This window comes from Daucus carota, chromosome 1, assembly GCF_001625215.2.
Source record: "Daucus carota subsp. sativus chromosome 1, DH1 v3.0, whole genome shotgun sequence".
In the NCBI taxonomy this organism is placed as follows: Eukaryota; Viridiplantae; Streptophyta; class Magnoliopsida; order Apiales; family Apiaceae; genus Daucus; species Daucus carota.
In genome coordinates this window covers 4,173,353-4,313,166 of record NC_030381.2, presented here as the reverse complement: position 1 = coordinate 4,313,166, position 139,814 = coordinate 4,173,353, and the positions used below count along the sequence as shown (strand labels likewise).

Here is a 139,814-nt window from a genome sequence, read left to right as displayed (position 1 = left end):
TGACATTATAGAGCAAGGTTTAGAGAACAACTACTACTGTAGCCTAAGAGCAATGAAATAAGAGTGGCTGTATTTTGGGAAAATGCAGAACTGAAAAATTACTCAGTTTCCTGACTGTTTTAGATATATACTATTTCAAAGCTCGAGTATAAACCTTAATATAAATGTTATTTAGGAATGGCTCCAAGAAACGGAACTGAAGATACTCGTGCCAGAGAAGGCTCCGACTGGCCACTGTGCCACCCCTCTGCACCTCCCAGGCCCCAGCCACCCCACTCTACACCCCCTTCTCTCCACTCTGCTCCCTCTCTTACTCATTTGAAAAATTTACCAATATTTTTCCGATGTCTTGCTGATTATGTTTATAAGCATATAGTTGAAAATTGATGAGAAAACATTACTACTTTATTAAACAAAAAAAATAATTTTTTCATATACCTTGTGTTGAACACGCTTATACGGAATCAATATCATGGATAGGGGTGAGCATTCGGTCGGTTCGGTCCAGAACCGGACCGAACCGAAAACCGAATTAGTATTTTTTTTCGGACCGAAATTATCATATGGACCGAACCGGACCGAACCGAAATTATTCGGTTCGGTTCGGTTCTTTCCTTAAGAACCGAAATTTTTTTAACCAAAAACATGAAAAATTAATAAAGCCAAAATTCTTGAATTATCAAGAACATAAGCACGTTAATCACCTCCAGTCCAGTGGCTCCAGCATAATAATTTTTCATACTTAAAGGTTAGGTTTGGTTGAAAAGAAAACAAACTGCAGGGTATGTACAGTAGCCCCAACATCTAATTTGGAACTAGCGAATCCAAATCTTGGATATTCTCGAATCGGATCTCTTATACCAAAGCGAATTAAACTTGAATCTCTGCGACTTGTGATTCTGAAGGTAGTAGCAAACTTAGGGTTTTCGAAGGTGAGGCGGCTGTGTAATGTGGAACTGGGAAGTGATAACGAAACAGAACATGATATGTGAATTAGTAGTAATATATATTATATTTAATATTAATATAAATAGTTCGGTCTATTCGGTCCGGACTGATTTTTTTTAAAAAGAATCGGACCGAACCGAATTTTAATTCGGTCCCAACCGAAAAACCGAATAGACCGAAATTCTGATAAAATTGGAACCGAACCGGACCGAATTTACACGGTTCGGTTCGGTTCTTCGGTTCCGGTTTGGTTTTGCTCAGCCCTAATCATGGATCACCCTGCATGGTTATCGTTATATTAAAAAAAACTATATATATATATATATATATATATATATATATATATATATATATAATTTTCTTTTTCTTCTTATATTTATGATGCTTACAAATTTTCAACTAATGTCTACAAATATAATATATTGATAAGTAGATTATCATAATCTATTATATATGTATATTATTATAACTAAAACTTAAAAAATTATTATCATAATCTTATTATATATGTATATTAGTACAAACTACTGACTAGAAACTAAAATATGTTCATGTTCATAAGCATGAACCTTGAGTTGGGTCATGATAGGGCCTAGATGGGCCTGATGGGTGGGGATGGGCCTAGTGAAAATGGGATGGGATCAAGGATTGACTGTTTAACTTGTCTATAGCCCGTTTGAGTCTCTCGAAGTCTCAGTGAGGCTCTAGAAGGTCCGTGATAGATTGGGCGATACCGGGGGTAAACCGATGGGTGATGATACTAGTTATTCTTAATTTATATTTAGTGGTGTGTGTTTGAGTAGCATTTAATGCATATTTTTTTCACAGTTATTTCAAGTACAATACACTTCACATAACATCTTGAATATCTATACGTTTTATTCTATCTATACTTTTAAGTTTAATATGACTTCGTAAATCTCCACTAACTTGTTTAGGGTATAACTTAATTTTATCATACGATCTCATATATACACATATTTATGTATAAATTTCTCACCTTTCTTGCTTCTTGTGTTATCCGTCGTTATATTTTTATTCCTTCAACTACTTCATCCATAAGTTCTCAAATCTCTATCGCCGATCTAAATCTGATTGATTTCATTTTATATACATCATAGAAACACACGTAGTTCTCGTTTTATCCGTCTATTTATCCATAATCGTAGAGCAGCATCATTCTTTAATTCTCAAATCACCGATCTAGATGTAATCGATCATTTTATATATATATCACACAAACAGTTGTATCACGTTAATCTTGTTTCAACATAGAGTGAGCGTAAGTTTGCATAATCTCAGGTCTGATCTGAGATCTAATCTCAAGTGTCTTGCTTCTTTTATATCTTAATCCGATTGAATGAAAGTTAGATCTAATTCAACTCAAATGTTCTTCGCGGAAAATGTAAGATTAACCATTTATATTTTTTTCTGAGTGTTTACCTTTCAAAAGTCATTTTTCATATTTTTATGCTGATTTATATGAAATGTTTGCAGGAATAATGAAGAAAATGCTCCATGAATATCAAGACGGATGGCCAAACCCTGGCTTGAGAGGTAATTTTTTTTTTCCATAGATATATTAAATTAAATCCATGTATAATAATGGTATATATTAAATTCATTGACATTTTTCACAAGAAATATAATTAAATTTGATATATATAATGAATAATTCATCTTGTAGTTTTTTCTTAGCTAGAAAAAAAAGTAAAACAACACATTTATGTGTTTATGTGGAAAAGAATATATCTAACATCTTTTTAAAATAAATTTCTACTTTCCTGTTGGTTAATTTGACTTTTTTGCTGCATAAAATTTTGCTCACTTAGGGAGACCCATGGTAATTAAACAGTAATTGAATTGCTCATGCTGATCTATTACTGATATGAGCACTGATAAGATTAGGCCTTCACTTTTTAGCAAACATGCTCCTTTTATTTGCTCACTGAACCTTAAGTTTTAGCCTTTTCTTGTTGCCTGCTAATTTCTCCGTCCATGTCGTCTCTCATTTTTTTACAATTTTTTTCATAATTTGATACACATATTAAAAGTGCAAATAAATTATACTAGTTACCAACAAAAATTTGCAAGTAGAATTGAATAGGGAATGCATATGGATAGTCAAGAGGGTTTTAGCCTTTTCTTATTGGCTACTCCTAATCAGTAACTTCATCACTACAGGGGAAGTGCAGGTGCAACACACTCAGCTGATCAGGTGATGTTGAATAACTGCGAGGGGTCTTCAGTAAAGAGGGGTAGAGAGGAAAGCGGAGGAGGTTCGAGCTGATTGAAGATTCAGTTGTGCAGCATCCTCTCATTCGGTGCCCTCAAGTTCCTCAGAAGTTGTTTACTTGCTTTGATCCTCAGGTTGCCACCCTGGGGCCTGTGTGTTGCCACTAGCACCACTTGGGTGTGAACCAGGTGACGGTGCAAACATGCTAATGACATCTCTTGGCTCAATGGAACTCTGACCAGAGAAGTGGCTCATCTTTCCTTCTTCCGGCAAGGTGTAAGAAGGTCACCATGGTTCTTAAGAACAGAAGATTCCAATTCATGTTTCTTAATTGGATCTCTCGAGTGTGTGCCCAACAACTACTCACCCGAGCTAAGTTTGTGAGGTCGCAGAGCTGTTTCCCCAGCATGGATGCTTGAAACAGCGGACCTCGAACCAAACATACTCAGTGTATCTCCGGGAAGAAAAATACTCCAAAGAAGGCCGATGCTTCAATCACAATAAATTAACTGTAATTGTAAAATAAATAAATTAGATTAGGAAAATAAAAAAATTGAATTTGAGGAAGTGAAGTGCTTAGCTGATGCAATAGTTGGGCACTGGATCTTTACTAATTCAGTATCTAAGTTCATTTGTCTCGAATAATTCGCAGTGAACGAATATGAATAGATCTTTCTGCTCTCCATGTTCAAGAAACATCGTATCAATGGTCTCGTATTATCTATATATTAGTCTTGCATATATAAATATTGTAGAAAGACGGACTTCTCATTTCCCCAACATGCACTATATTGATAAAGCTATAGAGTTATTTTGTTAAATTTTGATTAGTTCGGCTTCTCATTTTCCCATGCTGTATATCAATAAAGCTACAGTTATTTTGTTATATTTTGATTTGTTTGTACACGATAAATTACATCCGATTTTTCCGTGCTTGTTATTCCAGAGTAAATGAACATGTCATTTTGTATCTTTTACTCGATCCGTTTTAAAATGTTAGGCCTCTTTGCAAATTCACACATGAAATACACACATGAAATACTCGTATCATTAGAGAATTATAAAAAAGAAGAAGAAAGAAAACAAGAATTATATACGGTGAGTAGATAACTAGAAAATATAAGAGGATGAACAGATAGAGATGCACATTGTACACACACATACGTACATACTGTCACCTACTTTCTAAATATAGTGCAATATACTGATAAACATGAGTTTGTTTGAAACCGTATTGCTTTGTTTTTTGGATGTTATTTGGCAACGGCGGAGAAAATTGTGGAGGAGTAAGCACAAGCGGCATCTACAAGAAAACTGAGGGGGAGTTCAAGTGGCTGCTTCTGGTGCAATGTCGTATAACGACGAAATCAAAGTGAAGAAACTCAGGCATCTGGTTCATGAAGAAAAATGCTCCCGCTGAACGCCAATGCCCAGCAATATTAGTAAGAAATGAATAAATAAATAAGTTTATGAGAATAAAAAAGAAACTGAATAAGAAGAAGTGGAGGAGAACTTTGGACATTCTTGGGAATGCATAGACTTGTTATAAAAAAGAGAGTGTTCACTGGTATAAATATGTTATTCTATGAAGAAACACTTAAACAAAGCGTTGCAGCATAAATTATTGAGGAATAAAATATAAGGGTAGTTTAGTCTTTGTAACTGCCAAGTATATTGAAATCGGGTAAGAATATTACTCCATAATTGTGGATATAATGTCGTGATCATAAGTATGTTATTTATACGCAACAGTGAAAATTTTTGGTTTTGTTCTAAGGTTTTTTGGTTATTGTTGTTGCAGGTTTGCTGTTTCTTTGTTGCTTGAAATTATAGAGCAAGGTTTATGGCATCTCCAACTAGGGCTGAGCATTCGGTCGGTTCGGTCCAGAACCGAACCGAACTGAAATAACCGAAAACCGAATTTCTAATTTTTTACGGACCGAACCGGACCAAAATTAACATATGGACCGAACCGGAACCGAACTGAAATAATTTGGTTCGGTTCTTTCCTTCAGAATCGAATATTCATATTGTTTTCCTTCCATTTTATCACACTTTCCACACACAAAGCAAACGTGCAAAGAGGTGTCTCTGTAGAAAGCTAGATAATATATGTTCATCAATTCCAATTAAGAGTCGAGACAACGATTTCAAAGCAAATCAGAAGGATGCTGAGGATCCAAACCAGAGGCAATAATATAGTACCTGGCAATAATAGTGAAATAGAGATTCGCGATTCTTGAAGTGAAGCAGAGATTAGAGATTTGTGAATCCGGAATCTGGACTAGGGTTTATGTGGGAGTGCGGCTGAATGCATATGTGGGCTGTGAAATGAAGGGTGTGCAAATATAGATACAGTCAGTGTATCTATTAACAATTTAACATATATTATATTTAATATATTAATATAAAAAGTTCGGTCTATTCGGTCCAGGATCGAATTTTTTTTGAAAGGACCGGACCGAACCGAAATTTAATTCGATCCGGACCGAAGAACCGAACGGACCGAAATTTTGAAAAAATTGGAACCGAACCGGACCGAATTTATACGGTTCGGTTCGGTTTTTCGGTTCCGGTTCGGTTTTGCTCACCCCTATCTCCAACCATCACTTTAAACTTCATATTTCTTCAGTTTTAACTTTATAAATAGAGTAATCAATCTCTAATCATGCATTACTCTATCTTTATATATAAAGTCATGCACTATCCTACTTTATATATAAAGTTGAACTTAAAGATAAAGTAAAAATTGCTTTATTTATAAAATGAAGTAATGGTTGGAGTTGGATAAAGATATAAAGTGAAAAAAGTGAAAAATGAAGATGAAGTTGCTTTATTTATAAAATTATGATTGGAGATGGTCTTAGAGAACAACTACTATAGCAGCCTGAGAGCAATGAAATATGAGTGGCTGTATTTTAGGAAAATGCAGAACTTTCAAGGAAAATTGCTCAGTTTCCTGACTGGTTAAGATATATACTATTTCAAAACTCGAGTATAAACCTTAGGCTTAATGGCCTTTTAGCCCTTTAAGTTTGGGTGGAAGTTCCGATGTGGTTTCGAAGTTTAAAAACATACCTTTCGACCCTCAACGTATTTTTGTCGTACCTTTTAGCCCTTGTGGCGTATACCGGTAAATATCGAGGTGGACAAAGTTGACATTTCACACGTGAGGGTTAAAAGGGGCATTAAACATTAAGGGTTAAAGGGAACATCTAATGTATTTTAATGTATTTTTTAGGGGTTAAAAAAAACGAGATGTATACTTTAAGGGTTAAAAGGTACACCCAAACTTTACCCCGAATATGAATTGTCAAATTTATCCCCCGATTTATACCGGTATTTTAAAAAGGGCTAAAAGGTACGACAAAAATACTTTGAGGGTCGAAAAGTACGTTTTTAAACTTCGAGACCGCATCAGAACTTTCACCTATACTTCGAGGGCTAAAAGGTTATTAAGCCTAAACCTTAATATAAATGTTATTTAGGAATGGCTCGAAGAAACGGAACTGAAGATACTCATATTGCCATAGAAGGCTCCGACTGGCCACTGTGCCACCCCTCTGCACCTCCTCCTGCCTCTCCCAGCACCCCACTCTACACCCCCTTCTCTCCACTCTGCTCCCTCTCTCTCACTCATTGGAAAAATTTACCAATATTTTTCCGATGTCTAGCTGATTATGTTTATAAGCATAGTTGAAAATAGATGAGAAAACATTTCTACTTTATTAAACAAAAAAAATAATTTTTTCATATAACTTGTGTTGAACACGCTTATACGGAATCAATATCATGGATCACCATGCATGGTTATAGTTATATTAATATATATATATATATATATATATATATATATATATATATATTTTCTTATATTTATGATGCTTACAAATTTCCAACTAACGTCTACAAATATAATATATTGATAAGTAGATTATTGTCCGATAAACCATTGTCCCAACAAATTATATTGCACTTAATTTATAATTCTTGTAATTGTTCAACAAGTAGAATATTGTCCAACAAACCATGTTGCACTCAATTTATGTGTTAAACCTTTGTCATTAAATTATTCAAATATTCAAAAGAATTAATCATAAACAATTTTTTAAAACAATATTAATTGTTTTTCAATTACTTCTAAGAAAATAATTAATTGATAAAGATTTAAAAAAATTATAATTAAAACTTAAAAAATTATTATCATAATCTTATTATATATGTATATTAGTACACACTACTGACTAGAAACTAACCCTAGTTTTCTTTTTCTCTCTTCTCTCTAGCCGCCTCCTCTTTTCATCTCCGACGGGGCTTCCATCGGTTTCCGGTGGAAAGCCCCAAATCTTTTCGTTTGATTGCTAGTTTTTGATTGTTCTTGCTTTTTCATTGAGTTTCTTAATAAATCTCCATCTTCGGGGAAAGTTTTCTTAGATCTATATCACCGAAACTTTCGATTTTCGTTCTTATTCGCTTCCAGAGGCCTTTTTGGATTTGTGAGTGGATCGATTATCTCCTAAGCGTCGTGGTGCAGATCTAATTGTTTTAGTTTGTTTTGATTATAATTTGATTTCTCTCCCTGGTGAGAGTGTGTGATTTTTCTCTCCTTCTTTTGTGAGAGTGGTTTGGATTCATAGATAAAGCCTTTCGGGAATTGCATTTGTGGTCGATAGCTCAAACGGAATTTTTGGAAAAGATGGTGAACACAGAGCAAGGATCTATACATGTACCATCGTCAATTTCAACATCGCTTATTTGTCTCATCTTGGGTATGAAGACAGGCATGTTAATTTTTTCTATGTTTGTTCGACTCGATCATTCTTGTAGATGCCGTATGGCCATTATTTATTGAATTATCTCCTTTTTTTCAAAAAAAAAAAAAAGAAACTAAAATATGTTCATGTTCATAAGAATGAACCTTGAGTTGGGTCATGATAGGGTCTAGATGGGCCTGATAGGTGGGGATGGGCCTAGTGAAAATGGGATGGGATCAAGGATTGACTGTTTAACTTGTCTAGAGCCCGTTTGAGTCTCTCGAAGTCTCAGTGAGTCTCTCGAAGTCTCAGTGAGGCCCTAGAAGGTCCGTGATAGATTGAGCGATACCGAGAGTGAACCGATGGGTGATGATACTAGTTTTTCTTAATTTATATTTAGTGGTGTGTGTTTGAGTAGCATTTAATGCATATTTTTTTCACAGTTATTTCAAGTACAATACACTTAACATAACATCTTGAATATCTATACGTTTCATTCTATCTATACTTTTAAGTTTAATATGACTTCGTAAATCTCCACTAACTTGTTATTTATAGGCAACAATGAAGATTTTTGGTTTTGTTCTAAGGTCCTTTGGTAATTGTTGTTGCAGGTTTGCTGTTTCTTTGTGGCTTGAAATTATGGAGCAAGTTTTAAAGAACAACTAATACTGTAGCTTGAGATCAATGGAAATGTGGTTGGCTGTATTTTGGGAAAAATGCAGAACTTTCAAGAAAAATTACACAGTTCCCTGACTGGTTTAGATATATACTATTTCAAAGCTCGATTATGAACCTTAATATAAATGGTATTTAGGAACAGCGGAGAGAGGGGGTGTGGACGAGGAAGCACAAGCGATGCCTAGAGGAAAAACAAGTGGGAGAAAGCTCTGACCGGCCATTACGCCACCCCTCTGCACCTCCTCCTGCCTCTCCCAGCCACCCCACGCCCTACACGGCTACACCCCCTTCTCTCCACTCTGCTCCCTCTCTCCTTCTCATCATCTCTTTTAAGTGAAAAATTTACCAATATTTTTTCAATGTCTTATTCATTATGTTTAAAAGCATGTTGAAAATAGATGAGGAAACATCACTACTTTCTTATAAACAACACAAATATATATATATTTTTTTTTTGCTAAATCACAAATAATTTTTTCATATAACTTATGTTGAACACGCTTATGAGGAATCAATATCATGTGTCACCATGGTTATTGTTATATTAAAAAAAAAATATATGTAAATATTATATTAATACAAAATAATTTTTGTATCGTTGTGTGTTAAAAATAATTTTAGTATATAATATATAAACACGATACTAGAAATAAGGCAAAATTATACACCTGAACGCACTTTACGTAAATATCATATTAATTCAACACAATAAAGCGAATTCTACTCGAGAAACCTAATTTATACTACAAACAAGGTAAATGTTGTTGCAAAACCCAAAATTTTGAATAGAATCTTTGAATTCAATTGTTAAAATCTCTCATGATTTCAATACTAAATACAAAATTCAACTGGAGAATACAAAACTATAAAATAAGAACAATTCTCCTGCGAAATCTTAGTTAACTTACCTAAGAGATGCCCGCAAGGGTTGGTTGAGGGGACTTGTATCCTCTTGGTCACAGGTTCGACTCCCGAAGGGAGCAGAATGTGTAGCTATGCCTCCTGGATCAAAGCCTGTCGCGCTTAAGTGCGGTTTACCTTGGTTCACGTAGTTTGTAGGCTATTACGTGAGCTCGTGGGTTTACCCCGTGCGCACCCAAATGGTAGCGGCTGCGGGTTCCTCTGTTAAAAAAAAACCTGAGATATATCAGTTTTAAAAGTTATTAGGCTAAGGGTTCTATCAGTATCATGACCTATATATATATATATATATATATATATATATATATAGTTTTATTTTAGTACAAACTACTAAAAAGTTTGTGGGCCCGAAGATGAACTCCAAGCTGGGCCTTGATAAGACCTAGGTGGGGCCTAGTAGGAGAGGATGGGGCCTAGTGGAACGGGGGATCAAGGATTGGCTCTTTAACTTGTCTGGAGCCCCTTTCATTTGGGCCTCTTTGGAGTCTCACTGAGGTTTTAGTGGGCTCGAGGTAGATTGGGTGCAAGCTGAGTGAACCGGGTGGGTATAACATCTTGAATTTATGTATAAAATTCTCACTGTTCTTGCTTCTCGTGTTATCCGTCTTTATATTTATATTCTTTGAACTACCTCATCCTTAAATTCTCAAATCGCCGTCGCCATCGCCGATATAAAAATCAAGATCTGATTGATTTCACTTTATATACATCACTAAACCGTCTTTATATATATATTCTTTAAACTACCTCATCCCTGAATTCTCAAATCCCCATCGTCATCGTCATCGCCGATCTAGATCTTGATCTAGATCTGATATACATCACAGAACCACACATCTCCATCGTCGTCATCATCGTCGATCTAGATCTAATATACATCACAAAACCACACGTAGTTCTCGTTTTATACTTCTTTTTATCCATAATCGTTGAGCAACATCATTCATTAATTCTCAAATCACCAGTATATATGTGATTGATCATTTTATATATATCATACAAACAATTGCATCACTTTAATCTTGTTCCAACACTGATTGAGTGTAAGTTTGTATATTCTCATATCTAATTTCACTTCCAGGTGTCTTGCTCCTCTTATATCGTGATCCGATTGAATGAAGTTTAGACCTAGTTCAACTCAAAAGTTCTTCGTGAAAAATGTAAGATTAAATATATGTATTTTTCTTTGAGTGTTTACATGTCAAAAGTCATTTATCATATTTTTTACGCTGATTTATATGAAATATTTGCAGTAAATAATGAAGAAAATGCTCCATAAAAATCAAGATGGATGGTCGGACCCTGACTTAAGAGGTAAGATTAATTCAGCTGTGTAATTGCTTTCATGAATCAATCTTTCACCTCACCAAGTTCAAGAATGCTTATTTCATCAATAGTCTTGTCAGACTTGTTAAAACTCCCATGAACTATACTTTTTCTCGTCTGTCTTTGTCCGCTACTCCCTCCTTGCCTCTGAGTAACATATACTCCTGCCCGGTATCGAGGAACAGAACGCGCAGGCATTTTAATATTTGTGTAAAATATAATTTTGTAATTATTTTAAAAATATTTTTATCTACATAAAATTTTAATATCTAAACTTTTATTCCGGAAAAAATCTTTAAAATAAGTTATCAAATTATATTTTATAAGAGTATTGAAATACTTGTTGAATAGTGAAAAAAATGCATAAAATTAAGTGAGACATATGGATTACTTGATAAATCAACTTCTTAATATCGGTCTGAAACAAGGTTCTTGGCTAAGTGTTAAAATGTTGAAGAAAATTCTGTCTCTAAAACAATTAAGGTCCTTGGCTAAGTGTATAAGAGAATTGTAATTTTGAGGTTTCATAGAATATGGAGGTGGTGTTAATAGGGGTGGCAATTTCGGGTAACGGGTCGTGTTAGTGTCAGCAATGGGGTCGATTTCGGTTCAAGCTAAAATTACTTATAATTAAATAAAGCTGAAAATTGAAGTTATTAGAAATGAAATTCTAATTTCGGGTCATTCCGGGTCCATTTCGTGTCAATCGGGTGATTTTCGGGTCACTTTCGGGTTTTGTCTCAGTAAATCGGGTTGCGGGTTCAGGTTGAGTTCGGGTCGTGTCTGATATTGCCACCCCTAGGTGTTAATATTTACATGAATGGAATTCAAATTGTTCGTAAATGATAATAGCATTCAGTTTTTCGTAATTATTTATTTGGTTATATTTTGATTTGTTTGTACATGAAAATTATATTCAATTGTTTGTATATACTATTTCCGAAAAGAAATATATGTGATTTTGATTATTTTTTTTCAGGCACGGTAATAATTTTTAATTGTGTCACGTCATTACATAAAGTCCATATTATTCGGAGAAAAAAGGTAATACGTCAGGTACTACATTTATATATTTTAGATCATTTCGTATATGTTGTGTCGAAAAATAAGTTAAACGTGACATGCTTATATTATTACATATATTTTAAATCGTTCACGACAGTCAACTATATTTGTCTTTATCTTATTTTTTAATTGTGATATCTTTATAACACGTCAGATAAAAGTTCCAATTGATGTATAATCATAAATAGTTGAAACTCTCGATCGCCGAAAAAGACACAATTTGCTACATATTGAAAACCTAAATTGCTGAAAGAAGCCCTAATTGCTAATTGTATAACTCTAAATCTGTGAAACCTCGATTATTTTCTGAAGATTCGTAGACTCGTAGATTGTTATTTTCCTTCCCCGTCGTCACTGTGTATTCGCCATTGAGAGAGAGTGTAGAACGGGAGTATTCACTGCTGAGAAAGAGTGAAGAATGGGAGAGAGTGAAAAGTGCTCAAAGAATTGTGTTGTTTTTAGTTTGTGTTCGAAAATTCATTGCCCATCCACGACGCTAAAATATTTGATATTCAATCCGCTAATTTTTGTGACACTTTTATTTAAAGACCGACGGTGATACCGAATCACGTGTTATCAATAATATGATGATATTCATGTATATAGTGAAATCATTTGATATCAATGATAACACAGACTAGAAGTGTGATCTCAGATCATTTTTTTTGCATTTAAACCAACACTTTTTCTTTTAACACTAAAAAAAATATTGTCTAAATCCATATATATAGTGAGCAGAGACGGAGAAAGATCAAGATAGATATATTTTAAAAAACTTTTAATCAAGCTTTAGGCAAAAAATAAGTTAACAAATTCAGCATATCATACTGTAGATCACATATAAAGAAGCATGAAGAGTATGAGACCAGGACGATGGCTCGCTAGCACAGAGAAAAGAAAACATAAGAATTGTATACGATGAGCAAATAGTACAAGAGAAAGAACTCATAATGGGATAGAGATGCACACTACACAAACAGACGTAATGCCCCTTACTTTTTCTAAATATAAAGCACAAACTGATAAGCATTGCCAGTGCATTCGGGCTCCTAGAAATTTCCCAAGCGTCGTTTAATTACAAACAGCCAAGAGCCTAGAGCAGCTCGGAGATCGATGTATATGATCTCATACATTTTCCTTATTTGTACTGAGTTTGTCTATTCTCAAGGCTCCGAGGGGGAGAAAGAGAATATAAATACAATAGCATTTGTTCATTTGTATTTAATTCAGTTCTCGGTTTCAGTTTGTGCCTTCAAAAATTTTTTCACTTAAATTAGTCATGATGGACACGGAGGAGACCGCGATTGTCAAGGTCACAGGAGCTGAATCAGCGAAGGATGATGATGATGATAACAACGTGGTGAAGAGACCGCTTGAAGTGGTGAAGTGCCAGTGCTGCGAGTTGATGGAGGAGTGTACCATTGCGTACATTGCTCGTGTCAGGGAGAGGAATGAAGGCTGGTGGATCTGCGGGCTGTGTGGCGAGGCGGTGAAGGAGGAGATGAAGAGATCTGGCTGGAGGATCAGCAAGGAGGAGGCTCTGGAGCGCCACGCGAGCTTCTGTGAGGAGTCCAGATCACCGCCAGAGAAGCAGACGGAAGAGCTCATCTCAGCACTGAAGCAGCTGGTGATCAGGAGCTTGGTGTCACCAACCAGTGTGAGGTCTAAACCAAGCACTCCGCAGGGCAGAGACGGGTCGGATCTCACCCGAGCTAAGTTCGTGAGGTCGCAGAGCTGTTTCCCAAGCATGGATGCTTGAAACAGCGGACCTCGAACCAAACGTACTCAGTGTATCTCCCGGAAGAAAAATACTCCAAAGAAGGCCGATGCTTCAATCACAATAAATTAACTGTCATTGTAAAATAAATAAATTAGATTAGGAAAATAAAAAATGAATTTGAGGAAGTGAAGGTGCTTAGCTAATGCAATAGTTTGGCACTGGATCTTTACTAATTCAGTGTCTAAGTTTGTTTGTCGAACGAATTGAATAAATCTTTCTGCTCTCTTTGTTGATCAAGAACCATTTGTATGCCGAGTTTATCAATAGTCTCATATTATCTATATATTAGTCTTGCATATATAAATGTAGAAGCCGGGCTTTTCATTTCCCTGACATGCACCATATATTGATAAAGCTAGAAATTAATCTGTTATATTTTGATTTGTTCGGTTTCTTATTTCCCCAACATGCACTATATCAATAATTAAAGCTAGAATTATTTAATTATATTTTGATTTGTTCGGCTTCTCACTCCCCCGACATGGAGTATGTCGAAAAAGCTTGAGTTATTTCGTTATATTTTGATTCTTTTGTACAGGGTAATTACACGATTTTTCAGTGCTTGTTATTTCTTGAATAAATGAACACGTCATTTTGTATCTTTTACCCCCTCCGTTTCAAGATGTGAGGCCTCTTTGCAAAATTCACACATGTGATACTCATATTATCATACAATTATAATAAGAAAAGAAAGGAAACAAGAATTATATATATAGGGATGAGATCAAATAAAAACTTTTTTAAGTTACAAACTTACAAACTTTCTTTTGAATTTTTTTTAGTCTCCCAACCTGTTACTTCTTAGTTATAGAAAGGATTTGTGTTGAAAATTCTTGATAAAACATCACAGTTTTTAAAAATAACGCGTAAATAAATCGTGCATTCAACGCATTTGTAACTGGGGTGCAACATTGGGTGTAGAACATTAATTATCATTGTGTTGAATATATTTATAGAGATGCTTAAACTATAACTCTGGGTTTGGGTAGGGTATAGAAAGATAAATATTGGTTATATAATACGTTTAACTTAGTTCTTTCGTTGAAAAATTAGTTTATGTACTTCTCCAACACATTTGTAATCGATATTCAACAAAATATCTTAAAAAATGTTGAACTCAAGTTATATATGTGTTGAACAAAAAATATTTGTAAGTTTGTAAGTTTGTACCAGAACCCTTCCCTATATATATATATATATATATATATATATATATATATATATGAGATAATATAAGAAGATGGAGAGATAGAGATGCACATTACCACATACGTACATACTGCCCCCTACTTTCTAAACATAGTGCAATATACTGATAAACATGAGTTCGTTTGAAACCATAGGAGTGATCAATACACATATATTCCATACAGTTTCAGATTTTATCTTAAGTTCAGGTCATTAATTATAATGTTTGAGATATATGCTAATTACAGTGTATTGCTTTGGCTTTTGGATGTTATTTAGCAACGGCGGAGAATATTGTGGATGAGTAAGCACAAGCGGCATCGACAGGAAAACCGAGGGGGAGTTCAAGTGGCTTCTGGTGCAATGTCGTATAACCAAGAAACCAAACTGAAGAAACTCAGGTATCTGGTTCATGAAGAAAAATGCTCCAGCTGAAGGCCAGTGCCCAGCAATATTAGTAAGAAATAAATAAATAAATAAGTTTAGGAGAATAAAAAAGAAACTGAATAAGAAGAAGTGGAGGAGAACTCTGGACATTCTTGGGAATGCATAGACTTGTTATAAAAAAGAGAGTGTTCACTGGTATAAATATGTTATTCTATGAAGAAACACTTAAACAAAGCGTTGCAGCATAAATTATTGAGGAATAAAATATAAAGGGTAGTTTAGTCTTTGTAACTGCCAAGTATATTGAAATCGGATAAGAATATTACTCCATAATTGTGGATATAATGTCGTGATCATAAGTATGTTATTTATAGGCAACGGTGAAAATTTTTGGTTTTGTTCTAAGGTCTTTTGGTTATTGTTGTTGCAGGTTTGCTGTTTCTTTGTTGCTTGAAATTATAGAGCAAGGTTTAGGGCATCTCCAACTAGGGCTGAGCATTCGGTCGGTTCGGTCCAGAACCGAACCGAACCGAAATAACCGAAAACCGAATTTCTAATTTTTTACGGACCGAAATTAACATATGGACCGAACCGAAACCCCCGAAATAATCCGGTTCGGTTCATTCCTTCAGAACCGAATATTCATACTGTTTTCCTTCCATTTTATCACACTTTCCACACACAAAGCAAAAGTGCAAAGAGGTGTCTCTGTAGAAAGCTAGATAATATATGTTCATCAATTCCAATCAAGAGTCGAGACAACGATTTCAAAGCAAATCATAAGGATGCTGAGGATCCAAACTAGAGGCAATAATATAGTACCAGGCAATAAGCACTGCACATGAAATAATAGTGAAATAGAGATTAGCGATTCTTGAAGTGAAGCAGAGATTAGAGATTTGTGAATCCGGAATCTGGACTAGGGTTTATGTGCGAGTGCGGCTAAATGCATATGTGGGCTGTGAAATGAAGGGTGTGCAAATATAGATACGGTCAGTGTATCAATTAACAATTTAACATGTATTATATTTAATATATTAATATAAAAAGTTTGGTCTATTCGGTCCAGAACCGAATTTTTTTTGAAAGGACCGAACCGAAATTTAATTCGATCCGGACCGAAGAACGAACGGACCGAAATTTTGAAAAAATTGGAACCGAACCGGACCGAATTTATACGGTTCAGTTCGACTTTTCGGTTCCGGTTCGGTTTTGCTCACCCCTATCTCCAACCATCACTCTAAACTTCATATTTCTTCACTTTTAACTTTGTAAATAGAGTAATCAATCTCCAATCATGCATTACTCTATCTTTATATATAAAGTCATGCACTATCCTACTTTATATATAAAGTTGAACTTAAAGATAAAGCAAAAATTACTTTATTTATAAAATGAAGTAATGGTTGGAGTTGGATAAAGATATAAAGTGAAAAAGGTGAAAAATGAAGATGAAGTTGCTTTATTTATAAATTTATGATTGGAGATGGTCTTAGAGAACAACTACTACAGCAGCCTGAGAGCAATGAAATATGAGTGGCTGTATTTTAGGAAAATGTAGAACTTTCAAAGAAAATTGCTCAGTTTCCTGACTGGTTAAGATATAGACTATTTCAAAACTCGAGTATAAACCTTAGGCTTAATGGCCTTTTAGCCCTTTAAGTTTGGGTGGAAGTTCCGATGCGGCCTCGAAGTTAAAAAACGTACCTTTCGCCCCTCAAAGTATTTTTGTCGTACCTTTTAGCCCTTGTGGCGTATACCGGTATATAACGGGGTGGGCAAAGTTGACATTTCACACGTGAGGGTTAAAAGGGGCATTAAGCATTAAAGGTTAAAGGGAACATCTAATGTATTCTAATGTATTTCTTAGGGGTTAAAAGGAACGAGATGTATACTTTAAGGGTTAAAAGGTACACCCAAACTTTACCCCGAATATGAATTGTCAAATTTATCCCCTGATTTATACCGGTATTTTTAAAAAGGGCTAAAAGGTACGACAAAGATACTTTAAGGGTCGAAAGGTACGTTTTTAAACTTCGAAGCCGCATCGGAACTTTCACCTATACTTCGAGGGCTAAAAGGTTATTAAGCCTAAACCTTAATATAAATGTTTTTTAGGAATGGCTCGAAGAAACGGAACTGAAGATACTCATATTGCCAGAGAAGGCTCCGACTGGCCACTGTGCCACCCCTCTGCACCTCCTCCTGCCTCTCCCAGCCACCCCACTCTACACCCCCTTCTCTCCACTCTGCTCCCTCTCTCTCACTCATTTGAAAAATTTACCAATATTTTTCCGATGTCTAGCTGATTATGTTTATAAGCATAGTTGAAAATAGATGAGAAAACATTTCCACTTTATTAAACAAAAAAAATAATTTTTTTCATATAACTTGTGTTGAACACGCTTATACGGAATCAATATCATGGATCACCATGCATGGTTATAGTTATATTAAAATATATATATATATATATATATATATATATATATATATATATATATATATATTCTTATATTTATGATGCTTACAAATTTTCAGCTAATGTCTACAAATATAATATATTGATAAGTAGATTATTGTCTGATAAACCATTGTCCCAACAAATTATATTGCACTTAATTTATAATTCTTGTAATTGTTCAACAAGTAGAATATTGTCCAACAAACCATGTTGCACTCAATTTATGTGTTAAACCTTTGTCATTAAATTATTCAAATATTCTAAAAAATTAATCATAAACAATTTTTTAAAACAATATTAATTGTTTTTCAATTACTTCTAAGAAAATAATACTAGTAATTGATAAAGATTTAAAAAAATTATAATTAAAACTTAAAAAAAAATTATCATAATCTTATTATATATGTATATTAGTACAAACTACTGACTAGAAACTAAAATATGTTCATGTTCATAAGAATGAACCTTGAGTTGGGTCATGATAGGGCCTAGATGGGCCTGATAGGTGGGGATGGGCCTAGTGAAAATGGGATGGGATCAAGGATTGACTGTTTAACTTGTCTAGAGCCCGTTTGAGTCCGTTTGAGTCTCTCGAAGTCTCAGTGAGGCTCTAGAAGGTCCGTGATAGATTGAGCGATACCGGGAGTGAACCAATGGGTGATGATACTAGTTATTCTTAATTTATATTTAGTGGTGTGTGTTTGAGTAGCATTTAATGCATATTTTCTTCACAGTTATTTCAAGTACAATACACTTCACATAACATCTTGAATATCTATACGTTTCATTCTATCTATACTTTTAAGTTTAATATGACTTCGTAAATCTCCACTAACTTGTTTAGAGTATAACTTAATTTTATCATACGATCTCATATATACACATATTTATGTATCAATTTCTCACCTTTCTTGCTTCTTGTGTTATCCGTCGTTATATTTTTATTCCTTCAACTACTTCATCCATAAGTTCTCAAATCTCCATCGCCGATCTAAATCTGAGTGAGCGTAAGTTTGTATAATCTCAGATCTGATCTCAGATCTAATCTCAAGTGTCTTGCTTCTTTTATATCTTAATCCGATTGAATGAAGGTTAGATCTAATTCAACTCAAATGTTCATCACGGAAAATGTAAGATTAACTATTTATATTTTTTTTCTGAGTGTTAACCTTTCAAAAGTCATTTTTCATATTTTTATGCTGATTTATATGAAATGTTTGCAGGAATAATGAAGAAAATGCTCCATGAATATCAAGACGGATGGCCGAACCCTGGCTTGAGAGGTAATTTTTTTTTCCATAGATATATTAAATTAAATCCATGTATAATAATGGTATATATTAAATTCATTGACATTTTTCACAAAAAATATAATTAAATTTGATATATATATAATGAATAATTCATCTTGTAGTTTTTTCTTAGCTAGAAAAAAAAGTAAAACAACACATTTATGCGTTTATGTGGAAAAGAATATATCTAACATCTTTTTAAAATAAATTTCTACTTTCCTGTTGGTTAATTTGACTTTTTTGCTGCATAAAATTTTGCTCACTTAGGGAGACCCATGGTAATTAAACAGTAATTGAATTGCTCATGCTGATCTATTACTGATATGAGCACTGATAAGATTAGGCCTTCACTTTTTAGCAAACATGCTCCTTCTATTTGCTCACTAACCTTAAGTTTTAGCCTTTTCTTGTTGCCTGCTAATTACTCCGTCCATGTCTCTCATTTTTTTTACAATTTTTTCATAATTTAATACACATTTTAAAATGCGTATAAAATATAGTTACCAACAAAAATTTGCAAGTAGAATTGAATAGGGAATGCATATGATAGTCAAGAGGGTTTTAGCCTTTTCTTATTGCCTACTCCTGATTAGTAACTTCATCACTACAGGGGAAGTGCAGGTGCAACACACTCAGCTGATCAGGTGATGTTGAATAACTGCGAGGGGTCTTCAGTAAAGAGGGGTAGAGAAGAAAGCTGAGGAGGTTCGAGCTGATTGAAGATTCAGTTGTGCAGCATCCTCTCTTTCGGTGCCCTCAAGTTCCTCAGAAGTTGTTTACTTGCTTCGATCCTCAGGTTTCCACCCTGGGGCCTGTGTGTGTTGCCACTAGCACCACTTGGGTGTGAACCAGGTGACGGTGCAAACATGCTAATCACATCTCTTGGCTCAAAGCATTCTGACCGGAGAAGTGGCTCATCTTTCCTTCTTTGGGCAAGGTGTAAGAAGGTCACCATGGTTCTCAAGAACTGAAGATTCCAGTTCATTTTTCTTAATCAGATCTTTCGATTGGTTGCCCAACAACTACTTTTTATTAAGGTGGAAATTTTTTATTAGTGAAGATTTTTGTGCACATAGAATCCACCACCTAAATAAAAAATGATTGTTACCCACACTCTCTAAATATTAAACCATGTACCAGAAGGATGAGAGTATGTGAAAGACAGATATATAGAAACACTAAAGTTTGGTGAGTGCATTTCTGGAATCATGTTCACTTTTATTCCCACGAACCAAAGTTCCTTATTTGATTAATTTCAGATTCCACGTCAGTTAATCTGTTGAAGTTGTGTTAAAGTTTCAAAGTCATATAGCTGTTTCTGAAAATTTATCTATCTTATGAACTTTCATCCTCATTCTTGCTGGATCAAAATCAAATGTGTATTTTGACTATTTTCTATACTTACGTACAGGGGATGCAGAAGGGGGCCGAGTCCACAGCATCTTCAGTTTCTTTTTAAAATTATTCACATATAAAATAAGCCCGCCTCGCGTATAAAATAAGCCCATTCGTTTTTACGTTGAGCCCGATCCATTAAGAAAGCAAATACATGAAATGAAAAGTTTGTAAAGGCTTTCACTAAAAATGCTTCTGCAATCAATATCGAGGGTTTGCAGTTTTGAGTGTCGATCTCTAAAATTCTAACCGTCACTTCTCTGCTCATCATCCTTCATCCCCTCTCTTGTTTAATCATCTTCGCTCTTCCATCTTCTCTTATATTTATTAGTTTTATCAATAAAACCTAGATCTAATCTTTTTGAGTGAAATCTTGTTGAGTACCTTGTCATCAAGGTAGTGCCCATATTTTTGGGATGTTTGTGTTTGTTTTGATGTTTGTGTGTGTCTTGTTATGGGTTTCGGTAACGTTTTCAAGAATGTGTTACATGATATTTTGGGTGATCCGTATGGCTTGTATCAAATATGGCACGTTGGTAAATATTGCAAGAGCTCACATTTCACGACATAATATTGTTCATATTATGGGGTCATTTTTTGATCCAATATCAGTGGATGTAACTGATAATTCTGAACATTGGACTACAGATGTTGCTGCTTATGTGAAGGTCGATTGTGATGCTACTATGTTCACAACTGATGTAAGTTGTATTATCCGAGATTTGATTGTAATATTTTTTGGTTCAAAGAATTTAAATATTCAATTTGTTAAGCGATCTGAAAACAAAGCGGCTATATGCATGTTTAGCTCGTTTTTTGTTTATTAATCAGGTTGTAATTGACAGTTCGAGGGTTTGTCTCGGCTGGGTTTCGATTATTTAGTAAATTCTTTGCTTTTCGTCAAAAAAAAATTGCTTCTGCAATCACTGCTTACATATTTCAGAAAGAAAGTCTCGAGAAAAATTTACAGAGATAAATTCTGAGAAATTATCCAGAGAAATTTGAAGAGATAATTTTCAAGAAATCTTTTTCCGAGAAAATTTAGTTAAATCAGTTTCGGTTGTTTGAAAAAATAAATTTAAAAAAGATATTATTGTTTGAGAATTTGTAGTTTTTAAATCTGCAACTCGGTCGAGATAGTTCTCATGCAATCCAACTTTAATCTGAGTATAAAACTTCATTCTATGGGGCTGTTTGTTTGACAGAAGCAGAAGCTGCTTGTGGCTTCTGCTTTTCTTGATCCGTTTGTATAAAAAAGTAGAAGCACTTCTAAGAAGCTGAGAATCCTAACTTCTTTCTCAGAGTTTCTGCTTCTTTTCCAAACACTTTATTCACTTATTTAATTCTCACTTCTGCTCCACTTCTCTAATTTAAGCAAGAATTCACTTCTTTTAAGCTTGCCCAAATTGCCCCTATGATTTAGTATTAATTCATGACCCATTTGAACATCTATTAATGTAATTATGTATTAGATGGATGTATTCAATTCAAATTTAAGATTTTTTTTTATTTATGAAATTCGAGGATATTTGATTTGGATTTTAAAAAATTATCAGAATTATAAGTATTTAATTGACATTTTAAATTATGCTACGTAATCAGGAGATATTTAACAAGAATTACAAATTATACATAAAAATCCGATGATATTCAGTTGAGATTTTTTAAAATTTATTAAAATCTAATGATATTCATATACTGATGAAATTTTTTGGACTTTATAAAATGATGGGTTATGTGGGATTGTTTAGTGTATTTTAAATTTTTTGAAATCTTATCAAAATCAATGAGATTTTTAAGTATTGTGCTTAAATCCTAAAAAATCTATATCAATTCTACGACATAATATCAAGAATTCGTACAAAATCTAAATCAGATGTAATCCACTAAAATTCATATATTAAAAATAATTTATTATATCCCAATTAAATACACTCCTTTTACTCTGTGATTGAGAGTATTAGGGGCCGTTTGGCTGAGTTTAAAAGAAGTGACTTATTGCTTAAAATAAAAAAGTGGATTAAAAGTAAGAAGTTGGTTTGAACTTATAAGTTAAGATAAGTGTTTGGATAGCGTGACTTATAAGTTTGTCAAGTGTTTGGATAACCTAACTTATAAGTTGGTATAATTTCGTAATTTTGTAATATAATAATTTGTTTTTTTAAAAATAAATTATAATTATAAAAGACCTTTTATTGTTAATACATGAAATATTTTTCCAAGTACAAAATTTTAAACCCTGCATTAAAAGAAAAAAAAGCTAGATTTCCTGTTAGAAAAAAGCAGAAGTTGAATCTCAAAAAAGCTAGGATTCCTAGCTTTTTTTCTGGGCTTATTTTCGTTCTTTTAAGCCCTTAGCAACATTTGCCAAACGGAAGTATAAAAAGCAGAAGTTGGCTTTTCTGTGTTTTAAGCTCATAAGCTACGCTCCCAAACACCCACTTAGTCCGGATTTCTATTCACATATTCATTGTAAAAAACTACATCATCAACCAAAAAACGAATAATATAGCCTTTTATGCTGACCAGAGATATAGTGCAATAGGGTAGTACAAAAAATCGCATTGTACAAGTGTACTGGATATCACCAATAGTAGTACAAGTATCTCTTCAACCTATACATACAAATCTCTTGTATCTATCTCCATCTCTCACATCTCTCCCCCTACTCTCTCTCTCCACTTTCTCTCCCTGTCTCTGTGAATCTCTCTCGGCAAAAATGATGCACATGACGTTCTACTGGGGAACAAACGTGACGATCCTCTTCGATTCATGGAAGACCAATTCAATCACATCGTACGCCCTCTCCTTATTCGCCTGCTTCCTAATCTCCGTCTTTTATCAGTACATGGAGGATCGTAGAATCAAGCTCAAGCTAATCGCCTCCTCGTCGCCGCCGCGATCCGGATTGAACACTCCGCTGATCTCCGAAAAATTCGCCGGCGGCGGAACGATGGCGAAACTCGCCGGCGCGGCGATGTTCGGCGTCAACTCGGCGGTCGGATACATGCTGATGCTGGCGATTATGTCGTTCAACGGCGGCGTGTTTGTCGCGGTTGTGGTAGGGCTGAGTGTCGGTTATTTAGTGTTTCGAAGCGGCGGAGATGATGATCGAGTTGTAGTTGATAATCCGTGTGCTTGTGCGTGATTATAATTATGTATTATTGATTAATTAGGGTTATTTCTGTGATATATGTACTTGTATACAATCGAATTCGATATTTGAAGTTTCGTGGTGAACTTGTTCGATTCAGTTGATACGATCAAATGAATTCGGGTGTTTTTATGGTTTGTGATTGGATTGTATGTGTATCTTTTGTATTTGTAATATTGAAACTGAATTTAGAGTTGAGACCGGGATTATTCTCCGCTCTCTTTTCATGGAATTTTATAGATGGGTGTGTGATCGTGTTTAATTTGTCGATTGCGGTCCGTATAAATCGGAACGGTTTGCGATTGCGTTTAATTTACGCAGTGGAGTCCCGTGCAAACTAGAGGGGGGAGATAGTTAAATCCATCGGTGAGAGTTGATTGTTCCTTTTGGCAAATGGACATTGCAAGGATAGAGTAAAGCGGCTTCAGAACTTGTTGCTTGTTGGTCTGTACAAAAATGGACACGGCTATGTTTACATCTAAGACTCTGTATTGGGACTAGGCCTGTAAATGGATCAAATATCCGATCCGACCCGATCCGATCCGTGGTTAAATAAATGGATATGGATCCTTATTAAAAAGATCTGCTAATAATCCGATCCGATAATAATCCGGTCCGATAAAGAATGGATATGGATATAATCAAATCCGATCTGTTAACGATCCGATCCGATTCATGCTTAACTATATATTATATATTATATTATATTATATTATATTATATTATTATTAATATATTACATAGAAAATAAAAATTTCTAAAAAAACAAGACAAAATCCTAAATCATATTTTCTTATAACCGATCAACCGCTCCTAATTCTTGACATGACTATCACTCTTGTCATCCGATTAATCTAATAATCACTCTTTTTTTTGTGTACAGTGAGTATAAACACAGGAACTAACTCTTCTACTTAAAACCTCCTCAATCACTTGGTTCTGTATTTAAGACATATTTATCGACTTTAATCCTTATTATAGAGGAGAGCACATCATAATTTGCTTCCTCCAAAAATATTAAGCAACTTATTTATTATTTTTCTATTTACTTGATAAATTCTGTGTTGAAGTTTTTATCGGAACAACCAACAAAATTTTTATTAAATACAGCTTTATTAGTTTTTTTACCTATTACGTTAAAATTCATGGATTAATATAGCTAGAAAATATCACTTCTTTTTGTATGGAAGCTAAAACATTATTCACGGTAAAAAAATATATTTCATAATTTTTAGCGAATCGGGGCTCCGATCCGATTATCCATGATCCGAATGGACCGAATATGGATTGACTTGTAAAATATCCGACCCCTGATCCGATCCGATCCGAATCCGATAAATTTAAATGGATTAGGATATGGATTTAGTTAGATCCGATCCAAATCCGATCCGTTTACAGGCCTAATTGGGACAAAAGACAAAATTAAAAAATTGTTATCGAAAGATTAATAACAAAAATATTTATTAATTCAAAAAATAAGTCAGACTCATGACATGATAATCAGGCGGAATTGATAATCGAGAAACCGAAAAATCAATCATGTATAATATTTACAGACGTAATTATTAAAAGAATCGAAGCCCAACTCAAAAAATTATATTTAAAAAAATCGAAGGGAATCGAAAAATAAAGAGCCGTTTGGGCGAGCTTAAAAAAAATGATTTCATGCTTAAAGTAAAGAAGTGGATTAAAAGTAAAAAGTAAATAAATTAATAAAGTGTTTGAAAAAAGCTAGTATTCTCAGATTTTTAAAAGTGCTTCTACTTTCTCTAAACAAACACCCCGTCATGCGTTAACGAGGAAAGCATCTCCTGGAAAACTCCATGGCTTCGATCACACTCAAGTTAGGTGGTGTTCTATTGCTTCACGGTTTATCCAAACTAGTTTATTTTTGTCTTTTCTAAACGGAATGAGTTGGGGGTGTTTGCTTGTTCGTGGAGAACGTGACAGGTGACATGATAATTCTCTCACGCACAACTTTTGAGCTCAACAAGTCTTCTCGTTTCCTCATCTTCTCTTTATCGAGCTCGGAAGCAAGTCCACAGTTAATATTATTATTATTATAACAATAATAACAATATCAAAAATGATTTTCTTAATTGAAAATCAGTTTTCTAAAAATCCCCTATTTAACCCATTAATTCCCGATTAATCTCCTATAAGATCGGCCGCCGATCCGATTTTTGTAATCCGATTAATCCTTAAAAATATTTCTTATACGAAGTATATATGAGAAATTATTCAAATTAAAATATCATATTACTTTAAATATGAATAATTATAGAAGTTATGAATATAGTAAATATATTAGTTATTAAATAGCTAATATGTTGATAACTAAATATTAAATAATATTTTAATATTAAAATAAAATACGTCCGATTTTCACTCCGATTAATCCTTCCGATTAATCCCCGATTTCCCGATTAATCATAAATCGGTAGCTCAACCGATTAGGCCCGATTCCTGATTTTTGTAACACTGTTGAAAATGCACCTATAAAAATATTATTACTGTTATATAATCTTATAAGAAGTTATTTTGATGAAAATGCACTTTAATATTATTCTGTATTTTCTTTCTTTGTTATTATAAAATTTACATGTTATTTAAAATAGTTAAAAAATATATTTTTGCAGTTTACTAAAAATCCTAAATTAATTCTCAAAAATATTTTACTGATTTATTTATAAGAGTCAAGTTCTATGGAGTACAAAAAATATTGGAGTATTGGAGTACAAAATTGATACAATATAATCTAGTCACTTTAATCTTATTTTTTTTGTTCTACAATATTTGTAAACATCCGACAACCTGCAGATTATGTTCTACAACATAAATATTGTAATCTAAAGATAAAACAGTGACTTTTATAAATCGTAGGACATTATGTTCTGCAATATAACTTATAAGCAGAACAACAATCTTAATGCTTGTTAAAGTTGAAAGATATTAATGATTAATTGACAATTATGTTTAATACTACATATAAATGATAAATTATACATAAATTTGGATAATCATAGATATTATTTATGATTAAACTAAAAAATTATTATTTGTACTCCAATACTCCAATGTTTTAATGTTTTAATGTACTCCATAGAACTTAACTTTTATTGAGTTATAATTCACATGCCAAACATCAATTGATGATGTTGGCGGCTGGACACAAGTTAGTATACATCCAAGTATTCTTGACGTGATTGACATACACATGCAACACAACCAAACTTGCACACAATCGAATTCATGAATTATTTTACAAAAAACATAGTAGTACAATTTATATATAGAACCTGGAGTTTTGGGGTTTTGCTTTTTCATGTTCTAAATTCTTTTTCAATATTCTGTCCAATTTCTTCAACGATCGAGACAAAATTTTCACCTTTTATGAGAAAACCCTCGTCAAAATCTGAATGACTCTGATCTCTGCACCGAAGATTCCAGTTTTTTCTGGTTAGTCTCCGCTTCTTTAATTTTGTTATGTGTATTGTATGCTCCTGAAATATTGTGTAATGATCATAATTGATGCAAGTTTAGCTTTAGACCTTCATATGGTTTTGTCAAAAAGATTTAAGGACTTTTTTCCAAAAATACCCAAATCGCAGAAATTAGTTTCAAAAATACATTGGAATCTTGTTTGTGATGCCGGTAATTTAAAAATCAATAGTAAATCAACTATGTTGCAATCTAAGTTGCAACTTCGACCGTATTTATGAAAATAAGTTTGAAAACACGGTTTTTTTTGCAAATTTGCCAGATTTAATTGCTTCGCAGAAATGCAATGTGCTTTAATTTTGGAAATACTATTCTGTTAGTTCATAGGTTCTGTTTGGACTATGAATTCTTGATGTTATGATTCTAGTTTTGTTTCAGGAAAAATTTCGCAATCTTGATTTTTATTGTTAATATGTGAAGTGGGATTTTGGGATAATTTTAGCGGTGAAATGATATTTTTCTTTTCCTGACTCCAGTCATGAGTTTGATTCTTGTTCTAGTCGAAGCGACTAAGCCTTCCAAGGCAATTTCAGATTAATTTGTGAATTAGGGCGTGTTCTTCTGTTATGATGAATTTATTACTGGAACAGGTGGTTATGGATCTTGATAGGTGGTTCTCTTCTGCGTATCCTCCAGAACCACTTGTGCACCCCTATCTGTTGTCCCAAATTAGTTCATTTGTAGACAATTCACTTCAGCATTCGGGATACCTTTACATGTCTGGAAGTATGGCAATCCGAGATGCTTTCAACTGTATGTCAAAGTATAGCAGCGCAATGCTGTTGTGCTTTGCTGGCAAGTCAAATTTTGATAGTAATCTCCGCTCACCAGGCGAGCCTTTTGGTTCATATACAAGAAGCTGTAAATCTTATGCACGAGTAAATTACATTGCCTCTGCAAGACATAATATCTCAATACTGGGCCGTACTTTCAGATTAACAGGAAAAAGTTTTATCCCTGTACTTTACAAGTTTACAAATTCCAGTCTAGGAAAACTGTGCGAACACCCCCCGGGAGAGCTTCAGTCGATTTCTATGCTCTCATTAGCTGCAGCTTTGGTACCATCATTAGACAAAGTGTCCATGAAACCGGAGAATGAGTTGTATGTTCAGATGGAAAAGGAAACTGCACATATGCAGGGTTGCACAGATCAGAGTCCCAGCAAAGTTGAGCATCAGGGATGTGATGATATTTGCTTCAATGGAAAAATAAATGGTTCTAGACATATAGTGGAGCCAAGTACTGGCATTGAGTTCCCGGCTATATTGGACGACTATTCGGCCCATGAGACCAACTATACCGGGCTGTCAGAGGTTAATATTAAATTTGCATGTTCTTTTCTTATTTTATGGATTATTCTATCATCTTGATTTGAACTGCGCTTCACCAACAAGGAATTATACTATCATTTTACTTGATGCGCCTTAGTGGTAACAAAGATGAACATCATTCTGCCAAAGACAAAGAAATTAGACCAGAATGTGCATGTGCAAGACTCTTATAATCATACATTTAACAATTAACCATGCTCACTGTATCCCTGTTATGATACCAAAATTTTCTTTCAATCCTTATATAATTTTTTACCTTGCACTAAAGGTTCTTGTTGGAACTGGATCCAAAACGATGAAAATAATTAAGATCAAGTCTTTGAAGGTCTATGCATTTGGTTTCTGTAAGTAGTTTATTGGTTGATTCTTCCATTTTGTATCAGAATTAAAGGTTTCTTCACCAACTAATTACTTCTTTCTTTTAATTTATAGATGTACATCCTTGTGATGTATGTGAGAAATTGGGTTCAAGCTACTCTTCTATCGCAGCTTGCGAATTAGATAAACGTCATAGCCTCTATCAGGATCTTCTCAGGTACTAAAAGAAATTTGTTCTTCGTTACCCAATATTGCTTCTTAATAAAAGTTGAAAAACATAGGCAGTGCCGAAATTTCCACTTTCAATGCAGATCTCTTGGTTAAAAAGTAAGCACTTCCTTTCCCGAAAATTTCAATCTTGGTTGATAAATCTCTATCGTCTGTTTTAATAAAGTTGAGTGAACTGAAGACAGTATAGAATAGTCCTTGGGTTTTAGGTGAAAAAATTAAGATATTTGTAGATCTTGCCGAGGACCTCTACTAGATCATGTGTGGTGTATTACCATATATCTCATTGCTAACTGTTGTAGGAGCTGGAATTTCTTTCTCATTTGCATTTATTTCCAACAAATTATATGCTGCTTCACATTGTTCTCATCAGAAATCCTTGATGTTGTTGCTACAGGGAGGATATTGGCATGACAGTTAGACTTGTGGTTAGTGTCAACGGGATAAAAATTAGTACAGTTAAAAAGTAAGTGAAATTTTCTTTCTCCGGGTGGGATTTAACTTGTATATTACCAAAATTCAACCAGTTCAATTATTTGACTAGGGGACTGCTATTAGTTTTACTTTCAAATTCAATCTATATGTGTGGCTATGTTCTTTTATATCATGTGTTTATATACCCAGTTGATTCCAGTTTAATTTAGAGACACAGAATTTGAGCATTGTTTTAAAGTCCAACTTACCACAGACCTTTTGATAATATAAAGTTAGAATAATTTCAAGCCCTCATTCTTCAAAATAAATTGATGTGTTTTCACTTTTTAGTGATTGTCAATCGTGATCTATGTGTTTCTTGTGATTTTTGTTATATATTATATTAAAAGTTTACATTATTAAAGCTCTCGCATTAAAAGCCTAGACCTAAATTAAGAACTAGGATTTAGAAAGAAAGGTGATTTCTAAATTTATACCATAATAGGTTTATTCTTTACTGGTTCACCTTGTTTGAGTAGGAGATAGGATCTAATCTCTTCTATATTCTCGTGTTTCTTGCAGTGCTTTTGAAAAATCCCTTCGAGCTCGATTGATGAAGGTAAGGCATATGCTCCTAAATTTTTTAACTATGTTCTTGGAATTATGGTTGCCAACTTATGAATATCTTCTGATTGATTTCTAGACAAACCCCAACAATGATTTAGACTGCCTCAAAAAATTTGGTTCTCTTTTCTCACAAGATTATCCTATATGCGCGGTAATTGTTTCAGTTCCTGTTAATTTCCTCCTTATTTGTAAGGTAAAAGGGTATCTCACTTGTAGTTTACACTTTTCAGGGAACAACTATATATATTAGGAGAACAGTGGATGGTCATTTAATCACCGAAAGTAAGTTCCTCATATCAGGCGTCTGTTTGCTTTCGTTATTAGATTTACAGCATAAACAGAGTCTCATTTGCATTGCGTCCTTAAATCAACATATGCTAAACATATGCAGTTGGAGGCCACCAGATTGGAGCAGTTCATAGCAGGGATTTGTGTAGTAAGTTACTCATTTCCGTTAAAAAAATTTTATGTTCTACTAGTTTACCTGTTTTACATCTTTGTTCTTCAAGAGTCTAAGTAGACATAGGAACCCATGTGGCTTGCGGAATCATATGACAAAAAGTAGTACTTGAAAAATGTCAAAAATCTGATGTGACAATCTAAAATGTTCAGGAGCTTTCTTTGACATGTACATAGGAGATCTTCCGATTTGTGCAGAAACAAAAGATGAGATAGGGAGAAATGTGGCAACTATATTAGGACATTGCTAAGCTAGTTTATTTAGGTTCAGCCGAGCTGCACATGCCACAGGGCACATGCATGATATATGTTGCCATGGACTCTGCTTGCTGCTGCTGGAGGAGTTGAGTTTATCTTGTTCTGATTTTTAATTTAATCCCGTTTATCAATTGTAACTGGTATCAGTGGACAGTGGCTTAATTTGCCGAGAAGAAGTATGAAAGATGTAACTTTGCTTCTTAGCGTAACAGTCTTATTATTCGCAACAATTCCACTTGTACAGAAAAAGCATAAAATTAACTTATATCACAGACTTAAAGCTTAAAAACAGTAAGGAAACAGTTCCAGTTAAAACAAGTTGTGTCACTCAACAGTTATTTCGCCAATCTCAAGTGACTCCAACTCCATGGGCCTTCTGTAGTACTTTAACAGAAGAGAACAGCAAACCACACTGACTGATGATGCTGCCATTGCAGCTCCCGCTATCCAGGGTGGCAAGCGGAATCCAGTAGACGGGAAAAGGACACCAGCAGCAATAGGAATTCCTAGAAGATTGTAGCCTAAGGCCCATATGTAGTTCAGTCGGATTCTAGTAAAGGTTTTCCTCGAAAGGTCAATGGCAGTAATCACATCCTCCAAGTTGCTTTTCATTAGAACAATGTCAGCTGCCTCGATGGCAATGTCTGTACCCGCGCCAATTGCCATTCCAACATCAGCAGCCACGAGGGCTGGTGAATCATTAATTCCATCTCCTACCATTGCCACAGTATATCCAGAAGCCTGCAACAAGTTATACACACAACGGTTGTATCAGTTACTGAAAGGATGGATGATGGGGGAAAAGCGTTGCCACTAGCCTTTCAACGAATCCTCAAAACTATATTACCTGTAGTTCCTTCACCTTTTCAGCTTTGTACTCCGGTCTTGCTTCTGCAATGACTGTATCAATCCCAACTTCCTTCGCTATAGACCTGGCAGTTCCCCAGTTATCACCTGTCACCATAATACTCTTGACATTCATTGATTTGAGAATCGATATGACTTCCCGAGCACTAGGCTTTAATGGATCAGATATGGCAATAACTCCAGTCAATTGCCCATCTATTGACACAAGAATCCCAGTTTGAGCCATTTCTTCAGCTTCTGCAAGCAGTTCCTCTGCATCAATTGGAATACTGATGTTGAGATCCAACATCAAGCTCTTGTTTCCCACGTTTATTTCTTTATTACGAACTACAGCTTTCACACCCTGTCCAGTAATAGATTCAAAGTCTCGAGCTTCTGGCCAGACAGGATTTTCCCCATCCTCTCTAAAGTTCTTAGCATACTCTACAATCGCCTTGGCCAAAGGGTGCTCGCTGTTTACCTGATACAAGTTCATCACAACAGTACTTATGGATATGTTCATATGCTTAAAAGCTATTTGCTAGATCTAGACGACATCCATTTCACAGACCAATGCCTATTCTGCAATTTTGTTGCAGAATATAGTATTTTTTGGTAATATGAATTCTTAGGCCGAAGGAAACAAAAAATATAAGCCCTAAAAACCAAGAATTCACCTCAGCTGCAGCGATCAGCTCGTAAAATTCTCCAAGAACCATGTTTCTTAGAAGTTTTGTGTCAACTACCTGCGGCTTGCCCATTGTTAGAGTCCCAGTCTTGTCAAAGACAATACAGTTCACCTGAACGATGATGGTAAGTGTCAAGTAGCTTAATTTGTTGGTTTATTGGTTAAACAATTCTCCCACTTTACTGTATAATTCATACCTTATGAGCACTCTCTAGGGCCTGGCCACCTTTGATCAGAATCCCTTGAGTGGCACCAACTCCAGTTCCGACCATCACAGCTGTTGGAGTCGCCAAACCAAGAGCACACGGACATGCTATGACCATGACAGAAATGCCAAACTGCAGCGCAAGCTGAAAGCTATCCATGGAGGATGGAATCCAAGATTTTGGATAGCTGTTAAATTTGCCAGCTAAAAACCAAGTGAGCCATGTGAAAACAGATAGGGTAATAACCTGCAGAAATCAAGATTTGTTAACGTTGTAAAACCTGAATTTAAGTGCATCGTGTACTTAGAATGTGTCACAAATATTTTACCATAGGCACAAAAAATTTGGAGATACGATCAGCAAATTTCTGTACTGGAGCTTTAGCCATCTGTGCTGACTCAACAAGCCTAACAATTTGCGCAAGAGCACTCTCTGAACCAACATGAGTTGCCTTGATATGTAGCACCCCATTCTCATTCACAGTGCCTCCAATCACTGTGTCACCCTGTCTCTTGGCCACAGAACGAGCTTCTCCTGTGATCATGCTCTCATTCACGTGGCTTTGTCCCCAAACGACAATGCCATCTGAAGATACTTTTGCACCAGGGAGGATCTTAATCATGTCATTTCGTTGGATTAATCTGCTGTCTATTTCTTCCTCATTATCTACATTTCCTTCACTATCAATGGTTAACAGTGTTGCAGTATGTGGAGCCAAGTTCATAAGCTTAGAAATGGCCTCGGAAGTCTTTCCTTTGGCCAAAATCTCTAAATATTTCCCAAGGAGGATAAATGAGATAAGCATTGAGCTCGTCTCAAAGAAATCCGTTGCCTCAAAATGCTGAGAGCTAGCAGCTCTCAGAACCATGTAAACCGAATAAAAGTATGCTGCATTTGTTCCCAGCGCAATCAAAACATCCATGTTTGCAGAACCATGTCTTAATGCCTTATAGGAGCCCGTGTAGAATCTCCTTCCGATGATAAACTGCACTGGAGTAGCCAGTATCCACCTCATTAGCCCACCAATCTCCAACATATTGACAACTTTCCTGTTTAATGCATGCTTAATACCAGGTATATACATGAAAACCATGGATGACAAGAATATTGGAATAGTAAAAATCAAACTCCACAAAAAACATCTAAAATATTGTCTGATTTCCTTTCGCTTATGTGCATCTCTTCCTCCTCCTCCCCCTTCTCCTTCTGCATATATATATGCCTTGTACCGACCTGATTCAGTCGACTGAATGACTTGAATGAAACTTCTAGGCCCTGTCATGCTTGCATTGTAGGAAACAGAAACCTTACTCAACTCAGGATCAATAGCAACATTTTCAACTCCTGGTAGTGCTTTAAGGTAAATCTCAATAGTTCTCTTACACTTATCAGTTTCCATTCCATCAACTTTCAGTTCGATTCTGCTAAGATCTTCTCCTGAACTAACCAGCACGGCCTCAAATCCAGTTTCTTCTATTGTCTCCAAAATCTTACTTTGAGTCACAAACTTCGAATCATATCTCACTTGAGCTTCTTCAGTTGATAATGCAACTTGGGCTTTGAGTACCCCAGGCAGAGCCTGTAAAGCGGACTCAACAGCAGTGGAACAAGAAGTGCTTGTCATTCCCTTGATCAAGATTGTGCATACTTTTGTGGATTTATCAATGTTCTCGTCTTCCATCAATCTGGCATTGAATCCAGCATCTTCAATGGCCTCACGGATTGTTTCATCCTGCTCAGCATGACATAACATAAATTGTTTTAAGAAGATTTTTAATACAATAGAACCTTGATAAATTGGTGCCCAGAATTGCTTATTGTTCTTACTTAAGCATGCATATCCTGCCAACCTGCTGCATGCTTGTACGTGTTTTTCTTACTTATTTTTTCATCAGAACTCAGATTCTTGTTCTCCTTCAACTCCATCTCAGATTCTTGTTTCTTTCAGTAGTGTACCAGAAATTAAATAGTAATGACAGGATAGTCCAAATTGTAGACTTGTCCTATATTGGTGCATACTTTTTGGTGGGAGATATTGGGTTGCTCACGGCTCATAGCATAACTTTTTTTTTTTTGGTCATTTTATATTATAAAAATTAATATTGTCATTAATAATTTCTCAAACTTATTTTCTTTAGTTTATTCAGAAATTATAACACAAAATTATTCAAACATAATTTAACATTATTTCAATTTTCATCTTATCCTCTGATACAAATTTTCCATTTAATTTAAAATTTTAACTTTTAATTATAAATTATTATAATCATAAATTATTATTAGATTAGGTTCTTTTTCTACGTGAGTCTTGTGCAAAAAAAGAGAAAAATATATATATATTTATTTCTTTCACACTTCAAAATTCAAATTAAAATTCTTTTCTTCCACATTCTCATGCTAATTATACATAAAATTGTAAATAACAATTACTATATAAATAACATATATTTGAATATATGTAAAATAATATATATGTAATTTTTACTTCACTGACCAGTTATTAAAAAACATTGCTTACTAAAGCAACAACAAAATAATTGATAGGGTATGCTTAAAAATTAAATAACTAAGTTGCCAGTTCCAAGATTATATATGAACCATCAAGCACGGTATAAAGTATAAACTAAATCCTTAATTACATATTTTAGTTGATTATTCCGTTCACAACTATGTGAGATCAATATTCATTGTGCATATTAACCAAACAAGTACACGATGCATTCACTGAACAAGTATAAATTAGTTGGACAACGTTTGTACTACCAGTTGTACTTGTAAGTTTCGGAACAGTACTACAATCAACTCCAGCAGTGATGGTTGATTGGTTGCTCAAGAATAATATAAATAGTGTATATTCTAATACTTTGCAACAACCCCTTAGCACTCCATTCTAATAAATTATTTAACTTTCACCTTTTAAGCAATGTTTTCGGACATGAACATCATAATTTTTGTTTTATATAAAAATTTAAATTTAAATTTAATAATGAAAATTATGAAAGAATATTAAATATAATTAGCTCAATTAAATGTCAGATCAAAATACATGTAAATATATATAAAAAGTATATAAATAGGAATGAAGGTAGTATTCTATTTCATTTTAACTTATAAAATTTGAAGAATATAAAATATGTACAAATTATTATATATTTCTATTTTATATTTTAAGTAAAAAGAATTGATCAAACATGATAATAATTACCTAGCATTGTTATAAGATTTTTGCAAAATTAAACCCTGTAGATAAGAATATTAATAAATTCAGTAAGTACATTAGGCTAAATAAAAATATTTATATGTAATTCAATTTTCAATCACAATAGAATATCAAATATAAATCTAGTTATACAAAGGAGACTTCTCTTATATAACAAAGAATATATTAATCATATTATTTTATGAAATATTGTTACAAATATTAGTTAGAAAAACAATATTAAATTAGACGATTTTTGTTCTTTCAAAAGTTATTAAAAACATGATTTTACGATAAAATAATTCTATCTCAATTTCGAATATCAATGCTTTTATTCAAATTTTAAATCTAAAATACTAAACTCTTTATAATACACATATTAATTGGTGGTCTGTATATATACTCCTATGTCCCTCTCATTTTTTTACAGTCTCATTTCTTTACGTTACTATAAATAGTAAGTTACTTTTCATCTAACTTTACTCATTTTCCATACATTGTCTGGTCTCCGTGTCCCCCTCCAATGTAAACAATTGAGGGGGCGGAGGGAGTATATAAGTCATAATCTTAAAATGGTCTAGGTTTTATAAAATTATGCAGATCTACTATTTTTTACACAATCTTTCGATTCATAAATTTAGATCTACAAAAGTTTTGCCCTAAAACCATATTTTAGACTTTAGATTGAATCAACAAAAAAACTTTACGCTGAAAACATGATTTTATGATAATCAGGCGAGGCTAAGGAAGTACAAATTCATTCTCGTACCCTTGAGTCTTGACAAACACCTCCTACAGCTGAATTGATCGAGACAAGCTTTTACACATACATATATCCATTATCCACACACGTACGCGGAAACTTGAAACACAAACTGACCTAGAGTTTAGAAAAAAGTCCACTTACATCAACCAAGGAGGGATAAAACAAAACTTGAGCTCGGTTATTCAGCACATCAACAGCTGCATCTTTGATCCCCGGAAGACGTTTCACAGCCTTCTCGATCGAGGCGGCGCAGGCGGAGCAAGTCATCCCGACGACGGAATACAAAGCTACGGACTCCGATCCTCGAAGCAGCTTCTCGTGTTCGGGTGTGACGCCTTTAGGCATTGATGGATAATGTGGAGTGGGTGAAAGGTCTCCATACTTTTTTTGTCCAATGCATGCTAGTGATAACAATCTTGCTGCCATTGAAATCAGGAGTCACTTTGAACATGGATGTCAATATTTAAAGTGGTGTGTGCTTGGTGCGTTATGAATCAGATGTGCTATTATATTACTTCCTCGGTTTTAATTTTTTTTTGTAAATTGACTTTTAACACAAGCTTTGGTTATTTAACAAAAAGATTAATGTCATTTTTTAATGAATAATACATGATCAAAATTTAATTTAATAAAATTGAAAATTAATGAATTTTTATGTGTCAAAACACCTAAATATGTATAAATCAAAACTCACAAATATCAGTTCAATATGATTAAAGAATTAAAATTAACATTAATTAATAATGATTTACAAATTTTTATAGTCTTCAACAGTTTTAATAAATTATAGGAGGAAAAATCAACGATTTTTGCGTTTCGATTTTCCAAAAACCTAACGTCAATGTGAACTTACAAGGATAAAAGATAACAAAAAATACTACTCCCTCCGTGCCTAAATGCTTTTCTCATTTGAAATGTCGGGACTGTTCATGACATGAGACAAATTACTAACTTACATCTAATCTATAAAACCAAATATAGTCATGAGTGATCTTGTTGAATTCGTATTTATAAGTACTTTAATACAGTGAAATTTTTATATTTATTACTAATATAAAATTAAAGATATTAACGATTAAAAGTGTGCGTTGGCAAACGTGTCAAAGGCAAACATGAAAAGTATTAAGAGACGGAGGGAGTAGTAAGCTCCTGCTAAAAATATAGTCAAACGGATTATTTTAACCATTAGTCAACTATTAATGCAATACAATGAGTCATGAAATTGAAGAGTGATAGAAAATTAGATTAAAATAAAATTTCCTAATATTAACTAGCAAAATAATAAAATTTATATACTTACATAATGAGAAAATAGTTATGTATATGTTACCAGTTTGACATTTCTCAAAATTGTCCAAGATTAAAATGTCAGCAATTCGGTAAATTTTTAATCGATTATAAGTTTAAATTAAGTCGTTTTTACATGAGCTTTTGAGTTTGTAATTTCATTTTTTTTAGTTTGTCCATTAGAAATATTTAAAAATGTAGCGTAAAAGAAAATTCATGTATCCTAGTTAGTTTATTAGATAGAATTTTTAAAAACATTCATGGAAAAGAAAAAAAATTATATATATATTTTAATTTGGTCTGGTAAAATAATTTACAAATATCATATATTCTTCCGAGTTATTATGTGTATTATGTAAAATAATAAATTATAAAAAAAGACAGAACAGTTGTAAATCTTATGATAGTGTGATAAATAATATGATTATGCAAGTAGTGTAATACATTGTAACAGGACAACATGAACATGATAAGAGGTGGATCACTTGATCTAGTGGCTAAGCTAGTGGCTTAATTTGCAGAGAACAAATATGAAAGATTGGACTTAAATATACACAAAAGCATGATATCAGATTATCAGGTTGCATCACTCAACAGTTATTCCTCCCATCTCAAGTGAATCCAACTCCTTGGGTCTTTTATAATACCTCAACAGAAGAGAGCAACAAACCACACTAACTGATGATGCTGCCATTGCAGCTCCAGCTATCCAGGGTGGCAAGCGGAATCCAGTAGACGGGAAAAGGACACCGGCAGCAATAGGAATTCCTAGGAGATTGTAACCCAAGGCCCATATGTAGTTCAGGCGGATTCTGGTAAAGGTTCTCCTGGAAAGATCAATGGCAGTAATCACATCCTCCAAGTTGCTTTTCATAAGAACGATGTCAGCTGCCTCGATGGCAATGTCTGTACCTGCGCCGATTGCCATTCCAACATCAGCAGCCACGAGGGCTGGTGAGTCATTAATTCCATCTCCCACCATTGCCACAGTATATCCTGAAGCCTGCAACAAGTTATAAACATTAGGGTTGTATCAGTTATCCATTGCCACAAGCTTTTTCTATTCCTGAACACTTTATTACCTGTAATTCCTTCACTTTTTCAGCTTTGTACTCTGGTTTTGCTTCTGCAATAACTGTGTCAATCCCAACTTCCTTCGCTATGGACATGGCAGTTCCCCAGTTATCACCTGTCACCATAATACTCTTGACATTCATTGATTTGAGAATCGATATCACTTCCCGAGCACTAGGCTTTAATGGATCAGATATGGCAATAACTCCAGTTAACTGCCCATCTATTGACACAAGAATCCCAGTTTGAGCCATTCCTTCAGCTTCTGCAAGCATTTCCTCTGCATCAATCGGAATACTAATGTTGAGATCCAACATCAGGCTCTTGTTTCCCACATTTATCTCTTTATTACGAACAACAGCTTTCACACCATGTCCAGTAATAGATTGAAAGTCTCGAGCCTCTGGCCAGACAGGATTTTCCCCATCCTCTCTAAATTTCTTAGCATACTCTACAATTGCCTTGGCCAAAGGGTGCTCGCTATTTACCTGTTACAAGTTCATCACAGCAGTACATATGATACAAGTTGTTTAACAGATGGCATCCATATGACATTACCTAATGCAGTTTGATTTATCAACTCCTAATCTACAATTTTTTTTTTATGTATAGTAATTTTTGTATATGAATTCTTACACCGAAGACACAAAATTGTTAGCCCTGAAACCAAGAATTTACCTCAGCTGCAGCAATCAACTCATAAAATTCTGCAAGCACCATATTTCTTAGAAGTTTTGTGTCAACTACCTGTGGCTTGCCCATTGTGAGAGTCCCAGTCTTGTCAAAGACAATGCAGTTCACCTGAATAATGATGGAAAGTGTCAAGTAGTTTTGTCTTCTAAAATACTCAATAAATTTTCTTGAATACATCTCACTTATAAAGTTTGAATTCTTGAAGTAATAAAATATGATTTTTCCCCACATTTAATCATAAAATTGATCATTAAACAACGTTGGTTTGCTTTAAACCTTATGAGCACTCTCTAGGGCCTGGCCCCCTTTGATCAGAATACCTTGAGTGGCACCAACTCCTGTACCAACCATCACAGCTGTTGGAGTCGCCAAACCAAGAGCACATGGACATGCTATGACCATGACAGAAATGCCAAACTGCAGAGCAAGCTGAAAGCTATCCATGGAGGATGGAATCCAAGATTTTGGATAGCTATTAAATTTTCCAGCTAAAAACCAAGCGAGCCAAGTGAAAACAGATAGAGCGATGACCTGCAGAATGTTTGTTAACATCATAAAGCCTGAATAGAAGTGCATGCTGTGCTTCTCTATGCATCAAAAATAGTTTACCATAGGCACAAAATATTTGGATATACGATCAGCAAATTTTTGTACTGGAGCTTTAGCCATCTGTGCTGACTCAACAAGCCTAACAATTTGTGAAAGAGCACTCTCTGAACCGACATGAGTTGCCTTGATATGTAGCACCCCATTTTCATTCACAGTGCCTCCAATCACTGTGTCACCCTGTCTTTTGGCCACTGGACGAGCTTCTCCTGTAATCATGCTCTCATTCACATGGCTTTGTCCCCACATGACGATACCATCTGACGCTACCTTGGCACCAGGGAGGATCTTAATCATGTCATTCCGTTGGATCAACCTGCTGTCTATTTCTTCCTCATTCTTTACATTTCCTTCGATGTCCAAGGTTAACAGTGTTGCAGTGTGTGGTGTCAGGTTCATAAGCTTGGAAATGGCCTCAGAAGTCTTGCCCTTGGCCAGAATCTCTAAATATTTTCCTAGAAGAATAAATGAAATAAGCATTGAGCTCGTCTCAAAGAAATCCGTTGCCTCAAAATGCGGAGAGGTAGCAGCTCTCAAAACCATGTAGACGGAATAAAAGTATGCTGCATTTGTTCCTAATGCAATTAAAACATCCATGTTTGCAGAACCATGTTTTAATGCCTTGTAGGAGCCCGTGTAGAATCTCCTCCCGATGACAAACTGCACCGGAGTAGCCAATATCCACCTCATGAGCCCACCAATCTCCAACATATTCACAACTTTCCTGTTCAGTACATGCTTAATTCCAGGTATATACATGAAAACCATGGATGATAAGAATATAGGAATTGTAAAAATTAAACTCCATAGGAAACAGCTAAAATATTGTTTGATTTCCTGTCTCTTATGTGCATCTCGGCCTCCTCCCCCTTCTCCTTCTGGATATATATATGCCTTATACCGACCTGATCCAGTCGACTGGATGACTTGAATGAAATTTCTAGGCCCCGTCATGCTTGCATTGTAAGAAACAGAAAACTTGTTGAGCCCGGGATCAATAGCGAGGTCTTCAACTCCTGGTAGTGCTTTAAGTGAATTTTCAATGATTCTTGTACATTTACCAGTTTCCATTCCATCAACTTTGAGTTCAATTCTGCTAAGATCTTCCCCTGAACTAACCAGTATGGTCTCAAATCCACTGTCTTCTATTGTCTCAAAAATCTTACTTTGAGTCACAATCTTTGAATCATATCGAACTTGAGCTTCTTCAGTTGCTAATGCTACTTGTGCTTTGAGTACCCCAGGCAGAGCCTGTAAAACAGATTCAACAGTAGTGGAACAAGAACTGCATGTCATTCCCTTAATCAGAATTCGACATACTTTAGTGGAACTATCACTGTTCTCTTCTTCAATTAATCTGGCACTGAATCCAGCATCTTCAATAGTCTCGCGAATTGTTTCCTCCTGCTCAGCATGACATAACACACTAATGTCAAAACAATTTAAATAGCACGAACATAACAGTAATATCCCAGAATTGCATTTAAATGCAGTTTCTTCGTTTTTACTGAATCTTACATATTGAACACATTCACTTCATGCAAGGTATGCTTTTTTATTTTTTTTCACCTCAACAGAGGGGGAAAAAGAGAGAAAGTGAGAGTCAGAGAGAGGGGGGGGGAAAGAGAGAACCAAATCAGAGAAGGAGAGAGAGGGCGAGAGAGAGAGAGGGAGGGAGGGAGGGAGGGAGAGAGAGAGAGAGAGAGAGAGAGAGAGAGAGAGAGAGACCACCAAATCTGCAGCATCCAAACACACCCACAGACAACATATTTTGAAACACAAAACTGAACTCTCTAAAAAGTAACACTTACATCAACGAGGGAGGGATAAAACAAGACCTGAGCCCGACTATTAAGCACATCAACACCTGCATTCTTAATCCCAGGAAGCCGTTTCACAGCCTTCTCAATACACGCAGCACAAGCAGAACAACTCATTCCACTAACCGAAAACAAGGCCATCGACTCCGACCCTCGAAGCAGCTTCTCATGTTCCGGTGTAACACCTTTCGGCATCGACGGATAATGCGGACTTGGCGATAAATCTCCATAATTTTTTTGCCGAATGCATGCAATTGACAACAATCTTGCTGCCATTAAACTCACTAGTCACTTTGTTTTGCTGCTAAGAATCATATAAACAACGTGTCCTCGGCCATTTTATGATTTATTTGACTAAACATAATTTAAACACTTTTAAAACACATTTTATGTAGTTGCACGTAAAATACGTCAATCATAACTTATCCTAACAAAAAAGGACGTCAGTGCTTGAGATTACCGTGTGTTCTTGAAATTCATCATTTTTTTAGCTATATATCCAACTTGAATGAGGGTTGGCAGGAGTTATGGGGCTAATCGGCTAGGCATGTAAGAGAGTCAGAATCCATCAATTCATGTGGATTTTTAGAAAATTGAAATTTTTGTAAAAATATTATTTTTTATTAAAATATATATTTCAAAGATACAAATATATATATATATATATATATATATATATATATATATATATTTTGAAATAAATTACCCATTCTTTTGAAAATGTAAAAACACATTTTGTGGTTTTGCAAACATATGCAACAAGAAAATAACCAAAATAAACACAAATGCAATTTAAAAATTATTTTGAAATGATAGGCTAGTGATTAATTGAATACAATTTTAAATACAACCAGAATGGATTCAACTATTTTTTAGGAAAAATATAAAAACAAATTACATTTGATTGTTTTTTATTGGAAAACATGTTTATATAAATATTTTTAGTATTTACGGGTTTGGGTTTGAGTTTGAATTGTAACTTTAATGAATGTCAAAATATTTAATAGCAGAAAAAAAAAATATTTATTATGGTTTTGAGATCTACTCTATGTAATTTTGATAAGTTTTTTTTATGACTATAAAATAAATCATATTTACAGTAAAATGTCTATTGGAATAATAAATGGACAATGGATATATTACGGGATAACATTTTTGATTATATTTTATGAGCGGTGAGAATTGAAAACATGTAACATAAGTAATTACGTGGATGCAACTTGGTGTTAAAGAGTATTTTTCTGAACGCTACAATTGCTTTCAAGCAAGTTTTGATCTCAATTTATTTTTTGTAATTCTCCATTTTACGCTGGAGTGAGTTGGACAGTTTTTATAAACAATCGTATACGACTTTGAGAGAGAAAAAAATAATTAAATATTTATAATAAAATGAGAGATTAAGAAATCAGTAATTAAATGATTCAAGTTTTGTGTAATTCTAGCTAGGATAACATTTACACTGACGTCACCACGTATGCGTTAATATTTTCTTTTTTTTTTAGCCTTAAATGATTGGAATTAATTCTATTCTATGATTTCACATCTCTAACACGCGATCGAGATCAATGACGGTAAACAAGCCACCTCAGTTGATTATACAGGTATTAACTGATTAAACTATGATTTGAAAAGAAGTGTATTACTCTCCGCTCCCACAGATTCTTTATTAACGCGTGTATTTGATTGGGATTTTAATGCATTATTTTTAGTCTATTGATTTTAGTGGATTGTATGAGATTTTGATTTTGAACGGATTCTTGATGAAATGTCGCAGAGTTGATAGGATTTAGGTACAATGTACTCTTAAATAATAACAAAAAAATCTGATGAGAGTGACGGAGGAAGTGAATCATAAATAAATAAAATTAAGGAACAGAGAAAGTATCAAGTGAAGAATCTAGCTAACTAAATGATAAACTCATATCCTTTATGATTTTAGTTTAATCTTTCTTAGCAAGTCACAACATTTTCCGGTTTAAAGGGAACGATGAAATTATAGCGTTAATACATAATATTCAGGATCATTTTTCCGAATCAAAAGACCATTTTTTTGAATCATGATATGATGCATTAATCAAAAATATTGTGATAATGGGATCAAGATAAACAAGATTTAAAAATGAAGCAAAATTTTGTACGATTCTAACAAGAACGAGATACCGATCTCTGAAAACTATACTATAGAATGATGGAAACAGTAACTTCAGCTTGCCCAAACAATTCAAGTCTTGAAAATCACGACACAGTGAACAATTTAAGCCTGTGAAGCTTATTAAACTTCATCAATCTTAATTCCTTAACTACCAGAAACACTGAATCGATTGCAGACTTCTTTAAACTGCTGCTTCTCTTGTACTCGTACTCATGAACTTCAGCATTCTTGTTAGCGTCTAGCCATTTAACAGCCTCCTTGAAACTATGACTTATCATTGTCTTACCATAAGCATCAAGTCTGTAATTTCTTTCAGCCAGGTCCCTCGTTTTATATACATAATCCGTAGAGTATGCTACTTGCAAGAAGCTTATAATATTTTTTACAGGATTAGTTGCAACCGAAAGGAAGCCAGACTGCTAAATGATTCATATACCGTATCATCCTCTGTCACACGCTCCAACATTCCACCGTCTTCGTCTTGGTCATCAATTATTAAAACACCGTCATCTTCATCTCCAAATCCAAAATTATAATAAAACACAAGAACTATGAATTCTAAATCCTATACAAAATATGATAACTTTTACATAGAATTATAGGGATTTGATCTTTACCTTACAACTCCAAATCCAATTAAAAAAATTTATCTTTCTCCTCTTCCTCTTTTCCTGCTTCCTCTCTAACAAAAAAATAACATATGTCTCAAACTTACACCTCATTTGTTTTTAATGCCTTTTCTTTTTCTCCTTTTTTAACTATTAATCATTAACAAGATATATGTGAAATTAATTATTTAATAACTAAATACTGAATAATCTATATATAAACAGGGGTCTTACAGAGGGGGTGTTTTCTTCATCTGCAACATTGAGAGTGATGCTGTTATCCTCGTTTTTGTACAGTAGATGAATCCAATGTCTTCGTGCTCTTGATGCAAATGTGATTGTATGATCGGTATCTGTGACCGTAAAGATTGATCTTGGAACTATTACAATACCTGATGAATCTATATGGCTCTCGAATATATTACTTGCAGTAGTCATAACAGAATAAAAGGCATGATTGTCAAAGCAGAGAATCATCCCCAAGTAACTGTGTGCCAAGTTTGGTTGCAAATTCACCGAAGATGACGCGTCTCCATCTGAAATGTGATCCTCAGCTGACCATTCTACACTTGATTGAATAATCCAATCTGGAAACTCTTCTGCCCCAAGCGAAATATCAATAATTTTCTCAAAACCAGAGTACATCTTGTAAGAAGAAAGAAAAAGAAACAAGGTTAACCAACAAATTTTTGACAAATTATAATATAAGAGTTTGAGATCTTCCAAACCTGGAACAATGGCTTTGTTAAAGTATGTGTCAGTTGAGAACGGCGGCAACCTCCCAAAAACAGATGGCCTAAAGAAGTGAGTTCCTCCAGGCCTAAAAGCTCTGTCAAAGCACTGCAATTTGTGAGTTGCAACTCCCGCAACAGTTTCAAATCGGATAGATTTAATCTTTCCAGAGATGTACAGTCATGGACAAAAATGTCCTTCAGATTCGGAGGAAGTTCTCCTACGGACAATAGATAACCACAACTACTAAGATAAAGATGTTCCAGGTTTGAGAGCTGACTCATTCAACCTGCAACTCCAATCCTGACAAGCATATGCACATATAAACTGATATGCACATATCAAACGCAGGGTTCCATGCACGGATCAAAATATTGCACAAACCACATATCAAACGGCATGAGTTCCATGCACGGATCAAAATATGATCCAGAAGTTCGTAGCTTGCTAGGGCGTGGCCTTGGAAATTTTCAATAAATAATTCCAGTTTCAAAAAAAGAAAAAGAAAGAAAAAGCTTACTCAAGATATTTAGGAAACTCACCTTTTACCATCTACATGTATTCCTGAATTCTTGGCCACCTGTGTTAGTGCACCGCGCCAATTATCGACTCTTTCCCTTTTATCCGCATATCTAATTTCATGCCTTCTAAAATATTCTCCAAAGCTCCCATTTTGGTATCGCACTACTGAAGGATCAATGTTTTTTTTTTTTTTTTGCCAGAGAAGGATCAATGTTAAAAAACACAGGAATAACCAATCTTTGCATTGCTTTGTTACAGTTAAGGATCTCTACCAGCTCGTCAAGGCACCAACTCGAAGATGCATAATTTACAGAGAGCACAACAATGTAAATTTTAGATTCCTGAATAGGTTTGAGCAATGCAGCCGAGATCACTTCTCCACAACGTAGCTCAGGATCATCCATAAAAGTTTGAATACCATTGCGATCCAGGGCAGAGTATAAATGGCTGGTGAAACCAAGTCGAGTGTCAGTGCCACGGAAGCTCAAGAAAACATCCCAGGTAGTGGGACTTTGAGCACTTGTTGAAACCATTGGAAAGAGATTTATGTAAGTTTTGAAGATATTGTATATGGTAGTGGTGATATTGAACTGGAGGATAGCAAAGATATCGTACACAAGATGTTGTGTGGAGGAGGAGAATTTCAAATAAAAGATAAGAGCTTCAAATATGCAATACAGCTGCTCAATGGTGAATGTTATACAAGTTGCTAGTCAAAAGGTGCAAAGTGTTGCTACTTTTTTTCAGACAAGGGAACCATGATTGAGATTTAGATGGAAAACGATTTGATAATACTATCCTATTCTTTGTACATCCTTGTTTTACTAATTGTCAAACTTGTTCGAACTTGCATGCCCTTAACATTGTTAACCTGAACAACTGAACTGATGTGAGATCAGCTAATGCCCTCGGAGTTGCTAGTGTTGTGTAGTTTCTTGTCTGTTTGTTTGATATTCGTTGGCGTAAAAAAAAAAGTGGAATATAAACTTATTCCTGGGTATGGTAATGGTAGTATCAATTGTCAAGTGATAATGGTGAATACTGTGATAATGGGGTCAACACCCATATTTTAGGCAAACAAAATTTAAAAATCAAGAAAAATATTATATGATCCTAACAAGAACGAACTATAACATAGAATGTTGGAAATAGCAACTTCGGTTTGCCCAAACAATTCAACTCATGAAAATCCAGACACAATGAACAATTAGAGTCTTGTATAACAGGAAGCTTATTAAACTGAACTACCAGAAACTTTGAATCGATTGCAGACTGCTTTAAACTGCTGCTTCTGGTACTCGTACTCGTCAACTTCAGCATTCTTGTTAGCGTCTAGCCATTTAACAGCCTCCTTGAAATAACGACTTATCATCGTCTTAACATAAGCATCAAGTTTGTGATTTCTTTCAGCCAGGTCCCTCGTTTTATATAAATACTCCTTGAGTTCTTGCATTTTGTCAACCTTTCTCCTCAACTCCTCATCTTGAACCTTGTACCGGTCAGCATCCTTTACCATTCTTTCAATCTCCTCCTTCGTAAGTGTTCCTCTTTTGTCGATTGTAATGCTATTCATCAGTCCAGTAGCCTTATTCTCAGCAGATACATGTAACACTCCATTAGCATCAATTGTAAAGGTAACCCAAATTTTAACCTCGCCCCTTGGTGCACGAGGCAGGTCAGACAATACAAACCCTCCAAGGAAATTGTTGTCTCCCGCTTTTGTTCTCTCACCTTCATATACGTTGATTAAAATGCACGTCGTATCATCAGTCGGTGTAGAAAATTGTTTTTTCTTTGAGATGGGTATAGTTGTTTTCTTTGGGATAATTACTGACATCAGGCCTCTCGAGTCTCCAATCCCAAGAGACAGAGGAGTAACATCAAGCAGCACCAAATTCTTGATCTTGCAACTACCCTCTCCACTTAGTATGGCGGCTTGAACAGCAGCACCATAGGCAACAGCCTCATCAGGATTTATGTTCTTGCTTAGTTTCTTCCCGTTAAAAAACTGTTCCAATAGCTCCTGCACTTTCGGAATTCTAGTTGATCCACCTACAAGTACAACATCATGAACACTGCAGATGTCCATCTTCGCATCCTCTAGACACTTTTTCACTATATCCATACAACTTTGAAACAGAAACATGTTTAATTCTTCAAACCTGGCACGCATAATTTTTGAAGAGTAATCAATTCCCTCGTACAAAGAATCCACATCAATAGTTGTCACAGTATTATGTGAGAGAACTCTCTTTGCCTTTTCACAAGCATTTTTCAATCTTCTTAAAGATTTAGCACTTCTACGGATGTCCTTTTTGTGCTTTCTTTCAAATTCCTCAACGAAATGGTTGAGCAAACGATTGTCAAAGTCCTCACCTCCAAGATGAGAATTGCCTGCAGTAGCCTTAACTTCAAAACTGTCCTTTCTCATTTTAAGAACAGAAACATCAAAAGTACCACCACCAAGATCAAAGACAAGCACAGTTTTCTCCCCGACTGAACTAGTAAGATTTTTGTCAAGGCCATAAGCGACAGCAGCAGCAGTTGGCTCAACAAGTACCTGCAACACATTGAGGCCAGCTATAGTTGCTGCATCTTTTGTAGCCTGCTGCTGTGAGTCATTGAAGTGTGCAGGGACGGTGACAACAGCATTGTTGACATTCCTTCCCAGGTAAACTTCTGCAATTTCCTTCATCTTAATAAGAACCATTGCAGACAGCTCCTCAGGTGAAAATTGTTTCTCCACTTCTTTGTAAGTCACAACTATCTTGGGTTTGTTATCAGCATCACTAATTACCTCGAATGGCCAGAGCTTCATGTCACTTTGCACAGTTGAATCCATGAATCCCCTTCCAATCAACCTTTTAGCATCTGTGTACAGAAAGACAATGAAATAAGAAGGCATTTAAATGACTAAGCACTAAAACTTTGAACAGAGAGCTCAATGGAATTGCCTAGTGCTACAAGCTAGGAAGTATGTGGTACCCAGATCGATTCCAACAGCTATTTGATCAACTCTAGCCATTTTGACAAGATGCAAGATATATGAGATTCAAGTTGAAAAACAAAAGGCGTATATGCATGCTATTATAGGGCGTGCTTTGTATAACTAGTCCACATTATAGAGAAGTGCAAAGGTTCGATACTGATTACAGTGCACGTTTACTCTAAACAACTCTGTGCATTTTACTCGAAATCTTAGCCATCTGGTCAGTACTTTTTCTTCCGATATGTGATAATGGATTAAATGTAGCCCATTAGCTTGAAATACAAATCTAAATATTTGAAAATGGAGGGGGTATTTTCAAAGTGGAATCTCCTCATGATTTTATAACTATTCTTTAAATTTGTTTTTCCTGAATTAAAATTAATATTAAATTTTCTTCTAAAAAAAGATTAATTTAAAGCCAAGGTAGCAATTTTTTTTTTTTCAGAATCAATCAAGCTCCCTCGTAAACAGGGCGTATGTGTAATGTGGTGGGAGGCACGTGGACACGTGTCCATCCTACAAAAATTAATATTTTTTCTTTATTATAAATTTTTACAAAATTATAGAAGTGTTTGTGAAAATTTGAAAAATACTGAGTTTTTTTAAAAATTTGCTTGGTATTTCTCGAGAAAATTCCGCCTAGATCCGCCCCTGATTGTAAACATAAAATAATTACACATTAAGGGGTGTATTCACTGAAATTTTAATGGATTGTTTTTAATATTTGATTTTTTATGGATTGTATTTAATTTTGATTTTGTGTAGATCTTAATAAAAAATCACAAATTTGACATAGATTATTTAGGATTTAAGCACAATACTTCAAAATCTTATAGATTTTGACGGGATTTCAAGAACTTAAAATAACCTGACCAATCCCACAAAATCCATTATTTGATGAAATTCAAAAAAAATTCATCAGCATTTAACTATTATTGGATTCTAATGGATATTAAACAATCTCAACTGAATACCATCTGATTTTTAAACATAATTTAAAATCCTAATTAAATGCCACCTGATTTCGTAGCATAACTAAAAATCCAAACTAAATATCCCAAAATTTTAAGGAATTTTAAACAATCCAAGCGAATATTCTCGGATTTAATAAATAAAAAAAATCTTTTAAAATCTCAATCGCATACACCCGAATTTAATGTTACTAAGATGATAAATATATAAACAAAGAGAAGAATACGATCTTGAATCTTGATAATACTCTACTTTAAAAGCTAAATGAATTTTCAAATTACTTAACAATGTACAGAACATATACTGACGCTTGCAATGCAGATATTTAGTATGATAGGTTGAAAACTTCTACTTTTGTTTGAATGTGACAACAATCACACCAACCTGCAGAATACTAGACTTGAAAATCCAGACACGATGAACATGAAGATTATTCGATTTTCTCAATCTTAATGCCTGAACTGCCAGAAATATTGAATCGCTCGCACAATGCTTTAAAGTGCTGCTTCTTGTACTCATACTCGTGAATTTCGGCATTCTTGTTTGCATCTAGCCATTCAATAGCTTCCTTACAGTAGAAACTTATCATCGTCTTATCAGAAGCGTCAAGATTGTAATTTCTTTCAGCAAAGTCCCTCGTTTTATACACATAATCCTTGAGTTCTTGCATTTTGTCAAACTTTCTCCTAAAGTCCTCATCTTCAGCCTTAAACTGTTCAGCATCCTTTACCATTCTTTCAATCTCCTCCTTCGTAAGTGTTCCTCTTTTGTCGATTGTAATGCTATTCACCAGTCCAGTAGCCGTATTCTCAGCAGAAACATGTAACACTCCATTAGCATCAACAGTAAAGGTAACCCAAATTGCTATCGTGCCCTCTGGGGCAGGAGGCAGGTCAGACAATGCAAACGTTCCAAGTAAATTGTTGTGTTCCGCTCTTGTTCTCTCACCTTCATATACGTTGATTGCAACGTCCGTCCCATAACCATCTGGATTAGAAAATCCTCTCTGCAATACTGAGATGGGTATAGTGGTGTTCCTTGGAATAATTACAGACATGATGCCGCCCTTGATTTCAATGCCAAGAGACAGAGGAGTAACGTCAAGCAGCACTAAGTTCTTGATATTGTTGCCACCCTCTCCACTTAATATAGCAGCTTGAACGGCAGCACCATAGGCAACAGCCTCATCAGGATTTATGTTCTTGCATAGTTCCTTCCCTTTGAAAAATTTTTGCAATAGCTCTTGCACTTTGGGAATTCTAGTAGATCCACCTACAAGTACGACATCATGAACACTGCAGATGTCCATCTCCGCATCCTCTAGACACTTTTTCACTGTATCCATACAACTTTCAAACAGATCCATGTTTAATTCTTCAAACCTGGCACGCGTAATTTTTGAACAGTAATCAATTCCCTCGTACAAAGAATCTACATCAATGGTTGTCACAGTATTATGTGAGAGAACTCTCTTTGCCTTTTCACAAGCATTTTTCAATCTTCTTAAAGATTTAGCACTTTTACGGATGTCCTTTTTGTGCTTTCTTTCAAATTCCTCGATGAAATAGTTGAGCAAACGATTGTCAAAGTCCTCACCTCCAAGGTGAGTATTGCCTGCAGTAGCCTTAACTTCAAAACTATCCTTTTTGATTTTAAGAAGGGAAACATCAAAAGTACCACCACCAAGATCAAAGACAAGCACAGTTTTCTCCCCGACTGAACTAGTAAGATTTTTGTCAAGGCCATAAGCGACAGCAGCAGCAGTTGGCTCAACAAGTACCTGCAACACATTGAGGCCAGCTATAGTTGCTGCATCTTTTGTAGCCTGCCGCTGTGAGTCATTGAAGTGTGCAGGGACGGTGACAACAGCATTGTTGACATTCCTTCCCAGGTAAACTTCTGCAATTTCCTTCATCTTAATTAGAACCATTGCAGACAGCTCCTCAGGTGAAAATTGTTTCTCCACTTCTTTGTAAGTCACAACTATCTTGGGTTTGTTATCACCATCATTAATTACCTCGAATGGCCAGAGCTTCATGTCACTTTGCACAGTTGAATCCAAGAATCCCCTTCCAATCAACCTTTTAGCATCTGTGAACACGAGATGACGGAATCATTAAAGCATATAACTGTAGGTATACAATAGATGAACAGAAACTTCCAAACATATATTCAGAATTGCAAAAAGATTAAACGACTACCAAATATAGTGTTGACAGGATTGAGAGCAGCCTGATTTTTAGCAGCTTGGCCAATGAAACGCTCAGTGTCAGTGAAAGCGACATACGATGGTGTAGTTCTGTTACCATGATCATTTGCAATAATTTCTACTCGATCATGTTGCCAAACTCCAACACAGGAGTATGTTGTCCCTAAGTCGATCCCAACAGCTACTTCATCAACTTCGGCCATCCTTATCTGCACAAATGTCAAACTTAATTTCCACAAAAAACAGAGATATTTGCATTCATGCTATTTCAGTAGTAAGCATAGTGTGGTCCTGACCTAAAATCAAACCAAAATCAATAATGTGCGGTTCTAAAATCTATAATGTGCAGTTTATAATAATACGGCTTGGTTTTATACCGTGGAGTTTCTGTTTCGAAACCAATAATTGCCGAAGAGCCGAAGCAATTGCATCATAGTTTCATACAACGTGAAACTTCCACAACTCGGTTTACTATTTTTCCTCATGTTTGGGAACATCATCTTTTGCTATGTAATTTTGAACGTGTTGAGTACACAACAACAAAAGCAAAATCCAACGCGAATAAACAAGAACAAGAAAATAAATAACAATCACACAACAGCTCGGAAATTCCTACCACAAGCCGCACGGATTTTATTGATCTCTCACGATTAATGTTGTGTTGTGTTGGGTTATACAATTACATTAGAGTAAGAAACAGGGCCTAGGTAAACAAATCAGAGTCTAATTACATAATTCTAATTAGAGTCTAAATTTGAAATATCAACTCAAGTTAGAATCCAATTTTGACTTGCTCTTTTAGTAATTATTACTCTATGTAGTTTCAGAGCTATATACACGAGTTTAAGTATCAATTTAAATGCCTTCACTAGTTTTAACAGTATTGAATTCAACGACACTAAGAATATATAATAACATCTGGTTACACCGTACTAAAATTAAAAAAATAAAATATCGAGGATTAATTATAAGAGCTGGCTTAGAGACAACTTAGTGATACTTGTTGTAAGAAAAGCAAACCTGGGAGAAGACTATTGCAAGATTAATTTGACGAGAATGAAGAAACAAATGATCTTAAGCCTCAATGGATTTTTAATGTCGCTTCTACATATCAAGTTCCCGCATATCACGTTCAGGACCTGGATGATAGGGGCCAATTACTAATTTGGGTAAATATACAAATACTAGTGTTTAGTGTTTGGTGAGAATTAGAACTAGAATCCTTGTTACAAGCCATACATGAGTTTTTTCTTTCCTGAAAATAAAGTAATCGATGAGGAGTTAAAATTTAAAATAATATAATAATATTTTTTTATATATGTAAATTATAATTTGTTAAATAATAGAAGTTATCCAAGTAATATCTCATATCATCTCATTATTTTTGAGAGAAATCGGTGGTTTTTGGCTTAACTTAAAATAAGCATTTTCGGGTTTATTTTAGCACTTCAAGTTGTTTCTACTTTTTACGTAATGTTTGGTAAAAGAAGTAGAATTCCATATTTCGGGTTTTTAAGTCAGAAATGCTAAATTTTTGGGGTTTTTTAGTGATTCGCATTTTATTATGAAGTTTTTTAAATTTTAATATGTAATAAGCTTTAATATTTAATAAAGCTTCTTTTATTATAATAATTTGAATTTTTTTAATTTATAAGTTAAAATTACCACACACTCAATTGACTTATAAGTAAATGTTATCCAGAATTTAATAACTTATAAGTCAAGTCCACTTGCCACTTATAATCCATTTTTTTACTTTTAGTAACTTATAAGTGAAAGTTCAATTATCACTTATGACTACTCATTTTTGGTTTTTGACAAAAGTAATTTTTAAAAATGAGATGTCTGATAACGTAGAGGGGACCATGATACTTAACTAATTTATAATAATATATAAAATTTAAATTTAATTGTAAAACTAGAAAAAATAATTAATTAATATAAATAGGAAAAATTAAAAATATTAAATAATATGAGTATGCAGCTTGAATGAACATGGATCACATTTTTTTCAAGATGATTATAATAAATATGTATTTCATGCGATAGAAATGTTAATAAGTTGGTAAGAAGCTGTTATAATTTTAATAAATAAATATTTTCATATATTATTTATACGTCTAATTATTCACTATGTCGGGGGATAGAGTAAAAAAACCGTTTAATCAAGTTCTATATGATTTTTGTGCGAGAATTGTGATTAACGAAAAGCCACCAATTTTCCCAAAAATAAAATTTAACACCGGTTCCAACTCATCTAATTACCCACTAAACCCGATGATGGAGTAAAAAAATACGGTTTAGTTAAGTTTTTTGCTATTTTTATGTATTTTGTGTGCAAAAATGTGATTAAAAAGAAAATTTTCCAAAAACAAAATATAACACAAAAAAACGGATTAAACGTCTAGTTACCCATCAAACTTAATGATAAAGTAAAATTGTGAGGTGTACTCAAATTTTGTGCGATTTTTGTGCAAGAATTGTGATTAAAGAGAAATCAATATTACGATTTTTATGAATTTAGTCAATCAATTTTGATCAGATTATTGATATATAGATGTGTACGTGATATATTTTATTATTTTTAATCAATTTTATTGCTTGTATTTGGAATTGTAGGTTGTAAAATAGTGACATTTTGTAAAATTTTGAAAACTGCAGTCGCCACTTTGTCGTTTACTCTTATAACTATATTGAACTTATTTATAAACAATTTAAGTTCAACCTAATTTGAGTTTTTTAAATGTTTTGTGCAAAATTAAATCTAACTTATAAATTATAATTCAATTAAATCTCATTCCTAATTATACAAGAGATATACGACTAACACGCGAATAACATGTATTTCTTTAGCTATTAACCAAGTAAACTACACTAATTGAGTCATCTCCATTAAACTACACGAATTGAGTCATCTCCATTACAGTTAGTGTAAGTCTGTAAACTACCACACCATCTCTCTCATTCGATCTCTCTTCGGATAACATCTTGAGTAAGTCTGTAATCTTCGGATAACATCTTGGGTAAGTCTGTAAGTCTTCATCCACTCAACCTCCTCCCTCCCTTCCCGTCTCTCTCCCGCTCCCTCCCTGCACCCCGTCACTATCAATCATCTTTCTCTTCCTTCTCGCTCTCTCTCTCTCTAGCGCTGTCTCTCTCCCGCCCTCTCGCTCTATCTCTCTCCCCCGGCTCTAGCTCTCTCTCTCTCTCTCTCCCTCTTGCTTTAGCGCGTTCTCTCTCTTCCCCCGCTCTTTCGCTCTGTCTCTCTCTGATCTTAAGGTAAATCACTCTCCCTCACTTTCTTTTGTTGGTCTCAAATCTGTTCACACACCCTGATTTTTCCAAAATCTACTGAACTTAAGCGACTAGCATAGCTTTTGTATCTAATTATTTAATTGAAATAAATATGCGCATAGGCTTGGAAAATAAAATTTTATTGTTGTCTTAACTAATTAATTATTATATTTTTTTCACAGATGGTGACTTTCAAGATTTCGTGAGGATGATCGTTGTCACCCTCTTGCGGTAAAAATAATAATATTATATATCAAAGCTATATTATACCTAACTCTATCATTTAAGTCCATGATTGGTACACTTTTTTGTGGTATTTAGGAGGATGACAATAAGTTCTTACATATCCATATATACTAGTGTAGTGGGTTTAGCTGGAGTTTTAATATGGGATTACAGGTTTTCGCATCATGAAAGTATTGGTCGATTTGAATTATGATAAGCCAAAATAACGAAGTGTCATAATTCATTAGTATAATGATATATTTAAGACCCTATTTATATTAATAAAATATTTGATTTATGGAGGGACCAAAATGATAATTAAATCAGAACAAATGAATGGCTGAAGTTATTATCTGAAATCTAGTTTAGAAGAAGCTTGTTCCATACTTTAGAAGTCATGGGTCAAAGTGTTAGCTTTAGGGTAAAATCTTGGGAGTTAATATTCTTTTTATTAGTATGATTTCATAAAATATTCTAAAATTCTTTTTTCTAAATAAAAATTTAAATTTAAATTACATTTAGAAACAAAAAAAGTTTATATAAAATTATATATAAGTATCTACGTGTCACGCAATACAAAAAAACTGTAAGAAATAACTGGAAGATAACTGGGAGAGTACATTTAAAGAAGAACAAATATCATAATTTGATTATTCTCTGACTAAGGCAAGTAGCCAAGTAGGTGATACATGAAGCAGTTAACATATGTGATCATTAATCGATCGATTCTAATTAAAACAATCTCCCTTTCTTTAAATTCCAATACTTACATTTACACACAAGCCTATCTACCAAAAGTTGAGAGTTGATACATCCACTAAATTAACTTTAGTTACATGCTCACCTCCAACCCATTTTTAAATATATACTCAAAATGTGGAAATTTTGAGGCTTAGCGGTACCTGTTTGATGAAATGCCAGAAGAAATAAAGCTTCTTCATGAGAGTGGGTTGCAAGCCCAGTTTAGATGACTAGGCCTTGTGAAAATATAAACTTTAGTGGCTAAACCGATTACAATAAAAGTTGGATGGCAGTTGATTACATTTAGCAAACTTTGATGATATAATTGTCAATAGGCCTATTATCATATTAATATCAGTAATTTGTCATGGCAGTTGAGTACCTAGTACTGCTTTTTGATTCTTTTCTAACATATTTATTTGTCATGGCAGCTTCGTCCTGCGGGGAGCTCCTCCACAGGAGGCTCCTCCTATTGATGAGGCTCCTCCTATTAACCCTCCGATCAATGAGATCAAAGAGCTTCCAGTGGATGACCTTCCGGCTCCTCGAGCAGAGCAACAGATCACTGAAATAGAGCTTGTCGATGACACTGCTGTCCAGGGAGTAGAGCACGTAGCAGACCATAGTGGGAATGACCGTCTTAATAAGTACACATTATTTCGTTTTCTCACTTATTATATTTTTCTACCTATTTTCATGATATTTGCTGCATTAGAAGGTCCGTTTTTCTACATAGTCAATCAACGCAAAGCATTATTAATAATTTTTATTGCGTTGATTGTTCTAGTACCTAGTATTACTATCTATTTTACTATTTTTCGACACCATCCTCGCTCTAGTCCGATACAAACCCAAGTGTCAAATGCTAATATATATCAATTTGACATTCGGGAGGATTATCTTTCTTACAATATTACTTTTTTTTTTAGATATATTAAACTCCTATAAAACTGCACGATTAAAAATGAAATCAAATGTTACTCTTTTGAGCTATAAAAGAGTAATAGGATTTCAAGATCTCCCCCCCCCCCCTGTGTTTTTAAATACTTCGTCTCATCAAAACATATCGTTCAGTTTTTATAGGAGTAAAATGTATTTTAGTCCAAAAAGCTATGTTTCCAATACTAATTTAAATTTATATTTACTTATTAAATATGATATCACGAGTCATTCCACTCTAATTACCCATCAAACTTAATGATAAAGTAAGATTGTGAGGTGTACTCAAAATTTGTGCGATTTTTGTACAATTTGTGTGCAAGAATTGTGATTAAAGAGAAACCAATATTACAATTTTTATGAATTTAGTCAATCAATTTTGATCAGGTTATTGATATATAGATGTGTATGTGATATATTTTATTATTTTTAATCAATTTTATTGCTTGTAATTGGAATTGTAGGTTGTAAAATAGTGACATTTTGTAAAATTTTGAAAACCCGCAGTTATCACTTTGTTGTTTACCCTTATGAATATATTGAACTTATTTATAAACAATTTAAGTTCAACCTAATTTGAGTTTTTTAAATGTTTTTTTGCAAAATTAAATCTAACTTATAAATTATAGTTCAATTAAATTTTATTCTTGATTATACAAGAGATATACGACTAACACGCGCGAATAACTTGTATTTCTTTTTTGAGTTATATTCAAGGGCGAAGACAATATAAATGTTGGTCCAATTGAAGGATTCAGATCAACAAAATTTGATCATTGACTAAAATTATTATGAGCAATTTGTAGATGGCACCTGATGCAAGCCCCTGTCATTTTCTTTAGCTAAGAATAAGAATGCTATTAACCAAGTAAACTACACTAATTAATTAAGTCATCTCCATTCTCCATTACATCCCGTAAACTATCACACCATCACATCCACTCAACCTCGATCCGGCGTCCCTTCCCGTCTCTCTCCCTCCACCCAATCACCATCAACCATTTTTCTCTCCCTTCTCGCTCGCTCTCGCTCTACCGCTGTCTTGCTCTCTCTCTCCCTCGGCTCTAGATCTCTCGCTCTAGCCTCACTCTCTCCCACGCTCTCTCTCTCTCTCTAACTCTCTCTCTCCCCGGCTCTCTCTCTCCCCCGCCTCTCTCTCTAGCTCTCTCTCTTCCAGGTAAATTACTGTCCCTCTCATTTTTTTGTTGGTCTCAAATCAGGGTAAAATAGTGAAATTTTGCAAAATATTGAAACAGCTATAATATTAGTAATAGTAACAAGTCTAATAACAATAATCATCGAAAGGTAAATAAATTTCAGGAAAATAAATACATACAAATGTGTGTATAAAAAGGCAAACATATAATTGATATAAAAAATTTTAGCCGAATTGAGAGTACATGAAATTTTAATAAATGGAAATTGACATCTAAATATGTTATAATTATAAATATAGTAAACCACACAAAGTGGTGGTGCAGATTGGTGACGTTTTGTGGTGACGTTTTGTAAAATTTTGAAAACTGCAATCACCATTTTGTCGTTTACTCTTATAAATATATTGAACTTATTGATAAACAATTTAAGTTCAACCTAATTTGAGTTTTTTAAATGTTTTGTGCAAAATTAAATTTAACTTTTAATTATAGTTCAATTAAATCGCATTCCTGATTATACAAGAAAAATACGACTAACACGCGAATAACATGTATTTCTTTTTTCAGTTATGTTCAACCCCGAAGACGATATAAATGTTGGTCGAATTAGAAGGATTCAAATCAACAAAATTTGATCATTGATTAAAATTTTAATGAGCAGCTTGTAAATCGGAATTATTTATATATAAATCATCGGCAATAATTAAATATACATGTTAAACAAAATTTGACTGTTATATAATATTAAATTTTACTATTTATCTCTCTTTATATAAATTAATTATAAAAAAAGAAGTTGTATCACTCGGAATTAAGCAGGACCGAAACTAGTGTTTAAACTTTGTTTAAATTTTTCATAATTTGAACGGCCCCGGCCACTAGCAATTTACCATATATTTTTATTAAACCCATTTATTATGTTAATAAAGTAAAATAATGTATCTATATTTGAGCAACTAGCATATAATTGATTTCTGAAAGTGTATATATGCGAGTGGTGCATGGATGTTTATAGTAGTGCATGCATATTTAGGGTAGCAAAAGATGGCACCTGATGCAAGCCCCTGTCATTTTCATTAGCTAAGAATATCAAGAATGCTATTAACCAAGTAAACTACACTAATTAAGTCATCTCCATTACTTGCTGTGAACTACCGCACCATCATCTCTCTCAGTCGATCTCTTTGTTTCGGATAACATCTCGATTCATCCACTCACCCTCCTCCTCTCTCGCTCTAGCGCTGTCCCCGCTCTCTCTATCTCTATCTCTCTCCCCCCCTCTCTTGCTCTCGATCTCTCTCTCTAGCTCTAGCTCTCTCCCTCGGCTCCCTCTCTTCCATGTAAATCACTCTCCCTCTCTCTTTTTTTGTTGGTCACAAATCTCTAGCGCTCTCTCTCTCTCTAGCGCTGTCTCTCTCCCGCCCTCTCGCTCTATCTCTCCCCAGCTCTAGCTCTCTCTCTCTCCCTCTCCCTCTTGCTCTAGCGCGCTCTCTCTCTCTTCCCCGGCTCTTTCGCTCTAGCTCTCTCTCTTAATATAAATCACTCTCCCTCACTTTCTTTTGTTGGTCTCAAATCTGTTCACACACCCTGATTTTTCCAAAATCTACTGAACTTAAGCGACTAGCATAGCCTTTGTATCTAATTATTTAATTGAAATAAATATGCGCATAGGCTTGGAAAATAAAATTTTGTTGTTGTCTTAACTCTTAACTAAGTAATTATTATATTTTTTTCACAGACGGTGACTTTTGTGCAAGATTTCGTGAGGATGATCGTTGTCACCCTCTTGCGGTAAAAATAATAATATTATATATCGAAGCTATATTATACCTAGCTCTTTTATTTAAGTCCATGATTTGGACACCTTTTTGTGGTATTTTGGAGGATGACAATAAGTTCTTGCATATCCATATATATATATACTTAGTGTAGTAGGTTTAATCAGCAGGAGTTTTAATATGGGATTACATGTTTTCGCATCATGAAAGTACTGGTCGATTTGAATCATGATAAGCCAAAATAACGAGGTGTCATAATTCATTAGTATAATTATATATTTAAGACCCTATTTAAATTAATAAAATATTTGATATATGGAAGGACCAAAATGATAATTAATCATAACAAGAGAATGGCTGAAGTTATTATTTGAAATTTAGCTTAGAAGAAGCTTGTTCCGATCCATACCTCAGAGAAGTCACGGGTCCAAGTGTCAGCTTTAGGGTAAACTCTTAGAAATTAATATTCTTTTTATCAGTATAACTAGTTCATAACCCGTGCGATGTACGTGCGATTATAATATTTATTATTTTATCATATATAATATAAATTCAACTAATTGTAATGTTAAAGAGCACACCAGAGTATAGGAATGACCGTGGTATCATTCTTAATACGTACACATTATTCCGTTTTTTCACTCATTATATTTTTCTACCTATTTTTTCACTCATATTTTGTTTTTCTACATAGTCAATCAACGCAAAGCATTATTAATTAATTTTATTGCGTTGATTGTTTCAGTGCCGAGCATTGCTATCTATTTTACTGTTTTTCATCACCATCCTTGTACTAGTCCGATAAAAACCCGAGTGTCAAATTCTGATATGTATCAATTTGACACTCAGGAGGACTATCTTTTTTATGATGCTACTTTCTTTGTGGATATATTCAACTCCTATAAAACTAAACAATTAGAAATGAAATCTGAAGTTACTCTTTTGAGCTATAAAAGAGTAATAGGATTTCGAGATCTTCCACCTTTGTTTTTAAATATTTTTTCACATCAGAACGTATCGTTCAGTTTATATAAGAGTAAAATGTATTTTAGTCCTGAAAGTTATATTTCTGATGGTATTTCAAATTTATATGTACCTATTAAATATGATATCAGGAGTCATTCCACTCTACCCCATACAAAGTCTCCACATACCATCTTCAATCAGGCTGTAATATTATCGCCACCAGAGCCTGGAAGGATATGTTTTGAAACAAGAATATTGCGAGAATCTTTGAGCATCTTCATGTTGCTGCTGGTTCACATATTGCTGGTAACGATTGGATAGTTGTTCAAAGAATTCTATTGATGATTTTTCGGATATATATGGTAATGGCCTTAAAATTATCACTTAAGTTGGTGCGAAATTGAGATGTTGAAGTTAAGAATAGTGTGGAGTTCTATGGAATAATCAAGCATAGATGAAAATGCGATTGTTAGAGATGAAAGACATGTAGAGATGTCTCCGAAAGTATAGATAAAAATCCCCTCGATGTCGAAAAGAAAACACCCAAAAGACAAAAGCACTATCGAAGATCAAGAAAGAGTGAGAAATTTCATTCACCGAACTTCACCATCTACTCGAAAGTCATGCATAGACGTACGCGGACATTTAGGCAGTGAAGCTTGAGTGCTTGAAAACAATACAAACACAGGACACAAAGTCCACAAGATAAAGGAAAAGACCGAGAAAGTTCATCACTAAAATCCATCATCTAACCGAAAATAATGCAGATATGTCCCTAACATATAGATAGTGAAAATTGAGTGCCTCAGCAACCCAAACATATATACACAAAATTCGTGGGTTGAACATATGATAGACCCTTAATGACTTGGTTTTATTAAGATAAACCATTTTATAAAATATGCATTTATGATTTTATTTTATAACATCTATAATACTCGTCAATGATCACATTTTCTTCTTAGGGTAGCTACTCAATTTGATAACTGTATCAAGATAATATAAAAGGAAATGGTTTTGGCTAAAAAATATTTAACAAATGTCGCATGTTTTTTGAAAAGATCATATAAAAGAAGATAATACATGTAATTTAAGTCTAAAAATATTTATGAAATATCACATGTTATATTTTAAAAGAATTTTATATATTCAATGATCTTCATGCTTACATTAATAATAAAATGACACATCGCCAATACTATCTTATAATAGCTTCTATTATCTAATTTAATAAAAATACGACATCCTTGATCTCTAATTCTTTTTTATAAAGTGACACGATATATGAGATGTGTCTCGTTTTGATTGTTAGCATGAACGTTTTTTTGGATAAATATTTGTGTGCTGTCAAAATTTGGTCTATTTGACTATTAAAAAATCAAACAAAATTATTATTTTTTAAGAGAAAAGAATATTATTCTTCACTTCAAAAATACTCACTATAATAATTACATATATTAATGGCCATAAAATAATTAATATGAGTATAACTTACAAACATTTACTTGGAATGATTTTTATATTTAATAGTTAATTTATGATTTTTGTATTAATTTAACAATATCAAAAAATATAATTGACTAGAATTATAATATAGATAAAATATCAAATTTACTTGAAAATATAAGCATTTAAATTTTCAGTTGATAATTAATACGTCATTGATGCACAGACAACGGGAGATAATAAATGCTCTAAACATGTGCCCTCAGGGCACAGGTTAGCCAAGCCCTTCATTAATTTTCAAAGACATTAATACTATCTTCTTTAATGCATCAATCTTTTGTCCTTAAATGCAACGATGCACATTGACATAATACTCCCTCATCGACTAAAATTTGACTGAAATTTATTAATATTTTATTAATTGACAAAATTAAAAAAAATATGTCATCGGAAATAACTTTTAATCTACTTTAAGATGTAATTTTCAGTTTTTTAAAATAATGACTTATAATCTTTGGTCAAAACTTAGCCAATTTGACTAACAAAAATAGAAATGTGACAACTATTTTGGGACGGAGGGAGTATAAGATTGAGAGGATACCAAAATATATTGCTTGTATCCGTGACTATCTATCTGATTTCGTGGTTTTGAACAAAGCAAAATGAACAAAGTTTTCACTTGTTAGAACAAGTCCAAGAGATGTCCTATATCATGTCTCAATTATAACTTAGGACAATTGATGAAAGAACTTGATCCAACAGTTTCCTAGTGATGCCTTATATCACTAGGACAAATTCCTCAAGCCCTATTTTTAGGGCACATCTCTCATTGCCCTATCCTATTTTTTATTATAAATTCTCATGAACACTCTTTTTCTCTCTCTACTTTTATGTTATGCTTTAATGATGAAAGAGAGTTTTTAATAATAAAATATTATACATATTGTGAGAATAAGTCACATTGTTGGAGTTCAATTTGGTAAAACATGTCCTAAATCACTAGGACATAATATTTTATATTCTATTTAGGACTTTCACTAGACACTCTTGGACTTGCTATTATGTACTCATCGTGCATTCGTGCTCCTCGTAAGCGTACAGTTGTCAGCTACTGTAATGGCCAATCTCCGTCCAGGTAATTCATGTAGACTACATAATTATTTTAAAACACGTATAAGAATAATATTTTTATCATTTATATATGATGATTATTAAGAAAAATGATTTTAATTTGATAATTCTATCCTTCATGTATCCTCTTGGTTTCGATTATGAGATATCAAAATTTAGATCTGGATATATTTAATTATGAAAATACGTGTATATAATGATGCCTGTATATAATGATGCCAAGTAGATTTATGTTTATCTAGACCGTTAATAGAATCAATATATGTATTTGTATTATAAATCTATGTATCTGGGATTTGAGTTTCGATCGTCTTTTCTCAGATATGTTTTTATTCTTTCTGGTTTTACAGTTCCAGCCGGGCCCGGAATCGATGACAACATATGTTACAACGTAAATCATTTCGCGAATTGTTTGCAAAGGGTAAATGAATGTTATGATTTGTGCATGCATAAGTACATTCATGTTGAATTATTAGGCGAGCTTTGTGAAAATAATAATTTTTGTACGTACCTATCAAAATAAGTCAAATTTATAAAATTTTGTGATTAGCGTGGCTCATGAACATATCATAGAAAAATGGATTTATAAAACTATCTGACAATAATTTAGCCACTATACAAATTAAAAGTATTGGTATATTCAGATATGGGACTGTCCTTTTTTTTTATTTTTTGGGTGGACTGACAAGTCTTGGTTAAGCATTGGACTGGTAACTAGTACCTCAGGAAATTAAACCTGTTATTTTGATTTTCCCCAATTAACTCATTCTACAAATGGCCATCCCTCTATAATCAATTGTATATTGAAAAGGTTATCAAAGATCGATAACACTTGGACAACCACATTTATCCTTGGGAGACACCACTAGACCACGAGCTCTTTGATTTTATGTAGTTTTTGATATACTGCTTACATTTTTACATTTGATAATGAGTTTACAGAAACACCATAACTTATTCTTATTACTCCCTCATTTTTTTTTTATATGACACTTTTGACTTGGGCACGTACCTTTAGATGGGTTGACCGGATACTAAAAATTATTATTTTTAATTGATTTTTTTTGTGAATTAAAATTTTGATTATATACTTTTATTCAGAAAAAGAAAATTTCAAAAATAATACTTCAAACTATCCGGTCAAAGCACTCAAAAGTGTGTGCTAAAAAGTCAAAAGTCATATATTAAAAAACAAAAGGAGTACCCATTTTGTAAACATCAGGGCACAATTTACTATCTGGAAAAAAGTGCTTTTGAGTATACAGTACAAGCTAGCTAGCTACTCGTAGTGATGTGGAAGCATACATACACAAAATTTACGCATCACGACTAGCCAACTCATTCTGTACACAATTCTGTATCTATTTCTGTGGACCTAGCATTTCTCATTCTGGAAGCATATATACTTAAATTACCGGCTCGAGGCAGAATTCTGCACTTTCACTTTTTTCTCTGGTCGATGGAACTGCAGAAGCAGTGAATTGGTGACAACGAAAATTGAGCTTAAAGCCATTAAACCGCCTAAACAAAAATCACAACAAAAACCTTTCAGCTTAGAATTCACAACTATAATGATAATACTGAATTTATGATAAGAGGAATACAATAAACTTGTGGACATGTATTTGAAGACAAGCCAGATCCATAGTTCCCACAACAAAGAAAATTATCTGTCCTGTTTGTATTTAAAAACAAAAGAGTTTCACTGCCCTCTCTATCCCAACAAAAACCATTTGGTTTTTTGAATTAGCAAACCACTTCTCCTTCCATAAGTTGTTTGATTTTTTTTTGACCGTCTAAGTTTTTCGAAGTATGAGGATAAGCATGTATTGCTCTAATGATATATGATAACTGTTCAAGTTACAGTCATTGACAAATCAATCCATGATCACTTCTCACTTTATATTTGAGAAATTAACACCTGATTTCATAAATTCATAAGCAAGTAATTATATGACTGAATCCCAATTAAAAATAACAATATTAGAGATGATAGCCACAAGTATGTGCAACTCACCAGAAAGGGAAGGAGTCATGGCAAAATCAAAATGAGGAAGAAGTACACCAGCTGCAATGGGAACTGCGACAACATTATATGCTACTGCCCACGACAAATTTTGGTGAACCTTTGTCATTGTTGCTTGAGCAAGATCAAGTGCATCTACCACCTGAATATTGAAGACAGATAAGATCCTCAGTCTGGAAAAATTGAAACCTGACAGAAGTACTATCATGCATACCATGTTTATTACCAGAAACCAACTATATAGGTGATTTTCACATTTAGTGTAAAAAATTGAGATGTCTTTTACTCCTATGGTTTTAGGATACACTAAAACAGGACCTAGCACCTGCCACCTGCTAGTTGTGACAAGCTGAGGGTGGGAACTGGTATTAACTTCTTATATATTCTTTATGGATCATGAAAATCATGAAGATTGAAGGCTGATTGACCACTAACTGGAAGAGAGACAAAGAGTATAACAATGAATGATGAAGTCCTGTCTTGAAGGCATTGTGACGTAATTATCAGAACAGGAAAGATGCATATAATATACCTGAGATAATCTGTTTCCTAGAAGTATGATCGACACTGCATTAGATGCAGCGTTTCTTGTCCTTCGATTTGCATAGCAAATCCAACATCAGCAAGAGCCAGAGAAGGTGCATCATTAATTCCATCACCAACCTTACAGAGGTTATATATTGGTTAGCTCATAATTATGATAATAATCCTAGAGTAACTTTGGAAATAAATTATTTAAATAAAAAAAATAGTGGAACATTTAAATTTGAGTGATTGCACTCACAATATCCTTGAAACAAAACATTTATCACTGTCAAATTTGCTACAAATAAGACAAGTACGAATGCTAATAACAGAGTCAATCACGCACAATAGGGGTTATGCATCAATTCTTATTGCAATACACAAAATTTTCTGTACTTCAAAATGAGGAAATTTAAAACTCTTATTAAAGATGATTACCATTGCAACAGTGTGGCCTGAATCCTGAAGTTTTGAGATACATCCAGATTTCTGTTGTGGTGTCAATGACGCATTGATGAATTCACTATCTATTCCAACAGTTTTTGCCACAATTGCAACTGCCTCTTCCCTGTCTCCGGATAATAGCACTGTTTTTATTCCTTTCTGTCGTAGCCTACATTCAAAAATAACTTAAAATTGTTACACAGATAATCTGACATGAAAGCGTCAGATAGTTAGACAAAACTTCCATTGTGAAATAAATAAAGTCTGAAAGCCAAAAACAACAAAAACACTTTTAGTTCCCAGATTATTTTTGGTCGCTATTGTTTGTTTTTAGCGACCAAATTTGCGGTCGCTGATACTTTTGGTCGCTGATGGACCAGTTTCTTGTAGTGAAAGAGTACTGATAGAGCTTTCAAAAAAAAAAAAAAAAGTACTGATAGATAAATAAAAATAAGAGTTAATTATCAAACTCATCATTTAAGTCGACAAATGGTATCAACTTCATCACTCATCTCCATGCGGCTTCAAGTGACTCATTAAACTTGCTTAATGGTATCAAACTCATTACTACCGTTAAAAAAAATAACGGAAGTATAGACGGAATGATAGATTGGTGGTAGAGTTTGACATGTGGCATGCCACATAATTTGAAATTATATGGAAATAAAGTATGCAATTTTTTTTATTAAATTAATTTTATGATATAATTATCTAAATAAATGCATTGAACTAAATTTTAAGATATAATTAACTAAACATCCAAGATTAACTTTTATGTTTTTTATTAGATTATAATTATTAGATGGAAATTGACTTTTTTTCCAACTAAACATAGTCTAATTTTTATCTTAAGTGGGCTATTGTAATATTTTACTAGTTCGAAGTGATTGGGATTGTAAAAATTTTAAAAAAAAAAATTTGCCAATAATAATATTCACATAAATAAAATTTTTTAAAAGAGAAAACATTCCAATATTATTCAAAAATAGTTATAATCTAATAAAAAACATAAAGGTTAATCTTGGATGTTTAGTTAATTATATCTTAAAATTTAGTTCCATGCATTTATATAGATAATTATATCCTAAAATTAATTTAATAAAAAGATTGCATGCTTTATTTTTATATAAACTTCAAATTATGTGGCATGCCACATGTCAAACCGTATAGTCAATCTGTCATTCCGTCAATACTTCCGTTACCTTTTTCAACGGCAGTGATGAGTTTGATACTATTAAACGAGTTTAATGAACTCCGTGAAGATCAGTGATGAAGTTGATAACATTTGTCGACTTCAGTGATGAGTTTGATAATTAACCCATAAAAATAAACACATTTAAAATACCTTAATATGTGTGAAAATGACAAATAGGACTACTCCCTCTGTTTTTTAATATATGTCGTTTCACTTTTTGGCACATACTTTTAAGTGCTTTGACCGGATAGTTAAAAATATTATTTTTGAAATTTTCTTTTTCTGAATAATAATATATAATCAAAATTTTAATTCACAAAAAAAATTAATTATAAATAATAACTTTTATTAGCCGGTCAACCCACCTAAAGGTACGTGCCCAAGTCAAAAGTGACAGATAAAAAACAAATAGGGAGTAACATTTTGAAACGGGGGGAGGGAGTATATTTAGAGCATCTCCAAGGGGACAAAACCCTTAGAGCAACTCCAGCAGCTTCCATATTTGGAGTATTAAACCAAAATATGAGGAATATGGGAAAATAATCCACTCCAACAGTATCTTAGTGATTCCCTAAATCACTAAGATCCACTAGCCATGCCTTATCTTTAGGTAACCTCTCTCCTCTCCTAAATCTTATTTTATAATAAATTTTGAATACAAACATGTTCTCTCTCTTCACCTATTGCAATATTGGTAACTTTTAATAATAAAATAGTATATAAGGAATGAATATAAGGAATATTGTTGGAGGTGAAAATAGCTATTATTATCTTAAGTCACTAGGAATCTAGGATCCAATATTTTATATTATATTTAAGGAATGAGCTAAGATGCTGCTGGAGATGCTCTTAGCTAAATTATCTACTTGGCACTTAGAGCATCTCCAACGGTGTTGGCTATAATCGTTGGCTAAATTGGACATGTAAGATGTTATGTAAAATTTGTTGAACCTGTAAGACATTTCTCTTAAATGGTATTGGCTATATTGGTTGGTTATAATTTAAAAATAGCATGTTATTAATATTTTAGATTGTTAAAATAGAATATATCAGTTCAATATGGTAATAAATGATGTGCAATCTTCCTACAGATTTCTTACAAACCTGTAGAGGTTCAACAAATTTAGCCATCCATAGGAGGTTGGCTAAATTTATAGACAACAGGTCACTGTGGTTGGAGTGTGAATTTTTGAAGTGATTGGCTAAATTTATTATTTTTGACATGACAATTCACCTTTTAGCTAAGGGGTTTTCATGGTTGGAGATGCTCTTAGGTGGCATATAGGTGTCAATTTTTAGAGAATATGTAAAAATTTTGGACTCCAACCATATTCCTCTTAGCAAAAATTATAAATTACCATATTTTGATTGGCTATATTTGTTGAACCAACAAACTTTTTAAGTATAATTTTAGCTATCATATTATACATAATCCCATTAGAATGTTTACCCTTCCCCTTAGGTAAAAATTTACATAATCATTATCTTATTATATTTTAGCTAACAGATTTTATTATCACTTTTGGAGATGCTCTTATTTCATTTAAATCTACTATACACTTGTATGTAATTAATTTGGAATAGTTTTTCACAAGCTAAGAGATAGGAGTATCATATTTCATTAATTTTTAAAGATATTGATACTACATTCTTTAATGCATCAATCTTTGTCCTTAAATGCAAGTTGCAACGATGCACATTAGCTATATAAGACTGAGATGGCACCAAATGATATTGCTTCTATTTGTGGCTATCTGATTTTGTGGTCATGAACAAAGCAAAATGAACAAAGTTTTCACTTATTATGTACTCAACGTGCTCCTCGGCCCATCTACAACCGTGATCCAAAAATTCAAATTTGGGGCAATTCTGCCCCAAACCACTCCAACTGTGGACTAAAAAGTGATCCAAATTTGGATCAGTGAACAGTACTGATCCAAATTTGGATCACTATTATTCACTGATTTGGATCACTACTATTCACTGATCCAAATCTTTTTAACATTAAAATATTATTACTTTTATTATTTGATGATTTTGTTAATATTATTAACGATAAATTAATTAAGATTAGAATATAATTAAAACAATGATTAATTATAAATTAAAATTTCGTTATACATAAAATTTCAAAATACATAAAATTTCAACAATTTATTAATTGCTACAGAAAAATCAAAGATAAATATTGTCCATCTTAAATTTCTAAATGCACTCATTGAGCATTTGTGGGGGGAAATATACTAATTTTGAGAATTAGTATTTTAATGTAATATTTTAATGGTTTTAATTTATTTTTATGTGCCGTTTTAATTTTTTCGAAATATTTTGTAATATTTTATCGTTGTCTGGTCGTTAATTGTATTATTATAATTAGTGATGAAATTAGTTAATTATTTTTTGAAATATTTAAAATCAAAATATATGAATATTATAAGAATAAGTGAATTTGGATCACATGTTTAAAATAAGATTTGGATCCCGCCCTAAATTTGGATCATTTGGTGATCCAAATTTGAATCTATGGTTGGAGTTGGCCTCATAAGCGTGCAGTTGTCAGCTATTGTCATGGCCAATTTCCGTCCAGGTAATTTATGTAGATTACATAATTATTTTAGAAATACATATTAGAACAATTTTTTTATCATATATATATATATAATGATTATCAAAAGAAATGATTTTAATTTGATAATTTTATCCTTCATTCCAATTAATCACATGATAGTCTTCGTTTCGATTACGAGATATCAAAATTTAAATCCAGAAATATTTAATTTATTAAAATATGTGTATATAATGATATCTAAGTAGATTTATTTTGATCTAGACTGTTGAAAGAATCAATGTATCTATATTATAAATCTGTATCTGGGATTTGAATTTCGATTGTTTCTCATCAGATATGTTTTTATTTTTTCTGATTTTACAGCTTCCGGAATCGATGACAACATATGTTAGTATGTTACGACGTAAATCATTTCGCGAATTGTTTACAAAGGGTAAACGAATGCTATGACTTGTGCATGCATAAGTACATTCATGGAGAATTAATATATGAGTTTTGCGAAAATAATAATTTTTGTACGTGCAAGTATTTGTGCTAAATGAAGTATTCAATTGCAAACATGATCTTATATATCTTCGGTGTTTTATAAAGATCGCAAAAAGTATGGCTACAACCGTCCAAGTTCAATTTCCACATATCCCAGTACTTAAGTATTCATCAATTGTATGACATTTTTTTATGTAATTTTTGCTTTTTACTATTTATTTAGTAAGTAAATTTTATTTAATTATCAAATACTTGTACAATACGATATATCAAACATATAGTGATAAATAATGGAAAACGTGATGCGATTTAATTATGGGTCTTATGAGTCACATAACTCGAACTCAATTTAATAGTTGACAATTTAATAGTTGATAGCCATCTCAATATTATCGAATTACAAATTTTATGTTCCAAATTCAAATAATTCAAACAAAATGACATTTAAAACGAACAATTCATGTATAGTTTAATTCATAATAATGTGTAAAAGGGGTTAGAGCAAGTCCAATACTAAACTCAAAATAGATATAGCTATTGTTAAAATTTGAAATCAAAAAGTACATTTTAATGCTAAAATTATTTTCATGCTCCAAGGCATGGTTTTAAAATAAAACCAAGGAGATGTAAAATTAACCAACTTCTCAACCACCTCACTTTATTTCACAATTATATCATACATAATGGTTCCAGAATGTGAACAACAGTTGTGATTAATATATATAGTTACTCCAATATCATAACAAGCTGCAAGCTAACAGCAATGTGCATGAGCTGAAACTTTTACTCGAACTTGACATACAACTAACTCCAGATTAAAACATCAGTCGGCCAAACTCATTAGTTCTAGCCACTCCAAGACTATAGTGCACTGCATAATATAATGTCTTAATATTTTGATTACAAGAAACAATACAGAAGAGCATGTTCCCTCTTAAACTCATCGATTTCAACAAACTGATAACTTAAACATTAGTACAGAAGAGCATGCTGTTTGTCTTAATATTTTGATTACAAGAAACAAATTGTTTTATATTCATTTCCCTCCAAATTCTCACTTGCATTGCTCATGTGACAATTATAGCTACATCTATACTTGGTTCTATATTTAGAACCAAGTATAGCATTTTTCTATTTTAACATCACATATAGGATTGCATTGGAGCTGTTAAGTTTTATAAATGATGCTATATTATAGAAATAGCACCTTGTTTAGCATTGCATTGAACTTGCGCTTAGATTGTATTGGAGGAATAAAGATGCGCCCCAGCTCATTTATTTCTCCCTCATCCCTGACAGCTTTCTATCTAAATTTATAAAACTTTCAGACAATAATTTAGGCACTATAACAATTAAAGTATTGGTCTATTTAGATGTATATGTGACTGGTCTTCCTTTTTCTTTTTTGGGTAGACTGATAAGTGTTTGGTTAAATACTGGACCGGTAACTAGTAACACAGGAAATATATATAAACCTGTTATATTGATTTACCCCCAGGTAAATTACAGTCAACTCATTATGCAACTTGGCCCTCCCTCTGTAATCAATTGTGTATATTGAAAAAAGTTATCAAAGATTGATAACACTTAGACAACTACTTTTACCTTCGGGAGATACCACTGGACCACGAGATCTTTGGTTTCATGTAGTTCTTGCTTTTACCTTCGGGAGATACCACTAGACCACGAGATCTTTGGTTTCATGTAGTTCTTGATACACTGCTTACATTTTTACATTTGACAATGAGTTGTACAATAGTAATAATACATAACTTATTCTTATTACCCATCTAGTAAACATCAGGGTACAATTTACTATCTCGAAAAAAATGCTTTTGAGTATATAGTACAAGCTAGCTAGCTACTCGTAGTGATGTGGAAGCATACATACTTAGAACGCCGTGGAAGTTTATTGTGGAAGCTGGAAGCTGGCTACTTAAGTATTCTGGAGGCATATGTACTTAAATTACCGACTCAAGGCAGAATTCGGCGCTTTCACTTTTTTCTGAGGTTGATGGAACTGCAGAAGCAGTGAATTGGTGACAACGAAAATTGAGCTTAAAGCCATTAAACCACCTAAACAAAAATCACAACAAAAACCTTTCAGCTTAGAATTCACAACTATAATGAATGATAATACTGAATTTGTAAAGGAGGAATACAATAATTGTGGACATATATTTGAAAACAAGCCAGATCAATAGTTCCCACAACAAAGAAAATTATCTGCCAGTTTGTATTTAAAAACAAAATAGTTTGACTGCCCTCTCTATCCCAACAAAAACCATTTGGTTTTTTGAATTGGCAAACCACTTATATTTGTTAACCACTTATCCTTCTATAAGTTATTCAATTGTTTTTTGACCGCCCAAGTTTTTCAAAAATATGAGGATTAAGCATGTATTTCGCTATTGATATATGATACTGTACAAGTTACCGTCATTGACAAATCAATCCATGATCATTTCTCACTTTTTATTCAATAAACTAACACCTGATTTCATAAATTCATAAGCAAGTAATTATATGACTGATTCCCAATTAAAAATAACAATATTAGAGATGATAGCTACAATTATGTGCAACTCACCTGAAAGGGAAGGAGTCATGGCAAAATCAAAATGAGGAAGAAGTACACCAGCTGCAATGGGAACTGCGACAACATTATATGCTACTGCCCACGACAAATTTTGGTGAACCTTTGTCATTGTTGCTTGAGCAAGATCAAGTGCATCTACCACCTGGAATATTGAAGACAGATAAGATCCTCATTCTGGAAAAACTGAAACCTGACAGAAGTACTACTACCATGCATACCGTGTTTATTACCAGAATCCAACTATATAGGTGATTTTTACATTTAGTGTAAAAAATTGAGATGTCGTTTACTCCTATGGTTTTACGATACACTAAAACGGGACCTAGAGTCTGCCACCTGCTAGTTGTGACAAGTTGGGAGTGGGAACTGGTATTAACTTCTTATATATTCTTTGTGGACCATGAAAATCATGAAGATTGAAGGCCGATTGACCACTAATTGGAAGAGAGACAAAGAGTATAAGAATGAATGATGAAGTCTTTTCTTGAAGGCATTGTGACGTAATTATCAGAACAGGAAACATGCATACTACCTGAGATAATCTGTTTCCTAGAAGTATGATTGACGCTGCATTAGATGCAGCGTTTTCTTGTCCTTCGATTTGCAAAGCGAATCCAACATCAGCAAGAGCCAGAGAAGGCGCATCATTAATTCCATCACCAACCTTACAGAGGTTATATATTGGTTAGCTCATAACTATGATAATAATCCTAGAGTAACTTTGGAAATAAATTATTTAAATAAAAAAAATAGTGGAACATTTAAATTTGAGTGATTGCACTCACAATAAATCCTTGAAACAAAACATTTATCACTGTCAAATTTGCTACAAATAAGACAAGTGCGAATGCTAATAAAAGAGTCAATCACGCACAATAGGGGTTATGCATCAATTCTTATTGCAATACACAAAATTTTCTGTACTTCAAAATGAGGAAATTTAGAACTCTTATTAAAGATGATTACCATTGCAACAGTGTGGCCTGAATCCTGAAGTTTTGAGATACAACCAGATTTCTGTTGTGGTGTCAATGACGCATTGATGAATTCACTATCTATTCCAACAGTTTTTGCCACAATTGCAACTGCCTCTTCCCTGTCTCCAGATAATAGCACTGTTTTTATTCCTTTCTGTCGTAGCCTACATTCAAGAATAACTTAAAATTGTTACACAGATAATCTGACATGAAAGGGTCAGATAGTTAGAACAAAACTTCCATTGTGAAATAAATAAAGTCTGAAAGCCAAAAACAACAAAAACACTTTTAGTTCCCAGATCATTTTTATCTAGATCAAGACTTTGTTATTAGTAAAATATAAGAAAACTTATCAAAACATGTTAGTATGCAACAAAGTGTTTTCTAATATAAGCCACCAAATGTGACCGATAGAGATCTAGACATGTCCTAATTTTTACGATTTAAGAGAAAAGTCAAGAGGAACATATAGTTTGGTGAGTAAAGTCGAAATATTTGCGGCAAATAAATGACATGAAACATCTGTCCACCAAGTAAGTTGATAACAACTCTTGTATATCTATTATCATCCTTCCTCCAATTGCTCTAAAATAAGTTCAGATAATTGTAAGTACATGGTTGTTGCACGGGAAAATTGTACCTGCTTATAGTAGATTCGGCATCCTGTCGTATATTATCACTTATAGCAATAGCCCCAATAACACCTTCTCCTTCCTTGCCAACATAAACAACTGTTTGTGAATGATTTGACGAGGAATTTCCTCTCATTGCTTGATGTTTTACTGATTGCTCAAGACTTAAAAGATCGGATAGGTTCTTTCTTTGCTGAAACCGTTCATGAACCCACTCCAAAGAGCCAACTGCAACCAATTTCCCCTCCACTTCTGCCAAGGACCCAAAGCCCGGTGCAGCCAATTGTCCTTGTGTAGTTGGGATATTCAAATTTAGTGACTCTGCTTTGCTAATTATAGCGTTTGCGATTGGATGTACTGCAGTTTTCTCCACTGCAGCAGCAATTCTTAAAATCTCCGACTCTTCATAGACGAAAGATGTGACAGCAGAAACAGCAGGTTTGCCCTCGGTAAGAGTTCCTGTCTAAAAATTTGAGAAGTTGACATGCAAGTGTGTGAGATTGATTATTGTTCAATACCATAGAGCCAACCAAAAAATCTGGTTGGCATAATTTTTAGATTAAAGACAACTGGCATGACTATTGGTGCTCTGTAAAAAATAACTGAAATGACACAGAAGTTGAGATATACCTTGTCCACAGTAATTACATCTACAGCTGCTAAGCGTTCCAATACATCTCCTCCTCTAATCAGAAGTCCCTCCTTCGCTCCTGCTCAGTAATAAGGAAACAAATGTAAAGTAAACTTAATATCTGTACAGCACAGTACAAAATTTCATTTCCAAGTTTCAACATTGTTAAAGCCCAGTATAGAACATCTTTATTAATTCTCCGTAACTTAATGCTGGAAAGACATACATCCTTTCTGCTGGGCTATCTAGACAACATTAATTACGAGTGCACCACATGGAATGACCAGGTGTCGACACCAACTGACATTCAAACAGAAAGTGACAACCCATGTTCTTAGACCCAAGTGGTTTGGTTTCAAAATATATAGATGATAATACTATTGACACATACATTAAAACAAATGGAAGGGGATATGTAAAAATCCACGAGTGTTGTTTTGGCCCTGCTAAGTTAAATATACGACTCAGGTTGATATAACTATACAATTTTAACTAAGTTTCTTTAGCTATACACAAGACTTCAATCGTAAAGTATTTAATCACAGTAAACCTTAAAGTTCTAAATATGACAAGTTACTGGACACTGAAGCTCTATATTGGTAAATGTAAGACTCAATTTCTAGTATATCTTTGTACACTACATGCAAACAGTAACCTACATCTAGACAAGATTCTCAGTTGCAACAAGCTAATAGTTAGTATCAGATAGCCTGGAACTAAAAATACAGTAATGATGAAGACTGAAGGTGACAATTGCATTATTTAAGGTGACTGAGATGGCATCAGACTCCATCTTAGATGCTTATGGGGTTGTTTAATGGGCCATGAACACTAATCGATATCTAGAAGCCACTCATGGTAATATTGAAATTAAATCTGTCTTACCAAGAGAGGTGCCTACAAGGATTGCTGTTGGTGTGGCAAGGCCTAGTGCACACGGGCAAGATACCACCTGGACAAATTATAAAATTAAGCAAAGGATGCGAATGTGGTACGTACGTATATAATTAATATTACCCACCATCTCTTGTTTTGGTATGCCAACAAGAATACAAATATACTCTTGAAACCATTTACTTGTTTTATCTCATTTGTAGTTTAGTAGCCTTTTTCGATATACATATATAACATGTTAAACTCTATTAACATTAAAAACAAAAAAAAAAACGGTAATATTTCTGCAGTTGCCTTTATTTGTTCAGTTCACTTCCAATCTTTTGTAGAAAGTAACTGACGATAAAGTATGATAAAAAGGATCACAACTATGCAGGAGAAGTGGAATTTATATCAAAAACTAATATATAAGCAAATCCAATACTGCAGAAATCTAAATTATGCAAAATAATCAAAATACAAATTTTAAAGTGATCTCAAGTGGATAATGTCTTACCAAGACATCTACTGAAAGCTTTAAACTCAGGAGCAAAGAATTTCCATCAGGCCCAGCGATGTCATTAAGCAAGACGTCTGGAAATAAGTGTGTTCCAAGGTAGTACCTTAACAAAAATGAGTAAATAATTTAACAAAAAGCAAATATATTATCCTCAAACTCTGAGACTTGTCAAAATTAGTAAATGATAATAATGTCCATGAAGGGTCTCTTGGGTAAGCATGCTTAAAGTTGAGGCACAGGGTCACATAGTCAACTTAGCAAACAAGTGCAGTAAGGTGATCAAGCTAGAACAATAATAATAACATAATTACATGACAGGCTTTATATGTATGATAGACAATTTACAGTTTTAGAGGCCACCAAGAGTCAGTCTGGTACCAATCTACTGTGATGGTAAATGATCAAAAAAATATATCTCATCCTAAAAGATATGTTTAACGGGGTTTTCTGCATGGGGAAGGATCAAGTTCTATTGATGGGACCAAGAAAATCATTGGGTTGGGGGGGGGGGGGGGGGGGGGGGCTGTTTTGCTGCCTCAAAAATCATTATGATTTCAGCTTCTTCGGCTATCTTTGTCATAGTAACAGAAATATCCCTACCAACATTACAAAGGTTCAAGCCAGTCTTCCAGTATTCTTAAACCCTTTACTTGTCCTTCGTAATCATAAAAAAAAAGGGGCCAAAAGAATTAAGTTAACAAGTCATACCAGAAAGCAAATGTTGCTGCTGACAAAGTCATAACACTGTAGACAAAAGGCCCAGCAATTGAATCTGCAAGCCTCTGTATAGGTGCTTCACGGCCTTGAGCATCTTCAACCTAGAAAGGTTAATTGAGAAGTCATCAGACAAGCCTTGGTACAATTAAAAGTGAGAATTATTTAGGGAAAGAAAGTGAGAATTGAGGTACACACGTCTTGAACCAAGACCAGGGGGGCTGTCACTATAAAAAATGGCCTTCACTAAAGTCAACATTCTAGGAAACATCTAGTTACATTAATTTGAACACTATTAAAACGCTCAGGTATTAACAGTAATCTATTTATCTGATCACGAAAATATAAAATTCTTAATGTTATATCTCAATGTTACTAGTAGAACAGATAAGCTTGAAAATCTAAAGCAATTATTGTACAATGCATTCAACTTAATGAAGACTGAAATTTATTTGGTTGAAACTATCAACATTTGTTTTCACACTATATCAAGCCATATCAAGCCATGAGTCGTGTGTGTAGTGATATAGACGGACAAAAGAATAAGCAGCAAGATATCAAACGGATCATGACAGGAAAACTAAAAAATGATACAGTAAATAATTAAACTTTTGAACATTACATTCTCTATTTCAAGCAACCAGCCTATGATTATTTATAGCTAGCAACATAAGAAACTCACCTAAATCTGTCATGTAGTTAAAACTTTAGGAAGTCTCTAATATAAGGCGTGTTAAAAGAAATCATAAGAAATTTATTTTAACAACATTGTAATGCCACTACTGCGAGTATCATATAAGGAAAAACACTGACCATGCGAACTATTTTTGCAATTGTTGAGTTGGAGCCAGTAGAAGAAGCTTCTATTCTCAAAGGTCCGTCCTGAAAGAGAAATGCATATTTATATCAGAATAAGCACGCTCTAAGAATCCTGACACGACAATATTAAATAGAGAACTTGAGAAGATTATGTTATCAAGTCAATATGGGCCAAACTTTCAAGATTTCAATTTTTTCCACATGATGTGTGAGTGTCGGAGAGGGTCCAGATAAGATAGATCCACATGATGCGGAAGATTATGGGACAACATTCATTTTTCTAAAAGAAGTTTAGAATACTCAAATCACAGATACAAAATTGTTACCCTTTACAAATTTCATAAACATCAGACTGAAGATGCATTTGATCTAGTATTAAGTATACAGTATAATCTCAATAAATGAATAACCTGGTCAGATGAACATTTCTCTCGGTCCCAAACATTATGTGACTGTTTTTTTACCTCGATAAATGAATAACCTCGTCAAATGTATAATATTTTCCGATCTCGAGGCTATTCATATAAATAGAGGTTTAAATGTACTTGGTGAAGTAAACAACACAGTTTCAGTATCAGACACTACTAAAAAATTATTGCAATGGTAAATATCAGAATGATGGCATTCAGTAAATCAACTGACATTTCACACATCCAAAAAGCGTTACAGGCAGTAAGCACCAGATGTTTGAACTATAGCATACCCAGTTTATTGTTCCAGCTGAGACCAAAAGGCCGGCTTCTTTAAATACTGGAAGAGATTCCCCGGTGAGCATGGACTCATCCACAACACTTCGACCTGCAAGAACTTTTCCCTGTGTAGAAAATTTGAAGTTCAAATCACCAAATATTTATCTCCTACATAAGAATAAGGTAAAATGCACCATAAAACTTAAATTTATCAACTAATGGAAGTGTAGGGATGGCAGTTTTACCCGAACCGATCGGATCTACCCGAACCCGAATTTTTTGTATCTGGATCTTATTTTTAGACCCGAAAAAGTTTGGATCTGGATCTCAGGTATTCCGAACCGAGGCCTGACCCGAAATCCGAAACCCGATCCGAACCCAAAACCCGATACAAAATATCATATATTATGTATAATATATAATACAAAATATTATATATATATATATATATTAAATGTATTGTATATATATTGAATATTATGAATTATTAGGTATGTATATTAACATTTTACTTAATTTTATATGCGCGATACAGAATTTACATTCATTTCATTGCATTTTTCGTAATTATTGTGCATTAAATAATCAAAATATAATAAAAATATAAATGATAAGTTGAACGATTGTAAACAATTAAATTGGCATGTTTCATGTGTTTATTGGACTAAATGAAACATGTGGTGCCCTTTTTTATATTTCTAAATGTTAAAAAAATCAATCATCAGATTTTTATAGGTATATAATTCTTAATTTTTATTTAATATTATTTTTTTAAGTATTCAAATTAAACCCAAACCGAACCCAAAAAAACCCGACGGATCGGATTTAAATCTTCATAGATACCCGAACCCGAACCGAACCGAAATATAATGGATCTGGTCTGGATCTCAAGAAACCTGACCCGATCCGACTCATTGCCATCCCTAAGTGTATCAAATGAACAATTTATAACTCCATGTTGGGTTAGCTTGGTATATCAGTGCACTTTCTAATCTTAACAGAAAGCAAGGAGTAAAAGGAAGAAAAATCAAGGCAGAGGAGATGAATTCTAAAAATATTCCATAATTACCAATAAAGAATGGAAAGGTTCAATTGAGAAATCTTATTGCATACATCCACAGGAATAGTTTCTCCTGGCAACACCAGCAGTGAGTCTCCAACTCGGATATCATCAGTTGAGGCTTGGATGCAGATCGCATCAGAGGCAAGTACACTATCATCTGAGGTATCACTTGTAGAGGGACTAATTACAAGCCGTGACTGAGTGGATATTAATGACTGCAAGAATTAATTTATTCATGAGGAGAAGAAGTCAGTGACTGAGATAATATATTTCACATATAAAGTAATTGATGTACTATTGTGATAATTGAGATTTCAAAAAATCAGACAAACAAGCAGCTAAGAATATTTTTTAAAAATTGAACCAAACTTTTAGTAACATGACTGCATCGGATTACTTTCATGCGATATACAGGGATACATACTCATTACTTGTTAGACATTTCCCAACTGTTTACCCAAGTCAAACTATGTCTTACTCAACATAATTTCACGCAGGAATTTTATGCTTACTTTTATTACACGATGTTGCCAGTAAAATAAAGATAAAGAGGTCAATTTAACTTCAGACAACAATCACCAGCAACAACTAAGGTAACGCTGAGATAATGAGGCATTTTGACCATATCTAATTTGCTTGACTAGCTCTCCAAAACCAAGGACCGTTCATAATTAATGTAATTGCTTTGTAAGCAGAATGCAAAGTGTAAGATTTGTGCATCACTTTACCAACAAACTAAAAACGTAGGAGGCTCACAACTTACCAACAGTTCGTTCATATCACTAGATGCCTTAAGCCTTGCCCTTTCTTCCAGTGAACGTCCTAGGAGAACGAAGCCAAGAAGCATTACCTGCATAGTGCATAATAAGAGTTTGTTCTCCCAATTGAGAAAATATTGAGATACACAGACGTGTTAAACAAAATTGATCAAAAAAACTTATGTCTGTGCTTGTACAAAACATAACCATGGAGTTCAATAGATCAGACAACCTAAACAAGCTGAAAGCAAAAAGTATTAAATTTATTTGCTCAATACTGACTGTTGGGTTGGTATTAGACCTGGCAATGATTCCAGTGTACTTCCATGTGCAGTATATGAAACTCATATCCGATCCGAAGATTTGTGAACTTCAACGTCAAACACATACCCAGTCCAAAAATGGTTTGTGTACTTTTATGTAGTGTTTTTGTGTGCATTATACATAATTATTAAAATATAATTTAATCAGAAATTAAATTTTTCGTGTTGTGTACCAAATTGTAGTTGATATATAGAAGAAAGTAGAGTGTCTAGTCAGGCCTGAAATTATTAGAAATACAAATTTATAGTGGCCTCCTTAATAATACTGTAATTGATCAGAAAAACACTGTGCTTAATTCTGAAGAAGATAAAATTATTGAAGCAATTAAGTAAAATTAATTATTTCAACGGACTATATCAATAAAATAAATGATAAAATAGTATTATAATGTTTTTCAGCTTTGCAGTATTATATAACATTAAAAGAATCAGTTAATTGCTTCAAATTAAAACCAGATAGAAGTTTTTGTGAATTGATGAGTCGGGCTTGAATACAAAATTATTCAGTTCATTTGGTGCATGTAAAACAAACTGCATATGGGAAGTAAACTGGAAAGCAAGTGTTAAACAAACCGGCTCATCAAAGAATGACGCATCCCAGTGAAGTCCAGGGTTAAGGAGTGACACCTACAAGGAAGAGCAACGGTACAATAGTTATACAACATCCGTCAACGAGACCACGGAACAAAAGAAAATTCAACTGAAAGGCATCCTCTTCCTTTTACAGAATGAAAGGAAATATGTAGACTCTCACCGAACTAATCGCAAATGCAGCAATTGATCCAAATCCAACCAAGGAGTTCATATTTGGTGATCTTTTGGTAAATGCTTTTAGACCATCAAAAAGCAGATCTGCAAAGGTTTTACTTCGTCAATTTGCTTGATAAGTATGTCACTTCATTTAATCAATAGTATCAATATATTATATGTCACTTTATTTAATCAATGAGAATAATGGGCCTGAAGGTGCCCTCATGAAACTTACCTGAGTTTAGACAAAAATTCTTTACAAATTTCAAGGGTAAATTTGTAAATATAAAGTCCACCCCCTGTATTTTCAAAAATAACCCTATGTTTATTGTGGTTTTTCTTATATTCAGGCCAAACCCTGAGGTCACCCTCAGGCCCAGCAATCCCTAGTGTTCTATATTAGTCTATCAGTAGCATTCATGTCTAAGCAACATTTAGACGCTTCTGAACAAATAAAAAAATGGTGCCAATATTCCTGATTAATCAGTGAAAATAAAAACCAAAACAAATTTAAAAATCACCTCGACCAGGTCCTAACAAAGCTCCCACAGCTAAACCGCCTTTCACATAGGAATTATGAAGGAACTCCACAACTGGACCTGAAATCCCATACAGAAACACCTCAAATTAGTAAACGAATAAGCAAACAGCAATGTCACAAGTTATTTAAGCAGTTACCATATAGAATTTTCATTAGATTGCCACTTCATTAAATTCGCAACTCTATTCCGTTTAATTAGAACCAACAAGTATATAGCAAGTTCACGTACATACATTACACGTACATATAACATTTATTTCATATAACATTTTAAATAAAGAGGTCATTAATTATCGAGATCATTAAGTAATTTATCGAGATTATTAAGCAATCGAGATTTTATCAATTGAGATGGAATGTATACCATGAGCAACATGAATGCCGAGAGAATGTAGTATATGAGTGGCATGAGATCCACAACAGAGAGCCACTAGAGTCCAGGCGAAAACGACACGGTTTCGACTTTCGACAAGCATAGCCTCCTTCTTCTTCACACTCTCCCTCCATCTCTTCACTTTCTCCTCCACTCCCGCTCCCGCCGCTCTCCTCTTCGCCGGAAATCCACACTCCGTCAGCTTCCTCGCAACCTCCTCCGCCACGTCATCCGCCACTTCAATATCGCTCTTCAGCTTGATCGCGGCGGTCTCCGTCAGCATATTGACCACGGCGGAGTCAACGCGGAGGTCGGAGACGAGGATCGACTTGACGCGTGAGACGCACGCGCCGCACATCATCCCGGTGACGTCGAGGAGGATCGAGTCAGTGGAGAGGTTCTGTTGCTGGAGCTGCGGAGGCGAAGGTTTGAAGTCGACGGCCTTGGCGAAGATGAGAGGCGGGGAGAGACATTTGCGGCGGAGATTAGGGCGGAGAGTGAGGTGAGGAGGGCGGTGGAGAGAGAGTTTGGGATGGGAGGAGAGGGAGAGACGGAGGAGATTGGTTGTAGTTGTCATTTGTGGACATAGAGATGAGCAGAGAGAGAGAGCAGGGAGAGAGATAATAGATTATCAGTGTTCAGTCTGTATTTGACACGAGGAAGGTGTGGTCAATAACATTCGTCTACCTAACTTTCAAATTGTTAGTTGCCCTCGTTAAAATGTTTTTAACATTTTAAGATTTATTATAACGGTTAATAAAAATAATTTGATTATTTGGAAGGTTTATAAAAAATCAGTGTCGGAGTATATCCGCCGCTAATGATGACTTTTCTTTCTTGTTCCTTCGAGATATCAAAATCATCTTATAATTGTTATTTTGAGATGCTTGAGTTTCTTCTTGAGATGTTTAAGTTCAAAAAACATCTTATAATCGTTATTTTGAGATGCTTGAGTTTCTTATTGAAATGTTCGAGTTTGAGATGGGGACCTTTATTCTTGAATTTCGAAAAGCACTAACAGAATATTTATGGGAAAAATATACTAATTTTAATAAGCGGTTTATTTGTGTAATATTTTAAATTTATTTTCATGTACCGTTTTATCTTTTTTAAATTATTTTACAACATTTTATCTTGGTCTAGTTGTTGATTTTATTATTATAATTAATAACGAAATTAATTAATCCTTTTCTAAAAAATCTAAAATCAAAGTATATGAATATAATAAAAATTAATGAACATGGATTTATATTTGGATAGGATTTCGATCCTACTCTAAATTTAAATTATTTGATGATTCAAATTTGGATCTGTGGTGGAGTTGACCTCATAATTTCAAAACATTCATCTGCCTCCTCCCTTTATCTCGATTCAGTTGCCTGATGATGGAGAAATTTCGGATGAATTTTAATGTTTTTATAAAATATATTTGATAAATTTTCGTAATTCTATTTAACAGAGATTATTTAAAATTTAATTAAAATATGATGATATATAGATGTTGATGACTTTCTTTTCGATTTTATGAAATTGTTAATATTACAAATATATTTTATTTTCTATTACTAACTATAATCTATATGTATAAATTTTATCATCATATTGTTGTTATATTTTAAAAAAGACTATAACAAAGAAAGGTATTTATAATTAAAGATAAAACAGATAACAAGTATCAAACACTGGGAAAATAATAACATGAACAGAAAATTTAAGCCGAAACAAACCTATTTGAGTATTTGACAATTGACAGAGAGGCGGAAAGAATTATATTCCCTCTCTCCCTCTCATTTTTTGCATTTTAAAATATATATATAATATAATTTTATAATTTATTTTTAAAAAATTTTATATATAAAAATTTAAACATTAAATATTTATTCAAAAGTCCAAAATAATTTACCCTACACAGAATGCGTCCCCCAAATAAACAAAAGAGGGGAGTATTAATAATTTTATATAAAAAAGAAGAAGAATATCATCTTATCCTCCCAAAACGATCCATCTCCTCCTTCCGAATTGGGAAAAGAGGGTGAGCAGTACTTCTGCTACCATCATTCACAATATACATACACTATACATACAATGGAGACTTCAACAAAAGATGATTCTTCACACCAAGACACCGCAAAATGCGTGTCAACTCACCTGGTTTCCAACTGTTTGGTGGTGTTGCCTCTCACTGTTCCTCAGTTTATTCACAACCCTTTTGTATCTCCTTCAAGTGTGTCAAAACAGCCCTTTTGTGCAGTCAAGAAGTTAAAGATTCAATCTTTTGTGGAAGAAACTACAGCCCATGTTCTTGATAGCTTTCGGGATTCCGTTGTGTGTGCTGCTAACAGGTGTGGCAAGTTTCTTGAGATGATTGCTTCTCAGAATCCCTTTTTTGGTAAAGTGGTCTCTCTCTCCTCTGACTTCCAAGGCTTCTGTCAGGTGAGCCCATCTCTCTCTCTCTCTCTCTCTCTCTCTCTCTCCCTCCCTCCCCCTCTCTCTCTCTCTCTCCCCCCCTCCCTCCCTCCCTCTCTCTCTCTCTCTCTCTCTCTCTCTCTCTCCCCCCCCCCTCTCCCCCTCTATCTATCTATTGCTATCTCCCCCCCCCCCTTCTCTATCTTTAAATGCCTTATTCTATGCATACGAATCAAGTTGACTAATGCAAGCATACTGTATTTGCTGACAATTATATGCAATTGTACTAATCTTAAGAAAATCGAGATCTTTCTGCTTATCAGGATAGCTCACTAAATACTAGCTGTATATGTGGTCATTGTCCTATAGTAGGTGGTTATGAAAGGTTTATGCACTTGAAATGTGTCTAATTATGATTTCCCTGTAGCTTGAATATGTTAGGAAAACTAGGGTGGTTGTAGTCAGCTGTGCTGCGTTGTTTCATTTTTCCTACGGATGTGTAGTGTTATAAGGCCAGCTTCGATCTTGTGGATGGGAACATTGATAATTTAGATTAGGAATTCTAGTGTGGAATTATTTGCATTAAAAGCACGCCTTATATCCCTTTAATTATGGTGCTTGTCTGTTCTTTTTGTCTTCATCAGTTTATTATTGGAGACGTTTTCTAATATATGTTTTGGGGTATAATAGGAAATGAGGAATGAGAACAAGTTATAGGATTTAGTATAACATTGTCATATGTAGTACATTCACCATGGTCCATGGGATCACATGGTTTGCAATAGATATATTGAGGGTGTTAAATTCGAGATTTACAAAGTTATTGATTGTTTAAATGATTGCTGAAAGGTGTAGGAATTTGTGTAACACGTAGCTTTTCTTGTGTGATAGGGTGGGTATATCAATTAATGGACAGTTTGTTTATCTGTATGGAACCACTTTATTAAATCTGTTAACTCTTGGCCTTGGTAATATATCATAGAGCAGTGTTGATGTATCACGCGACTGGGAATGGCTTCTTTTACGGCTTTACACCTAGACTGTTCTATTAATTCCTATGCTTATAAATTATAATCACAATAGGGACTCTTAGTTTATGATAAATCTAAAAGTATCGAGTGACTTTTCTCTTTTAAATATGCAGCTGTATTAGTAGTACATCTGCTGCTTTGCTTTCTGTAAATAGTCTTGATGTTTGCTTTCCTTTGTTATCACCTTACGAATTAGAGTAGTTGAGCTCTACAAGGAACTGACTTTTTATTCACAAGTAAGACAAGAAATCTTACAGTATTTTCAACATTATTTTTCAGATTCATCGCAGAAACTACAGGAGTTTGAATACTCTGCCCAATCACAATTTTGCAGCTATTTTACCGGGAGATTCAGTAGCTGGACTTGTGGCAGCTAATGGAATTCTTAATTTTTTGAACATTTATAATACTCTTTTAGTTTGCAGGCTTGTTCTAACCTGGTTCCCAAACTCTCCGCCTGTCATAGTAAATCCTCTCAGGTAATTCTACAAAAAGTTATATTTTACACACCTCCCCTAAAGTATCTGTGTTCTAACAATAGCCTTGACTGGTCATCTGATTAATAAGCTGTATGATTGGGAGCTAGGAGAATCTGAATATAGGTTTAACCCACTTGAAAATTTAGGAACATTATGCCAAATGGAAATTGCCAGATGAGTTCACAAGCAAATTTTCTGATTATTATGTTGCTAGAGCTACATCTACCTCTAAATTATTATTATTATTATTATTATTATTATTATTATTATTATTTGCTAATTACCTCTAAATTATTATCCTTATCTAAAACTAGAACTAGTATATAATATTTTGTTAAACTACTTTTGACTCTGAAATTTACACACCACAGCAGCAATCCACTGACAAGGCTTTCTCTCTAGAATCCATCTAGTCTTATCAGATAAGGTTTCCATTCGATTTCAGAAAACTACTACTTCTGTCAAATTTTTTTTATTTTTGTATTTACAAAAAAATTATGAGCACAGTGTGTGTGTTTGTGTGTTTTTGCAATTGGACAGATGCTGTAATGTTATAGTGTTATGATGGTTTACGCCATTCAGAGAGCAATGGTGTAACTGTTCATAACAAATAGATATTCCTGTGAAACATCCACCTCGTGAAAGATGCTAACTTGTTTCTTGGTTGACAAATGTATTGACTTGATCAGCTATTCAGTCTTGGTTTTACACAATGCCTACTTGCATAAACATTTATCTACTCAATTATATCATGCTAACTTGTTTCTTGGTTAACATTTATTCTTTTGCTGATAATTTATGGCATGTTCTTGATATCCTCTACACTTCCTATTCAGCACTTTATGTGACCCGTACCTGAACGTATTCCGAGGACTTATCCCGCCACTAGGAGGTACTTTGGATCTTTCACCTATTCTTGCATTTCTTGTTTTAAATGCATTCACAAGTGCTGCTACTGCACTTCCTGCCGAACTTCCATCTGAAGGAGCATCTCCACGAGCTGCATCATCTCGATCAGAATTGTTTCATCTTACATCATCACAAGAGAAATGGGCGAAAAGGTTTGCTGCTAAAAGCGCAAAGAGCTCCAGCAATGATAACTAATCATGGCAATCACATATTTTTCTTTTCTTTGCATCGCAGCTTAACCCTGCTATTTACTTTGTATACAACTTTTTTACGATTCTTTGAGTTTCTGAGATATAGTATGTACGAGGACCTGAACACTCCCGAGTATAGTAGATTCTTTGATATCATATGTTCTAGGTTCGATTGATGTCTTTGAAACCTTTTTAAAGGCATCCATAACATAATATGTTCTTTAATTTTTGTTTTTGCTTCTATATTTGAAATTTTAATCAAAGCCATGCACAAGTTTCAGTACAGCTTAAGGGAGACATTGTTTAAATTCGTCAAGTACACGTTTATTAGCAACTAGGTTTGAAAATTCAAAAAATTCATTAATTTTGCAAAATCAAGTAGCATTAATAGCAATTTTCTTCAAACCGAGTTGGAATATCATGTAAATCTACATCGTGAAAATATCATTTTTAGTTTTACTAGTAAATATATATATATTTTTTTTTGAAACAAAGGTGTTAATCTAATAATAAAAGGCCATACGGCATCTGCACCAATGATCGAGTCGAACAAACAGTAAATTGCAATCGTCTGTTCTCACAAAGAGACAGTTAAACGATATTTTGAAGAAAATGTATGTACAAATACAAGTACCCGCTTCATGCATTCTCGTTGAATTACTGGTACCCTCTTCATCATGCCCCGATAGAGCTATCGTTTGAGCTATCGACCAGAACTGCGATTCCATATAAACTTTCATCACCAAATCAAACCCCGCTTACAATTAAGAAGCGAAAAACAAAGCTCTCACCAGGGAGAGAAAACAACCTTAGATGAAACCACAGAAACAAGGGGAATCCGACTGAAAATCCACCCACTTGAAATAGAGGAGAAAGCCAGCGAAATCTCTGATGGTTTTAGATCTAAGAATCCCCCGAGAATAGATCTGGAGCAGAACCACAAAAACAAGAAAAATCGGACTGCAACTCACCTGCTTGGAAGAGAGACAACGAAATCTCCGATGGCTCTGGATCTAAGTTTCTCGAGAAGAAGTATTATTTAAAAACTAAGAATAAAATAAAGTAGTTAACTGATTCGGGGCTTTCCACCGGTGAAAACCGATGAAAGCCCCAGGCGGCTACGACAATAGAAAGGCTAGAGAGAATTAGGGTTTTTTGAGAGATTATTACTAGTAAATATATTTAAAAAAATTTATAAAAATACCTATATTTTCAACTATTTTTTCAAAAATATGGTTAAAATTGCATATTAGGTTGTAAAACTGGCTGAAAGTAGTCTGATTCTCAGGTTGCAACAATTACACTGCAACTTTGAATTTCTTTTAGAAAAGCCTTATATTTTACTATTAACTGAAACCAATTTCACGAGTATGACACTACAGTAGTAACTTTACTGGCCTAATGTGATCAGAATTTTTTCCTTTGCAGTCTAACAATGCTCAAGAAAATGAGGTATAATGCTGCTGCTCCCAGCATCAGATTCTTCATAAAAATGCACGGTGAGCCAGCATCAACTATATAAAGTCTTGTCAAAAGATAAGTGATAAATTCACTTTTCTTTTTTCTGTTCCCTTGCTCGAATCCACTCAATCTACTGAAAACTTCAGAGGCAAGCTGCCGTACTCATATTCCACAGAATATAACCTTTGTTACTTTCTTCATCAGCCTCAAGTCTCCGGAAAATCAAGTTCAGAAGATAGTTGTTCGAATGGAGTACGATGGAGGAGCAACACGTTGGAGGCACAGGCGATCATCAACAGAGAAACTAGTACTGATAAGCTTGACGTTTCTTGCCATACTTTCACCACTGATCATCGACAGAAGGGAAGCCATTGAGCCAGAGCCGGAGGAGGAACCTATCGACATTTCTTCTCTTGGCCCTGTTCTGCTGGTGGTTCTGATCATTGCAGTGGCCATATCATGTTACTTGGACAAAAGCTTAACCAGGTTTGACCCTTACTGGATATACAGAGTTGGCGGTTCTTCCAGTGGGATCGTCATAGTCCTCATGGTTCTTGCATTGGTCCTAAAATGTAAAGCTTCTCCTGCTGACGTTCAGTGAGTTGCGGAAAGAGTCTGTCATGCTAGATGCTTACATTTGCATATATCTGAGTCACATTGTCATGTAAACATGATTATTAATGAAAGACATGCAGTTCTACAAAAACGCTGACTCATGAAATGTTCTGAATTGTTCAATCTGTTTTAGTTGTAACTCTTGATTCACAGCAGTCTAGAATGAGACTACACTAGTCACCAGTACACTAGTCACCAGTAATAGTGTAATAGTATACCATTATCACTATATAGAATAACCAAATTGTAAAGCTTGAATGGTTGATGTGAAAATAGCAACATATTTCTTTTTATTCGGGTATTAGTATCTAACTGGATTAGTTCAACCTAAAACCCGAATCTTCAGTTTTCGCAAGAGATTTAAATTTAGGTTTAAATTTGGACAATGCAGAACCCAAACCATACAGACCTGTTACCATCCTAGAAATAAGCTTATATCCAACCTTTTTTCTTACTCTGAAAGAATATCAAACAAGCAGACAAGAAACTTCAGAAGTTAGCAAGTTCCAAGGGCTTGCCTGATGCAGATATACTTCAAAGTCGATAGACAGAAAGGAACAAAAATCCATGTATCAGATCATAGTTATAACTAGATATGGCATTATAAGCCATAAAATAATAAAAATTATAAAAATCTTCCCTGCTAAGAGGGGTGTTCCTAAAGTTGGAAGGAAAATCTGGTACCATGTCATATAACTAAAAAAGGCATTATTGGCCTGTAAAAAGTAAAATTTTCTAACCTATCAATGGGTGTTTACTAAGTTTGGTAAGATAAGAAGATGCTCGAATTAAGACTAAAGCAATGTTGTGTGCTATTGATTTACTAACGGCAACCTGCGAATAGGCTGCTGTGCATGCTTTGGTGATTACGGATGACAAGTTCCACACTATAAAAACCACTTTAAACATCTTGCTGGTCCAAGTTTTCAGATCCACAAGGAACTGGCAGAGGTGAGAATCGCAGATGAATTGCTTCGGGTTTAAGTGTGCCCGCACGTTCCATTAAAGAAGTCATGTCCAGCCCAATAATTTGCACCAGTGAATTTGAGTGGCCATGCAGAAATACATTTGTGATCTGTTAAAAACAAGAATTTTAAATTTAAGATGTATTTAATCTAATGTGATGATGCAAGTGTAAATAATGACCATTGATATCTTAAAAAGAAACAAAAATGTGAAGACAGCACAATGGATAAATGCAGATTTGTGTTGGCATAGATATTAGTTCCGGAAACTTGGAACTTTAATATAGAGCAACTTTCTTCAGCTCTGAATTTCCAATTTTGAAGAGAAACGCAGGGGCTGGAAATTACACGACTTTAACGATTTAGAGTTCTTTCTATCTCTCTCCAACTCATATGTAAAATACTAAAAAATATTCTTAAAATGTAGGAAATTGGACAGAACATTAAGTTCTCCATCAAATTAATTTCAATATCCATCATATGGTGCTAGGCCAGAAAAAAATCTCTAAAACACATATGGTGCTAGGCCAGAAAAAAATTCTCTAAAACAAACATTTATCAAGTATTAAACTTTTCAACTCCATTTAGAACCTGTATAACATGCGGACAGCATGATCAAAGAAGGGAATCCAATATATTATTTGTATTAAATAAGAATACCTGTGTACAACCAAATAGTTTGAGCAGCTTCAGTGACCAGCAGCTGTCCACAATCAATCCCAGCTCCTCATCTGTTACTTTACGACACCATGAGAGATCCAAACTCAACAGCTTTTGCGAGAATTTGGCAAGTGAGAGCGCAGTTAAGGGGCCAACCTGTCATGAATGGCTAATGCATGAGATCTAGCAGATTTTATGAATAATCAGGTAGCAAGACCGATAAGGTAACAGGATGAGTTAAAATGTAAGAGACAACAATTCCAGATATGTTCACATCAGTAGTTAATTAAAATAAATGGATCCAACATAACATATACTTTGCAGACCATATTTTCTTCCTTATTAAGGATGTGTAGTCCACACGATATTATTTCTTTACTTTAAAGCTTTTATTCTATAAAGAGGGTCATTATGAACCTATTAAGGTACTTCTGAATTCCGATTAATATGGAAAACAGAAGTCAAGGAGCTTTAGTCCCGTTGTGGATTCAAGATATATGGACTTCACAACTAACTTATAAAGTGTCCTAAAGCACTTGTGTGAGTCCTAAAGCACTTGTGTGAGTAAACCAAAACCTTGCTTTTGTACCTATTTATGGTTCATTGCAACAAGAAACTGAAGAATTTTCTTTCTGATGCTCATCATGATGGGCAACCTATTTTCAGGGGTGAACATCACATATTTGTATACTGAACAAAAATTATAATTGATATCCAAATATTCAAAATTATGTTTCCAAACACCGACCGAACTCGGTAAGAATCTAAATCAAATTTTTAATCTCGGTCTGGACACCAAAAAATCAGAATAACCCTACTTCAATGACAGTAGGCTATATTGATATATCTTGATCATTATGCTAACGAGAAGAGAAAAAATGTAGAGATGAATATTACAGATTTTGGTGATGAATTAGATTCAATGAATATAGTGATAGTGATAATAAAGTAATGGCGATGTTGAAGTAAATGTTAATGATGACCTAGAGGAAATTAAAGAGAGGAAAATAAAGATGATGGAAGGATCCGAACGAGGATAATCTGACTGAAATGACAGCAAAGTCTTTGAATAATAGTGAAGAGAAACATGTAATGCATAATAATTATATGGTTGTACTTGAAAGACCTGAATGGAAGGACTTTGTACAGCAAAGTCTTTGGATAATAGTGTTAGACAAATCATTCCTTAACACTAATTATAATAATGAGCTAGGAAATGATAAGGTCGATAAAATCATAGATGAGAAGGATGATATTGATTCATATGATGAATCAAGTGTAGAATTATCTTAAGTGGCTGTAAAAAGGAGTTAAAAGTGGGGGAAAACAAGAAGGAAACATGAGCCTTGTTATCATTTTTCAATCCATACACATTGAGCTTGAACCTGGACCAATCTTTACTTCAGGAGAGAAGTTGAGAGATGCAGTGAAGAACTATTTTGCAGCGAAATAGAGACCAGATAATATTTTCAAAATTTCACTAACTATTTAAATGCAAGTATTTGCTAGACTTCTATTACTAATTCAATCTATTATCTATCACTATAATACATAATCTTAAATTTATAATATATATACTACAAAATACTTGAAAGAATCTAAAAGTTATGAAAGGATAATTTAAGGGCTAAGTTTTTCATAAAATCTGAAAGAATGTTAAATCCAAAACTAATCATTTTTAAAATTTGAAAACTACAATGATTTTTTAAGCAACCAACTATTAGTTCTATAAATAGTGCAACTAGAATTGACAAGAATTGTGATAAATTAAACAAGTCAACAAGAAATATATTACGTGTTATTTGTTTTATTTACCAATTGGATCTCTACATTTCTAGGCACTTAGAGTTTCCTCCAAAACTTTGATATATTCCAATATGATTCTCATCATTTCTATAAACGCCCATATTCAAAACCACATTTATCAAAAGTGTGCAAAAGCACTCACTTGCGACACAACACAAAGCATACAGTATATAGCATACACTATGTCTTCGCCTCTGTCTACACTAGTCAATCTCTTCTTAATATATATAGTTATATACATATATATCATGCACTGATACACACATAGCACACATTGATAGATATATAGGCACAAATATAGGGTATACTCTATACAAACACGGGCACTAATATACTCTTATATATATTACTAATGCACACCTTTCATACGAATAATTACCTTGGCTCTATAGCACACTTACTATCATATTTTGATTATCATCGTACATGTGTGATTATATATCCAAATTTGAGTGTGTTGTGTGAAGATGATGAATAGTAAAGTAGCTATGTATTCTGTATTGTTTTGTTACTTTCACCTCAAATTAGAATACTTAATTTTATGTGTTGAATTTAGTTGTTTTATTATAAATGACAATTAATTTACTTATAAATTTCTTATTATCTATAGATTTGTTATTTTTTAAATCATACACCAAATATATATTTATATCAACTTTTCTTCTATGAACCCGCGCTTTGCGCCAGGAGGCCTATGTGCTTCAACGCGTGTAGCGACACTGTACCAAACCCATATATACCCATATTTTGAACATCTTTGTGGCAATTTTTCTAGTTCTAAGATCACTTGTGTTGTATGGTTCTCCGAATCAAAATTACAGATTTTCTTCTAAAATTAGATTCAGCAAAAGTCTACTACTTAGATGGTTGTGGAGCCAATCAATCCATGATAGCTTAATTAATTTTATAAAATTTTATAAACATCAAGACATTTATCATGATATATCTTTTTATGCATGGAAGCATCTACTTAAAAACTACGTTACCCGGACTCTTCATTTTGCCTCGAGTACCCGTGTCAGACACTTGACACTCGGACATGGGTATGGACACTCCGACACTTTTTTTAAGGCCAAAAACATGTAAAATTTTCATGGACACTCCGACACTTTTTTTAGGCCAAAAACATGTAAAATTTTCAAAATATTGCCGAGTCCGACACTCGGACACGTATCCGGTTTGGACACTTTCAGCCAAGTCCGGGTAACATAGGTTAAAAAAGGATCATATTTAAAAATTTATTTCTTTCTATCTGATCACCACTTACCATCCTACTTAGCTCGCATATCAAGGCATTCGAATCATTTACAAGCCGTTCAGTTTGAGGTATTTTGTGAGGGATATATGGACTCTTCCGATCATTAATCAATATACTCAGCAAATTATACACAAATCATTCGTCTTGCAATGATTTTGACAATTTAATGCTAGTGAAGCCATTCTATCATCAAGAATACCATCAATATTTGGGGGCATTGGGGGTACTTGCCCCCACTGAATATGTACACATTTCTCTATAACTTAACAATTAATCAGCTGCTGCCCCATGGTCAAATCTCTCCTTTTTCTTGCTAGAGGCAGTGTTCAATTCCCTCTGGTTTACATTCTCCGCAGTTGTAATTTTTATTCCATAAAAAGAGGTCCTTTGCTTCACAAAGATAAACAAAAACTTTGGTAGCCCCGTGGAGATGTATATTTTACCTAGATTTTGCAAAATATCTATTTACAATCCCATCAGTTACATCTTTAAATATCTTTTGCCCCCACAACCACAAATTTCTACATCCGTCCCTTGACCTAGGCCAAACAGTTAAACCACAATGATGGAATCCACATCCCACCAATATTGATGAAGGTATTAATAGTTCATTCTGCAGGGAAGGGAAGCAGAGCAAAACTATCCTAAATTTGTTATCAAAGGAAGGCCCCTAACTGACAGATATGACTTCAGATACCCAAATCAATTTTGCACAGAATATTGGTTCAATATATTTATTAATAATGATGTTTATAATATAATCACGTATAGTCATCTGTTTATAGTTTCTTTATCATTGAATAATAATTTGTCCAAATTTTCCAATTAATTTATATTTGAAACTTCTCAAAAATTATATTAAAAATGTATTCTCAAGTGCATGTTATTCAGATTAATAAAATTCTTTTTGCTAACCAAAACATTGTCATATATTGTGAAAATGTTGTTAACACAAGGGTCTATCTCATTCAAACATCTTCAATTGTAAATAAATTTATTTAACTACAATATATGCATATATTGCTAGAATATGTGTAATTTCTTTTGTTTGCTGAAATTGATGATAACTTGAACGAGCAACTATATCTAGGATTTTTCAATAGGATTCTTAATAGCGAAGGAGACCCAATTTTATGAATCAAAACCCTATAACAAAAAAGAGAAAGATCTCAATTTAATTATTCAGTCAAAATTACATCTCCTTTTATATGGAGTAAAACCTTATACTAATCTTGGATATTTCGTGTTAGTAACAAAAGAAACTAATATTTTTTTACTTAATTCTAATAATATACTCTAGAATATCCCTAATAATCGATTTATCTAGTTTAATTAAATAATTTATAATAAAGCATCATAACCTTTTTCCCATAAACAACATAGTTTAAAATAATTACATAATATATAGAAAAATAAATACTTTAATTCTGTCCCGCACAATGCTCCTGTCCAGAAAATCATATGTTGTCTTCGCCTTTAAAGTCAATATGTTCCGGCACGATTATATCACTCTCGTTGTTTACGGCATCTTCAATTTGACACATCTTATTCACCTCTTCTTTACTTCTCAGTTCAATATATCAATCAAAGAGTCAAACCCTCATTAATATATACCAACGTGAAGTCCTATAACAAGGAAAAGAGTAAAAACAGAAATAAATCCTTTTCATCATTCCTACTAATCTTGTCTAGACTATTCCTAATCATCCATTTATCTTATACAATAATATTTTAATATATTGTAATCAATTCACTGCTACATGATGACATAAATAAACACATACTAAGTTCCAGATACAAAAGGTCTCTGCCACGGCATTACCAACACCTGTCAGTCTATCTCTGGAAAGTGGGGGGTTAACGTGAATTTTCATTTACATTACCAAATTGAACAAAGACAACAATTTGAACTCACTTGGCCTTACTTAGCATGGTACCAAAATTTGTAACATCAATATGATTGATGACACAGTGAGCACATGCAGCAACCTAAAAAAGCTGTCCAAGAGTGGTATTGAACCTTCCGTGTCCTGATGTTGCTGCCAGGTTGTGCAGGGTGAAGGGAAGATGGCAGAGGGGAAGGGTGTAATGTTGCAGAATTTTGTTATTCAGGAGTGTTCACAAAAGAGAAAATGGATGGTGAAAACAGCAGAAACAGAATGAGAGAGATTCTGATTGAGAACTTCTGTAGAAGAAAGAAAATTAGGGCAGGATATATGACTCTCATCCCCATGCCAAAATAGGTGTAATTCCCTTGGATTTGCCTCTATACACACGAAACGAGGGGAATCTCTGTAGTAATTACAGAAGATATCCTTGTTGTAATTACCAAAGCTCTCCTAGCTACATAAGATTCCTGACTATACAAATATTAGTTAAGATCAAAAAGATCACCTGAAAAATATGATGACTTTGACTTTCATGTATATACAACACCTGGTATTCCTAATTTTATTTCTGTTAAAAATTATTTGACCATAAAAAGGACTTTACAAAATTCAGTTTTAACAAATCTAAAGTGCCCGTTAATATGTACAACTCTGTACCGTCTATAAAGTGATCAGAATTTGTTTAGCACTGTATTTTGTTGTTATTTTAGTGTCTATAAAGTATAAAGTGATCAGAATTTGTTTAGCACTGTATTTTGTTGTTATTTTAGTGCAACTTATGTTTTAACATATCCAAATATTTGAATAAATTCAGTATATAATTGCATAGAACATTAGTATTTGCAAATTGCAATAAACATAACACTAAAACATATATCAAAAAGTTTAAGAACTTTTTATACAGGAATTAGGAATTCAAAAACTTTAGCTGAAATATGTTTTGATAACATCCTAGTTTTGGTAAAATAAAAAGTAGCAGCGGACAAGTATCGTAGTATTATTACAACTTCAGGGCCACCTCTGTATAGGATGCAGTTGCTGCAAAATACATATTTTAGACATCTTTCAACATTTCGCACAACTGTATATAGTAATCTGTAACTAAAACATACCTGGCTAACATGATTCAGTGAGAGTTCCTCTAGCAACCTTCCTGCTATCTCAATGAATTTAGCAATAGCTTCATCACTACCATGCATTAAACTACCATCAGATTGCAGATATAAATAGAAGTAACATAGTACGATTATATAGATATTCCACCTTTTTCTTACTGAAAGAATATAAAACAAGTAGACAAGAAACTACAGAAATTAGCAGGTCCAATGGCATTGCCTAATGCAGATATACTTCAAAGTCGATGGATAAAAGGAATAAAAAAAAGTATATTAGATCATAGATATGGCATAATCAGCCTGTAAAATTTTAAAAGAAATTATAAAAAAATAAATAAAGAATCTACCCTATTAAATTGGGTGTTCCTAAAGTTGGAAGGAAAATCTGGTGTCATGTTATATTATAACTAAAAATTGCATAATCAGCCAGTATAAGTTAAATTTACTAACTTATCAAGGGGTGTTTCCTATTGATTACTAATGGCAACCTGCAAATTAGGCTGTTGTGATGCTTTGTTGATTGTAGATAAAAAGTACCACATCATAAAAACCACTTTAAACATCATGCTGCTCCAAGTTGTCAGATGACTCAGATCAGATCTACAGGGAACTAGTAGAGGTGAGTACCGCAAAAACCACCCCTAGATGTTTACCTTTTGCATATATCTCAGTCACATTGTCATGAAAACATGATTATGGATGAAAAAGTGAGAAATTTTTATATAGTCAATAGATAATTCCATTAAAATCAGCTTAGGCGAACTGTGGGAAGGGGGTGTTAGAGATATGATACGTAATATCATATCTTATCAGCACAAAGTGCAAACCTAATAACCGAAATTAAAAAAAAATCTTTATTTTGTTTGCTTTCAGCATCATGTAATCACAAAGAACATACCACTGTAAAATTAAATCAATTTATTCAGATATAAAGTTTATGTAAAAATCTGGAAATTACGAGTAATAAACATATAAACCTGAATTTATTGCGACCAAGTTTGAGGCTTCGAATTGATTGACAACCATTGGCAAGATAAGATAATCCTACATCAGTTAAGTTTTGCAGGTTAACAATATTAAGGGCACGTAAGTCCGAACAAGTTTGACCAATGATCTTCAAAGAAGAGTCAGTCAACCTCCTGCATCATAATGAGAAAAGAAATATTACATTGCTGAAGGAAATATCATTAGTTACCAGCTCCTGGAAAAAGAAATGGAATAAACTTACTCGCAATCTGTGAGATCAAGATCCCTAATATTTCTGCCACTCGCAGTGATAATGTCAGTTAAAATACCATCACATAAATTTGGAATCCCTGCTACTGATAAAACTTCCAAATATTTAAACTTCTTGAGTGCTGAAACTAGATCTTTAGCATCTATTCTGTAGCAATAATCTATCATCAGCTCCCTCAAACAGTTTCCGAGAACATCTGCTATATAATTTATGCCAATGTGGGTGAGGAGGGAACACTCGCCCAAATTTATAGAACATAGTCCAGGTGCCAACGTAACAAGGACTTTCAAGGCCTCGTCTGATAGATGACATGCACCCCTCAGGGATATGATACCCAGACCAGGCAAGCTACTTAAAGGCCGAGCTAGGGTTGCAGCTATTACTTCATCAGAGATGCATCGCCCGCAGAGGTCAAATTGGAAAACCTACAAATAAAAGACCAATCAAATCTTGTTTTTAGTGATAATAACTAACTGAGACAGAAATGAGCTGCTGTAGCTTTTACGTGCCATTAAGAAAACAAGCCTGTACAAATAATAGGATAAATGTTTTCGGAAATTCATAGCAGAACATGAAAGTCTGTCATTTGAGTAGAAAACTTGATTATAAAGTACTGTAATCTACTCTGATTAATAGGATAAATTTAGTTGCTCAATAGCTATAGATGCAAAACGGAAACTATCAAACACAACATACAAGTTGCAGGTAATTAAGCATATGTTACCAAGGAAACAAGTCTAACATTGTTTTTGCAGAAAGCTGTGAAGAAACTGTCAACTTTGTTAAGTAATTGATTAATCAAACATGCATAGTATCATATGAGTAATGAATGGAAAAAAATGGTAGTGTAAAGGTGCAGATGTAACTCTGGGGTTTATACTTGATTGCCTTTCTTCCAAAATAATAAAACAATGAAACAGTTGCATGTACCTTCAAATTTTTAAAGTTGAAACTCCCAAATGACTTTTTAAATTGGTCCCCTGTAATCCAGGATGCGTCTTTCACACGAATTTCTTCTGGAGAATCTCTTATAAAGAGATCCAGAACCCTGGCATTCATTTTCCTGGAATCACACACCAGATTGCAGAGTCTTTTCTTTAATGTGTCAGGGACTCCTTTGAGAGACAAAATCATGTCAGCATTACTAGCAAGGACAGTTAAAGAGAGATCAAGCAGTGAAGGGACAAAACGCCGTGGGATATTATCATCATTTTCCAAAGGTTTCCATCTAATCAATGGATGATCACTCTGCTTCATGTTCCGTGCAGTTGACGGAACATTCGGATTACTAGCTGAAGACTCTCCATCCCAATCCTCTCCTGAAGGACGTGCAAATCGAAGTGCAAATTGACGACGAGCACGTTTTCTATCTTCAAGCCATTGTATATCGTCCTCGACAATCCTTGCCAACTCTTCATTTCTTACCTCTGGTTCTCTGTAATCCTGTTCTCTCTGGAAACCTAATACAGCATCTTGTTGTTGGTTTAAATAATCTAACTCCCGAACTCCAACTTCATTCTGCTGAAATATTTCAGGTGGCTGCAAATCAGGTGCTGGATCAGAATTCATAAAATACTCCAAATGTTGCACCAACTCGAGTTCTTCATCGGAGGAAATCGAAGGTTGTATTTCTTTTCCCTTTCCCTTGTCCACTCCGGTGTATCGGCTACCACCAGCCGCACTTTCACCAGCAACCTGATCAACCTCACCCCCACACTCATCAATCCCCCTCTTTCTCCCCGTCAAATTACCCGCATTTGAAGTCTCAAAATCCAGTTCTTCACAGACCCCTCCAGCAAGATCAGATTTTTCACACACACCACCGTCCAAACCACCCTCAATTTCATCAACCACCCTCCTTTTCCCACTCAAAGCACCCAAATTCAAACCATCATAATCCAAATTTTCACAAACCCTCCCATCCAAACAACCCCCAATTCCATCAACCCCCTTATTTTTCCCATTCAACCCACCCGAATTCGAACAATCAAAATCCACTCCTTCACAAACCCCGCCATCCAAACCACCCCCAATTCCATCAACCCCCTTCTTCTTCTCACTGAAGCCACCCGAGTTCTCACCAACGAAATCCAATTTTTCCCCAACCCCGCCGTCAATTTTCAATCTCTCAGAAACTCCACCATCAAAATCCAATCTTTCACCATCAAAACCCCATCTTTCACAAACCCCACAATCAGCATCACCCCCAGTTTCACTAAACCCCCTCTTTTGCGCACTCACACCATCAAAATCCAATCTTTTACCAACCCCACCATCAAAACCGCCCCCAATTTCATCAGCCCCCTTCTTTCCCCCATCCAAACCGTCCATCTTTCTCAAACCCCCAATCACAAACCCTAAAGATCACACCTTTACCACAAAACCCAACTCACCCAACACTCAAAAACTCAAAAAGATCAAATCTTGACAAACCCTTATGAACAAGAATAAGAATTCTTGACAACCCTTTTCGAAAAAAAATAAAAAACTCGGCAAGATTGAGCCGTATTTTATTAAAAGCAAAAAGGGTTTTATAAGAGTACAAGATTAAGAATAACACAAGTAGTTGAAGCAGTATTAATGTGGTAGAATAGTGACGATATGAAAACGTCATTGACGTCGCAGAGATGAATTGGATTTGAAATATCCAGCAAAGAAACTCACCTACTGTTGTCGGCATGCATGTAATTTTAGAGAGAGAAAGAGACTGCTTGAGACTTGAGAGAGAGAGAGAGATTTTCTTTTGCCGCCAAACTTCATAATTTTAAGATTCTCTTAATGAGAGTACTCTGAAGGGGTGTAAATGAGTCGAGCCGGGCCGAAATCTAGAGTGCTCGTGTATCGTTTGTTAAAAAATTAGTGAACTCGAACTCGGATTCGAGCTTGGATCGAGCCAAAAATATTGTTTGAGGATCGACTCATTAAGGAATAACTCTGCTCACGAACGGCTCACGAACATGTCTCACGAGGTTTTGCTCGAACCGCTCATTAACATACAATCACGAACATGTCTCACGAATTTTTGCTCACAACCGCTCATTAATTTTTTTCACGAGCTTGTATAATAAACTTGGCAAACGAACTAGTTTATGCTCATAAATTTATTTACGAGTTTGTTTGTTATTTAATTAAAAAAATAAATTAAAATTCTAACAATATTTTAATTTATGCTCTAAGGAATCATAAATTCGTAATAAACCATGTTTACGAGCTAGTTCACGAACTACGGTCACGAGCCAAGTTCACGAACCATGTTCACGAACTCATAATTCGAACTTGTTCACGAACTATCGAGTCGAACTCTACTGTGCTCAAGTTCAGCTCATTTATAAAACGAACCTTAAAATTGTGCTCAAGATCGACTCGTTTATGAATCGAACCGAGCTTTTTTCGAACCGAACACCGAGCGGTTATCGAGTGTATCAACTCATTTACAGCCCTACTCTGCTCCAGTAGTCCTCTAAATTTTACATTTTCACGAGTGTTAAGTATGCATTAAATTCATATAAAATATAAGTTTACAATTATTTTCAAAAATTTTAAACAAAATTCAAATATGAAAATTTTAATATACAAAACTTCAAAAATAAATTATGAAATTATATTTTATATAAACTTTAAAATACATGCCGACCTTTCGGTTTAAGTGTAAATAAGTGGAAGAGAAGAAAAAAAATATTAATTTATTGAGTGAAAAAATATACATAATTTGAGGGCTAAGATTGAGATGTATAATAAGTTTTTTTTATTGTTAATGTATAGTTTTTTTGGATTTTAAATTTATAGAAAACTGTGCAAATGAGTTGGAGTAAATTTATAATGGGATGCAGGTAATTATAGTATTAATATAGATTTTCTTTATTTTGGCGGTATTCATATATAAACTGAACAATTTTTCTTTATTTTGGAAGTGTGTAAGGATACGAGATGAACATTTTTTAACTGTGTATAAACATATAAATTAACATTTTCTTTTGCCAATATACAAGAACGCAAAACAAGTACCGACGCATCGAGCAATTTCCTCCCAATGAAACGTCACCAAAGCAATTCTATGATTTTTATGATTATTGTTACAAGTTATTTTTTGTCACACCGGTATAGATTTTTCTTTTATATCTAAGTGTTAAAATTTAGTAGCCTAACCATAAAATCTTCATTTTATAATCAATTAAGTATAAGCAAAATTAAAAACAACTCTAGGTCATAAAATTTTATAATATATATTATATTTGTGTATAATTATTTGTGTATAATTATTTTATAGTATATTTTTTTAATTATTATATTGACACAGTTGTTCTATTAAATTTTCTGGAAAGGAGTCCTCTCATATTGTTTATAATCTTTTTCCAATCCATAAAATTTATATGAGATATCGTCAGTCTTTTTCTAAAATATTCGAACAATTTATTTAAATAATGAAATAAATTAAGTTCGAATAAACTCTACTTTAAAAACAAATATGTCCAATTAAAATGAAATAATTTAAATCTGTATAAATTTTAATTTGAAATCACCAATCACGGTTTAAATATTATTAACTTGATGTTAAAATTACAAACTGATATTTATTAAAATGATATATAAAAATTGGATAAGAGTTTTAGAGGTGAAGGGGCTTTTCAGGCTTTTTTAAACCCATAAGTTCAATCCCAAACACCCACTAAGACGTACACAGGCGGGAGGGCACAAGCACAGAAGAGAGGAAGAGCTACCAAATCTATATCTATATCTATATCTATATTCTATATTCTATATTCTATATCTTCTTAATGAGCGCAATGCCCATTTAGCTCTTTACCCATATTTTACCCGATTCACAGTGTTAATCATCAGCTCAGCGTGACCCGTTTAGACAACATATAACTGGAATATAACCGGATTCGCATGCTCCTTCGTGACCTTTGCATTTATGACATACTCCGATGCTGCCTTCCTCGCGCGCAATCTGTGTAGAATCAAATCAGTGTCTTCGACCTAAATTCTTCAATCGCATTCAAGGCTGGCATATCAATTTCTCTAATCTACACGAAAGAATCGGTAATGAGGCTCAGGTTCTTTCAAATTTCAAAATTACTATCAGTGGTAATTTTCGTCCCTGCTCTTTAGCCGCTTCATCTCTCCACTCTCTCTCTCTCTACAAATCAGATGGTAAGCTTCTTCATCGTTAATCTCTGTGTATATGTGCGTGTATATGATGATGAATATGTATTAATGTAATGGCTATTGCAGGAACCTAAGAAAAAAAAAGGCACTTCCCCATCTACGAAGCGAGCTAAATCTGGCGGTGGCAAACAGAAAAAGAAGGTCCTCCCTCTCTCTCTCTCTCTCTCTCTCTCTCTCTCTCTCTCTCTCTCTCTCTCATATATGTGTGTTATTTGGTCAAATTTGATAATGTTATGTTAAGCGCTGTTTGTTTCTTTCAGCACCTCACACTTTGGAGCAAAGTATTCATCCGAGTTTATTTACCGGATATTTGGCAGATTTCCTGATTTTTCATCGAGTTTGGTAGAATTTAGTCTGTGTATTTTTTTTTTTAACAGCTACATTCATTTGGAGCTTGCGTATATTATGGTTACATTTAAAGTCTTCTTATTTTTGTATTAGCAGCTCTGTGCCATATATTTCCCTGATTTGCTCCGTCTGTTGCTGGATTTATTGCAGCGTATAAGAATATGTTTAACAGCTATCTTTGTGCATAGTAAATTTTAAGATATAGTTGTTGGATAGTTTTTTATGTACATATCTCACATCAATTTTAATAATATGTTTAATATGCTCTTACACTACTCTTGGAACACATTGGAGGCCGTCAATGGGTGGATTTGTATAAACTGACGTTTTCCATTCCCACAAAAACTTAATATGTTCTTAATAATTGTTAGTGGAGCAAGGATTTTGTATTGAAAAAAGCATGACCTATCCAAAAAATAATCGCATTATACCCATATTTTTTTTACCCCATTATTGCTTTTACCCGGTGCTCTGCTGAGCTCTGCTATCCATTCTCATTTTCTCTGTTTTTAGGCCACTGAAATTAATGATGTTGTTTTTTATGTTCCATAATACTTTAAATGCAGACACACAAACAATCATGGAGTCCAAGCAAACTTTTCATTCTAGGCCAGAACATGGGAATGGTGAGTCAGGACCTTTGAACTAAATCACTTTTTATATATTGATCAAGTCTTATATTTTACCATATAGTGAAAATTAAAACTAAATCTCAAATTATAGTTCTTTGTTTTGCAAAAGTCATTGTTGTGACGGTATTCAGTAAAAGGTGTTGACAGTTTATATCTACACCCAGGTGTTATGAAAATAAATGCTCTGCTGTATGGATCAAATGATATAAAGAAAATAATCTTTCCACTTTTTTTTATAATTTCTTATATTTATATTTATTCATTTTTCCATTGTATGCAACGCTATATAGTAATTTGTAATCCATGTATATATACAAATTTTTTATTGTTAAACACAATAAAAAGTATTTGATAAGTATCAGGTGATGGTGGCAGAATTTATATAGTTGTACTACAAAGAAGCTGTTATTATCCTGAAATATGATTTGCTCAAAGTGAAATGAATGATTTAATTACTTCTGATTCTGTAACCGCCTATTGTAATTTGATTTTTATGCATGTGTTATTATATGTGTTCATGACTCTAATGTCACTTTTATTCATGACAACAATGGATCAAAATTCGGAGTTTCCATGAAGTGTACAGATTGTCAAGGGTTTAGAATGAAAGTATTAATCAGGCATCTGAGACCCTCTATAATTTATCAGATACCTCTTTGCAGTGAATACAGGAAAACTATCAGTGGCAGAAATCGTTATACTCAATGTAAGGATGTGAAGGTTGTTCAGCAATAGAAGGTCGGGTGACATTCTGATGAAGCAAAGGAGCACAACTGGTCTCACTGACCTGGAACTTACTGAAGTTGACATACAGAATTAATATCTAGCAGGTCAGTTTTTTACTCAGCTATATATAGTGTCTTTGCTGCCATGGTAGAAGTCAGTTTTTTCTGGAATTTTGTTTCACCACTTTGCTGTTTTGTGCTTGGAATGATAGCTATAAATATGTATTTTTGTTTGAGTCGTGTATTGGTTCTTTTTACTCGAGAGGTATCTGCACCCTTGGTCATAATTTTTGGTAAATTGTATATGTAATTCCCCTGCTTTCAGCACCTCACACTTTGGAGCAAAGTATTCATCCGAGTTTATTTACCGGATATTTGGCAGATTTCCTGATTTTTCATCGAGTTTGGTAGAATTTAGTCTGTGTATTTTTTTTTAACAGCTTCATTCATTTGGAGCTTGTGTATATTATGGTTACATTTAAAGTCTTCTTATTTTTGTATTAGCAGCTCTGTGCCATATATTTCCCTGATTTGCTCCGTCTGTTGCTGGATTTGTTGCAGCGTATAAGAATATGTTTAACAGCTATCTTTGTGCATAGTAAATTTTAAGATATAGTTGTTGGATAGTTTTTTATGTACATATCTCACATCAATTTTAATAATATGTTTAATATGCTCTGTGCATAGTAAATTTAACAGCTACATTCATTTGGAGCTTGCGTATATTATGGTTACATTTAAAGTCTTCTTATTTTTGTATTAGCAGCTGTGTGCCATATATTTGATTCAAGAACAAACTGGAACAGGTAATTTATAATTTCTCTTAGAGTATATGTTACATTTATTTGATTCAATGATTAGCTCTGACACTACTCTTGGAACACATGTTTATATTATCGGTCTATAATCACATACATGTTCGTGTTTGTTTATATTAACAATGAGCAGGACCTGCTAATAAGAGTTAATGAGACCAAGGCTTGAGGAAGTAAATTGATGGATATTAGAGAAGTCATAATGCGAAGTAGATTGTTTGTGGAAAACCAGACATAGCAAACAACAGAGGCTGGACAGAATTTCAGATGATGGCATCGGAGTATAAGGCAGAGATTCACCATATTCTTGAAAACTCTCTCCTTGATCTTCCCTAAACTCATTAATTATTAATCTGGATTTGAAATTTACATAGGTTAAGTTTTTATATATTTGAAAGCCATGGAATTGAACCAAATTTAGATCCATTTTATTCTTCAAAATTTAACATGCCAATTAAATGATATGTTTGTATATTAATATGTCATTACTGTATAAGGTGAAGAGATCATCTTTGTAAGTCAATTGTTGATGAATATATTATGTGATTTGTAACTTGCTTATAACTGTAGAAATATGGTTCCTCTGCCCTTTATCATACTCTACTTGAAAAGGTTTGCAACTTTCCTCGCTGGGAGGAACCAGTCTGCATCTCAATTGCTTGACATGTTATTCAAGAGAGCAAAGGGAGAAGGCTGGCCCTTTGATATATTTTGAATGGCTCGGCCTGATGCTGTTTGTAATTGTCCCTTTCCCTGGTACAGGCCCTTGGACAGGAGCCATAATTGCTTCTGTTCTTAGACATGCCATTCTGGTCTGCTGTCTCGGCACACTTTTTTGGTGTTGTCCTGGCTGGCTTTTTGGTGAACTTGCTGGTGAATCTTGGCCTGAAGTATGATGTACTTACTGGTATTGCGCTCTTCATTATATTAACATTCATGTGGATTATCCTGTACCCTGCTTTTCACCCGGTAGCTGACAAAAAATTATTAGTTTTATTTTTGAATATTTAACAAAAGTAAGTTCAATAGTTCACAATAATGGCAGGCTCTGGCCTCCAAACTATGTAAAGGCTAAATGTTGATGCATCCCTTTACCATGCTAAGTTGGTAGGCTACTATACTGGGTTGGTAGGCATGGGGTAATAGCACGATTATTTAGTGGAGAAATCATGTTTGCAGCTACCAGAAGAGAATGAACATAACAGCTTCTGGAGGTTGCATACTATGGGGACAACATTGAGAAAGAGGTATGAGCTGAAGAAAGTGATTCTGATTTTAGAATCTGGCCTGTGATCACATCATTTCTCTTAACTTACAAAAGTTAGTTTTAGTGTAATTATAAATTTTGAGTCATCGAGATGCTGAGGATGCTTAAAAATCTTTTAATTTTGACTTCATAGTAGGATATGAGTTACACAGCAGACACTGACATTTGCTGTGAAAGCGGCAGGGGAAGGTAAGCTGTTATCTACTCCAGTTCAACATCTTTAAGACTCTTGGGAAGAGTTTAACTAATTAGATCTTATAAACAGGCATCCCTGAGCTGGCTAGAGAAGCAACATACATCTTTATCTGGTGCTTAACTCGACACTCTGATTGTTATAAGCAGTGGGTAAGTAGCACACTTTTATGTATATGGCTATGGATTGTTACATATAACATGAGCTAATTCTGTTTTTTCTGTTATTTGTTTTAAATTCTCCAGGAGAATATCTGTTTGGATAATCTAGAAGCAAGTCTTTTGATAGGGGAAAAGCTTACGGAGGAGGGGAGGCAACTTTGAGCAAATCGATCATCTCTGGAAGGTCTAGGGGAAACTCTTAAGAGTTTGAGGCACAAGGTAACATTTCCTATATTTTAATTTCACAGCACATGCTTCAGTTGGTTAGGTTTAATACTAGGATAGCATGTAACAAACTTGAGTTAGAACAATCTCAAGGTGCTCATCATTCCCTCTTTAAGGATGCTGACAAATATTGTAAGTGGCTGATCGGAAAGATATCCCGAGGAAATGTTTGCATGAAAAGTTTGGCCATTGTCATAATTGCCCGTGGAGTGGGTACTGTTATGTCCGCCACCATCGAGTCTTTGGATTGGAAGCAACTTTCCGTCTTCTTCAACCAGCAATCCTTCTTAACCAGGTAAAGAAGCAAATTTGCAGCCAGGAGGTATCCAGGACCTGCAACATTGATCCATAATGATATTGACATCAAACAGAACAAGTTCCGCTTCAATAAAAAGTATGAGATGTCTGAGATGCTCTTGGGTGAATTATGAACCCTTCGAATATATAAATAGTTGAGAGAAGATAGACTTGGGTTTTAATATCTGATGAAAATATAATAATGGTGGTTTATGGCATGAACTTTTAGTACTTTTCGGATACATAGATGTTTATATATAAATTCTGGAATATTTTGTTTTTTTTATTTATTATACTTGCTGGTTTAGTAATATTAACTTCAAATTCTTTTAACAAAAAAAAATAATAGAAAATGTGGTAAAAAGTATGTAAAAAGTTAAGTAATCACTTTACCTTCAATAATGTCATTATTACTTATATAAATTAGGTAATATGTTATAAACTATATATTTTTTAAATGATCATATACATTTTTATGAAGTCAATTTAAAAATCAGAATAGATTAGTAAAAAAGTTAGGATTTTCAAATTTTTAGTTTTAGATTTGTTAGTGAAAAATTAATTTATAATATCTTAGTTCAAATAATACAATTACGTTAATTCTAATTTATAAGTCACAAATAAGTAATAATAAAGGGCCCAAATAACACAATTTTGGAGTTCAATGTCCTGAATAACAGATTTTATAAAAATAGCCCCAAATAACCAGTAAAGACGCAGTGTAATTAGCGTTGGTTCGGAAGTATGCTAATTTTGTGTCCGTATTTCTACATACCAAGCAACCTGACCCTGGTCAAGTGTTTATAAAATTATAGAGAATTGTTGGCGAAGTCTGAAAATTTCGGTTTTTAAATTATCACTCCGTCCCACTTATTTGTATATGTTTGGAACGGAATATTCGGACACACTAATTATTTTGAATTTGTTTTCTTTATTTTAAACAGATTTTCTTAGAAAAAAAATTAATTATCAAAATATATTTTATTATGTGTCAAACAATATAATTTTTTTTATAGAAGTGAGTGGTTTGTTTAATAAAATAAATTAACAATCATTAACATTTAGGGTTTATGTTTGGGTTGCAGAATGATTAATTCGTACTGTATATTAAATTGACCGACGGTTAGGGTTTAGGATTGAGGGTGTAGGGCCGGTAGACCCTACTCCCTCGAGCCTAAACCCTAATTAAGGCGAGGCTGAAAGGCCGAAGGCCCTGAAGCCGAGACGCCGGCGGAATAAATTAATTTACAACCGTTAACATTTAGGGTTTAGGTTTGGGTTGCAGAATGATTAATTCGTACTGTATATTAAATTGGCCGACGGTTAGGGTTTAGGATTGAGGGTACCGGCCCTACCCCCTCGAGCCTAAACCCTATGCGAGGCTGAAGGGCTGAAGGCCCTGAAGCCGAGACGCCGGCGGAATAAATAAATTTACAACCGTTAAAATTTATGGTTTAGTTCTGGGTTGTAGAATAATTAATTCGTACTGTAAATTAAATTAGCCGACGGTTAGGATTTAGGATTGAGGGTTTAGGGCCGTTAGGCCCTAATCACTCGAGCCTAAACCCTAATTAATGCGAGGTTTTACGATCGAAGGCCTAAAGCCGAGTAACCGGTTTAATAAAGTAAATTAATCATAATTAACATTTAGGGTTTATGTTTGAGTTTTAGAATGATTAAATTAAACTTGAAAATTAAAAACAAAACAAAATGTTAATATTTATTTTTATAAACTAAAACAAAATAAATAAAGTAAATTAATCATAGTTAACATTTAGAGTTTATGTTTAAGTTTTAAAATGATTAAATATACTTGAAAATTAGAAACAAAACAAAACGTTAAGATTTATTTTTATAAACTAAAACAAAACAAAATGGATCAATAAAATGTTTTGGTATTGCTCAAGTTGGCCAGAAGAGGAACCATGAGAGGAGCTGGTGGATATAAAACAGAAAACGTTAATGAATGTGACGTTCTGAGTCTAAACGCCACACAGTGTTCCGTTTTGAGTGTTTTAGTTTTTAAAACGTTATTATGAGAAGCGTTTTGTTTGTTAAAAATGAAAATAAAAAAAGATAAACACGCTACTATGAGTAGCGTTTTTTGATTTTTAAAAACAAGTTTAAGCCTAAACGCTACTCGATGTAGCGTTTTGGTTAAAAACCAAAACGCTACACGAGAAACGTCTCTAATTGTTAATCAGGGCCATATATCCGATATTTTGATATTTGAGGCATTAATTCTTAAAATTTAGATATTGAGGGCCAAGACCCGTAATAATAAAGCACTTACCCAAACTGTGTAATTAGCATTTGGATTAGATATATACCGACTCTTACATTAGATATGACTTATAAATTTATAAGAAAATATATAATATTTCATTGATTTCACATTTTTGTTTTTTTTTTAAAATTTAGTTCATAACATCTTTAAAATTATTCATGGTTTTTATTAGCCACTATCTACGGACTACAAAACAATTACATCCTTATGTTAGAATGGTACATGCTATGAAATTTTACATTGGTATGTTAACATTAATATGATTGTTTAGATGAATGAATAATTAGAACATGTCAGTAAATATAGTTAGCCTTTTTTTTGGATTTTTTTTTTTTTGAGTTGTAGGTGATTGCCGTTCTCTAATTCCATTGTTTTTATTTTATATAGTAGCCTTATTCTATAATATTAAGTTTGCGCACAGTCCCGCTAAATATGTTTATTCGATTACGAAAGTAGTACAATATAATAACATTATTGTGACAATCTAGCATTGCAAGTAGGGGTGACAATCGTTTCGTTTCGTATACTTTCGTTTCGTGTATTTTCGTGTTTCGTGTACTCGAAAGTGAAACCCGTACCCGCCCGTTATTAATTTCGTGTATCTAATTTGAAACCCGTATCCGTTTCGAATCGTTTTGTGTATATTTCGTGTACTTTTCGTGTATATTATATATAAAAAAAGTAATATATTTTTTAATCAAAAAATGGATTTAATATATATTTTCCTTTATAAATTTATTAAATGTGAATGATATATATTATACTTGTATACAATTCTTTATAAATTTGTTAATGTATCTACAATATATATCCACACATACATATAAATATATACTTTATACTCAATTATATATTTAATATATCATTACATATATATAATAAATATAATCTACAAATATTTCGTGTACTTTCGTGTATTTCGTGTATCCCAAATGAAAACCCATATCCGACACGAAATCTATCGTGTAATTTCGTGTTCGTGTATATTCGTGTATCGAAAATCAAAACCCGTATCCATTTTTATCGTGTCGTTTCGTTTCGTGTTAGCGTGTTACGTGTCAAATTGCCAGGCCTAATTGCAAGCAGCATTCTTAAATAGAGATTCCATAAAAAAATCAAACAAACCAAGCCACGTAAAAATGGTGCAAGTCTCAATTTATAACGGTGAATATCATAAATCCCAATTAATTAATTTTTTAATGATGTAGTACCTGTAAATTTAATATGTTAAATAAAGATTAAAAGTCTAATATTAATATCGGTTTAATTTATTTTCGGTTTAATTTATTTTCGAACCTCATTTTAATGAAAATTTTAATAATTCACCCGCACGCGAAGCGCGGGCATAATTCCCTAGTACAATACAATACTTGTTCACATCTCTCTTGAATATATCCCAGAACACTACCAAATACAATACAATACTTCACATCTCTCTTGGCTATATCCCATATTCCCATTCCCCTATTTCCGCTGTATCCCATATTCCCTTTCCTTATTTGTCTATTTCCCTAATTTCATCCCCCGGCTTGACCAACACTTGCTGGTTTTACTGGTTTTACTACTGGCATTGTTAACTCTAATGTTATGTCTTTCCAATAATTTTACTATTAAGTCTTTCCTAATTTTTGTTAGCTACGGGAAGCAAGAAAAACATATGAGATTATGAACTATATATTGTAAAAGTTCATTTTAACAAAATCTTGAATATTTTCTAATTTATAAAATTTTATTTTTCATTTCTCATAAATAGACAATAATTTACTCATTTCTTGTGTAATTTTTAATAAATAAATATTAAATTCTCATTTTGTTACATCTTTTTGTCGTATTTCACATTTTTACTATTTTCTACACTTGATTTTCCGGAGTGTGAGAATGTGTGATTTTCCGGAGTGTGAGAAATCACAGTGTGGGTCAATTTAATCTTATTTTTTGCTTTATGCCGTCAAGGTTTCTATTTCGAGTCTGCAGCAGTCTTATAAAAATGAGAAATGTAAATCTTATTAATTAAGTTATTGATTTAGAGATAATCATAAATTTAAGATTAATTGAAAGAATTAATCAAGATAAAACTTAGATATATTTTAGTATTAAAATATTATTCAAAGTTTAAGTTATTGTTATATTATTTATTTATTAGAATATATATATATATATATATATATATATATATCATATTATAAATTATACAATTATTCATATTTAAAATAAAATATTTTATAATTGTAATAATTTATTATACATATTTTGATTAAATTTTTTTTATAAATATTAATGTGATTTCAAAAATCAGAACAGTTGATCATGTTGTAGAAGATTAATCAAAAATTATTCGATTAAATCGGGATTTTTCAGAACCCTTTTCATAAATAGTAAAGTTCTTTTTTTGAAAGCAAAATAGTAAAGTTTATGATATACATATATAATTTAATTACTATGCGAGGAAAATTGTATACATTCAGAGTTTTTTAAATGTTTTTGAATTTGTAGAAAATAGAAACTTATCATAAAAATTAAATAAAAATATTAAAATAATAATTATTATTTAAAACATTTAAATAGTAATAACAAAGTTGTAAAAATCGGAACTCGGTCCAACTCGGTTTGGTTCCCGAAAAATGAGTACTCGTAATTCGGAAGACCACTCGGAATGAGTTATCGGATATCTTTTTTTTTAGTTAATTTTTTCTCTCATATATAGTTATATACTGATTAATAATAATGTTATCTAATAATATTAATATTTTAATAACACACTTGAAATGAATAATGATGTTCAAATAAAAGTTACTTGTTTAATAGTTTTTGACACAACAATCATTCACAAGTTTTAATGATAAAATATATATACTTTCTAATTGATGTCAATACTTTAAAAAAAAGACCAAAACATATATAAATTTACGTTTAGTCTCTTTTGAAATAATTTTCAAACAAAACAATAAAAAATTGATAAATCAAACTCGGATTTAACCTCGAGTACTCGGAGTTTTGACCTATTTTTTGATAAATTGGTTTTAAACCCTGTTATTCGGAACTCGGATTAGACTGAGGGTTAAAAACGAGTACTCAATCTACTCCGCAATTTTTAGAACAAAGAGTAATAATAATCATCAAATCCCTTACCATCCAAATCTCAATCATGGAACCCTTGTTTAAGACAAATTAGCAAGACTTTGAACATTCTACTAGCCACTTGTATTGCAAAACTGAAGTTCCTATCTTTTGTTTCTAATTCTCCTTCTCCCCAGAACATCTTTTGTAAAAAAGGCTCTGCTCCCATATACAATATTTTCAAAACTTACATAAATCTCTTCCCAATGGCTTCAACAAGTGCTGAAACTCCCACTAGCTGGGACGTTTTCTTGAGCTTCCGTGGCACAGACACTCGAATTGGTTTCGCCAGTCATTTATACTCTGCCCTGCATCGCAATGGTATTCGAACTTTTATGGACGATCCTGAGCTACGTCTTGGAGATGGGATCTCGGCTGAATTGCTCAAAGCTATTCGGGAATCCGAAATTTACATTATTCTCCTCTCGGTAAATTATGCTTCTTCGAATTGGTGTCTTGATGAGCTGGTAGAGATCATTAATTGTAAGGAAACAATGAATAGATTGGTTATTCCTGTGTTTTTCAACATTGATCCTTCAGCCGTGCGATATCAAAAAGGGAGCTTTGAACAACATTTCATAAGGCATGAAATTAGATATGCTGATAAAATAGAAAGAGTCAATAATTGGCGCCGTGCACTAGGACAAGTTGCTGAGAATTCGGGAACACATGTAGACGGAAAAAAGTAAGTTTCTTGGATATCTATTTTTCATGAATGTTTGTTGTCAAATAATCTGTTTCATTCATACTGTTAATGGGACATCCTAAATTCACAAAAGCCATTCAATTAACATCATTTATTTCTTTGGTCAAGAAAAAGGAAAAACATCACTTATTTCTGTCACATCAAATGAGTATTTGTTGTTAAAAATTGTCGGGTGAGCCAGAATCGAAACGAGGACCTGGAACGAGGATAAATTCTTGATCACTTGAGCAATCCAATCGTGCTGGGTGCATAATATTAGTTATATAATAAAGACTTTTTACAAACATATTCAAACTGGAAGAAAAGAAAATTCAGAAGCTGGCTACAGTTATCAAACTCGTCTCTAACAAATCTGGAAAATGATTTCATATCATTTGTTACTACATCGAAGTGATATATTCTATTTATAACAACCTAAAATATTAATAACATAAAATTTTAAAATGTAGTCAACCAATATAATCAATATCGTCGAAACACAATGTCTTATAGGTTTAACAAATTTAACATAATGTGCAACACGTCCAATTTAGCCAACCAATTTTAGACAACCCTCTTCGATATGTTCTTGTAATTTATATAAGTGTTTGGATGATTTGACACAGGTTAAAAATGTTTGATAATTTCATATAAATAATGAATTACATTGCAGGTCTGAAGCTGATATTGTCAACGAAATTGTCAAGGAGATTCTGCTTCAAATAAAACCCACTTCTTTAGATGTTGCCAGATATCCAGTTGGATTGGATCCCCGAGTTAAAGACATAACAGCAGCATTGTTGAGCAGTGGCACAAAAGGTGTCATTAAGATCGGTATATATGGTATGGGTGGCGTAGGCAAAACAACTCTTGCCAAGGCACTTTTTAATAAACTCTTGCTAGGAAGCTTTGAAGGAAGCTGTTTCCTCGAAAATGTGAGGGAAATTTTGGGGACTATAAAAGGCCTCGAGTCATTGCAACAACAACTTATAAGTGATGTTCTTAAAATTAGTAAGGACGAAGTTAAAATTAGCAGTGTTGGTCAAGGAACTGAGCAGATAGAACGAAGAATTTGTTCTAGAAAAATTTTGGTTGTTATTGATGACTTAGAGCACAAGGAAAAATTTGAGTCACTGGTGAGACCATTTGCTCCTGGGAGTGTAGTTATCATAACTACAAGGAATGAAGAGATACTTCGGGGAATTGAAGTAGAAACTCAGTATCGATACAAGGTTAATGAGATGGGTGACGCTGAGGCAGAGATGCTATTTTTCAGACATGCATTTCGAGATACTAAACCAAACGATAATCTAATGATATTGTCTAAAGACATTCTACGTCTTGCTGGAGGACTCCCCTTGGCTCTCGAGGTTTTTGGCTCGTACTTGCATAACACACCCGAGGTTAAATGGAAACCTTACATTGAGAAACTGCAGCGAGATCCCGACAACAGTATCGAGCAAAGACTTATAATTAGCTTGGATGCCTCTGGATCAGATGATCCCCTGCTAAAGAAGATGTTCCTTGACATTGCTTGTCTTTTCATTGGAAGGACGAAAGAATTTTTGATTAAAATATTGGATACTTACTATCCCCACGCGGATGATAAAATTGATATTCTCGAGAAAAGGAGTCTGTTAACATTTAATGACAGAGACGAAGTACGAATGCATGATCTGCTTCATGATATGGGAAAGAAAATTGCGCGTAACAACTGTCCTGATGAGCCTGGAAAGCATAGCAGATTATGGGTATCAAAAGAAATATGCGATGTGTTGGAGAAAGACAAGGTAATTATATCATACGTATCCTCATCTAATTGATTTATATAAAATTGCACATAAGATTATTATGTGTTGATGTGGTAACCGTTTTCCTCTTTTTCTATATCTTAGATTTATTATGCAAGTAATTAACTTTTCTTATTGATATGCATCATGTGTTAGGGAACAGAAGCGATTGAAGGTTTCTCGTTCGAACGCTTTATAATTAATGGAGGATCGTTTTCTATGGATAGATTGAGAAGAATGACTAAATTGAGATTTCTTTACTTGGATGGCATTATTCTCACTGGAAAGTTTAAACTGACACTACAAGTTTTGAGGTGGTTTTGTTGGAATGAGTGTCCTTTAAAGTGTTTACCTTTTGATTTTTGCCCTGAAAAACTTGTTATTCTTGAGTTGCCGAAGAGCAAACTGACAACAATGTGGGAGGTAAAGATGGTAGGTATTCTGAGTTTTTTCCTTGCATATACAAAATGTGAGATTTGATGCCTCCTAATCGCAATCATTATTGCAGGTTTCAGATGTTTTGGAGAAGCTAAAGACTATAAACATGTTTTTTTCCCAAGATTTAACTTACAGCCCAGATTTCCGAAGACCACCGCGTCTCTTTAGTTTAAAAACTCTAAACATGTCATTTTCTGAAGATTTGACTACCACCCCAGACTTCAAAAGACTGCCGAATCTTGAAAATCTGAATCTTGAGGGCTGTAGAAGTTTGAAGGAGGTCCATGAATCAGTTGGAAGTTTGGAGAGGCTTGTTTCCCTAAATTTGAAGGATTGTGCAAACCTTAGAAGTCTTCCAGATACTATCTGCAAGTTGGAAGCTTTGGAAGTTCTGTGTATTGATCACTGTATAAGGCTAAAAGCACTGCCAATAGAATTAGGGAACATTAAATCCCTAAAAGAGCTCATTGCTTCGGGAACAAGTTTTCCGAAATTACCAGATTCGATCGGAGATCTTAGTAAGCTTGTTAAGCTGAAATGGACTCGATGTTCCTTATACGACATGGAACTTGAATCTCTTCCAAACACCATTTGCAACTTAAGACAATTGGAAGTTTTAATTGTTACTGTGAAAGCATTGCCTGATGAACTGGGGAACATTGAATCTCTAAGAGAGCTCAATACATCGGGAATAGCCGTTTCAAAATTGCCCGACACCATTTGCAACCTGAGATTATTGGAAATTCTTCATATTACAGTTTCTGAGACACTAGAGAGATTACCTGATCAACTGTGGAAGCTTACAAGGTTGTTGGAGCTAAAAGTAAGTTGTACTAGTCATTTAAAGAAACTTCCTGACATAGAATCAAGCCAGACTTCATTACCATTGACAGCGTTGAATTTATCTTATAGTAAAATCACTGCCCTACCATCCGGTATTAGTCATCTCTCAAACCTAGAAAATCTACAACTTACGAGTTGTCATCATCTGTTGTCCATAGCAGAACTTCCTCCCAATCTGAAGTACATACACGCCGATCACTGTACATCTCTGAAAAGACTGAATCTATCCAATTTGAAACTGTTGCGGCAGTTGCACCTTAAAAATTGCAGTACTTTGACAGAGATTTTAGGCCTGGAGGAACTCACTTCTTTAGATGAACTATACTTGCGAGGTTGCCGCTACTCTCTACTTACACATACTTTAACAAAGCCATTGTTCCAGGTTTGGAAGATCTCAAACTCTTATTTTATAATTTGTCAAAAAAATTGATGGTTAACTATGAAAGTGGTGGTTAACCTTGTTTCTTTTTCTTTCTTATTACAAGATATACTCTGGTTTTGAGAAAAAAAGTCGATATTTGGCTTGAGACAGAAAAGTTTCCAGATTGGATTATTCAATCAAGTATAGAATGCTCAGCTGAAGATGACATTTCAGATGGAGATGATTCTTCATCATCTTCGGTGAATTTGAAACCAAACTTGTCACACAATTACTTGGGGATGATTCTCTGCCTTGACCTGAGTCAGAATAAGTTTGATCAACCTTTTACTGCCTCTTATTCTGTTAAGACTTCCGCCAGTAATATATTAGAGAGCCGTATATATGAATCAGGTATAGTAATAGTTCCGAGATCAATCTTTACAGGCACGGATACCGATCATACAATCAAATTTGCATCAAGAAGAGCACGCAGACATATTGGACTACTGTACAAAAACGAGGACAACATCATCATTCCCAATGTTGCAGGAAGAAACTCCTCTGTAAGACCCCTGTTTATAGATAAATTGCTTAATATTTAATTCTTAAATAATGTATTTCACAGAAATTAATTAGAAAAAATGAAAAAGAACAGGCATTAAAAACAAATAAAGGGTAAGTTTGAGACTTACATTGTGTTTTTTTGTTAGAGAGACAAGAAAAAGAGGAAAAGGATAAAGAGAAGGAGGAGATGGATTTAGACATGAGAGGTAAAGATCAAATCCCTCTTTTTATGTATAAAGTGTTATATTTTGTATTGGATTCAGAATTTATAGTTCTTGTGTTTTATTATAGGATTTAGGGTTCTAGGGAATGTTAGATATCTGAAATTCAGATAATTGTGTATAACCGCTGAGTTTAAGGCACGGAACGTTTTCTCTTCTTGTTGGATTCGTATTATTCGCCTATCCGAGTTACAATTGTCTAATTTATTAAAATATTCATATAAAATTCAGTTTTATAATATGATGATGATTTTAGTGTTTCTAGAAAGATAATTTGAATATTTACAACTTATATATTTTAACTTTTCATATTTTTTGCCTTCAAATATGGGTTTTCTGCAGTTTTTTGATATGTTAATGTTAGTGTTAATCTAAGACTATTTCTTTCAAAAAAATGTAAGGAATCGAACATGGCCTTCAGAGGAGTTATACTATAGTATGTTCCAGTTGATCTACCTATCCCACTTTGCTATGTAATATATAACTAATACTTATGTAAATTTCAGGGGGCCAAGGAGGGCCTAGCCCGCACTTGGCTCCGCCCCTGATATGCATGTTCATGAGGACACTTGTAAAATTTTTGAGTTTAAAAGTATTTGTCAAGTCTACTATTCCAAGCCCTTGGCGTTTGTTTCAATCGGTACAATGCCTTCTTTAACTTTAACACTTTTCCTTCTTGTCCTTTCATGATGTATCCCAATGATTGCAACTAATCCTGTAAAAAATCTGATAAGCTTCTTGCAAGTGGCATATCTATGGATAACTTATTTTCAAGCTTCAGTAATTTGATTTGAAGATTGAGTCTGTCATTTTTTTGTTTTGTGTATAGCTTATCTAAGAGGGAAGAGGGATTGATGTATTTTATTATATTATAGTCAAATGAACAATGTAGTAGCATCAGGACTTGGCAAATATCCTTGCAAAGGTTTGAATTTCATGAATAGTTGCCGGTGTTGGTTGAAATGTTGTCACTTTTCAGTTGAGAGGTTACAAATTCTGGTTGAATACTTGGATTTTTTCTGTAAACTACATGAATCCAACATAACGCTCATCAAACTTGATGGACATGAGAAATTATATAGGAAATTATCAAGCACAGCTTAACGAAAAAAGGCCTATAATTGGGCAGGTGAAAGGTCACACCAGAGAGGCATAACTCATTACAATGAAAGCTCCAACGAGTATAGGCCAGAGCCGACGGTGGCAAAAGAAACTATAGCTTCCGCTGCAATCATAATCATTGGCACCACTGTAACATCCGGGTCTGGTTGACTTGGCCACACCTCCTTCAAAAGCGAAGCTGCTGTTGCCTTTGCCATTGCTGAACAGAACACACCAAAAATACGGACCTCCTCCATCTGCCCCGCTAACACCTGCACCCACCTCCGAGTGGTTACTGTTGTGGACAATTTCCAAGGCCTTGTCATTTGTGACTAGGATGTCTGAGAATGCTTGCTTAGGCTGGATATACTTTGACTGGCATCCGAGTAGACGTCGAGCGAAAGGGGCTAGTGATGAGACCTCAACACCACAGTTGGGGGCAAAGGTTTCGTCACAGTATAATACTCTTTCCGCCCCATTCTTATACGTTACTTTTTGGTTCATTTTTTAAGACTTTTTAAACTATAGCTCGTAATATATTTTTAAATTATTTTTTCGGAATAAAAGTTTGATATTAAACTTTTTCTTTAAACAAAGAAAATTTATACAAAAAATTATGATACTATATTTTATAATAGTATTGAAATTCATGCAAACAGTGAACGTATACAATTCACTGAGATGGAGGGAGTAATAATTATAAAATCCTAATCAATATAAAATTCTTTTCATAATAGTATGATGATTATAATAGTACTTAAGTGGTCTCCAAGTTTCCAATAAAAAAGTGGTCTCCATAGAATTTATCCCTGATTATTATTAATTAAATAAAAAATACTATGATTACAAAAATCACTATAAAAGTCTTTTCGTAATAATATAATAATATTTATAAAATTCTAATCAATTTTGAAGTCTTTTAATTATAAGATCCTAATCAATCCATGACTGTTATAAAGTCCTTATCAATTATTAATATATATGTCTGTTAAAAGTATAATATTTTTAGTTGGAGTATAATAAAAATAATTAAATATAATATATGATGACCAATTTTGCTACTTTTGATCAATTTTGAAGTCTTTTAATTATATAATCCTAATCAATTTGTTGAATGTTATAAAATCCTAATCAATATATATGAGATATAATATTTTTAGGAGTATAATAATAATAATTAAATATAATATATGATGACGAAATTTTAGTACATGATTCTGATGTTACACCTAAATATGATTTCGCTTATTAATAAACTAGTGAATAAAGCCGCGCTTCGCGGTGGTGTTATAAATTTTGAAACGAATTAATATTATAATAGCATAAAAATTATTTTGAGTCATATTCCGGTCAAACACACTAATAAAAAAAATATTATAATTAGTATAAAATTCTTTTTAAATGGTAATCCTGTCAAACACAATACTAATAATAAAATTAGTTCGAACCGCCCTCCCGTCAAAGACAATGTTAATTCATAATTTTTATTTTTATGATATAATTAAGTATTACAGTATAATTTAGATCAAAATTAGTTTGAGCCGCTCTTTTGTCAAACACAATATTAATAAAAATTATTCTAATTATGATAAAAATAAAGATTATAATTGGATAAAAGATTATCTTGAACCGTGGTCCCATTTTAACAAATAATATATTATAACATAGATAAAAAATTATTTTAGCCACTTTCACGTCCAACATAATACTAATATAAAAATTATTATTATTTAGATAAAAATTAGTTTGGGTCGCCTCCCGTGCCCGTCAAACACAATCCTAATCAAGAAAATTTACATTATCATAAAATCAATAAATGATTCCTATTTTATATATCCTATTTTATTTTATTAATTATTTTTATTTTAAGATTCCTATTTATTAGTTAAAAATTATTATTCTTTTATGGTTCTAATTTTTTTGCTATTAGGTTTTTTTTAGTGATTATTATCTTTACAATCTTTTATTCTCTATTCGAAATTTAAGAAAATTATAAGACTAAATCGAAAATAAAAATTGTACGTATTACCTTACACATCTTAAATATAAATTGTATTTCATCTATGATTGTTAGTTTAAATAAATATAAAAATTATTCTAATTATGATAAAATTAAAGATTATGATTGGATAAAAATTATTTTGAACCGTGGTCCCGTTTTAATAAGAAAATATATTATAACATAGATAAAAAAATTTATTTTACCCACTTTCCCGTGAAACATAATATAATAGAAAAATTATTATTATTTAGATAAAAATTAGTTTGGGCCGCCCCCGTGCCCGTCGAACACAATACTAATCAAGTTACATTATCATAAAATCAACATATGATTCCTATTTTATATATCCTATTTTATTTTATTAATTAATTTTATTTTATGATTCCTATTTTTTAGTTAAAAATTATTATTCTCTTATGGTTCTAATTTTTTTTTGCTATTATTTTTTTTAATGATTATTATCTTTACAATCCTTTATTTTCTACTCGAAATTTAAGAAAATTATAAGAGTAAATCGAAAATAAAAATTGTACGTATTACCTTACAAATCTTAAATATAAACTGTATTTTATGTAGGATTGCTAGTTTAAATAAATATAATCCTATTCCTTTTAGGATTCCTAAATAAGAAAAGAATTGTATTACTATTTTCAATCCGAAATTTAAGAAAATTACAAGGAAAGAGTTTTATTTTTTTAGAATACAATAAAAAAAGAATTGTATTACCTTTAAGATCCGTGAATTTGATTTTTTGAATTATAATTTTATTTTCTATTCGAAATTTAAGAAAATTATAAGATTGAATCCAACCATCATCGAGATTGGTTGTAAGTTAATGCATACTATTTGAATGAGGTTGTGAAGATCTTAAAGACGTTTTCATGATAAAGATGCTATCTTCTTGACCATTATGGAACGACGTGAGTTTAGCGCTAAAAACCTAAATCTGTTTAGACAATTTGAGATTCTGGAATATGATGGTTTTTATATTTTAGATATATAATTTGAAAAAAAAAATTAATCTTACAAGATTATAAATTTTAAAACTTTTAAAAATAAAAATTGTATTTTTAAATTATATTTGTTCAATAATTGTTATTTTGAATAAATAAAACACAGGGTCATCCTTACTTATTTTTTTGTTGCAAGCAATACAAATTAAGTTGGTGATAATTTAAGTTGTATTAACTTAAATTACAAATTTGAAATATAAATTTTATATTATTAATAATAGCTAGTAATCCTATTGCTTTTAAGATATGTAAATAAGAAAAAAAAATTGTACTCCCTCCGTTTCAATTTACATGTCCACTTTCAAAAAAAATTTATGTTTCAAATTACTTGTCCACTTCAACTTTCAATGCAAAATTATATTTCCTAAGTCAATTCTCCTCCACATATCTCTTATTTATATTTCCTAGATCAATCTCACACCACATATTATGCTCATTTAATGCAATTAATTTGTGTACAACCACTTTTCTTAAACTGTGTGATTTTCTTAAAGTGGACATCTAATTTGAAACGGAGGGAGTATCATCTTTAGAATTCGATAAGAAAAGAGTTGTATTACTTTTAGAATTCTTGAACCTGATTTTTTGAATTATAATTATATTTTTTATTCGAAATTTAAGAAAAATTAGAAGACTGAATCGAACAATTTTAGAGACGCCCTGCATCCTCCTTCAAAACAAGAAAAGAATTGTATCATCTTTATAATTCGATAAGAAAGAGTTGTATTACTTTTAGAATTCTTGAAGCTGATTTTTTGAATTAAAACTATATTTTCTATCCGAAATTTAAGAAAAATTAAAATACTCTTTATATATATATTGATTGAAAGTATTGATTCTCGTTTAGAAAGTATTGGATTAGTATAGTTTCTCGAACAACGGGAGTTGGAGTCGAAGTCTGAAGGAGAGACGGGAAAGATGCGAACAAGTCTTGAATATAATAAGGAATAAATATCAAATTGGTCACTGATTTCGTACAAATATATCAATTGAGTCACTGATTCTCAAATTGACTCAAATGAGATACACATTAGAAAATGTTGTATCAAAAATATCATTCCATAGTTAGTCGAAATTTTGAAAGTATTATTTATTGAGTTTCGCATATTTTTTATGAATGTTATTACATCCAAATGAAAGATTCCGAGTAATATTTTTAGATTTTAAAATTTTATCAATTATTTATTTTTAATTTTTTGGTTGTTTTATTTGATTTAAATAAAAATAAATAGGAGATAATTTTTAAAAATCTAAAAATATTATCTAAAATACTAGAATTCAGAATTTTTCATTTAGATGTAATACCGTTCATAAAAAATGTGCGAAACTCAAAATATAATATTTTCAGAATTTAGACTAACGATCGAGGGATATTTTTGATACAAATTTTTCTAATGAGTATCTCATTTGAGTCAATTTAGGAATCAGTGACTCAATTAATACATTTGGACGAAACGAGTGACCTACATATTTATCCTAATCCTAATATAATAATGATTATTATATTTATTCACGTCCTGTATTTTGTAGCGTTCTCTTCCTCTCTGCTGTACCTGCCAGGCTGCCACTATATTTATTCACGTCCTGTATTTTGTAGCGTTCTCTTCCTCTCTGCTGTACCTGCCAGGCTGCCACTGCTAAGTGCTACCTGCCTTTCTAACATGGAAAATACTTGGTGCAAATAATTGTGTACAAAAACATGTACATAATGACATGTGGCAGATTTTAATTGGATGACCCCCTGCATTTACACCAACCACCCCAATTAAAACTCACCACATCACTTGCCACATCATTATGTACAAATTTTCTGTACACAATTATGTGCACCTAGCACTACTCTTCTAACATATATATGACCGCCCATGATTTCTAACAACTTTTTTCTCACTTTTTTATTATGCCGTGTCATGGGTTTCTTTTCAATATTTAAAATCTCAATCATGGAGGCCCTTGTATAAAACAAATTAGCAAGACTTTGAACAGCCTTCTCGAATAGCAAAGCCTCTGCCGATAGCTATAGTATATTACAGTTTTGTTATTCTTTTTTATCGCATGATACCTTCTCGTATAAAGAATTGTATTGAAACACAATAGTTGATGTCAGGAGTTCCTCTCGTTCAAAAATATGTATCCGTCAGATGACCACGGGTATAAGCTAGTATAATTAAAATTATTTTCATGCTTATCTCCGTCATCCTCGTTTAAAACAAAGTAGCAAGACTTTGAACATGACTAGCATTCACATTGAGCAACTGTATTACAAATTTGAAGCTCTTATCTTCTGTTTTAAATTCTCCTTCACGCAGCATCTTTTGTACAATATCTAATATCTTTGCTATCCACCAGTTACAATATCTTCAAAACTTACATACAATGGCTTCAACAAGTGCTGAAACTCCCACTAGCTGGGACGTTTTCTTGAGCTTCCGTGGCATAGACACTCGACTTGGTTTCGTCAGTCATTTATATTCTGCCCTGGATCGCAATGGTATTCGAACTTTTATGGATGATCCTGAGCTACGTCTTGGAGATGGGATCTCGGCTGAATTGCTCAAAGCTATTCGGGAATCCAAAATTTACATTGTTGTCCTCTCTGTAAATTATGCTTCTTCGAGTTGGTGCCTTGATGAGCTGGTAGAGATTCTTGATTGTAAGGAAACAATGAAAAGATTGGTTATTCCTGTGTTTTTCAACATTGATCCTTCAGTGGTGCGATATCAAAAAGGGAGCTTTGAAGAACATTTTAGAGTGCATGGAGTTAGATATGCGGATAAAATGGAAAGAATGGAGAATTGGCGCCGTGCACTTAGTCAACTTGCTGAGAATTCAGGAATACATATTGACGGTAAAAAGTAAGTTCCCTGAATATCTGAATATCATACAGAAGGTAATATAATTAGATCATATAATTATAAAATTTGCCATTAATTTGTACTTAGGTAAGTTATCTAAGTATATATTTGAACATCAGGTTTGCTTGCCTCTTTTATCTATTGCTTATGTTAGTTATGAATGCCAAAACTGGAGTTCAAGTCGTTGATCCATCTTAACATGGAATGCCCAAATACAAGTCTTCACTTATCTTATAGATACTAAGCTCTTTTATTTCACATAAAAAAGAAATTACATTGCAGAACTGAAGCTGATATTGTCAACGAAATTGTCAAGGAGATTCTGCTACAAATAAAACCCACCACTTTAGATGTTGCCAAATATCCAGTTGGATTGGATTCTCGCGTTGAAGACATAACAGCAGCATTGTTGAGCAGGGGCACAAAAGGTGTCATTAAGATCGGTATATATGGTATGGGTGGCGTAGGCAAAACAACTCTTGCCAAGGCACTGTTTAATAAACTTTTGCTAGGAAGCTTTGAAGGAAGCTGCTTCCTTGAAAATGTGAGGGAAACTTCGGGGTATGTAAAGGGCCTAGAGTCTTTGCAACAACAACTTATTAGCGATGTTCTTAAAATTAGTAAGGATGAAGCTAAAGTTAGCAGTGTTGACCAAGGAACTGAGCAGATAGAACGGAGAATTTGTTCCAGAAAAAGTTTGGTTGTTATTGATGACTTGGAGGACCCGGAAAAATTTGAGTCACTGGTGAGATCATTTGCTCCTGGGAGTGTAGTTATCATAACTACAAGGGATGAAGATATACTTCGGGGAATTGAAGTAGAAACTCAATATCGATACAAGGTTAATGAGATGGCTGGCGCTGAGGCAGAGACACTATTTTTTAGACATGCATTTCGAGATACTGAACCAAATGACACTCTAAGGATATTGTCTAAAGACGTTCTACGTCTTGCTGGAGGACTCCCCTTGGCTCTCAAGGTTTTCGGCTCGTACTTGCATAACAAACCCGAGGTTAAATGGAAATCTTACATTGAGAAAGTGCAGCGAGATCCCGACAGCAGTATCGAGCAAAGACTTAGAATTAGCTTGGATGCCAATGGATCAGATGATCCCCTGCTAAAGAAGATGTTCCTTGACATTGCTTGTCTTTTCATTGGAAGGAAGAAAAAAAATTTGGTTGAAATATTGGATACTTACTATCCCTACGCGGATGATAAAATTGATATTCTCGAGAAAAGAAGTCTATTAACGTTCAATGAAAGAGACCTAGTACGGATGCATGATCTGCTTCAGGATATGGGGAGGAAAATCGCGCGTAACAACTGTCCTGATGAGCCCGGAAAGCATAGCAGGTTATGGGTACGAAAAGAAATATGGGATGTGTTGGAGAAAGACAAGGTAATTATACGTATCCTTATCTAATTGATTTATATAAAATTACACATAACTACATAAGATTATTATGTGCTGATATGGTAACAGTTTTCCTCTATTTCTATCTCTAAGTTTTATTATGCAAGTAATTAACTATTCTTATTGATATGCATCATGTGTCAGGGAACAGAAGCGATTGAAGGTATCTTGCACAACCGTTTTAAATCCAAGCAGGATGAATTTTTCCGCTACTATTTAGAATCCATTAAATTGGATCATTTTAATATAGAATCGTTTTCTACGGAAACTTTAAGAAGAATGACTAGATTAAGATTTTTTTACTTGGATGGCATTAGTCTCACTGGAAAGTTTAAACTGACACTAGAAGATTTGAGGTGGTTTTGTTGGAATCAGTGTCCTCTAGAGTGTTTACCTTTCGATTTTTCCCCTCAGAAACTTGTTATTCTTGAGTTGCCAGCGAGCAAATTGACAACAATGTGGGAGGTAAAGATTGTAGGTACTCTGAGTTATTTTCTTACATATGCAAAAATGTGAGATTTGATACCTCCTAATCGCACTCATTATTGCAGGTTTCCGAAGATTTGACTACCACACCAGATTTCAGAGGACTAACGCGTCTTGAAAATTTAAAAACTCTTAACATGTCCTTTTCCAAAGATTTAACTAGCACCCCAGACTTTAGAAGACTGCCACGTCTCCAAAACTTGTATCTTGAGGGCTGTAGAAGTTTGAAGGAGGTCCATAAATCAATTGGAAGTTTGGTGAGACTTGTTTCCCTAAATTTGAAGGATTGTGTAAACCTAAGAAGTCTTCCAGATACCATCTGCAACTTGGGAGCTTTGGAAGTTTTATGTATTGAATATTGTACAGGGCTAAAAGCACTGCCAATAGAATTAGGGAACATTAAATCTCTAAAAGAGCTCAATGCTTCCGAAACAAGTTTTCCGAAATTACCAGATTCGATCGGAGATCTTAGTAAGCTTGTTAAGCTGAAATTAGATCGACATTTCTTGTACGGGGAACTTGAATCTCTTCCAAACACCATTTGCAACTTGAGAGAATTGGAAGTTTTAAAGGTTAGTGTGAAAGCATTGCCTGATGACTTGGGGAATATTGAATCTCTAAGAGAGCTCAATGCATGGGGAATAGCCGTTTCCAAATTGCCAGACAGCATTTGCGACCTGAGATCATTGGAAATTCTTGATATATCTTATTCTAATACACTAGAGAGGTTACCTGATCAACTGTGGAAGCTTACAAGCTTATTGGAGCTAAATGCATCTTGGACTAATCGTTTAGAGAAAGTTCCTGACATAGAATCAAGCCAGACTTCATTACCAGTGACAAAGTTGGATTTATCTTATAGTGAAATCACTGCCCTGCCATCCGGTATTTGTCAGCTCTCAAAACTAGAAGTTCTTGATCTTCATGGTTGTGGTCGTCTGTTGTCCACAGCAGAACTTCCTCCTAATCTGAAGTACATTTTTGCCGATGACTGTAAATCTTTGAAAAGATTAAATCTATCCAATTTGAAACTGTTGCGGGAGTTGCAACTCACAAATTGCAGTGATTTGACAGAGATTTTAGGCCTGGAGGAACTCACTTGTTTAGAGAAACTGTTGTTGCGAGGTTGCCGCCGCTCTCTACTGACACATACTTTAACGAAGCCATTGTTCCAGGTATGGAAGATCTCAAACTCTTATCTCATAATTTGGAGAATGGACTATGGAAGTGGTTTTTAACCTTGTTTCTTTTTCTTTCTTCTTCCAAGATGTACTCTGCTCTTGAGCAAAAAATCAATATTCAGCTTGACGTGGAAGGCTTTCCAGATTGGATTATTCCAGATGCGTCATCTTCTGTGAACTCTTCCAAAGAAACTTCCGCAAGTAATTACTTTGCGATGATTCTCTGCTTTGACCAGGATAAAGATGATTCTGAACCTGCCTCTTATTCTGTTATGACTTCCGCAAGTAATATATTCAAGAGCCGTATAGATTCATCAGGTATAGTAATAGTTCCAAGATCAATCTTTACAGTCACAGATACCGATCATACAATCATATTTGCATCAACAGTAGACAGACATTGGATTCATCTACTGTACAAAAACGAGGATAACAACATCACTCTCAATGTTGCAGATGAAGAAAACACCTCCTCTGTAAGACCCCTGTTTATATATAAATTATTTAATAGTATTTAGTTAATGATTAATAGTTAGAAAAAAGAGAAAAAGAAAAGGCATTAAAAACAAATAAGGTGTAAGTTTGAGACATATGTTATTTTTGTTAGAGAGGGAGCAGGAAAAGAGGAAGAGAAGAAAGATAAATTTTTTTAATTGGATTTGGAGTTGTAAGGTAAAGATCAAATCCCTATAATTCTATGTAAAAGTTATCATATTTTGTATAGGATTTAGAATTCATAGTTCTTGTGTTTTATTATAATTTTGGATTTGGAGATGAAGATGACGGTGTTTTAATAATTGATGACCAAGACTAAGACGGTGGAATGCTGGAGCGTGTGATAGAGGGTGATGACGGTGATGATACGGTATATGAATCATTTAGCAGTCTGGCTTCCTTTCACTTGCAACTAATTATCCTGTAAAAAATATGATAAGCTTCTTGCAAGTAGCATACTCTACGGATTATGTATATAAAACGAGGGACCTTGCTGAAAGAAATTATAGACTTGATGCTTATGGTAAGACGATGATAAGTCATAATTTCAAGGAGGCTGTTAAATGGCTAGACGCTAACAAGAATGGTGAAGTTCATGAGTACGAGTACAAGAGAAGCAGCAGTTTAAAGCAGTCTGCGATCGATTCAATGTTTCTGGTAGTTGAGGAATTAAGATTGATGAAGTTTAATAAGCTTCACAGGCTTAAATTGTTCACTGTGTCATGATTTTCAAGACTTGAATTGTTTGGGCAAGCTGAAGTTACTGTTTCCATCATTCTATAGTATAGTTTTCAGAGATCGGTATCTCGTTCTTGTTAGAATCGTACAAAATTTTGCTTCATTTTTAAATCTTGTTTATCTTGATCCCATTATCACAATATTCTTGATCAATGCATCATATCATGATTCGAAAAAAATAATCCTTGATTCGAAAAAATGATCCTGAATATCATGTATTAATGCTATCGCCGATATCCATGAAATTGGATACGAGTTTATCATTTGACGAAGGATACGAGTTTATCATTTAGTTAGCTAGATTTCTCACTTAATACTTTTTCTGTTCTTTTTATTTATTTATGATTCACTTTCTCCGTCACTCTCATCGGGTTTTTTTTATTATGTAATACGTATTTTAAAAGATATATAAAATATAATTTCATAATATATTTTTAAATATTTGTTATGAATATTAAAATTTTATACAATACAATTATACATGTCAAATTCCATTCCTCAAAATAAAGAATCTGTGGGAGCGGGAGAGTAATATACTTCTTTTCAAATCATAGTTTAATTAATTAATACCTGTATAATCAACTGAGGTGGCTTGTTTACCGTCATTGATGTCGATCGCGTGTTAGAGATGTGAAATCATAGAATAAAATTAATTCCAATCATTCAAGGCTAACAAAAAAATTGCAACAAGAAAATATTAACTAGTGATTACTGATTTCTTAATCTCTCATTTTATTATAAATATTTAATTATTTTTTTTTTCTCTTTCAAAGTCGTATACGATTGTTTATAAAAACTGTCCAACTCACTCCAGCGTAAAATGGAGAATTACAAAAAATAAATTGAGATCAAAACTTGCTTAAAAGCAATTGTAGCGTTCAGATAAATACTCTTCAACACCAAGTGGCATCAACGTAATTACTTATGAGTCCATCCTCTGTCTCCTTTTTGTGTCCCCTTGTATGTCCCTTATTTTCTATTGGTCACTTCCTTAATTTGCACGTGAATCATAGTTTCTCTTTATTTTTTCTCTGATAGTTTTTCACCGTTAAACTTTTTGAAATTTATATAACCTGCATTTTTATTATTAAAATATAAAATATGTGTATAAAAAATATAAATTATGATTTCATCCCACAAATAATAACGAGGCCCCCTGCATGCACAGTAATCTTATAATTAAAATTAGCCTTTTATATAAAATCGGTCAATTTGTTATTTAATAATAAATTAATGTTTTTTAATTATTTCAATGATATTAAAAATATAAATGATATGTGGCAAAAAAAATAAAAAAATATAAATGATGTAATTCTAATCATTTATATTTTTTAATTCTAATTTTAGCTAAAAATATAGTGTGCATGCAAGGGGGTCTTATTATTATTTGTAGGATGAAATTAGTTTATATATTTTATGCACATACTTGTTACTTTTCTAGTTTAAAAAATGCAAAATTTGGGTATATATTATTATATTAAAATAAATCTTATATTCAACATGCTTTTTCTTCTTACAAGATGTACTCTGGTTTTGAGAGAAAAATCAATATTTCGGTTGGCGTGGAAGACTTTCCAGATTGGATTATTGATGAAGATGGAGATGCGTCAACTTCCGTGAACTCTTTTGAAGAAACTTCAGATGGAGACGCGTCATTATCTGTGAATTTGCGACCAAACTTGTCACACAATTACTTGGGGATGATTCTCTGCTTTGACCTATTTTCCGTTTATTCTGTTAAGACTTCCGCAAGTAATATATTTGAGAGCTATACATTTTCATCAAATATAGTAATCGTTCCAAGATCAATCTTTAGAGTCACAGATACCGATCATACAATCACATTTGCATCAACAGTAGACAGACGTTGGATTCATCTACTGTACAAAAACGAGGACAACAGCATCACTCTCAATGTTGCAGATGAAGGAAACACCTCCTCTCTAAGACCAGTATGTATAGATAAATTATTTAATTATTGAATAATGAATTTCACAAATATCATATTAATTAGAAATTAGTTAGGAAATAGAGAAAAAAGAAAAAGCATTACAAGCAAATAAGGGTAAGCTTCAGACTTATGTAGTAAGTATCATTGAAGGAATTACATGTTATACTAATATTTTCTATTATGCATGACTGTTTGATCAACCAACCTTGTTTGTGCATTGTAGGTTAAACAAGGGACAAGAGCAGTCACAGTGGACTTCGTAGCAAGGACATGTGACCGCAGGACAGAGAAGTATCTGGAAACATACAACCATCCTTTAGGAGCACTAAAAGGACGAGACTACTGGCAAGTGCATTCCATTGATGAGATGTTGCCACCAGATATTCCACATAAATTGAGAGGGAGGCCAAAAAAGTTGAGGAGGAGGGAGGAATGGGAGGGAGGATCTAGATGCAGAAGCAGCCAACAACAGGGTACAAATCTTCAAAGATTCAATAGTAAAAGGAGGATGCATTGCCGCAGATGTGGGGAAGATGGTCATCAAAAGAACAAATGTCGAAAAAAACATCACTATGAGACAACCCGGAGAACATAATAGTGGAGAAACTGCTGGACAAGTTTAACATTTTAATTCTGGGTTCACTGGTGTATCTTAGACTGTGTTCATTCGGTTAACATTTTAATTTATTAAACTTGAACAATGTTTGTTTTTGAATCCATTTTTCATTTAACCTTTAAACATTATGTGTTGTTTTTGGAAATTCGAACAATGTATGCTGCTTCATATGTTGAATTTACATTTATTTTTATTTTCATGTTTTTGTTTGGTACAAGAAACTCCAAAAGAAAATTTAAAAATATTTTTTTGCCAACAATAATATTCACATAAATAAAATTTATTAAAAGAGAAAACATTTCAATATTATTCAAAAATGATTATAATCTAATAAAAAACATAAAAGTTAATCTTAATTGTTTAGTTAATTACTCCCTCCGTCCCAAAATGTATGAGCTGGTTTGACTTTCACGGAGATTAAGAATATTAAGAAAAAAAGTAGTAAGTTTAGTTGAAAAGTGTGTAAGGTGGTGGGACCTATCAATATTTAATAATAGATTTGAGATAGTGGAGGAAAGTAGTGGGTGTAATAGTGTTTATATTACTCCCTCCGTTTCAAATTACATGTCCACTTTCAAAAAATCACATAGTTTAAAAAAAGTGGATTCTGAGAAAAAAGAGGTGTATTAAGTCATTAATTGAACCTAATATGTGGTGTATAGTTGATCTTGGAAATATAAATTTGAAATATGTGAAGGAGAGTTGATTTTGGAAATATAAATTTACATTAAAAGTTGAAGTGGACAAGTATTTTGAAACAATTTTTTTTTCAAAAGTGGACATGTATTTTGAAACGGAGGGAGTATTATATAATGCAGATAGTGGAAGAAAGTAGTGGGTGTAATAGTGTAAAGTAGTGTTCAAAAATAGTAAGTATGATAGGTTCATTCTTTTTGGGACGTCCCAAAAAGAAATAAGGGTCATATAAAATGGGACAGAGGGAGTATATATTAAAATTTAGTTCCCTGCATTTATTTAGATAATTATATTCTAAAAGTAATTTAATAAAAAGATTGCATACTTTATTTCCATATAAACTTACGTGGCATGCCACATGTCAAACCCTACCGGCAATGTGTCATTCCGTCTAAACTTCCGTTATTTTTTTTTAACGGCCGTAATGAGTTTGATACCATTAAGCAGGTTTACTGAGCCACTTGAGATCCCATGGAGATCAGTGATGAGTTTGATATCATTTGTACACTTTGATGATGAGTTTGATAATTAACCCAAATTTGTCAGGGAAGTGACTGTAACTGTTTGTCTAATTGTCAAATATCACTAGATTGGATACGGGAAGATTTAAACATGGAAAGAAACATGCTTGATGTCTTATAAACCACCAACTTAAAGTTATACTCCATTTGTCTCTCTCAATAGTTTACGTACAAACTGTTTGCACGCATTTTGAGACTCTTATAAGGTATTATTTCATAATTTTTTTTTAAATTTTCTTTTTTTGAATAAAATTTTAAACATCAAACTTTTATTCAGAAAAAAATTTTAAAAATATATTATGGAACTATACTTTAAATGAGCATGGAAAAACGTGCCAAAAAAGTAACGTAAAGAAAAAATGAAAAGGGCAGAGGGAGTAGTTATTTAACATAGATGGAATCGAAATTATATATTTATCTAGAAAAGTGAATGATATATTTATCTATTTAATAATAAATAATTATTTACTCAAGTAATTATTTATTTATAACACAAATTTCTCATGCTAAGAAGATCAATTTTAGAATATAGTATTCATAAGCTTGATATTTCTTGTCATACTTTCACCACTCATCATCGTCAGAAGAGAGGCTCAATTGAGCCAGAGCCAGAGATTTAGATTTAGGTTTATATCTGAACAATGTAAAATCCTTCCACTTTTTTCTTTCTTGAAAAGCTTATCAAATAAACAAACAGATAAGAAATTATAGGTATTGACAAGCCAAGAGCATTGCCTGATCCAAATATACTTCAAAGTCGAAAAAAATATTATATATTCATATTATAGTAATAACTTTATGTCTTTGCATATATTTTAGTTCCGGAAACTTGATATTATAATACAAAGCAACTTTATTCAACTCAGAGTTTACAATTTTGAAGAGAAACGTATGGCCGGAAAATGACATGACTTTTACATTTCACAGTTAATGGCCATTAAAATGTGGAAACGGATAAAAATCGGTCACCACTTTGTATTTTACTCAAAGTAAAAGTATGCCTATGAATACGAATATAATCTGAGCTTTGTGCGATTAGAGTGTCTTGAAGACAATATCATGCTTCACAGAATAAAAATAATTTCAGAATCGGAATAGTATACACAAACAACATGTTTTCTCTCAAGGGAAGGAGCGGCAAGAACACCCAGTTTCAAAATTTGAATTCTCATCGCATCTACGAGCAAGATTTGGGTTCAGGGAGATCATCTTTAGCGGCGGAGAAGCATCTTAAGAATTTCATATGGGCACAGAATCATCTTGTTGACAAAGAAATTTTGGAAAGGCTCAACATTGGGGATGATAAGGCGATAGCAATAGCTTTGGATCAGATTCATCATAGGAGTCTTCGTGAACAGGAGAAGAAGATTCAGAAGGGGATAGAAGAATCGAAGACATACGTGGGAATAAAATTCAAAATCTGAATGCAGAGATCCTTAAAGATGAAGCGGATTGGAAGAAAGTGTCATATAAGAAGAAGACTAATAGCTTTGGAGTGAGAAACAGAGAGAAGGCAAAGGCCACTATTTTTTTACATGGCATCCCAGATGAAGCTACAGGTAAGGAGATATGGAACTTGTTTCAGGAGTGTGGCATGATTATGGATATCATTTTGCCGAAGAAAAGGGATAGGGCAGGTAAGAGGTATGGATTTTTGAAAACGAATAGTGAAAAGGAAGCTGGAGCAATAATCAGTAATGCCAAGATGCACAAAAGGTTGGGAAGCAAAATTAGAATGAGTATCAACATGGATTACAGGAAATCTCACAGTCAGAATGTAGAAGGTGTGATCGGTAGAGCAACAAAGCCTACTAAGATGGGACAAGAGAAAACTAACCCAAATAATTTTCAAAGAAGCATGGATGGTAACACTGATAAGCCTAAGGCTCAAATGCACTCGGGAAATAGAGTCTCTCAGGGTAGGAACGAAGAGGAGGGCTTTGAAAAGAAAATGTTTGAGTTTATTGAGTTTGAGGTGGATGAAGAAGTGGAGAAAGCATTGATGGTTAGCAAGATTGGATATACATGGTTTGAGGAAGACGTTAAAACAATACAGGAACGATTTAAAGATATGGGTCTGGGAAATTTTAGAGTGATAGCCTTATCCAAGAGGAAATTTTTAATTAGCAAAGATAGCAAAATGTGTTGGGATGATTTTAACAAGACAGACTTATCAGTGTGGTTCAGTCAAATTAAGGAATTTGCAAAGGGAGATCAGATACTTTCAAGAGTGGCATGGTTGGAGTGCAAAGGATTGCCAATGCCTGCTTGGAAAGAAGAAAACTTGAGAGCGTTCACAGCAAGGTTTGGAAATTGGATTAGTTGGTCATATCAGAGTGATAATCTGGGTGAGTTCTTTAATCCATTGATATGCCTGGATTTGGTAAATCAGGAGGTGGTGAAGGAAGAAATGACAATTTTGTACAAGGGGAAGAAAATAAGAATTGATTTTAGGGAGATCACTGATTTGAATTATCTGAAAGGGAGAGTACTTCCTATGGAGTTGGAGGAAGAAGAGATAACAGAGAATAGAGTAAATTCGGAGGAAGATAAGGTGTGTGTTTCAAGAGCTAATAAAAGGCCTGAATTGCAAAATCAAATTGTGAAGGTAGATAATAATAGTAGGGAGGTAGCCAATAGTGCTAAGGAGAATAGTTTAAAGGATGATCAGGGTGCAAAGTCTCAGGAGCAACAAGATTTATTTAGAGATTTCAGAGGCAGATCGGGTAGTTCCGATGTACTTCTCATGGGATCAGACAAAGGCGAGGAATTGACAGAGTCAGAAGTGTACACGGCAGCAGAAATTTGAGCTCTCAATCGACATTATGTACAGGGGTCACAAGAAAACTGAAAGTTAAAAGTAATAGAGGCAGGCCGAGGAAGAAATGCATAGCACATAGAAATCCTTTTGATATTGGGGGAAGCTTTAAGCTGAGAGGCGGAACCCGTGGAAAAGGTAAATTGCCCCTCAGAAATAGAAAAAAAAGCATAGAAGATCGATCTACGCAGATAGTACCTTCAAAAGTAGTTGGAAGTACAGTTAAACAGGCGTTGGAAATTTTGGAGGCTGCGGAAAACATGGGGCTAGCAGTGAAAGGAGATCGTGAGGTAGTGGTGAAGGAGATTGCTCGGCAATTGGAGTTAAATGAATTGTGAAGGGTAAGCTAATTACAATAATAGTACAGTAGATTTTAGTAGTTGAGTAGATCATGACGAATCAAATAAATTTTCTATCGTGGAACATTAGGGGTATCAATAATTCAGTTGCATTAAGAAATTTGAGAGACCAGGTTAAGTCAAATAAAGTTGGGATTTTCTGCTTGCAAGAAACAAAAAGCGAGAATTGTCCATTTTATCGGATGAGGTCGTTTTTTGATATGGATCGAGTGGATATGTTATTTCAAATTTCAGAAGGGTTCTCGGGGGGAATGATAACAGGCTGGGACAAAAAATTAGTGAAGTGTGTTGCTTTAGCAAAATCTAGCAACTGGATTTGGACTTGCTTTGCTAGCAAAGGGGATGATATGAAATTTCATGTAGTGAATGTGTATAGCCCTCAAAGCCTAGATAAGAAAAGAGTTCTGTGGAATAGTTTGAGGAATATTATTGAATGTGTGCAGGGTGAAAAAATCTGTTTTATAGGGGATTTTAATTGTGTTCGGGATGTATCAGAGAGATTGAATTGTGTCTACAGAGACAAAGAAACAGAGGAGTTCAATGAGTTGATCATGGACTGCAATTTAGCAGAAGTTCACATTGTAAATTCAAGTTATACATGGTTTGGGCCAGAAAACAGAAAGAGCAAACTGGATAGAGTGTTAGTAAACAGTAACTGGCTTCAGTTGGGCAATTGGCAAGTCAAAGCTTTGAATAAAAAACATTCCGACCACAAGCCAATTCTGTTGTATTGCCAGAGCTTGGTTTCTTCTCCAAAACCATTTAAAGTTTTCAACTGCTACTTGACGGAATCTTTACTAGATGAAGTTAAGAAAACATCTATAGAGAATCAACAATGGAGGGGGGAAAGCTTGCACCATGTTTTAAAGGAAATCAAAGGTATAGTCAAAAGAAATTCATCAAATTCGAGGTCCCAGTTGGATAATAATATCACCATCCTGGAGCAAGAAATAGACAACATGGATAATTTCGGAAGTGATGGAGAGAAGTACAGGGAGAGTAGAGCTAAGTTGCTACTTCTATATAAATAAAGGAACTCGATGTTAAAGCAAAAGGCAAGGATTCAATGGTTACAGATGGGAGATGGGAACAATAGGTTTTTTCATCAAGCCATTCACAGACGGATTGCTTCTAATAGCATCAATAGAATTTTGTGGGAGGGTAAATGGCTCACTGATCACTCTCGTATAAAGGAAGCTTTTTTTGAACATTACTCTAATTTTTTCCAGGACTCGAAAGTGAAGCTGTTGAAAATAGGGAATCTCTGTTTGCCCAGGTTAACAAAAAACGGGAAAATTTTCTTGGTGAATCAGATTTCTTTAGTAGAAATCGAAGCTGCATTACATTCTTTAGCTGATGACAAGGCACCAGGCCCTGGCGGCATGAATATTAGAAGCATGAAATTCTTATGGCCATGTATAGGTGGGAGAGTGGCAAATTTCATTGAGGAATTCTGCAACAATTACAAGATCCCTAGAGGTTTGAATTCTTCATTCATGGCCCTGATACCAAAGGTAGCTTCTCCATCAAGAGTCAAGGATTTTAGGCCCATTAGTCTTATAAATTCTTCGATAAAAATCCTCACAAAAATTCTAGCTACACGGTTGGCTAGCCAGTTAGAATCTCTCATTAGTGATACCCAATCGGGCTTTATCAAAGGTAGGCAGGCCACAGAAAGTATTTTGGTGGTGAAGGAGGTGGCACACTCCATAAAAAAAAGAAAATGCAAAGGAGCTATTCTAAAGTTAGATTTTGAGAAGGCCTTCGACACTATCAACTGGGAATTTTTGATGGAGCTAATGCGAGAAATGAATTTTGACATGAAATGGTGCAGATGGATACAAACATTGCTGGATTCCACCAGAGTTTCCATCTTAGTGAATGGCACGCCAACTAAAGAATTCAGGCCAAGGAGGGGACTCAGGCAAGGAGACCCCCTCTCACCACTATTATTCAATTTAGCATGTGAGGTTTTGAGCCGCATGATTTCCATCCGCAGCTGGAAAAGGTATTTTCAAGGGAATCAAGATAGGTAAAAATTCTTATCCGATTACTCATTTATCGTTTGCGGATGATACGGTTATTTTCTTAGATGGCTCTCTAGAAACTGCGAGAGGAATTAAGCAAG

The 139,814-nt window shown here is 33.7% G+C and overlaps 12 protein-coding genes and 1 long non-coding RNA gene across 40 annotated transcripts; 6 read left to right on the top strand and 7 right to left on the bottom strand.

Annotated features, from left to right (window-relative positions):
• The first annotated feature begins 26,909 nt into the window (after window positions 1-26,909).
• On the top strand, window positions 26,910-30,931 carry LOC108203018 (fatty-acid-binding protein 2). Its single transcript, XM_017371743.2, has 10 exons — window positions 26,910-27,050; window positions 27,683-28,405; window positions 28,692-28,767; window positions 28,856-28,958; window positions 29,367-29,435; window positions 29,966-30,002; window positions 30,087-30,161; window positions 30,241-30,292; window positions 30,402-30,446; window positions 30,623-30,931. Exons 2-10 carry the CDS (start codon window positions 27,689-27,691, stop codon window positions 30,718-30,720), a joined length of 1,272 nt encoding a protein of 423 aa, XP_017227232.1. The 5' UTR covers window positions 26,910-27,050; window positions 27,683-27,688; the 3' UTR covers window positions 30,721-30,931.
• Window positions 30,907-36,921, bottom strand: LOC108202947 (probable copper-transporting ATPase HMA5). Its single transcript, XM_017371628.2, has 6 exons — window positions 36,574-36,921; window positions 32,796-34,199; window positions 32,459-32,713; window positions 32,251-32,373; window positions 31,575-32,054; window positions 30,907-31,468 (listed from the first exon to the last, which is right to left on the bottom strand). Exons 1-6 carry the CDS (start codon window positions 36,856-36,858, stop codon window positions 31,052-31,054), a joined length of 2,964 nt encoding a protein of 987 aa, XP_017227117.2. The 5' UTR covers window positions 36,859-36,921; the 3' UTR covers window positions 30,907-31,051.
• Window positions 36,922-38,131: 1,210 nt separating this feature from the next.
• On the bottom strand, window positions 38,132-42,485 carry LOC108200230 (probable copper-transporting ATPase HMA5). The gene is made up of 6 exons (XM_017368305.2): window positions 41,904-42,485; window positions 40,096-41,496; window positions 39,763-40,017; window positions 39,472-39,594; window positions 38,802-39,281; window positions 38,132-38,722 (listed from the first exon to the last, which is right to left on the bottom strand). The coding sequence occupies exons 1-6, from the start codon at window positions 42,186-42,188 to the stop codon at window positions 38,306-38,308; spliced, it is 2,961 nt and encodes a 986-aa protein (XP_017223794.1). The 5' UTR covers window positions 42,189-42,485; the 3' UTR covers window positions 38,132-38,305.
• A 1,488-nt stretch (window positions 42,486-43,973) lies between these two features.
• On the bottom strand, window positions 43,974-45,757 carry LOC108197553 (uncharacterized). The gene is made up of 3 exons (XM_017365202.2): window positions 45,401-45,757; window positions 44,907-45,317; window positions 43,974-44,746 (listed from the first exon to the last, which is right to left on the bottom strand). Exons 1-3 carry the CDS (start codon window positions 45,686-45,688, stop codon window positions 44,711-44,713), a joined length of 735 nt encoding a protein of 244 aa, XP_017220691.1. The 5' UTR covers window positions 45,689-45,757; the 3' UTR covers window positions 43,974-44,710.
• A 1,403-nt stretch (window positions 45,758-47,160) lies between these two features.
• LOC108216455 (heat shock cognate 70 kDa protein) lies at window positions 47,161-48,951 on the bottom strand. The gene is given in 1 exon segment (XM_017389224.2): window positions 47,161-48,951. A coding segment is annotated over 1 exon segment (1,791 nt).
• A 1,249-nt stretch (window positions 48,952-50,200) lies between these two features.
• Window positions 50,201-53,265, bottom strand: LOC108196569 (heat shock cognate 70 kDa protein). The gene is made up of 3 exons (XM_017363909.2): window positions 53,117-53,265; window positions 52,089-52,305; window positions 50,201-51,978 (listed from the first exon to the last, which is right to left on the bottom strand). Exons 2-3 carry the CDS (start codon window positions 52,297-52,299, stop codon window positions 50,318-50,320), a joined length of 1,872 nt encoding a protein of 623 aa, XP_017219398.1. The 5' UTR covers window positions 52,300-52,305; window positions 53,117-53,265; the 3' UTR covers window positions 50,201-50,317.
• A 12,012-nt stretch (window positions 53,266-65,277) lies between these two features.
• LOC108202903 (copper-transporting ATPase PAA2, chloroplastic) lies at window positions 65,278-83,964 on the bottom strand. 2 transcript variants are annotated; one of them, XR_010290629.1, is made up of 17 exons: window positions 83,272-83,940; window positions 82,888-82,965; window positions 82,371-82,468; window positions 82,190-82,243; window positions 81,299-81,385; window positions 80,586-80,750; window positions 79,487-79,597; window positions 78,778-78,846; window positions 77,959-78,068; window positions 77,248-77,353; window positions 76,743-76,809; window positions 75,857-75,936; window positions 75,235-75,689; window positions 66,763-66,937; window positions 66,332-66,462; window positions 65,791-65,941; window positions 65,278-65,294 (listed from the first exon to the last, which is right to left on the bottom strand). XR_010290629.1 is itself a non-coding variant. In XM_017371513.2 (17 exons), the coding sequence occupies exons 1-17, from the start codon at window positions 83,855-83,857 to the stop codon at window positions 72,985-72,987; spliced, it is 2,634 nt and encodes an 877-aa protein (XP_017227002.1). In that variant the 5' UTR covers window positions 83,858-83,964; the 3' UTR covers window positions 72,483-72,984. The 2 variants fall into 2 exon arrangements, 1 of the variants encoding a protein (XP_017227002.1); XM_017371513.2 differs by lacking the exons at window positions 65,278-65,294; window positions 65,791-65,941; window positions 66,332-66,462; window positions 66,763-66,937 and adding exons at window positions 72,483-73,094; window positions 73,609-73,759; window positions 74,150-74,281; window positions 74,584-74,758 and having other exon boundaries at window positions 83,272-83,964.
• A 1,277-nt stretch (window positions 83,965-85,241) lies between these two features.
• On the top strand, window positions 85,242-88,472 carry LOC108202912 (ylmG homolog protein 2, chloroplastic). Its single transcript, XM_017371524.2, has 3 exons — window positions 85,242-85,713; window positions 86,997-87,196; window positions 88,033-88,472. The coding sequence occupies exons 1-3, from the start codon at window positions 85,366-85,368 to the stop codon at window positions 88,298-88,300; spliced, it is 816 nt and encodes a 271-aa protein (XP_017227013.1). The 5' UTR covers window positions 85,242-85,365; the 3' UTR covers window positions 88,301-88,472.
• Window positions 88,473-89,860: 1,388 nt separating this feature from the next.
• On the top strand, window positions 89,861-90,642 carry LOC108202918 (uncharacterized). Its single transcript, XM_017371538.2, has one exon. It carries the CDS (start codon window positions 90,005-90,007, stop codon window positions 90,356-90,358), a length of 354 nt encoding a protein of 117 aa, XP_017227027.1. The 5' UTR covers window positions 89,861-90,004; the 3' UTR covers window positions 90,359-90,642.
• Window positions 90,643-90,894: 252 nt separating this feature from the next.
• Window positions 90,895-102,062, bottom strand: LOC108212416 (F-box/LRR-repeat protein 4). Of its 2 annotated transcripts, none has more exons than XM_017384143.2 (6): window positions 100,233-102,062; window positions 99,294-99,727; window positions 99,043-99,204; window positions 98,063-98,138; window positions 91,998-92,153; window positions 90,895-91,447 (listed from the first exon to the last, which is right to left on the bottom strand). In XM_017384143.2, the coding sequence occupies exons 1-6, from the start codon at window positions 101,631-101,633 to the stop codon at window positions 91,274-91,276; spliced, it is 2,403 nt and encodes an 800-aa protein (XP_017239632.1). In that variant the 5' UTR covers window positions 101,634-102,062; the 3' UTR covers window positions 90,895-91,273. The 2 variants fall into 2 exon arrangements, 1 of the variants encoding a protein (XP_017239632.1); XR_010290631.1 differs by lacking the exon at window positions 90,895-91,447 and adding an exon at window positions 96,977-97,988 and having other exon boundaries at window positions 92,024-92,153.
• Window positions 102,063-103,965: 1,903 nt separating this feature from the next.
• LOC108214885 (uncharacterized) lies at window positions 103,966-109,420 on the top strand. 8 transcript variants are annotated; one of them, XR_010290619.1, is made up of 12 exons: window positions 103,968-104,456; window positions 104,538-104,612; window positions 104,732-104,813; window positions 105,386-105,445; window positions 106,114-106,281; window positions 106,943-106,982; window positions 107,125-107,898; window positions 108,037-108,238; window positions 108,392-108,447; window positions 108,524-108,603; window positions 108,697-108,831; window positions 108,954-109,420. It is a non-coding gene; the product is annotated as an uncharacterized LOC108214885 (long non-coding RNA). The 8 variants fall into 8 exon arrangements; XR_010290625.1 differs by having other exon boundaries at window positions 103,966-104,456; window positions 104,732-105,445; window positions 108,171-108,238; XR_010290622.1 differs by having other exon boundaries at window positions 103,966-104,456; window positions 104,732-105,445; window positions 108,096-108,238.
• A 5,146-nt stretch (window positions 109,421-114,566) lies between these two features.
• On the top strand, window positions 114,567-121,120 carry LOC108202872 (disease resistance protein RUN1-like). Of its 4 annotated transcripts, XM_017371469.2 has the most exons (8): window positions 114,568-115,223; window positions 115,897-117,013; window positions 117,170-117,445; window positions 117,522-118,676; window positions 118,780-119,017; window positions 119,100-119,218; window positions 119,366-119,425; window positions 120,570-121,120. In XM_017371469.2, the coding sequence occupies exons 1-5, from the start codon at window positions 114,745-114,747 to the stop codon at window positions 118,819-118,821; spliced, it is 3,069 nt and encodes a 1,022-aa protein (XP_017226958.1). In that variant the 5' UTR covers window positions 114,568-114,744; the 3' UTR covers window positions 118,822-119,017; window positions 119,100-119,218; window positions 119,366-119,425; window positions 120,570-121,120. The 4 variants fall into 4 exon arrangements, with proteins under 4 accessions (XP_063946963.1, XP_017226958.1, XP_017226949.1 ...); XM_064090893.1 differs by having other exon boundaries at window positions 114,567-115,223; window positions 117,170-117,436; window positions 118,780-119,218; XM_017371460.2 differs by having other exon boundaries at window positions 118,780-119,218.
• Window positions 121,121-125,708: 4,588 nt separating this feature from the next.
• LOC108202836 (TMV resistance protein N-like) lies at window positions 125,709-130,828 on the top strand. Of its 16 annotated transcripts, none has more exons than XM_064090853.1 (7): window positions 125,709-126,411; window positions 126,694-127,810; window positions 127,970-128,299; window positions 128,377-129,486; window positions 129,579-129,810; window positions 129,886-129,968; window positions 130,302-130,828. In XM_064090853.1, exons 1-7 carry the CDS (start codon window positions 125,933-125,935, stop codon window positions 130,329-130,331), a joined length of 3,381 nt encoding a protein of 1,126 aa, XP_063946923.1. In that variant the 5' UTR covers window positions 125,709-125,932; the 3' UTR covers window positions 130,332-130,828. The 16 variants fall into 16 exon arrangements, 15 of the variants coding, with proteins under 15 accessions (XP_063946923.1, XP_063946928.1, XP_063946921.1 ...); XM_064090858.1 differs by having other exon boundaries at window positions 130,272-130,828; XM_064090851.1 differs by having other exon boundaries at window positions 130,100-130,828.
• Window positions 130,829-139,814: the final 8,986 nt, after the last annotated feature.

Coding starts and splice junctions, on each gene's coding strand:
- LOC108203018 (XM_017371743.2), top strand. CDS start 27,689: ATGGATCTTGATAGGTGGTTCTCTTCTGCGTATCCTCCAGAACCACTT. Junction 28,406..28,691: donor ACTATACCGGGCTGTCAGAG/GTTAATATTAAA, acceptor CTTGCACTAAAG/GTTCTTGTTGGAACTGGATC. Junction 30,447..30,622: donor TCATAGCAGGGATTTGTGTA/GTAAGTTACTCA, acceptor TAAAATGTTCAG/GAGCTTTCTTTGACATGTAC.
- LOC108202947 (XM_017371628.2), bottom strand. CDS start 36,858: ATGGCAGCAAGATTGTTATCACTAGCATGCATTGGACAAAAAAAGTAT. Junction 34,200..36,573: donor TTTATCCCTCCTTGGTTGAT/GTAAGTGGACTT, acceptor CATGCTGAGCAG/GATGAAACAATCCGTGAGGC. Junction 32,374..32,458: donor CCCTAGAGAGTGCTCATAAG/GTATGAATTATA, acceptor ATCATCGTTCAG/GTGAACTGTATTGTCTTTGA.
- LOC108200230 (XM_017368305.2), bottom strand. CDS start 42,188: ATGGCAGCAAGATTGTTGTCAATTGCATGCATTCGGCAAAAAAATTAT. Junction 41,497..41,903: donor TTTATCCCTCCCTCGTTGAT/GTAAGTGTTACT, acceptor CATGCTGAGCAG/GAGGAAACAATTCGCGAGAC. Junction 39,595..39,762: donor CCCTAGAGAGTGCTCATAAG/GTTTAAAGCAAA, acceptor ATCATTATTCAG/GTGAACTGCATTGTCTTTGA.
- LOC108197553 (XM_017365202.2), bottom strand. CDS start 45,688: ATGAGTCAGCTCTCAAACCTGGAACATCTTTATCTTAGTAGTTGTGGT. Junction 45,318..45,400: donor TAACAAAGCCATTGTTCCAG/GTTTGGAAGATC, acceptor TCTTCTTACAAG/ATGTACTCTGGTTTTGAGAA. Junction 44,747..44,906: donor ATGAAGAAAACACCCCCTCT/GTAAGACCCCTG, acceptor TTTTTTTGTTAG/AGAGGAAGCAGGAAAAGAGG.
- LOC108196569 (XM_017363909.2), bottom strand. CDS start 52,299: ATGGCCGAAGTTGATGAAGTAGCTGTTGGGATCGACTTAGGGACAACA. Junction 51,979..52,088: donor TCCTGTCAACACTATATTTG/GTAGTCGTTTAA, acceptor TCGTGTTCACAG/ATGCTAAAAGGTTGATTGGA.
- LOC108202903 (XM_017371513.2), bottom strand. CDS start 83,857: ATGACAACTACAACCAATCTCCTCCGTCTCTCCCTCTCCTCCCATCCC. Junction 82,244..82,370: donor CTGCATTTGCGATTAGTTCG/GTGAGAGTCTAC, acceptor TCTTCCTTGTAG/GTGTCACTCCTTAACCCTGG. Junction 78,069..78,777: donor TTGCAAAAATAGTTCGCATG/GTCAGTGTTTTT, acceptor TAACCTTTCTAG/GTTGAAGATGCTCAAGGCCG.
- LOC108202912 (XM_017371524.2), top strand. CDS start 85,366: ATGGAGACTTCAACAAAAGATGATTCTTCACACCAAGACACCGCAAAA. Junction 85,714..86,996: donor ACTTCCAAGGCTTCTGTCAG/GTGAGCCCATCT, acceptor ATTATTTTTCAG/ATTCATCGCAGAAACTACAG. Junction 87,197..88,032: donor GTCATAGTAAATCCTCTCAG/GTAATTCTACAA, acceptor CTTCCTATTCAG/CACTTTATGTGACCCGTACC.
- LOC108202918 (XM_017371538.2), top strand. CDS start 90,005: ATGGAGTACGATGGAGGAGCAACACGTTGGAGGCACAGGCGATCATCA.
- LOC108212416 (XM_017384143.2), bottom strand. CDS start 101,633: ATGGACGGTTTGGATGGGGGAAAGAAGGGGGCTGATGAAATTGGGGGC. Junction 99,205..99,293: donor CTTGATCTCACAGATTGCGA/GTAAGTTTATTC, acceptor ATTATGATGCAG/GAGGTTGACTGACTCTTCTT. Junction 98,139..99,042: donor CTTGGTCGCAATAAATTCAG/GTTTATATGTTT, acceptor AATGCATGGTAG/TGATGAAGCTATTGCTAAAT.
- LOC108202872 (XM_017371469.2), top strand. CDS start 114,745: ATGGCTTCAACAAGTGCTGAAACTCCCACTAGCTGGGACGTTTTCTTG. Junction 115,224..115,896: donor ACACATGTAGACGGAAAAAA/GTAAGTTTCTTG, acceptor ATTACATTGCAG/GTCTGAAGCTGATATTGTCA. Junction 118,677..118,779: donor TAACAAAGCCATTGTTCCAG/GTTTGGAAGATC, acceptor TCTTATTACAAG/ATATACTCTGGTTTTGAGAA.
- LOC108202836 (XM_017371403.2), top strand. CDS start 125,933: ATGGCTTCAACAAGTGCTGAAACTCCCACTAGCTGGGACGTTTTCTTG. Junction 127,811..127,969: donor ATGTGTTGGAGAAAGACAAG/GTAATTATACGT, acceptor ATCATGTGTCAG/GGAACAGAAGCGATTGAAGG. Junction 129,487..129,578: donor TAACGAAGCCATTGTTCCAG/GTATGGAAGATC, acceptor TCTTCTTCCAAG/ATGTACTCTGCTCTTGAGCA.